Here is a 131,633-nt window from a genome sequence, read left to right as displayed (position 1 = left end):
TAACAACTCATCAGTGGTGGAAAAGCTGGAATCACCAAACGTTTGACACCTGTTGGCAGACTGAATGCCATGACTGATCAACTTACTCACCTTTTCCAAAAGTTCTCAGGCAAGATCAAAACTTTTATTGCTCCTCGGCCATGGAAAAGCAGAACTGTGACATCGAAAGGAACCAAAAAATCATCATCTTCACAGGCGATCAGTAAAATCAACGATGAGTTGAGTGACATCATGCATCCTCTTCTTGAAGATATTCCCAACTCTGAGGAGCTGCTAAAGGAAGTCTCTCGGGAAATTCAGAAGGCGGCAGATAAAACAGTTTGCAGTATCTGTGGAATAAGGTCGAGAAAATCATCTGCCTTTAAAACCATAAGAAAGAAAATGCAGTCAGTTTTGAGCAAATATTTCACCAAGGTTTGCCTAATGAGGACGCTGACCCACCTGAAGAAAAAACATTCACAGGAGACTACAGCTCTCAGCGATTCAGTAGAGTCGATACTAAATAGTCTCACATCTCAGTTTCTGGATAATAGGGACCAGAATATTGAAAGTGAGGAGTCCTTCCTCCTCATGTTCAAGGATTTGCACGACGATGATGTGTTGGTTTTCAGCCAAGAACTGAGCGATCTGATTTACCGCCACGTAGTACCACAACCTCTACCTCGCTCAATTTTAAGATCCTCAATTGAGCAGAGCTCGTTTGCATTTCCGTCACAAAGTAAATTCTATGCAGACGTATGGAGCAAAACATGGATCTTTATGGTCTTAATGAACTGGTTTCTGACGACCCAGATTAACTCACTCACTGACCGGTTGATGTTACCATTGATGGGCAAAAGTGCATCCAAAATGATTGCGTTTTCAAGACCAAGCACCACTGAGATTGAGGATGCACTCAGTGAACAAGATCCAGAGAAGAAGAAAAAATATGTAAAATTTCTTATTGAAAAGGTGGTTTTCACCGTATGCTCTGATGCAAACATGGTACCAGAGACAAGACATGAGATCATCAATAATCTGACTGAAACTGTGTGGAACAATGTCCAAGATGAGAAGTTTTACATCCGCAGGGACGTCTTCAAAAACTTAAAGAAGACAATTAGGAAGAGCTTATACCAGAACGTGGGCTCACCAGAATATGTTTTATTTTTAACCACGCATGAAGATCCAATCATTGTTGATCGAATCATGTTGGTCATCAACAAAAAACTGTTGAGGTCGCAGAAAGAAAAGAATGCATTTGGCAAGATCTTCTCATTTTTGGGCAGCACAATTGACAGGATCTTCAAAAGAAAGACCAATTAGATATTTGTTGCCCTAGACTACTGTTTCACCCTCAGCCTGGAGATATCTGATGGTTATCATCTTACATATCCACAACCTCAGAAAGAGACACTGTCTGACAGAAGCAGGATTTTGATCCCACAAACTTGAGACACTTGGCAATCCATCATCATCATCATCATCACCTTGTTTTAAATGTCCTTTCTCCATTTTACATTCTGTAAAGGAAACATATCACAGTCAAAAAGTATGACTTTTTTGGGGGGGAAATTAAAGAAAAAAATCAAATCTTTTGTAGTCTATTTTTACAGACTAAAAGTTACAGTTACTAATTCGATACTAATACTAAGTGATTTTCCAAATAAGTGTCGAATGGCCCAATGATCAATTTGCCATCTCTGAGGATGTCATGAATCCTCAGTTCAGCCAAAATGAACCAAAATCATGCAGACAACTACAGGTATATGGTAGGATTGTGTTAAATTCCACCCTTGTGTTTGGACATGTACACTAGCAACAAGAGGTAATCCAAAAAGGATCAACTGCAGGGGTCCTTGATGATTTTAAGACTTTAAACACCAAACTCTAGAACATTTAGAACATAAACTAAGCCGGTCCCCCCCACCCCCCTCAATGTCTGCCTGTTTCCCCGCCCACCAAGGTAATTGAGCGCCATGTTGTGCAACCCCTCCCATACCCACTGGCTGTGATCTGCTCCACCCCTCCCCCCCACACGCAGAATCGCGAGCAGAACCACCTGTTTTCAAACGCTGATTTGGACCACCTAACGCATTCCAATTCTAGTGAGGTAGGTCTCGTTAGAACCACAAGACTTTGAAATATAACTGTGTCAAGTTTCATAATTTTAGCTTACCCAGTCACGTAAAAACGACGAGTTAAACACAAAGCTTTCCCGTTTTTCCCCACTCTGTTGTGCATTGAGTTAAGAGGAGCTTTGAACATGTGTTGAGCTCCTTTTTACACAGTTTTTAACTTTGTTACCTTTGATCCTGATTATGGTACCTTTTACTTGCTTTGATCTGAACAGTGTAATATTTAGTGTTATGCCTAAATGCATATAAAACTGAAGAGACAAGGTTTAAGCTCATAGGTTATTGTTTAACAGTCCCGCAAGATTAGCTAAAGACAAGAACAATTATGTTGTCACTACAACAGACAAGTGACTTTGTTCTAAACATTGTTCACCCAATGATGCGGTCCTTCCTTGAAAAGACGACCGCAGAACAATGGAGATCATTCCTGTCAGGTTCAGCAGATGATGCCACTAAAGTTTTAGTTGCAGAGTTGATTTTGGAAATTATCGCGGCTCTTTCCAACTCTGTTGTGGCATCAATGAAATCGGGGAGACCAAAGACTGAGGAGCATCTTCTGTTTGAGCTGGAAGTCTCTCTTCCTCAAACATTTTCAGAAGCTTTGGGAATTCCTGATGAGGTGGACAACATCAGTTTAAAGTCCCTGACAGGTGTAATTCACGAGGAGGTCAAATACAACCTCATCAGTGGTGGAAAAGCTGGAATCACCAAACGTTTGACACCTGTTGGCAGACTGAATGCCATGACTGATCAACTTACTCACCTTTTCCAAAAGTTCTCAGGCAAGATCAAAACTTTTATTGCTCCTCGGCCATGGAAAAGCAGAACTGTGACATCGAAAGGAAGCAAAAAATCATCATCTTCACAGGCGATCAGTAAAATCAACGATGAGTTGAGTGACATCATGCATCCTCTTCTTGAAGATATTCCCAACTCTGAGGAGCTGCTAAAGGAAGTCTCTCGGGAAATTCAGAAGGCGGCAGATAAAACAGTTTGCAGTATCTGTGGAATAAGGTCGAGAAAATCATCTGCCTTTAAAACCATAAGAAAGAAAATGCAGTCAGTTTTGAGCAAATATTTCACCAAGGTTTGCCTAATGAGGACGCTGACCCACCTGAAGAAAAAACATTCACAGGAGACTACAGCTCTCAGCGATTCAGTAGAGTCGATACTAAATAGTCTCACATCTCAGTTTCTGGATAATAGGGACCAGAATATTGAAAGTGAGGAGTCCTTCCTCCTCATGTTCAAGGATTTGCACGACGATGATGTGTTGGTTTTCAGCCAAGAACTGAGCGATCTGATTTACCGCCACGTAGTACCACAACCTCTACCTCGCTCAATTTTAAGATCCTCAATTGAGCAGAGCTCGTTTGCATTTCCGTCACAAAGTAAATTCTATGCAGACGTATGGAGCAAAACATGGATCTTTATGGTCTTAATGAACTGGTTTCTGACGACCCAGATTAACTCACTCACTGACCGGTTGATGTTACCATTGATGGGCAAAAGTGCATCCAAAATGATTGCGTTTTCAAGACCAAGCACCACTGAGATTGAGGATGCACTCAGTGAACAAGATCCAGAGAAGAAGAAAAAATATGTAAAATTTCTTATTGAAAAGGTGGTTTTCACCGTATGCTCTGATGCAAACATGGTACCAGAGACAAGACATGAGATCATCAATAATCTGACTGAAACTGTGTGGAACAATGTCCAAGATGAGAAGTTTTACATCCGCAGGGACGTCTTCAAAAACTTAAAGAAGACAATTAGGAAGAGCTTATACCAGAACGTGGGCTCACCAGAATATGTTTTATTTTTAACCACGCATGAAGATCCAATCATTGTTGATCGAATCATGTTGGTCATCAACAAAAAACTGTTGAGGTCGCAGAAAGAAAAGAATGCATTTGGCAAGATCTTCTCATTTTTGGGCAGCACAATTGACAGGATCTTCAAAAGAAAGACCAATTAGATATTTGTTGCCCTAGACTACTGTTTCACCCTCAGCCTGGAGATATCTGATGGTTATCATCTTACATATCCACAACCTCAGAAAGAGACACTGTCTGACAGAAGCAGGATTTTGATCCCACAAACTTGAGACACTTGGCAATCCATCATCATCATCATCATCACCTTGTTTTAAATGTCCTTTCTCCATTTTACATTCTGTAAAGGAAACATATCACAGTCAAAAAGTATGACTTTTTTGGGGGGGAAATTAAAGAAAAAAATCAAATCTTTTGTAGTCTATTTTTACAGACTAAAAGTTACAGTTACTAATTCGATACTAATACTAAGTGATTTTCCAAATAAGTGTCGAATGGCCCAATGATCAATTTGCCATCTCTGAGGATGTCATGAATCCTCAGTTCAGCCAAAATGAACCAAAATCATGCAGACAACTACAGGTATATGGTAGGATTGTGTTAAATTCCACCCTTGTGTTTGGACATGTACACTAGCAACAAGAGGTAATCCAAAAAGGATCAACTGCAGGGGTCCTTGATGATTTTAAGACTTTAAACACCAAACTCTAGAACATTTAGAACATAAACTAAGCCGGTCCCCCCCACCCCCATCAATGTCTGCCTGTTGCCCCGCCCACCAAGGTAATTGAGCGCCATGTTGTGCAACCCCTCCCATACCCACTGGCTGTGATCTGCTCCACCCCTCCCCCCCACACGCAGAATCGCGAGCAGAACCACCTGTTTTCAAACGCTGATTTGGACCACCTAACGCATTCCAATTCTAGTGAGGTAGGTCTCGTTAGAACCACAAGACTTTGAAATATAACTGTGTCAAGTTTCATAATTTTAGCTTACCCAGTCACGTAAAAACGACGAGTTAAACACAAAGCTTTCCCGTTTTTCCCCACTCTGTTGTGCATTGAGTTAAGAGGAGCTTTGAACATGTGTTGAGCTCCTTTTTACACAGTTTTTAACTTTGTTACCTTTGATCCTGATTATGGTACCTTTTACTTGCTTTGATCTGAACAGTGTAATATTTAGTGTTATGCCTAAATGCATATAAAACTGAAGAGACAAGGTTTAAGCTCATAGGTTATTGTTTAACAGTCCCGCAAGATTAGCTAAAGACAAGAACAATTATGTTGTCACTACAACAGACAAGTGACTTTGTTCTAAACATTGTTCACCCAATGATGCGGTCCTTCCTTGAAAAGACGACCGCAGAACAATGGAGATCATTCCTGTCAGGTTCAGCAGATGATGCCACTAAAGTTTTAGTTGCAGAGTTGATTTTGGAAATTATCGCGGCTCTTTCCAACTCTGTTGTGGCATCAATGAAATCGGGGAGACCAAAGACTGAGGAGCATCTTCTGTTTGAGCTGGAAGTCTCTCTTCCTCAAACATTTTCAGAAGCTTTGGGAATTCCTGATGAGGTGGACAACATCAGTTTAAAGTCCCTGACAGGTGTAATTCACGAGGAGGTCAAATACAACCTCATCAGTGGTGGAAAAGCTGGAATCACCAAACGTTTGACACCTGTTGGCAGACTGAATGCCATGACTGATCAACTTACTCACCTTTTCCAAAAGTTCTCAGGCAAGATCAAAACTTTTATTGCTCCTCGGCCATGGAAAAGCAGAACTGTGACATCGAAAGGAACCAAAAAATCATCATCTTCACAGGCGATCAGTAAAATCAACGATGAGTTGAGTGACATCATGCATCCTCTTCTTGAAGATATTCCCAACTCTGAGGAGCTGCTAAAGGAAGTCTCTCGGGAAATTCAGAAGGCGGCAGATAAAACAGTTTGCAGTATCTGTGGAATAAGGTCGAGAAAATCATCTGCCTTTAAAACCATAAGAAAGAAAATGCAGTCAGTTTTGAGCAAATATTTCACCAAGGTTTGCCTAATGAGGACGCTGACCCACCTGAAGAAAAAACATTCACAGGAGACTACAGCTCTCAGCGATTCAGTAGAGTCGATACTAAATAGTCTCACATCTCAGTTTCTGGATAATAGGGACCAGAATATTGAAAGTGAGGAGTCCTTCCTCCTCATGTTCAAGGATTTGCACGACGATGATGTGTTGGTTTTCAGCCAAGAACTGAGCGATCTGATTTACCGCCACGTAGTACCACAACCTCTACCTCGCTCAATTTTAAGATCCTCAATTGAGCAGAGCTCGTTTGCATTTCCGTCACAAAGTAAATTCTATGCAGACGTATGGAGCAAAACATGGATCTTTATGGTCTTAATGAACTGGTTTCTGACGACCCAGATTAACTCACTCACTGACCGGTTGATGTTACCATTGATGGGCAAAAGTGCATCCAAAATGATTGCGTTTTCAAGACCAAGCACCACTGAGATTGAGGATGCACTCAGTGAACAAGATCCAGAGAAGAAGAAAAAATATGTAAAATTTCTTATTGAAAAGGTGGTTTTCACCGTATGCTCTGATGCAAACATGGTACCAGAGACAAGACATGAGATCATCAATAATCTGACTGAAACTGTGTGGAACAATGTCCAAGATGAGAAGTTTTACATCCGCAGGGACGTCTTCAAAAACTTAAAGAAGACAATTAGGAAGAGCTTATACCAGAACGTGGGCTCACCAGAATATGTTTTATTTTTAACCACGCATGAAGATCCAATCATTGTTGATCGAATCATGTTGGTCATCAACAAAAAACTGTTGAGGTCGCAGAAAGAAAAGAATGCATTTGGCAAGATCTTCTCATTTTTGGGCAGCACAATTGACAGGATCTTCAAAAGAAAGACCAATTAGATATTTGTTGCCCTAGACTACTGTTTCACCCTCAGCCTGGAGATATCTGATGGTTATCATCTTACATATCCACAACCTCAGAAAGAGACACTGTCTGACAGAAGCAGGATTTTGATCCCACAAACTTGAGACACTTGGCAATCCATCATCATCATCATCATCACCTTGTTTTAAATGTCCTTTCTCCATTTTACATTCTGTAAAGGAAACATATCACAGTCAAAAAGTATGACTTTTTTGGGGGGGAAATTAAAGAAAAAAATCAAATCTTTTGTAGTCTATTTTTACAGACTAAAAGTTACAGTTACTAATTCGATACTAATACTAAGTGATTTTCCAAATAAGTGTCGAATGGCCCAATGATCAATTTGCCATCTCTGAGGATGTCATGAATCCTCAGTTCAGCCAAAATGAACCAAAATCATGCAGACAACTACAGGTATATGGTAGGATTGTGTTAAATTCCACCCTTGTGTTTGGACATGTACACTAGCAACAAGAGGTAATCCAAAAAGGATCAACTGCAGGGGTCCTTGATGATTTTAAGACTTTAAACACCAAACTCTAGAACATTTAGAACATAAACTAAGCCGGTCCCCCCCACCCCCCTCAATGTCTGCCTGTTGCCCCGCCCACCCAGGGAATTGAGCGCCATGTTGTGCAACCCCTCCCATACCCCCTGGCCGTGATCTGCTCCACCCCTCCCCCCCACACGCAGAATCGCGAGCAGAACCACCTGTTTTCAAACGCTGATTTGGACCACCTAACGCATTCCAATTCTAGTGAGGTAGGTCTCGTTAGAACCACAAGACTTTGAAATATAACTGTGTCAAGTTTCATAATTTTAGCTTACCCAGTCACGTAAAAACGACGAGTTAAACACAAAGCTTTCCCGTTTTTCCCCACTCTGTTGTGCATTGAGTTAAGAGGAGCTTTGAACATGTGTTGAGCTCCTTTTTACACAGTTTTTAACTTTGTTACCTTTGATCCTGATTATGGTAGCTTTTATTTGCTTTGATCTGAACAGTGTAATATTTAGTGTTATGCTTAAATGCATATAAAACTGAAGAGACAAGGTTTAAGCTCATAGGTTATTGTTTAACAGTCCCGCAAGATTAGCTAAAGACAAGAACAATTATGTTGTCACTACAACAGACAAGTGACTTTGTTCTAAACATTGTTCACCCAATGATGCGGTCCTTCCTTGAAAAGACGACCGCAGAACAATGGAGATCATTCCTGTCAGGTTCAGCAGATGATGCCACTAAAGTTTTAGTTGCAGAGTTGATTTTGGAAATTATCGCGGCTCTTTCCAACTCTGTTGTGGCATCAATGAAATCGGGGAGACCAAAGACTGAGGAGCATCTTCTGTTTGAGCTGGAAGTCTCTCTTCCTCAAACATTTTCAGAAGCTTTGGGAATTCCTGATGAGGTGGACAACATCAGTTTAAAGTCCCTGACAGGTGTAATTCACGAGGAGGTCAAATACAACCTCATCAGTGGTGGAAAAGCTGGAATCACCAAACGTTTGACACCTGTTGGCAGACTGAATGCCATGACTGATCAACTTACTCACCTTTTCCAGAAGTTCTCAGGCAAGATCAAAACTTTTATTGCTCCTCGGCCATGGAAAAGCAGAACTGTGACATCGAAAGGAAGCAAAAAATCATCATCTTCACAGGCGATCAGTAAAATCAACGATGAGTTGAGTGACATCATGCATCCTCTTCTTGAAGATATTCCCAACTCTGAGGAGCTGCTAAAGGAAGTCTCTCGGGAAATTCAGAAGGCGGCAGATAAAACAGTTTGCAGTATCTGTGGAATAAGGTCGAGAAAATCATCTGCCTTTAAAACCATAAGAAAGAAAATGCAGTCAGTTTTGAGCAAATATTTCACCAAGGTTTGCCTAATGAGGACGCTGACCCACCTGAAGAAAAAACATTCACAGGAGACTACAGCTCTCAGCGATTCAGTAGAGTCGATACTAAATAGTCTCACATCTCAGTTTCTGGATAATAGGGACCAGAATATTGAAAGTGAGGAGTCCTTCCTCCTCATGTTCAAGGATTTGCACGACGATGATGTGTTGGTTTTCAGCCAAGAACTGAGCGATCTGATTTACCGCCACGTAGTACCACAACCTCTACCTCGCTCAATTTTAAGATCCTCAATTGAGCAGAGCTCGTTTGCATTTCCGTCACAAAGTAAATTCTATGCAGACGTATGGAGCAAAACATGGATCTTTATGGTCTTAATGAACTGGTTTCTGACGACCCAGATTAACTCACTCACTGACCGGTTGATGTTACCATTGATGGGCAAAAGTGCATCCAAAATGATTGCGTTTTCAAGACCAAGCACCACTGAGATTGAGGATGCACTCAGTGAACAAGATCCAGAGAAGAAGAAAAAATATGTAAAATTTCTTATTGAAAAGGTGGTTTTCACCGTATGCTCTGATGCAAACATGGTACCAGAGACAAGACATGAGATCATCAATAATCTGACTGAAACTGTGTGGAACAATGTCCAAGATGAGAAGTTTTACATCCGCAGGGACGTCTTCAAAAACTTAAAGAAGACAATTAGGAAGAGCTTATACCAGAACGTGGGCTCACCAGAATATGTTTTATTTTTAACCACGCATGAAGATCCAATCATTGTTGATCGAATCATGTTGGTCATCAACAAAAAACTGTTGAGGTCGCAGAAAGAAAAGAATGCATTTGGCAAGATCTTCTCATTTTTGGGCAGCACAATTGACAGGATCTTCAAAAGAAAGACCAATTAGATATTTGTTGCCCTAGACTACTGTTTCACCCTCAGCCTGGAGATATCTGATGGTTATCATCTTACATATCCACAACCTCAGAAAGAGACACTGTCTGACAGAAGCAGGATTTTGATCCCACAAACTTGAGACACTTGGCAATCCATCATCATCATCATCATCACCTTGTTTTAAATGTCCTTTCTCCATTTTACATTCTGTAAAGGAAACATATCACAGTCAAAAAGTATGACTTTTTTGGGGGGGAAATTAAAGAAAAAAATCAAATCTTTTGTAGTCTATTTTTACAGACTAAAAGTTACAGTTACTAATTCGATACTAATACTAAGTGATTTTCCAAATAAGTGTCGAATGGCCCAATGATCAATTTGCCATCTCTGAGGATGTCATGAATCCTCAGTTCAGCCAAAATGAACCAAAATCATGCAGACAACTACAGGTATATGGTAGGATTGTGTTAAATTCCACCCTTGTGTTTGGACATGTACACTAGCAACAAGAGGTAATCCAAAAAGGATCAACTGCAGGGGTCCTTGATGATTTTAAGACTTTAAACACCAAACTCTAGAACATTTAGAACATAAACTAAGCCGGTCCCCCCCACCCCCCTCAATGTCTGCCTGTTGCCCCGCCCACCAAGGTAATTGAGCGCCATGTTGTGCAACCCCTCCCATACCCACTGGCTGTGATCTGCTCCACCCCTCCCCCCCACACGCAGAATCGCGAGCAGAACCACCTGTTTTCAAACGCTGATTTGGACCACCTAACGCATTCCAATTCTAGTGAGGTAGGTCTCGTTAGAACCACAAGACTTTGAAATATAACTGTGTCAAGTTTCATAATTTTAGCTTACCCAGTCACGTAAAAACGACGAGTTAAACACAAAGCTTTCCCGTTTTTCCCCACTCTGTTGTGCATTGAGTTAAGAGGAGCTTTGAACATGTGTTGAGCTCCTTTTTACACAGTTTTTAACTTTGTTACCTTTGATCCTGATTATGGTAGCTTTTATTTGCTTTGATCTGAACAGTGTAATATTTAGTGTTATGCTTAAATGCATATAAAACTGAAGAGACAAGGTTTAAGCTCATAGGTTATTGTTTAACAGTCCCACAAGATTAGCTAAAGACAAGAACAATTATGTTGTCACTACAACAGACAAGTGACTTTGTTCTAAACATTGTTCACCCAATGATGCGGTCCTTCCTTGAAAAGACGACTGCAGAACAATGGAGATCATTCCTGTCAGGTTCAGCAGATGATGCCACTAAAGTTTTAGTCGCAGAGTTGATTTTGGAAATTATCGCGGCTCTTTCCAACTCTGTTGTGGCATCAATGAAATCGGGGAGACCAAAGACTGAGGAGCATCTTCTGTTTGAGCTGGAAGTCTCTCTTCCTCAAACATTTTCAGAAGCTTTGGGAATTCCTGATGAGGTGGACAACATCAGTTTAAAGTCCCTGACAGGTGTAATTCACGAGGAGGTCAAATACAACCTCATCAGTGGTGGAAAAGCTGGAATCACCAAACGTTTGACACCTGTTGGCAGACTGAATGCCATGACTGATCAACTTACTCACCTTTTCCAAAAGTTCTCAGGCAAGATCAAAACTTTTATTGCTCCTCGGCCATGGAAAAGCAGAACTGTGACATCGAAAGGAACCAAAAAATCATCATCTTCACAGGCGATCAGTAAAATCAACGATGAGTTGAGTGACATCATGCATCCTCTTCTTGAAGATATTCCCAGCTCCTGAGGAGCTGCTAAAGGAAGTCTCTCGGGAAATTCAGAAGGCGGCAGATAAAACAGTTTGCAGTATCTGTGGAATAAGGTCGAGAAAATCATCTGCCTTTAAAACCATAAGAAAGAAAATGCAAGTCAGTTTTGAGCAAATATTTCACCAAGGTTTGCCTAATGAGGACGCTGACCCACCTGAAGAAAAAACATTCACAGGAGACTACAGCTCTCAGCGATTCAGTAGAGTCGATACTAAATAGTCTCACATCTCAGTTTCTGGATAATAGGGACCAGAATATTGAAAGTGAGGAGTCCTTCCTCCTCATGTTCAAGGATTTGCACGAGGATGATGTGTTGGTTTTCAGCCAAGAACTGAGCGATCTGATTTACCGCCACGTAGTACCAGAACCTCTACCTCGCTCAATTTTAAGATCGTCATTTGAGCAGAGCTCGTTTGCATTTCCGTCACAAAGTAAATTCTATGCAGACGTATGGAGCAAAACATGGATCTTTATGGTCTTAATGAACTGGTTTCTGAAGACCCAGATTAACTCACTCACTGACCGGTTGACTGTTACCATTGATGGGCAAAAGTGCATCCAAAATGATTGCGTTTTCAAGACCAAGCACCACTGAGATTGAGGATGCACTCAGTGAACAAGATCCAGAGAAGAAGAAAAAATATGTAAAATTTCTGATTGAAAAGGTGGTTTTCACCGTATGCTCTGATGCAAACATGGTACCAGAGACAAGACATGAGATCATCAATAATCTGACTGAAACTGTGTGGAACAATGTCCAAGATGAGAAGTTTTACATCCGCAGGGACGTCTTCAAAAACTTAAAGAAGACAATTAGGAAGAGCTTATACCAGAACGTGGGCTCACCAGAATATGTTTTATTTTTAACCACGCATGAAGATCCAATCATTGTTGATCGAATCATGTTGGTCATCAACAAAAAACTGTTGAGGTCGCAGAAAGAAAAGAATGCATTTGGCAAGATCTTCTCATTTTTGGGCAGCACAATTGACAGGATCTTCAAAAGAAAGACCAATTAGATATTTGTTGCCCTAGACTACTGTTTCACCCTCAGCCTGGAGATATCTGATGGTTATCATCTTACATATCCACAACCTCAGAAAGAGACACTGTCTGACAGAAGCAGGATTTTGATCCCACAAACTTGAGACACTTGGCAATCCATCATCATCATCATCATCACCTTGTTTTAAATGTCCTTTCTCCATTTTACATTCTGTAAAGGAAACATATCACAGTCAAAAAGTATGACTTTTTTGGGGGGGAAATTAAAGAAAAAAATCAAATCTTTTGTAGTCTATTTTTACAGACTAAAAGTTACAGTTACTAATTCGATACTAATACTAAGTGATTTTCCAAATAAGTGTCGAATGGCCCAATGATCAATTTGCCATCTCTGAGGATGTCATGAATCCTCAGTTCAGCCAAAATGAACCAAAATCATGCAGACAACTACAGGTATATGGTAGGATTGTGTTAAATTCCACCCTTGTGTTTGGACATGTACACTAGCAACAAGAGGTAATCCAAAAAGGATCAACTGCAGGGGTCCTTGATGATTTTAAGACTTTAAACACCAAACTCTAGAACATTTAGAACATAAACTAAGCCGGTCCCCCCCACCCCCATCAATGTCTGCCTGTTGCCCCGCCCACCAAGGTAATTGAGCGCCATGTTGTGCAACCCCTCCCATACCCACTGGCTGTGATCTGCTCCACCCCTCCCCCCCACACGCAGAATCGCGAGCAGAACCACCTGTTTTCAAACGCTGATTTGGACCACCTAACGCAGTCCAATTCTAGTGAGGTAGGTCTCGTTAGAACCACAAGACTTTGAAATATAACTGTGTCAAGTTTCATAATTTTAGCTTACCCAGTCACGTAAAAACGACGAGTTAAACACAAAGCTTTCCCGTTTTCCCCACTCTGTTGTGCATTGAGTTAAGAGGAGCTTTGAACATGTGTTGAGCTCCTTTTTACACAGTTTTTAACTTTGTTACCTTTGATCCTGATTATGGTAGCTTTTATTTGCTTTGATCTGAACAGTGTAATATTTAGTGTTATGCTTAAATGCATATAAAACTGAAGAGACAAGGTTTAAGCTCATAGGTTATTGTTTAACAGTCCCACAAGATTAGCTAAAGACAAGAACAATTATGTTGTCACTACAACAGACAAGTGACTTTGTTCTAAACATTGTTCACCCAATGATGCGGTCCTTCCTTGAAAAGACGACTGCAGAACAATGGAGATCATTCCTGTCAGGTTCAGCAGATGATGCCACTAAAGTTTTAGTCGCAGAGTTGATTTTGGAAATTATCGCGGCTCTTTCCAACTCTGTTGTGGCATCAATGAAATCGGGGAGACCAAAGACTGAGGAGCATCTTCTGTTTGAGCTGGAAGTCTCTCTTCCTCAAACATTTTCAGAAGCTTTGGGAATTCCTGATGAGGTGGACAACATCAGTTTAAAGTCCCTGACAGGTGTAATTCACGAGGAGGTCAAATACAACCTCATCAGTGGTGGAAAAGCTGGAATCACCAAACGTTTGACACCTGTTGGCAGACTGAATGCCATGACTGATCAACTTACTCACCTTTTCCAAAAGTTCTCAGGCAAGATCAAAACTTTTATTGCTCCTCGGCCATGGAAAAGCAGAACTGTGACATCGAAAGGAACCAAAAAATCATCATCTTCACAGGCGATCAGTAAAATCAACGATGAGTTGAGTGACATCATGCATCCTCTTCTTGAAGATATTCCCAACTCCGAGGAGCTGCTAAAGGAAGTCTCTCGGGAAATTCAGAAGGCGGCAGATAAAACAGTTTGCAGTATCTGTGGAATAAGGTCGAGAAAATCATCTGCCTTTAAAACCATAAGAAAGAAAATGCAATCAGTTTTGAGCAAATATTTCGCCAAGGTTTGCCTAATGAGGACGCTGACCCACCTGAAGAAAAAACATTCACAGGAGACTACAGCTCTCAGCGATTCAGTAGAGTCGATACTAAATAGTCTCACATCTCAGTTTCTGGATAATAGGGACCAGAATATTGAAAGTGAGGAGTCCTTCCTCCTCATGTTCAAGGATTTGCACGAGGATGATGTGTTGGTTTTCAGCCAAGAACTGAGCGATCTGATTTACCGCCACGTAGTACCAGAACCTCTACCTCGCTCAATTTTAAGATCGTCATTTGAGCAGAGCTCATTTGCATTTCCGTCACAAAGTAAATTCTATGCAGACGTATGGAGCAAAACATGGATCTTTATGGTCTTAATGAACTGGTTTCTGACGACCCAGATTAACTCACTCACTGACCGGTTGACGTTACCATTGATGGGCAAAAGTGCATCCAAAATGATTGCGTTTTCAAGACCAAGCACCACTGAGATTGAGGATGCACTCAGTGAACAAGATCCAGAGAAGAAGAAAAAATATGTAAAATTTCTGATTGAAAAGGTGGTTTTCACCGTATGCTCTGATGCAAACATGGTACCAGAGACAAGACATGAGATCATCAATAATCTGACTGAAACTGTGTGGAACAATGTCCAAGATGAGAAGTTTTACATCCGCAGGGACGTCTTCAAAAACTTAAAGAAGACAATTAGGAAGAGCTTATACCAGAACGTGGGCTCACCAGAATATGTTTTATTTTTAACCACGCATGAAGATCCAATCATTGTTGATCGAATCATGTTGGTCATCAACAAAAAACTGTTGAGGTCGCAGAAAGAAAAGAATGCATTTGGCAAGATCTTCTCATTTTTGGGCAGCACAATTGACAGGATCTTCAAAAGAAAGACCAATTAGATATTTGTTGCCCCAGACTACTCTTTCACCCTCAGCCTGGAGATATCTGATGGTTATCATCTTACATATCCACAACCTCAGAAAGAGACACTGTCTGACAGAAGCAGGATTTTGATCCCACAAACTTGAGACACTTGGCAATCCATCATCATCATCATCACCTTGTTTTAAATGTCCTTTCTCCATTTTACATTCTGTAAAGGAAACATATCACAGTCAAAAAGTATGACTTTTTTGGGGGGGAAATTAAAGAAAAAAATCAAATCTTTTGTAGTCTATTTTTACAGACTAAAAGTTACAGTTACTAATTCGATACTAATACTAAGTGATTTTCCAAATAAGTGTCGAATGGCCCAATGATCAATTTGCCATCTCTGAGGATGTCATGAATCCTCAGTTCAGCCAAAATGAACCAAAATCATGCAGACAACTACAGGTATATGGTAGGATTGTGTTAAATTCCACCCTTGTGTTTGGACATGTACACTAGCAACAAGAGGTAATCCAAAAAGGATCAACTGCAGGGGTCCTTGATGATTTTAAGACTTTAAATACCAAACTCTAGAACATTTAGAACATAAACTTTAAAATTGTTGCTTAACACAATTATACTTAAGCTTTTAATACAGGTTTAGCCTAGACATCCTAGACCTACCTCGAGCACCTTTTTTTATTCAATACCAATTGTTTTAATCAGGTAGGCTTTGATCTTAATCATAGTGTCTTTTTTTAGCTTTGATCTGAACAGGATAAAACTGCCTTTTATGCTTAATACTTGCGTTATAATTAAATACTTGCTTTATAATTAAATACTTGCTTTGTAATTAAAGAGACAATATATGACCTAGCAAGGTTATTTGTTAACATTATTTTTTTTAAAACACAAGGTTAAGTGGTTATTAAATTAGAACAGAACAAATGTCGAGAATGTTGTCAGTACAGCAGCCAAGCAATTTTGTTTTCAACATTATTCACCCGCTCATTCAGTCTTTCCTTGAAAAGACGACCGCAGAACAATGGAAGTCATTCCTGCCTAGTTCACCAGATGATTCCACTAAAGTGTTAGTTGCAGAGTTGATTTTAGAAATTATTGCAGGTCTTTCAAATTTCTTTTTCATAGCAATGAAATCACCATCAACTAAGTCTGAGGAGCATCTTCTGTCAGAGCTGGAAGTCTCTCTTCCTCAAACATTTTCGGAAGCTTTGGGAATTCCCGACGAAGTGGACAATCTTACATTGAAGACGCTGACAAACATAATTCACGAGGAGGTCACATACAACCTTAGGAGTGGTGGAAAAGCTGGAATCACCAAACGTTTTACACCTGTTGCCAGAGTGAAGGCCATGACTGATCAACTTACTCACCTTTTCCACAAGTTCTCAGACAAGATCAAGATGTTTTTTGCTCCCCACCTATGTAAAAGTAAAGGACCTGCAAGTGCTCCCAAATATTTTGCATCTAAAGTGTCCATAACATCACCAACTTCAGAGGTGATCAAGCATGAAATCAACAATGAGTTGAGTGCCATCATCAATCCACTTCTTCTAGATATTCCCAACTCTGCGGAGCTGCAAGAGGAACTTTCTAGGGAAATTCAGGAGGTGGCAGATGAAGTAGTTTGCACCTTCTATGCGATGAGGTCGAAAAAATCCACTGCAGTTAAAGCTTTAAAAGATAGAATGAAATCATTTGTGACCAAATGTTTTGCCAAAGTTTGCCTAATGAGGATACTGTCGCACCTAAAGAAAAAATATTCACAGGACACTGTAGCTATCAGTGAGTCAGCGGAGGAAATCCTAATGGTTCTTACATCTCAGTTTGTGGATCATATAAAGGATACTGAACGTGAGGATTCCTTCCTTCTCATGTTCACAAATTTGCGCGCTGATAAGGTCTTGGATTTCAGCCAAGAACTGAACCATCTAATTTACCACCACGCATTACCAGAACCTCTACTTCGCTCAGGAGACTCATCTGAACAGTCACAAAGTAAAGTGCACGCAGACGTATGGAGCAAAACATGGATCTTTATGGTCTTAATGAACTGGTTTCTGACTACCCAGATGAACTCAATGACTGACTGGTTGACATTACCATTGATGGGCAAATCTCTATTCAGAAAGAATGAATACTCAAAAACAGGCATCAGTGCTCTTGACAAAGTGTTCCAAGAAGAACAGCGATCAAAGAAGAACAAAAAGTACGTAAAATTTGTTTTTGAAAAGGTAGTTTACACTGTATGCTCAGATGCAAACATGGTGCTGGAGACAAGAGATGAGATCATCACTAACCTGACCGAAACCATATGGAACAATGTTCAAGATGAGCAGTTTTACATCCACGCTGAAGTCTTCAAAAACATAGAGAAGAAAATTAGGAAGAGCTTGTATAAGAATATGAGCTCTCCAGAAAATGTTTTGTTTTTAATATCACATGAAGATCCAGACATTGTTGATCGAATCAAGTTGGTCATCGTCAAAAACCTGTTATGGCCACCAAAAGGTAAAAATACGCTTGGCATCTTTTCATCTTTCAGCAGCGCAATCAGCAAGATCTTCAAAAGAAAGGCCAATTAATTATTTGTTGCACTGGAGCACCGGCAAACCCTCAGCCTGGAGATATCTGTGTTGGTTCGCCTCTTACATGTCATCCACAACCTCAGAAAGACACCATCTGACAGAATCAGCATTTTAATCCATTAAACTATTTGCAACACTTGGCAATCAACACCACCAATCTTCACCTGGATTTTTTTTTTTTTTTTATTCTATGGTATTCAAATAAACCATTGTGTAAAGGAAATGGTTTTCACTGTTTTTTCTTCATGGGAATGTTTGAAACACACAAGTGCTATAATTGTAAATTTCCTCCTGAAAAGTCTCATGTTTGCCCTCAGAACTCTGAACTTTGAACCTCTGTGGGACAGGTTTTTTTCAACAGTGGGCTTCTTTTTTGATTGGCCGAGTGAGTTCCGAACAGAGGCAGAGGAGTTCAGGCTTCACTGATTAAAGTGAATGTAAAGCCTGATGATTGTTGCATTGCGTTGTTACCTAAAGACATGACAGTTTTCTCAATCACTTGAACTGTTGTAGAACTTTCAACATGTGAACTGTTTTCTATACAAATGCGCAGCATTTACGTGGCAGTCGAAACTCGTGATGTCGCCAAGGGCTCCTACCCCTCAGTAGGTAGGACCCCTCACTATTGAGAGAAGCTAAGTGAGAGGAACAGTTCCTGTAAAGTTCCAGCCCCCAGTATCAGGAACTCCTGCAGTGAAAATGCTCCTCGTGAGAACAAAAAAACCATTCACCATTGGTATTTTATTCACAAGGCCATTTGCATGGCAACTTCCTTGAAAAGACTGAATCACACAAAATATCATAAAATGCAGCCTCGACTGCTGACGGAAGGGACAAACTGTGGATAAATAGAACCTGGATGTCCACAAAGTAGCGCTGACACCTTGCATAGACACCAAGGAAGCATCCCGGTACAGGTGAGAGGGTCAAGAAGTTACCACCAAGATTAAACACTATTACCAGCTCTGCAGGTCTATCAGCAGCTCTCAAGTTCAAGAATCATGTGACATCTGAGGATCTTGGTTGGTCACAAGTCAGCAACTTTACAGAAGCTTTGGGCATCCCAGATAATGATGACGATGCAAAATCCAAGAGTATGACCAGTCAGAGACGGCTAAAGAGGCTCCAATTAACCCATACGTGACCCCACATTTCCAGATGTAATTCCACAGTTGAGATTAATAAAATGCACCAACTTCAGAGCAACTCCAATGAAAGCTGATGGAAGTCTGAAGCAGCAAAGATTTTATTCTTACTGAAGAAATTATGTGGAGCTTCAGACCACCTACAATCAGAAAAACTGACCTTTCTCTTGAAAAGCAACCAAACACTTGTGTGCAACATCTCTGAGATATAAAGGTCATCCACTGGAGAGGTTCCTTTACATTCACAACCTTATCGGCACCTTTCCTGACATTTCCTTGGCGTGATTATATTTGCAGTTTTGAAAGTCAAAGTCAATTTTTAAAGCCAAGAACACCAGAAAGGATCCTGAAGCCTCCAGCAGGGACGGACATTTCCCTTTGAATCCACAGATTTTTTTGCTAAACTCCATGAAGAATCGAGCTCCTCGTTCCCTGGTGAAGTCCAGTGAGGGAGAATCAGGTCAAAAGGAAGAGAAGATTTTCCCGCCATGGAGAAAGAAAATTCCACCTCTGGAGAAGGAACTTTTGAAGTGTGCTTTCAATAAGCGAGATGTGTATTTCATTCTTTCTGAGCTTTAACTGGATGATTTTTAACAGATGATTTTTAACAAATGCACTTTCGATATGGAATGTAATTTATACTATTGTACTCGGCATCTTATAAACAAGCACTTCAAACCATATAGTTGCCCTGACAAACCTGTGGACACACACACACACAGTACAGTTTAAAGTCTACGGATAGACTTCGGGATGGACGAGCACCTCTGGCAGGAATCGGTATCATGCCGATCTGGCCCTAATTGGCCTAAAGGTGTTCAAAGCCCGAATACTCAAAACGAAGTGAATGTGAGCCATGATTGTAGCATTTCTAGGTGCGTTTATAACTTTGCTAATGTCATATAGGAATGTTGCACATGCTCGCTTTAGCTAAATTTAGATTTGTGCACAAAACGTCTCTATTAATATGATCGTGTTTCCTTTTTTTAGAACTAAAGAACGTATCACAGAGTTCTGTTGTGTTCCACAGGAGCGTGAGGCCATTAACCCAGTTTGTAATACGATTATTAAACCACTAACGGCTCGGTTGCACTCTAATCCGTGCTGTAGTTTTGATGTTCTCAACAGACAGACACCAAAATAGTTGGAACACTCTGCTTCTACTGGCATCACTGTGAGGGGACATTAAATGCTGAGCAGCCGTGCACGAGACCAGGTTTGTGTTTGTTTCCTTTGAATTTGGTTGCTAAAGTACCCAGAGAGCGCCACCATCAGGTCCCCAGTGTTGGAGATTAATATGATAATGATATGGTAATTTTGTACTGATCATAATTTCTCTTCCGTTTGGAAGAATATTCAGTGCTTGGAACCCTCCGGGTGCCCTCCGAGGGTATCCTCATTCTATAACTGAAATATACATTTAGCATCAAGGAGAAACGTGTGCAGTCTTTCAAGAGGAAGCTGCAGCGTTGGTCCATCGTACTGGAGACCATTTTATGATTACTAACAGGAGCCATATTGCTGTCATTCTAACATTTGATTGTTTGGTTTCCTGGTGTTCTCCTGCTCCTGCTGACATAACATGACCATTCTGATGTGACCTGTTTTTCTTCTCTTTAGAACCAGCAGAGATTTTGCTGTGACCCACTTTCCTTGTGGTCAGAGAAGACTTCCGAGAACTGAAGAAAAGGAACCACTGTTTGGTTTTTTTAGTGATTGTAAGTGCTTTGAATTATTCTGATCTTTCTTTCAGCTGAGGACTGCCAAACGAGCAGGTGAGAGAGCTTTTAAACTTAGATTTTGTTGCGTCGTCAAAGTGTTTACAGCAATTTATCAGATCAAATTGATCGAGCGAGGTCAGAAATGTAGCAACGCAGATCATCAGCCGTCGAGGTCCGTGCAGCGAAATAAAAGTGCCTAACGTTGACTGAAGTTGCCCGAGAGTTTCTTGTATCTTTCGTCTCATTTATATTTGACCTCACAAGTGTGGATCCAGTTGCTGCCAGGATCAGCAGATGTCTCTAGATGACTTCAAATCTCATTGACTCTAAACTGTTCTCATCCTCTTCTGTTTATCTCAGTGCTTGATGTGTGTTTTCTACAGACTGTTTTGGCTTCAAGGAGCAGTTCTAGACACATTGTGCTACAGAAGCTACACAGTCAATGAGGATTAGCGTACTTTATGGGGAAAGTTCCCCCCCGGGATGCCATTACTTTAAACCCTCCTGCAATACATCAATTTCTAATTAACATTTGCATACTGGATGGTCGAGGGGTGCCTGAGAGGAGGGTGTGTGAGTGTGAGGGTGCATGTCTGTCTGTCTGCCTGTCTGTCTGTGTATGTGTGTGTAAGTGGTGTTGAGAACGCTCACACACATATATTAATGCTAATTAATTGAAATAAAATGTGCCTGGAGCTTAAGATGGGGCGGACCAACGGAATGCTTTCACACTCGGGGGTTGGGGGGGCTGTTGTCAGGAACAACCAGTGCATCTAAAACCATCATCACTCTGGAGACCTGAAGAGTGTGTGTGTGTGTGTTGTGTTTCTCTCAGTTCTTCGTTTCATCTAACAGCAGTTTTCAGAGTTGGGCTCGCTGCTGCCTCTTCAGGCAACGTGTGGTATTACAGAAACCTTTCCGTGCTACTTTCAGTGGCTCTAATCACAGCAGATCATGCTAATTCCTAACATATATACATGTATATTGCAGCTTCTGTTGCACCTAACTCGCAGCACAGTGACTCCGCGCCTCCGTCGACAGGTCATCATCATTTAGAAGATGCAGGAGCTGAGCGATTGTGCATCAATCCACACGTTTCCATTAAAATTCAATCAGCAGCTGATAAACAGACTCGGTCATAATCCCTCCCCCGAGTTTTAACAATAGAGAACCGGTGCGGGTGGGATCATTTAACCGATGTTATCTTCAAATAAACTGGGAGGATTTGATGTACAGCATCAGTAGATTAATGTTGGTGCACTCGTGTGTGTGTGTGTGTGTGTGCGTGTGTGAATCCTGCATCCTCCTCTAAGCAGACGAGTGTGGTGACTTTGCTGCGAGCTGAAACTCTGCTCAAACACACGTGCAGAATCTTTCTCGGCGGTGTTGTTGCCTCATCCGAGTACAAATTAGACTTTACAGCGATAAACTTCTACTTTGTATGCTGATGCTCTCGTGCCAGAAATCCATAAACAACGAGCTGAAGTGGAGGAAAACTCTGTTGATGGTTGGCAGCAGCCTGAGGGATGCTGGGAAAATTGGGGAGAAGGGCCTCAGTGCTGAAAACAGATGGAAGTGTTCACTATTTAGAGGCATATAAGGGGAATATTCCAGCACCTCTGAGGGTAATTAATTGGGTTTTATCAACCACAGAGGCTACCGGGGGGCAAAAACAAAGCCAACCTTTGCAGCAGCAGCAAACGTAGCAAACATAGCACGTTCAGGTTGGCCGTCACCTGGGAAAGGTGATGCCGAGATTTGCTCATTCCTGCGACTGTACGGAGGAGAGTCACCAACGGTCCGACCTCCGTCCCACCCATGACGGCGTTCCCCTGATTTTACCGCCTCCACATAACGAAGGTGATGCCGATTCGGCGATGGGTCCCACCTCCCTTTGTGGAGGCAGAGTTAAACGCTCCGTCATCCAGAGGTGCATCCAGTCGTCTTGGCTATCTCCAAGGAAACAAGTCCCTCTCGCAGTGGATTTTTTTCTGGAGACGTCTGTCATTAATCCTCGCTCCAGCCTCGTGTGATGAGGCTGCCGCACTCCTTTGAAAGTAATTAACTCGAATGATCGCTTTTGAACCTCGCTGCACCGAGTGCTCTGATCGAGAGAAATTACATCAGGCTATTGCCAGTATTTAATGGCCCCACGAGTGTCAATTAATGTGGAGGAGCCTTTCATCGTGATTTCTTTTCATGTCCAGTGGTGCGGGTTTTTATTAAAAAGCACTTATCCCAATACTGCGCTGTGAAATAGCTACGAAAACCAGCATGCTGTTATTAGCTTGAGGGTATTGGACCTTCATGCCTCTGTCTTCAGAGCCAACTGGTCTCGACCCCACCTCCTCCGGGCTAGCGTTTTCAAAAACAATGGCTCTATTCCATTAAGACCACTTAAGGTACTTTCTGTGATGGATGGAGGGGATTGTAGTTCTGCCCCTTCTTTACTCTCCTCACCCGTCAGTAGTTTTTGTAATTTAAAAGTGGCTCCTGTGGTTCAGTTTGGTCCCTTTAGAACTGTGTCAGCATTATTTTAGAGATGTCGCCCAGAGCAACCAGCCGTTTTAACCGGTTAAGGGAGAAAGTGTTGATTAGTGTCAGAACATGAACCTGATAGTTCAGGAGAGAAGGTTCACATAAACTTGGCGAACCCCTGAGCACATAGAGAAGGTGCTATAAATGCAGCACCGGCTCTTTTTATGGCTCCTTGCATAGTTGAAATATTTAGAACCATAAATCGATTTGCTTGAACACAAACAGTATCAGAGATTTCAACCACCTTCCAGTTTTTCGGGGGTGACAATTGTTTGGAGGATAATTGTTAAATATTCACCAAACCAGCCAAACGGAGTGTGTCAGGTCTGCAAATCTTACGTAATTGATGCATTGCTAACGATTTAGTGATTAATCGCCTGGCACTCGAATCACATTAACATGGTTAATCCCCCCCCCCCCCCCTTTTGGGGAGGGGGCTGGGATGAACAAGGACCTTGTGATGTTCTGTGACAAGTTCAAGGCCGACGAGCATCATTGGTCCTTCATTCGTTTAAAAAACATCTAATTAGAGAAGAAAAGCTCGGTGCTGCGTGTTAATTAGGTTTGTCCAGGCATGTGGAGATTAGCACGAGAGGGGGAGGGGTCAGCGAGCACACTGGCTCTCATTGGCTAAAGGCTTCCTGAGTCTAACGATTGAACAACGCCGGCGAAAGGCCGTTTGGGGTTTTTCTATAGGTGGTCAGGGTTGGTCCAGCCAAGGGTAGAAAAGCCGCTAACGCGATGCCCTGCTGGTTCTAATTACCTTCTCCTTTAAATGAGGGCCAGCAGCTTCCTCATCTACATGGACGCTACACAAAAGCAGAAATTAGCCGGGAGAAGTTCTGTGGTCGGGTCAGGAGAGCTGATGGATGAAATGTGCTGATACGAGCAGCAGCGGTGTATGATGCCATTATCCCCTCCTGTGTGTCTAGAAGACAGATGGTCCTGGGGGAACGCTGAAGCCACCCCCCCATCCACAGCGGGTATCTGTAGATCTGCAGCTAATATTAGCTACAGATGAGGACGCCTGCCGAGCGAGGACATTTGGCGTCAAACAGAGATATAGGGGAACCTTCAGCCCTCGCACGCTGTGTGTAACCTGGAGGAATGAGAGGAACGAGGCCTTCGTGCCGCCATGCTTCCACTTCCTGCCTTGAAAAATGTCTCTGCAGGACTGGACGGCTGGCGTCGCTCCGTCTAATTCCTCTTGCGTTTGCACTTTCCTGAGGTTTCTGAGGCGACCTCACCTGTGCACGTGGGTGGAGCTGTTAAGAGATCTGCCAGTCCCGATGAGGAAAATGACACGTCTCATTAGTCACATTCTGCTCGCGACTACAGATCAAAGGAGAATGTAGCTGCTTTGATCTGCACTTATGCCGAATTTTAAACCGGGAAAATGCGAGTTTGTTACATCTGCGACGCTGATATTGACATTCTGGGTTGTGAAATGATGGATAAATGGAGAAGCGTCCCTAAAAGCTGCTTTTCCTGACGACAGTGTTCATTTCGGTGCGTAAGAGATTTTGTTTTTGTGCGCTTCATTAGAATCTGTGTTTAAACACTGGTATTTCCTGACACTTCCATGTTGGAGGGTGTCTCCTGGATACTTGCCTCTGCATGCTCTTATTCATAATTTCAGCGGTATGAAAATTACACGTTCCTCCAGAACCTCCTCGAACTAAATGTGTTCTCAGCTGGATCAAACCGTTGGTGATCATAGACGTTGCAGATCTCAGCCTTTCTATCAGAGAAGTTCGGGGTCTTTTTGTTTCTTCCTGTGTTTCACATGTCTGATGTCAAGTGACGCTCTAATAATCACGTAGATGAAATGAATAGTTAAAATGCACAAAATGGCCGACATCCTCTGGAGTTAAATGACACCAATAACTTTGGTTTATACATAAACGCAAACACACGTGTGAAGAAAGAAGAAAAAACTGATAAAATGATAATTAAACTAAAAAATGATCATGAAACTACAGAACCGCAGCTCATCTCAAATTAGCCTAACAGCTCAGGTTTAACAGGAACCTGTAGAACTGGACTAAAGTGAAGTACTACACATTTAAAACGAACAAACATTGTTAATGATTTATGAATTCGACGGGTTAGAAGTAGATTCAGGCCTTCGGACCAGGACTTGACCAAGACCTGAGTCCACTTTTTGCACATTAGCATAATGATCCAGATACAACAGTTGGCCTGATTATTTCCCCACATAGATGCATGAGCACACGCGCACGCGCACACGTGCGCGCACACACCGGCTGCTCTCCGGCTGCTATCATCTGCTGGCGCGGACACACACCAGTCTGTGCCCTCTGGGGGGTTCTGGCAGGTTTCCTGGCAGCCCCTCAGCTCTCCACCAGACACACTGGGTTGTGTGTGTGAAGCCCCGCCTCCCCGTCACCTCGAGGACTTCTCTATCAAGTGTCTGTCGCTGCCCGCCCGTCCCTGCAGATGTCCAAGGCAGAAGCGGCGAGTGGCGTGGTGGGTGGGCGGGATTAGGCGCCGTGTAACAGGATTACAAGCGAAAATGCTGAGCTGTTGTTGGTGTGAAATCCACAGTTGTCCGCTCAGATTACCAGGAGGGATTAAAGGAGTCGCTCCCGTTCCCGAGTGTGGGAATCAGCAACATCTGAGTTGCGTTCTGAATGTTGTGATACGTTGTGGAAACTTGGCTCTTGTTGCCCGACTTTTCCACAAACTGTTGCTCAGCTGGGAAGAAAAGCAGCAACTTCCCCCCATTCGAACCAGTTCAAATGTGATCTCGCACCCTTACTGGAAATCTGATTGGTTACACCTGGGCCACGCCCACACGGGAAGGGCAGTGGGTGGAGTCAGTGTGGTGTGGGTGGGGCCATGATCGCTGCTCCTGTCTCCTTGTTTTTAAATGTTCTGGTTCTCTTTGAAGAGTCTTGGTAACGTTCCAAAATCTGCATCCTCTCATGGAACCTTGTTCAGAATCACACAGTCACCGTTCGTGTCTCCTCCCATTGTGCCTGGTTATCTCCGTAATCGAAAGCTTTTCTTTCCCAGACTGGCCATATTACATTTATAGTCCTCATAATTACATTTATAGTCCTCATAATTATCCTGACCCCACCCCCACCCTCAAGGGACATCGGTTAAATCTCAGAGGGGTTATCTTTAATTTTATCAAATGAGATTTTAATTCTGCCGGCTAATGAAAACCGGTGAAATCTTCATTTCGGTTTCAGTCGTAGATCATGATATCGCGGACACAAACACGTGTCCGACTCCATACGAGAGCGAGATTCCATCCGCCCCGCTTGCTAAGGCCGGCGTTTGGATCCGAAGCCTTTTGTTGAGAGGCGTGATGGACAGATCTTTGAGCTTCCAGGTCACGCGGCTGGCACTTGAACCAGGCCTCCGGCCTTTGAAGGGGTTGGGTTTTTTTCGCCGTGATCAACCACGGCTGTGATTTGTGCGTCGGTGCAGCAAAGTCACACTTTATTAATCCTGCGGGTTGATGCCGGGTTCCAGCCCTGACCGGGGCGAGTGGAATCAAACGCTGAATAGACTCCCCTCGCTCACGGAGGGTGGAAGTGAATTCTAATCCGCCTGCAGCGCCGCTCAGCTTACTAATAAACCCCTCGGAGTGCCGGCGATTACTCCAGCGGTAGACGAGGACCAGGTTCAGGGTCTGGAACCAGGCTGAGGTTGACCTTGAAGTCAGAGAGGCTCCGTGTGAGCTCAGCCAGAATAACAATTAAACTCTTTATAACCAGTTTCTCCTGACTGGAATCACTGATGGAATGTTAACACGCAGTTTAATTACTTTGGTTTTAGCTAACATGGAAAAAACCCGTTAACATTAGCATGCTAACATATTAATGTAGGTCTCTTGTAATTAGATGTACAAAGCAACTCTTTATTCTTTTACTCCTTGAACCCCTGTGACCTTGGTTTTTGTGATACGAATCCACCTCCGCATTGTTGTCTTGCAGGGAAAACCAGGAATTAGATGACACACTCGGATCTGCATTATAAGAGCGTCAACGTTCCTCAGGCAGAATTCCAGACTACATTTTCGTGGAGCAGCGTGTCGTTCAGACGTCGTTCGGATAAAACATTTCACCTCCCGCAAAGATAAGTGCAGAAAATTTCCCTCCTTCGCTTTTCCAGAGAAAAGCGACATCATTCGGAAGAGTGACGCGTCCATTAATGCCGTTATAACGGCGGGGATCCGGCTGCAAGTGTGTGTGTGTGTGTGTGTGTGTGTGTGTGTGTGTGTGTGTGTGTGTGTGTGAGGTGAGAGAGAGAGAGAGAGCAGACCACATTTGTGTGTTTTACTTTGACTCAAACGAGATGAACACGTGCGAATGTTTGCTGCTGCGGGTCTTTATGTTGTTATATTGGTGTCACAACACTTCACTGGGAAACACGTCTGAGCGGATTCCTGCATCCATCACTGTCACAAACGGACGCGTCTCTCCTCCGACAAACACCCTCGCGTCTGATAAGCAGCCGTCATTTACGGCTGATTCTGTTTTTAAAACAAACAAAAGTTGCTTTTTTTTCTCGGCTGCGACGCCAGATTTAGCTGCTGGAACAGCACAGGAGTCGCCAGCAGGGCGGCGAGATGGAGCTCCTGTCAGGCGCTGTAGCGCCCTTGAAACGCACGCGTCCTTGAAGCTACAGATAAAAAATGGAATTTGAGTTTGATGTTCCACCAGACGAGCGACTGAAGCGACGTTTACGCACATTAACGGGACTTTGGAACCCGTAACCTCGGGAGGAAACCAGCCTCTGCTGGATCCAGCCATCAACCGACGCGAACCCAGAGGATAGAGCTAATAAATTAGCGTAACGGCCTAATCGTGTTAACGATACACGCAGACATCTGGTAAACACTTCAGCTGGAACCGTGCAAGCGAACTCTGGCCAATTACGGGTTGACTGATGGGAAGGGGGGGGGGGGTAAAAATAACAATGGGTCTACAACAGTCGACACACACGTCTGTAAACCGTGTGTGTGTGTGTGGTGACGTGTTCGAGTCTCACCGCTTTTCATCCGTGTGTGACGAATGAAACCACGGAGCTCACCTGTTGACAGGCACGGCTGGAGATCCAGGAATGATATGTATCTGGGTTGCCGCGGCAACCGCCGCTCCCATCGAGGCCGGGGGTCGGATCCGCTTTTCCAGAGGAACAACGGGCGGCACGGCGGGAAGGTGACAGGGATTACAGCTCCAGCCAGCGGTAAATAACACCAGCGTGCCGCTCCCCTCGGCGCAGAAACACTTCTGAGCGGTTGCCGTGGCAACTAGGAGCAGCGAGAGGCCCCCATTTGGCGTTGGACTCCCTGAGACTTGTGCGCGCTCGTGTCGGGAGCCGGCGGAACTCCTCAGCTCATGTATGAAATATGAGGGTCGGAGGTCAGAGGCTGCAGCGGGATGGAAGGCTGGTTTTGGAAACCGTCGCCGTAGCTGGAAAACTGGAGCTGCGCTCCGAAATTCCCGTTTGTTCGGTGTCACGTTTGAGTTTACGAGATCTGAAGCCCAGAGACGCCGCTAGCCTCTGCTGCTTGGAGCAGCGCTAGCAAAGATTAACTGAAAAGACTCATTTGAGTCAATATGTCGCCGTGGAGACGGGAGCGTCCACCAGCGTTTCCTCTCGACACTCAATAATTAATTTACTTTACGAATAAACGAGCGGAGGAAGTAGCTCGGCGGTTGACCTTCTAAATGTTTTATTGTCAACACGGAACAGAGAAGAAAGCTTTATTTTCTGCCGTTTCCCGACGTTTCAATAAAAACAAGTGCTGATGACAGGCTGACAACAGACGCGGCGCCACATTAATAACGCCGCTCTCCTCCTTTTTCCCTCTCACTCGTTCTCGCAGCATCAATATCGTTGCGTCTCTCTCTGGGCGTCTTTCTCCGTCATGTGGAGCGACAATAAATCGATAGTGAATCATGGAGGAAGACATCTGTGGGAAAGTGAGGAAATATGAGACCTGGAGGTGAAAGAGGAGAGAAGGTGGTCTGCTGGAACATCCAATCATGTCTGGCCCGGCAGGAGTGTGTGTGTGTGTGTGTGTGTGTGTGTGTGTGTGTGTGTGTGTGCGTGCGTGTGTGTGTGTGTGTGTGATATTAAACCATAAACTGTCTAAATAAGAGATGAGATCACCGCTCTGAGCGTGCATGTGTATCAGTGTGAGGTCACGCTGTCAAACTCCAGGTTTCTATACATTTTTTTTGCCACGCTGTAAAAAAAAAGCTCATTTTTTTACAGTGTGGTAACAAACGATAGGACGCGTGCTGGTTTGTTGGTTGCTGAGCTGCGTTCTACCACTTTAACGTTAAATTTTCTATTTTAACGACGTTCTAATATTGTGCTGATGTTGTTTTGTACTCTGACAGTAGATTTGACCGAGATTAAAAGCTGGTTTACTTTTATTCTTTTAATCTGAGGCTGCCTAAAGCGTCATGAAAGAGAACGTTAAAGTGGGGATGAAAGGACGGACACGCTAACGTGAGCGTCCGACGTTTCGGGTCTCTGACGGTAAAAGGGGAGAGGTCCTCATTCATAATGCATCATGGCGGCGAGTGCGTATAAAACATTCCCAGACACCATCAAATCCCAGACTCTTAACTGTCTGGCATCGCCCCCCCCCCCCTCCCCCTCCCCCCCCCCCCCCCCCCCCACACACACACACACACACGTACGTATGCACACATACACATACACACACACACACACAAACTATACCAAAGTACTTGTGTTCAAATATTGATCCGGAGGCTCCGTCCAGCCACTCTATGAAATTCACTTACAGATGAACATCAAAGGAAAAAAGAAAGATCAAAACATCGTCACAAAGGAAAGTTGGTTTTGGAGAAACACACTGAACTCGGCGAGATCGCTGATGATTTTTCAGGCGTTTCCATAGCCTCCGTTTGCTTTGATGTTTGCTTTGATCTTTCACCTTGAAAAATTCAAATGTTATAAACCTGAAACGCTCTTTGAACGGTGGTTCTGTGACCGGTCAGAGTGTGAACGGATTCTGAAACGAGAGTTTGTTGACAATAAATAAGAGCGCAAATAAATCTGCATCCGCGCGAATATGAAGCCGACGATTTCAGACTCTGGTGATCAAAGTTTCATCAACTGCTGCGTCGCTCCTCTGATCTTTTCAAAAACCATCCTGCCACCAGTCTGGTCAGTGACCTTTGACCTAGACGTCAAAGGCTTTGTTCTAATATCGTTTTTTAGATTCTAGTTTGTCATATTTGCTAATAGGAAGTGCTAATAGCCGCTAACAGAATATGAGTTCCTTAAAGTCTTGAGTTACGACATATTTTGGGAATCTGCCAATCTTGTCTCAGTTTTTAGAGTATTTTAAGTTTTGTCCATGAACTTACTTATTTGTAAAGTAAAATATGGAGTTAATTCCTTAAAGAGCTTCTGTAGCCAGACGATCGTCCCACATGGGTCATGTGACTCCCATGAATCCACTTTACTGGTGCGAGTTGATCGGAATCATCTGAGTGTTAAAGAAACAGAACTATCCCTGATTCGTAGGTTTTCCTGCAGCGTTCCGAGGCTCCGTCCTCAAATCGGTTCCTTCATGGCCCAGTAAGCTTCCACTCAGCAGAGGCCTTCCCGGCTCGGGTCTCCGCTGCTCCGTGACACCGGAGCATCACGCAGGGAATGAAAATGAGGCGGTGGGGGGGGAATGAACTGATGCTGGTGTTTATAACTGTGGCATGTAAACGGGGCTGGTCATGTGACGCAGCGGAACGTTTGCTGAGGCTGATGGGACGGTTTTCCCGCTACATCACAGGATCCAGCGGCTACAGTTAGCGTGGATGTTAGCCTCCGTGGCTGCGTGGATGTTAGCCTCTGTGGCTGCGTGGATGTTAGCCTCCGTGGCTGCGTGGATGTCAGCCTCCGTGGCTGCGTGGATGTTAGCCTCTGTGGCTGCGTGGATGTTAGCCTCCGTGGCTGCGTGGATGTCAGCCTCCGTGGCTGCGTGGATGTTAGCCTCCGTGGCTGCGTGGATGTTAGCCTCCGTGGCTGCGTGGATGTTAGCCTCTGTGGCTGCGTGGATGTTAGCCTCCGTGGCTGCGTGGATGTTAGCCTCCGTGGCTGCGTGGATGTTAGCCTCCGTGGCTGCGTGGATGTTAGCCTCTGTGGCTGCGCATCGGTATCGTCCCCGTCTGCGCTTCTTTGTTCTCGGCTGTGAAGCTGCAGAGTTTCTACTTGCGAGCGGATTACGACCGATCTTTTATCTCTGTTTTGTGTCCTCGCTTTGATTAAGCGCGAGGAGACAAATGAGCGTTCGCTAATTTAGCCGGAATTTCTACATTTAGCTCTGATTTTTGCAAACATGCTTTTATTAGACCAAAGAAGTCCAGATTTTCTCTGTAACCGGACTGAAACATTTTAATTGTGACGCGTTCTCTGCTGAGTTATGCTAATGCTAACGTGACCTTTAATTTAGGGGTCAAGTGAATTTGAAAACTGCTCTGAACTCTGAAATTATCATCCAGTTATCGGAGCACCGACGTCAAAAATTCCAGGGATCAAAAATTCCAGAGCAGGAATAAAAACCTCGTGGGTCACCTGTGCGCGATGTTCCCGCTCACCTTTCCTGTAATGTCGGACATTAAAGCCGCGTAACTGTAACCTCTGTCTCGCTGCAGTAATTGGCCCCTCTAATAAAGCAGCAGCTGGCGGCGGCGGTTCGCTCTCGCTCTCTTATTACCTGCTCGGGTCCTCAGGTGAACCGAGACGACCTCCGCGACCGTTACCGCTACGCTGCAGATGTGGCGTCGGTCCGTGGGGCCTGTCGGAGCACGTTGGCGGGTTTGGTGAGAAGCCAGACAGACCAAAGCTGATCAGATCAAAGCAAAAACCACATCATCAGGTCAAAGAGAAAATCGAAATCATGGTGCAGATCAAGGAATCAACGCCAGATAGAGATCAAAGCAGAAACGTCTGGATTTCAGCCCAAAATGGCTCCTTTGCTTTGTAATTAACTGATAACCAAACGAGTTTTTTCATCTGGATCCTGTTGTCATTTTGTGACTTTTCCGACGTGTTGGGATCTTTTGTGTTGGCTGCCTGTTAGCAACGACGCTCCCCAGATTATTTCCCAGATCCAGATTTCTTTGAACTAATAGACACCTGTGATGCTTTTGATCCCTTAAACGAACACAAAAGGAGTTAAACGTGTTTAATTGCAGTTCAGCCGTTAATTCGCTGCTGGTTCCGACATGAACCTGACGAGAGAAACGACGGAACATCAAATCTTTCCACATAATTCAGTAAAGGCTGAAATGAAGAGAAACACTTTTTCAGGCAGGATTCTGTTTGAGCGATTAACACACACACACACACACACACACACGCACACACACACACACACACACACACACTCGTGACGATGGCTCAGACTCTCCAACTGGGTCAATAGAGGGAATAAAGGAGGAATTCCAAACATCTGTTTGTAAAAATGATGTGGATCCCTGAGAACTTTTTCCTTCTTTGGAAACTATTTCAGGATTCGAACCTTTAAACACGTAAAAGTCAGAGTGACGAATGTTTTCCGGTTCATCTGGGTTCACCTGTGGAATTCCATCTACAGGTGAAAAACACGCGTCACAAACTTCTGCAACAAAAAGAGCTTTTCCTGGAAGCCTTCGTCCATCCGATCCGATCTATCCTGACTCCTCGTATTTGCTGTTCTTGGATGGAAACCCGGGCTGAAATCCTCCTGACAGGCAGGAAAGGTCCGACTCTCCGCTGCTGGGCCGGATCCATCGGCGTTTAATGTCACGGCTGTTTGGATTCTCAGAAAATCCTCCAAACATCCCGGATTTGTTCTGCGGCGGGAGGCTGACGTTCCAAAGACGGCGAGAAGGGTCGACGCCAGCGGCGGGAGCGGATGTACAACAAGGACTCAGCTGGAGGAGCGGCAGAGGGAGTCGGCCATGTTGGCGTCTGGAATCTGCTCGCCAAACTTCCGGAACGCCGCCGCGCTTTATCTTCCGATTCAGGCGCCGATTGTTTACGTCCGGCCACAGGCGCTCGCCACGTGACCCCCGTGTCGCCGTGTACCCACTGGTTGACAGGAGACTCGTCCCTTCCCGGCGTTGCTACGGCGTTCCGCTTCAGGTTGTCTCCATGGTGACAACGGTGATTATCCGAGTCCTCAAACGCTGCGGTTTTCGGGCCGCCTCGTCGCTTTCACTGCTCGTTCCAGGGCCTCATCATGAGCTCCTCTGGGAGCTGTAACTGTACGTGCGCACGTGTGTGTGTGCGTGTGTGTGTGTGTGTGGGGGGGGGGGGGGGGGGTGAAGAAATGAGCAGCTTGGTCCGAGTCCCAGAGTGGGAACCAGAGACGAGCCTGGAACAATTCCAGGCAGTGTGATCTTATCCAGGAGGGTCGCGACCCCGTGTTGTGCTCTAATACATTTTCACCAGCTTTGTCGGCTCTTGGCCGTGTTTCTGTGCACGTTTCTGTGCACGTTCTGTGCACGTTCCTGTGCTTGTTTGTTTTTTCATGTGTTCACGGATCGATGTCTTTGGACGGGACCCGACGAAGCCGAAACGTTCGTTCGTTATATCGTCGTTACACACGCGCGCGACCTCTCGCGTGACGCGTTCACGCGCCCACACGCGTGTTCTTAACATGTTCGTCCACACCTGCGTGTGACGGATGCGCGAGTAAGAAAGCGGCTCGTGCAACTCGACGCGCGCACAATGAACGTGGGCACACGTTAGCTAGCGCTAACGGCGCCGCGCTGCTGCAGCTGTTGCCACGTGCGTCACAATCTGGCGGCTCTAATAACTTTGCGGCGTGATTAATCGTGCGCCGCCCACGCCGAGACGCAGCAGTAATTGATTGATGGTCGCTCCGGCTGCTTTATTGGCGTGATATAAAGAACGCATTTTCACGCGCGTTGATGATAAAACGCACGTAAAGAAGCTTTTGTGCGTTCACGGCGGCTGCCTCCCCGCATGACAACTGATGAGCCTGTCACCTGTAATTACAGAGCTATGAATGTGTAATTACACGAATCCCACCCGTCTTCGTCCGTCGGCGGCCGCTGCGTTAGCGCCGCTGCGTTAGCGCCGCTGCGTTAGCGCCGCTGCTTCTCCTCCGACTTCACCTCATGTCTGAAGGTTTCAAATCCAAGATGGCCGCCGTCTGCGCGGCTGCTTGCCTCGGCTGTTTGTGAGTCACCTGTTGACATGTTGCCGTGTTAGCTGGCAGCGCTAACACCTTTCCGGGAATGCTGACGATGCTTTATTAGGTTTACGTTACGAATCCCAACTGGAATAACGTTCCAGTGCTCCTTGATTAGCTCCTGATGCTACATGAACGGGCAGAATTCCCGTTAAACCAGTTTAACTTTTATTTTAACTTTTAGCTGCTGCAGCTTTAAAGCCCCCACAACTGTCTCACTGCATCACCCTCGCCTCAATGCAAACACGCTCCACATAATTAATGATCGAAAACTAGCATTAGTGTGATTTATTACACTGTTATTGGCCTTTTATTAAATCCTGATTAATGACTGTGAATACTTGGAGGCACTTAGCATAAAAATGGAATAATAGCAAGTTGTGGAATATTCGCACACCAGCCATCAGACTTCAGGAGCATTTCTCTGCCATGGCCGCATATTTGAAAGGGATTTTCCTCATTTTCCTAATTTTCCTTCTACATAACTGGAGAACCAGAGTAGCTTTGATAATAAATAACCCGTTTTCTCATAAAATCCTTCGTCCTCTTTAATCTGATTCACAAAGTTACTGGAATTATCCCGCGTCAGCTCGAGTTCTGAACTGCTCCACTCAGCATTCACACCCATAAATCGGAACAAACGTCTCCGTTCGCGATCACTTCGCTCATTTCTGGACCAAAAGTGGCGTCACGTGACCGCGGCGGCGCGGGTCAGTGGAACAAACTCGGATGTTGATCATTAAGAAGAAGAAGCGAACACCTTTTTCTGGGTTCCTTCTTTAACAAAGATCAGATGTGAGCTCCCGCCGCCGCTCACACGCCCGCTCCTGCGTGCGCGGCGCTGTTGCTCACATGCGCCAGGAGCGCACAGAGGGCGCACCGGTGTCAGTTTGCTCCAGCTCCTCGTAGCGGTCGGTCGCTGCTGGTTGCGCGCACAAGCGTCTGGGGAGTGTCTGAATTTGGGGAGTGGAAATTCCGCTGCTGCCTTCGCGGCTCGCTTCGCGTTTTTTACTGACATTTTCCGCCGTGAAGCACCGACAGCCAGTCGGCCAGACGCAGCGGGCGCGGACGGAACTGGAGCTTGGAGATCCGGGGAGCTGCGCGCCGCTGCCTCGCTCTCGTTTCTCTCTTCTTTTGACATTTTCTGCTGGAAGTATCTGTCCTCCGCTCCGAGAGGGAGGCCAGGGCGCACGGCTGACGCTCTCGGAGAGCCGGATCCTTTTTTCTTTTTCTCACTCTTCTTCTTTTTTTCCCCCACGTTTGGATTATTTTTCCCTGCCGGGGAGGTTCTAACTTGTTCCGTTCCAGCCGCGGAGGTCCGTGCCGACGCTCGGAGGATGCCGGGGACCCCACAGCAGCCAGATCTTCTCTTCTGAGCCCATTTTGGTCCGTTTTTCCCCGTTTTGGACGTAACCGCCTCCCCGGACCTTCATCCCCGTACTGCGTGTGTGCTGTCCGTCACACAATGCGTGCGTTGTTCGGGCTGAGGATGCGTGCTGGGTCGCTATTGTTCCTCTTCAGCCAGGTCATCGCGGTTGCCTCTCTGCCACAGACCGGTAGGTGTTGATCGGTTGTCTTCATCGTCTTCAGCGCGGATTCGGGCTCATTTGTTGCGTCTCACCTGTGCGCGCACACCTGTTCGCTGCTCAAATCAGCCGAAACAGCAAAGATTCGAGCCGCGACTGTTTCCGCTGTTGATATTTGCTGGTTTTGGAGTAAACATGACACGTTAGTTCGGCATTATTTGTGAAATAATAAAATCAGCTCGGAGGAAGAGCAGCAGACTAGAAGCGCGCACACGTTAGTTTCCGACCTGTAAAATACCGTCATCGCGCACATTCTCCACCTTTGCGTGTTTGATTGGATGTGGATTTATGGCTGGCGCAGAGATGTGACACATTTTTGCTGCTGCTTTATTGATCCGCAGCTTTGAGCGGTCTCTGAACGCTGCTCAGGCGCCCTCAAAAGTCCGTTTCTGTCCCCCGACTGAGCAACTTTCTGCCTTTTGTTGCGGCAGGTAAATGCGGGGGGGAAATTGAGCTCGGCACCGCGGACTACCTGACCTCGCCGGGCTACCCGGGCGCCTACCCGCCCTCTCAGCAGTGCGTGTGGGTGATAACGGCCCCGGAGTCCGGCCAGAAGATCTTGATCAACTTCAACCCGCATTTTGATCTGGAGGACAGAGACTGCAAGTAAGATCTCTCTCTCTCTCTCTCTCTCTCTCTCTCTCTCTCTCTCTCTCTCTCTCTCTCTCTCTCTCTCTCTCTCTCTCTCTCTCTCTCTCTCTCTCTCTCTCTCTCTCTCTCCCTCCCCCCTCCCGGTATCCTGCCTGGATACAGGGTGAAATTGTGCCACCTGTCGGTCAGTGACTTGTGCGCACTGTTGCGCAGCTGGAGGCAGGAGACCCAGGATGGGGTTGACAGATTAGAGGAACGGAAGTTTGACGGGTCCGTCTGTCCTTCGGTGCCGCAGGTTTTCATACTTGTAGCTCAGTTTCACGGCAGGAGACTAAAACTGTGCTTGTTCTTTATTATTTGTGGGTCAAATTGATGCAGACCTGATTTCTGCAGACAGAAAGAGCCTCTTTGTTGCTGTGAACTTGCTGTCTGTGTTTCTGGGTCCAGAATCTTGGGGGTGAAGAATGTAGACCAAGTGATTCATTATTCTTTTAGTCTACACATCTATGTGTGTGTGTGTGTCTCAATATATGTATATACATAGATACAAACATGCATCACAAATCTTCATCATTAAACCTGTAACTGACGCCCCCCTTCACACACACACACACACAGAGCCTGTTTGACCCTGACACACACTCCTGATTGTGCACATCCACACAACAGCCCTTGTGTTGCTCTCCTCCATAAATAAGCCAGTTTTTATGTCAGTTCTCCTTTTTTTTTTTTTTTAAAGCTCCATAAACGCCTCCTGCGTAAATCACTGCGCTCTTCTCCAGATGGGACGGTCCAACTCTCCTGGATCACGTTTCACCATCTGGGGACTAATAAACGGCTGGCGTTGTGCAGGGCGGGGAGGCGTTAGTCAGGGAGGGGGTCGCCATCTTGTGCGATGACCCCAAAGCTGCGCGAGACCACGACACTGCCGTAAAAGTACTTAATGAAGCCCCGGACGGCCGAGGGCGGCGTTATCATCACGTTCTGTAGCTTCCTGGCTGAATGTGGCGGCTATCGTGCAAACGACGGCGCTTTTATGCAGGTTCGAAGGGTGAAAACTGTTAAAGTGATCTTTTTTTTCCGCCGGGGGAGCCGACAGGCGTCGTCCGCCGAGCATCAGACTCAACATGGTCAAAGGTTCCAGCAGGTCTGAGGTTCAGGGCTGCACGATTTGCGCACACACACATTTTTGAGCGCCCACAGTGCAAACACACACCTCCAGACCGCCACACGGCCGCCCTGCAGCCACCCGGAGACCTGAGCTGACTGGTTTTGGAGGAGGCGTTGGTTTTCGCTACATGGCTTCGCTTATTTGTTGTGCGAGTTTATGTTGGACGCCGGCGGGGAGCAGCTCAGCGCTCCGCGTTGGCAGGAGCGCCTGTTGTTTTTGGGAACAAGTCAAATGTTTGAAATATGCCCGTTGAGCCGGGCTGAACCGTTGGCGAGGCCGTGGTCTCACTTTAAAAAATTCCCGGGATCGTGTTTAAGTGTTTGATTCCAGAGTCGGATGTCAGCGTCTGCTGGAAAACACGGGGTCATGGTGAGGGAGCGGGATCTGAGCCGACCGGCACCAAATTCAAAAGGATCTTTGGACCAGGACAGTGAAACAGCTCCTCAGTACACGATCTGGCAAAGACCCAGTCAGAACCCTGGTAGTCAGTCGAAGAGTCACGGAAAAAGCGACTCGATGTTTCTTCTTCGTGCTTCACGAGTTCAATTTGAGTCTAAATTTCTGCGTAAAAACACCAGATTTGCTGTGAAATGGGGTCGTCGCCATCGGCCCGTTCCCAGTCTGTCACTGGGAGAGAATGGAATGAGAAGACAAATGTTCTCCGCTGGTCTGATTCATGAAGACGGAACTGAAACCATGACTCAGCATCAGAAGGTCGGATCGCTGATGCAGAGCTTGAAGAGGAACGCGAACGTGATTCATCGGCGCTTCTCAACCTTTTTACTCACTGGTGGCAACAAGAACCAGTAACACTTCTGTTCAGACCTGTGAAGATCCTCGTAGCCAATCTGGAGGGGCACCAGGACGGGTCTGATCCGTGTCCGGAATAGTGTGACCGATACGGCGAATCCCCGCAGAGTGCAGGGAAACGGAGCAGAGGCAAGAACACGCGTTGGCGGTGGGGATAATTTGGGACGTCGTTTTCGGAGTTGGCTGAACTGTTTCCTCCTACATGAAGCTCTGCTGGCACAGCTCACACACACGACGCTCAGAGACAGGAAGGCTAACGCTGCCCGTTACCGTAGTTTCTGCTGGGCAGGAGGCACAAACTGGGATAGAACTTATTTTCATACTGAGCGTACTGAAACAAGGAGAAACGGAGGGAGGGAGGGAGGGAGGGAGGGAGGGAGGGAGGGAGGGAGGGAGGAATGATGGATGGATGATGGATGGATGGTGGATGGATGGATGGTGGATGGATGGATGGATGGTGGATGATGATGGATGGTGGATGATGGATGGATGGATGGATGGATGGATGGATGGATAGATGGATGGATGGTGGATGATGATGGATGGTGGATGATGGAGGGATGATGGATGGATGAATGGATGATGGATGGATGAATGGATGATGGATAGATGATGGAGGGATGATGGATGGTGGATGGATGGATGGATGGATGGATGGATGGATGGAGGGATGATGGATGATGGATGGATGGTGGATGGATGGATGGTGGATGGATGGATGGAGGGATGATGGATGGATGGTGGATGGATGGAGGGATGATGGATGATGGATGGAGGGAGGGATGGATGGGGGAGGGATGGATGGTGGATGGATGGTGGATGGATGGATGGATGGTGGATGGATGGATGGTGGATGATGGATGGATGGTGGATGATGGATGATGGATGGATGGATGGTGGATGGATGGATGGATGGATGGATGGATGGTGGATGGATGGAGGGATGATGGATGGATGGTGGATGGATGGAGGGATGATGGATGATGGATGGAGGGAGGGATGGATGGGGGAGGGATGGATGTGGATGGATGGTGGATGGATGGATGGATGGTGGATGGATGATGGATGGATGGATGGTGGATGGATGGATGGATGGATGGATGGATGGTGGATGGAGGGGGGAGGGATGGATGGATGGATGATGGATGATGGATGGATGGTGGATGGATGGATGGATGGTGGATGATGATGGATGGTGGATGATGGATGATGGATGGATGGGTGGATGGATGGATGGATGGATGGATGGATGGATGGAGGGAGGGAGGGAGGGAGGGGGGAGGGATGGATGGATGGATGATGATGGATGGATGGATGGATGGATGGATGGATGGATGGATGGATGGATGGATGGATGATGGAGAGATGATGGAGGGATGATGGAGGATCACAACTCTTCTTCAGCTGTAAAGCAGAACCTCGTCTGTTTCGTTCCCGTCTGTGACGCAGCACAGACCTGGGCCACCACACTCACCATGTCCTCAGCTGTCGTCACGGCAACGGCATTGTGTTCAGCCTTCAGTCTGACTTTGCTCTTTTAAAACCACCGCCCCCCCCAAATCCAGATGTTTCCGTTTTCCAGCCCTGCAGCAGCCAATCACAACAGTCGTCATAAAACCCGGCTGGTCTGTCGGCCGATGGTTTTCCAGGGTTTCCAGGATTCGCCGTTTTTTTCATGTTTCGCTGTGTCATTTGTTTATTGGTGCCTGGATCTCGTCGCTCCCACAACATTTAAGCATTTAGTTGTTTTTGTTGTCGCTCAATGTTGCCGCATTAGAGCAAAAACCCCCTTTTTCTCCCCACAGACAGGAAACGCCAAAGCCGACACGCTGTGTAGCGTTCCCAGACCGCCAGACTGACTATTCCGTGTTTGTTCTTCCCGATTTGTCCGCTTATGGCAACAACAGTGCTGAGCAAGAGTGTAGGGAATTCTGTCTGAGTAGTTGGCACCGGGACATTTGGATCCTCGGCTGAGGAAGAAACCTGGACGCAGTTGTTCCGTTTCCATGTTCGCCAGGAGAACGACGCGGCGGCGGCGGGAGCCGCTAGCTCACCGGTTTCAGGTTGTGATCTCAGCTTTGATCACAAATTAAATTAAATTAATAAACGAGTGCCTTTTTCCCTGGCTGTCAAAAACAAACGTTAGCTACCGCGTCAGCAGCGTTAGCCGCAGCGTTAGCCGCGGAGGCAGCATTAGCCGCAGCGTTAGCCGCAGCGTTAGCCGCGGAGGCAGCATTAGCCGCAGCGTTAGCCGCAGCGTTAGCCGCAGCGTTAGCCGCGGAGGCAGCTGTGCCCCTCTGATAGTTGCTCTGATTAGAGTGGTACTTGCTGAGCACCTTTGATGTTCCGGGCCTGCAGGTCGGGCCGCCGATCACCCGATTACGTGCTTGACTTCCTGAACCGCGGCCGCTCCGCCGGCTGCCTCTCGTCTGGCCGCAGCAAATATTTGTCTAAGGGGGGAAAAGGGCCAAACTTTGAATCCCGCCATTGTTTCTCTTGTGCAACTTGGGATCGTTTGGATTCGCTTCTTCTAAACAGTCGAACAAAAGCTGCGAGCGTTGCAAGAATCAGCTGCTGTCCCGGACAGGACAGAACAATCGGACCCGCCGACCCGGCCCAGCTGAATGGGACTCATCGCCGTTACGTAAACACAGGCGCCCAAATGGAAACACATGTCAGATTAAACCCTTAACGAGCAGATTAACGAGGAATCCCAGTTTTTACGCGACGCTCCAGATGCTGCAGAGGCAGAAAACACGTGACGACGAAGCTTTTCTGTTTGGACCCGCAGCCGGCGTGGGGGCAGCCCAGAAGCCCCGGAGGGCATTTAGTCACCTGCGGGGTTATTTTACCAAATCTGAGCCTCTGGAAACATTTTAGCTCGTTTTGTTTGTGGAAAACGAGCCCTGGTGGACATTTTATAGACCTTTGTTTGGCTGTAAACGTATCCTGGTGGGCACTTTATGGCACTTTATAAACTAAAAGGGCACTTTTTTAACTGTTGCCCTTCCAGCCCCACCAATGTTGCGTTTCTCTACTTTTTGTGCACGTTAGAGCTCAAATATCACACAGGCCCCCGTCGTTACTTGTGAATCAGCTCGTTTTTACGTGGTTTCGGGACTCGGAGGGTTGAGCCACAGCAGCTTTCACACCTCGGCTCTCGCAGAGTCCCGAGTTAGAAATGTGGCCCCGAATGTTACCGAGAATAGAAGCTTCGGCTGTTTTTGTCCTACAAACAACATTCACGGAGTCACGGGACGCCGAGTTGGCCCTTTTTATGGGGTTCGTTTGCTCCGCAGCTCGGCCTTTTCGTGGAAACACCAGCGAAGCCTCGATGTCACGCTGGGGGCCGGTTAGCGCTGGTGCACGGGGTCAGAGGTCAGCTGGTCTGGTCCAACAGTGTTTTGACCTTCCCAGAGGAAGACGAGCACCAAGGGAGGCTTTGTCATTTTAAATATGCACAACAGGAAACCCCCCCCCACCAACACACACACACACAGACACACACACACATCACACGACCACCACTAATGTGAGCCTAAACGACCAGCACAGACAGTTCAGTCCTTTTTTCTCTCTTAACATTTAGTGGCTGTGTCGTATCTGTCTGTGTGGAAATGCCCCAGGACAACCTCCCACTGAGACACACACACACACACACACACACACACAGGCGTCGACACAACATGAGCGACGGGTCAACCAAAGCTCGGCGCTTCCATCATGTGGCGCGCTGGTTTCTGAGGCCGTGCGTGTTTTTGTGTTTGGGTTTTCTGAAGAACACACTGATGGCTGCAGTGGCTCGGTGTTCACATCGGTGTTCACATCAGCCACCCACTCTCTGTTCTTTCATCACACTGCTGACTGAAGCAGGAAGTCCGACGGAAGCGGGTGTGGTGGCGAAATGTTGAGTAAAATCCAGACCAGAACACGCCACAGTTTTTGAGTAAATAATTTTTATATATATTAACACTCATTTATGCTCTAGACAGGCAGATACTGAACGGCCCCATTGTTGACTCCTGCTACCTAGTGTTGCAGTTCCATCAGCCATCTCAGGGGGCAGTGTTGAGACCACCATAGGAGTGCGGCAAGAGAGAACATTTTGGAGGGAACGTAATGGAATTTGTCCAAAAAAAAACTATAAACAACATCTAGGATGTTAACTTTGTCCAGAGGAAGTTGGGCGGAGCTCAGACAGGAAGTGAACTTTAGCTGTTGGGGCCACAGGAGACCTTTTGATTTCTGTCACATTCGTTATGTCAGGACGGGTTAGCGGGTATGTTTTTAGTTTCGTGTGTTTGAATGGTTAATTAATGTCACATGTTGTGTGAAACAGGAGAAACACGCGTGTATTGGTGAACCTGTCAAGGCTAACGCATGTCAGAGCGCAGTGGAAGTGACGCGGCGTTTATTGCTTCACCCCCGCTGGTGTCAGAGAGGTGCAGAGTGAGCGATGGGTGGCAAAAGGCCGTTTTCATCTCAAATCTCTCAAGTACAGGCGGGGAAACGTCCCTCCGTGTTTGTTTAAGGCTTAAGTTTCCCAGACGGATGGCGGTTGTTGCTCCTAGCATGTAGCATTTCCTTTAAAAACCCAAAGCTGCGTCACTCTGACCTTAATAAAAAAACGACTGCTCCCCCAAACATCAGCTTTAAACTCTCAAACTTTCAACTTTTTCACTTTAAACCCTACAGAGTTTGCTCCAAATCTCATTTCATCCTTCAGGGTCCCTAAACCCTCCAGGCGGTGGCGGGAAAACGGCGTTCCTTCCCCTCGTCTGTCAGATTAAGGCCTCCTAAATGAGAACGAATCCCACCTCCTCCTCATCTCCCTTTTAATTTCCCAGCAGGATTGTGGTGCCCCGGCCGAGGTGAAGGATGAGCAGATCCCACCCTGAACTCCTCGACCCACTTTATTTGGGTTTTTTTTGTTTGTGCGGCCTCTTGTGCGTTTTACCAGGAGTTTTCCTGTTTTTCGGGAGACTTTTAAATTCGGCATGAGCTCGGTGAATTATTAACTTGCTTTGAAATGATGGTTTCTTGATTTGAGTCGTGAGCTTAAATTCGGTGTGTGGATGGACGGTGATCTGGGTGTGTACAAGAAGAAAAAAGGTAATTAGTCGCTTTAATTAAAGCTTTCATTCCTAAAGAATACCGTTACTGCCATCTTGAGAGCTCAAGAGCTGAGAGTTGAAACAAGACGCTCGCCTACAGTGGCTAGTGAATAAGCCCCTCCCCTCTCTGCCTGTCTACAGTGGCTAGTGAATAAGCCCCTCCCCTCTCTGCCTGTCTGCCTACAGTGGCTAGTGAATAAACCCCTCCCCTCTCTGCCTGTCTGCCTACAGTGGCTAGTGAATAAGCCCCTCCCCTCTCTGCCTGTCTGCTTACAGTGGTGAGTGAATAAGCCCCTCCCCTCTCTGCCTGTCTGCCTACAGTGGCTAGTGAATAAACCCCTCCCCTCTCTGCCTGTCTGCCTACAGTGGCTAGTGAATAAGCCCCTCCCCTCTCTGCCTGTCTGTCTACAGTGGCTAGTGAATAAACCCCTCCCCTCTCTGCCTGTCTGCCTACAGTGGCTAGTGAATAAGCCCCTCCCCTCTCTGCCTGTCTGTCTACAGTGGCTAGTGAATAAACCCCTCCCCTCTCTGCCTGTCTGCCTACAGTGGCTAGTGAATAAGCCCCTCCCCTCTCTGCCTGTCTGCCTACAGTGGCTAGTGAATAAGCCCCTCCCCTCTCTGCCTGTCTGCTTACAGTGGTGAGTGAATAAGCCCCTCCCCTCTCTGCCTCATTAAACTCATCAGATTGTGCAGACCCGATTGGACAGGTGTCATGTTGCCACGGTGACCGGTGCTACAAAGCCGAGGAAAAGCTGTGACAGTACGAATCAATAAGCTGGCCGTAGCTTCAGTTCCCGCTTCCCGGTTTGGGCCTCCAGAAAGTGACCTCGGAGGAAATGGAGGAGATTGAATGCGAAAACCCGATGTTGCCCTCAGCGTCACCATGGCAACAGATGCAGGGTAGTCATAATGTAATTGGGAAAATGAACTGTGATTAAATATGTGTAATATTTGGAGAGCGGGAGCTGCCTAAGCCTAATCGCCCGTTGGCAGCCGTTGGGTCAATAATCAACCAGCCATCTCAAATTTGCACGACTTGGTGCCAAACGCGGTTTCACGTCTCACTGTTTTGTCTCAAATTGTGGATTCGGCGACGGGACGGGAGGATGCCAGAAAAATTTCAAAGGTGTGGGGTTATCCTTCCACCTGCCTTCCCATAATGCTTTGCAGTTCTCCCTCACAGAACCACAAACTTTACAACATGAAAGTGTGTGAACTGGCTGCTTTTACTATATTTGTGCAACAGTTTCGCTGAGGACATGATAAAATATGAACTCTGGTGTGTGTTCGACATGTGTGTTCGTTTACACACACACACACACACACACACACACACACACACACACACACACACACACAGATTGTGGAGGCCTTTGGTGAAGCATAACTGTGAGTTTAGGTCCCAGAGGAGCAAATGAAAAGCAGCCTCTCCCCAGATGTGGAGATCTTCTCTGATCCTCACACCTCACACACACGTCTGAGCTGCTCTTGATGTGGTTGAAGTGCGAGTGAGGATCAGAAAACGTTCTGCGTCTTTGCTCGTTTCTGTTGGAACAGGACAGACGATCCGTCAGTGGTTCCATCCAGCTCCGATTAGAACCCAACGTGGGAGGTTTGGAATGTTTTATTAAGCAGAAGAAGTCTTGATTAATGGGGAATGATGTTAGCAGATGTCGCTGGAAGTGCGACCGCGGCGGTTTGGAATGTGGCGCACAGCTAAGAGTGCACGACCCCTTTAACAGTTCACGACAACGGCGCTAACCTTTTCCTTTAATGATGATGACAGTTTGCTTTGGTGGGTTCATCTTCGGGGATGACGTAGAAGAACAACAGCAAAGAAGAAGCTGAAACTGCTGCTGGTTTTGTTTCCTGTATTTTTCTAACCTTTGCATAAAAACTGCACAGTTGCTTAAAACGAAATTGAGTTTGTGTCTATTTAAAGGCGTGATTGTTAAACTTTTTTGACTCCTCATTGCGCAGCAGCTCTGAGGTTAGCATAACAGCGCTTAGCTGATTTCTTGTGCCCTCCGTCTGCAGCGGGGAGTCTTTCCGAGGGCAAAAATCACCAGATATCTGCAGAAAATGGTGCGAAACAGAGGAAAAACAGGTGGAACTGTGCAAGAATTCAGCTTGGCGGGAGGCGACCGTAACAACAGATCAGACCCCGACCCCTAAACGCTCCCGTCACACCTTCCAGATGTGGGCTCAGATGGTAGCCGCGGGAGCTAGCGCGGTACAAGACGCCACAACACCACAAACATGTTAATGAGCCGTACGGTGTGAGAGTCTGCAGGACTCCAGTAGCTTGGGAAGGAGGAACGAAGGAATGTGGGGCTGTGTGAATGTTTCCCTCCTCCATCTGGAGCTTATTTAATAAATGAATAAAAGCGCTGGTGTGTGTGAAATCTGGCGGCGGCGCACCGGTGGCCACTCACTCCCTCATCCCTGTGTGCTAACGGGACATGTTTGTGATCACTGATTTACTGGGATTTCTTTGGTTTTGGTGGCTTTTTCTGTCTTCTGGGGCTGTTTTTTAGTAGCATTAAAGAGGATATAGCTGAGGACCATCTTAAATACTGGGAGACTTCATCTGTGGGCGTAACAAATTCTAAATATCGTCAAGATTCTGGTTAGAATCTGACTAAGGGGCTAATGGAGCCGCTGGAATTATCCCCTTAAAACGCAAGTCAGAGGTGATGCACGCTTGTGTGGGGTCATTTTCCACAAACAAAAGTATCCTCCAAAGGTTCTGGGTTAGATGGAACCATCATCAGCTGATGACGGACGGTTGTGTTAAAGCAACATTTGAAGGTCAAACGGCTCCCGAACCCGACAGAGATAACAGATCTAGCGGCGCCGAGTCAAAGACAGGAAGGTGTTTTGGGTGGAGGTCGGGAGCCTTTCCGAGGTCTGAGGGATGGATATTCCTGTCTCCATGGTAATGTGTGAAAAATCGTATTTTTGTTTTCCGTTACAACCACAGCCGAACTGGTAAATTTAGCAGAGCTGTTTACGGCCAGGGAGCCTTTTTTTTCGGGTTGTTTCTCGAACCTTCTGACCGTTTCCTCTCACGCTTCATCATAATCCGTCCTTTCATCACGAACTCGCCGTCCGCCGCTGTGTTCCTGGTGAAGGATGACTTCTCTGAGTGGTCCCAGCAGGACACCGGGCCCCTCCCAGTGCCTCGCGCCGCCATGTTGTTCTGATTCTGTCTGACTGTGGGTCTGATCTGGCACCCACCGCGGGGGGCCTCCGCCCTCCTCGCAGCCTCGCCGAACACTTTCACGCCTCGCTTCTATAAATACGATCGACTTCTGCACATGTGTGAGTGGAAAAACACACACTTGTGAAGACACACTGATGTCCTTTTTCCTGCTTTGACCTGTAAAAGACAGGAAGTAGTGGAAAAAAACAACAGGAAGTGGTAAAATTGGCATCCTGCGTCTTTAAATTCCAGCGACGCCGATCAGAGAACAGCTAATTAGCTTGTTGATAGCCTGGATGACTTTCTCGACGGATAAATTAAACCCACACGAAGCGATTACTCGTGCGTGTGCTCGTCATCTGTGCGGATTCCAGCAAACAGAAGAAACGCCGTGTTTAATAATCCGCCGGGAAATGTTAATGTGGGAGTCGATCATGGGCTCACGCGGAGGATCGGCCCATCTGGATTCAACACCTGTGGGGCTGCTTCTGATCTTCTCCTGGTTTCTCCTGCAGGTACGACTACGTGGAGGTGTACAACGGCGGGGACGAGAGCTCGCCCATGTTGGGGAAGTTCTGCGGGAAGATCGCGCCGTCCCCCATCATCTCCAGCGACAGGCAGCTCCTCATCAAGTTCGTGTCCGACTACGAGACCCACGGGGCGGGGTTCTCCGTGCGATACGAGGTCTTCAAAACAGGTGGGTCTTGGTTTGAGAGACGACGCCAGTCTCAAGGACAGGCTGGCGTCCTGAGGTGAGGTCTCAGTGGTCATTTTTGTGGTCATTTTCGGATCAACGGACGTTTTCAAGGGCAGAGTTCAGAGATTTTCCAGGCTCTTGTTCAAGGTTGTCCAAACAGCCCGAGCTGGACCTCTGGTACGATGACCCGAGTCAAACAAACCCAGAAGTCCCTGCAGCCCAAGACAAACACGAGTGGCTGGAGGAAGGAACCTCGCTCCCCTGTCCTACATTTGTCTTCCTGCCCCTCTGGAGTCCACTTGAGAAGCTGCCAAACACCAAACAGCACGTCTCCCGCCGCCACTTCGCTTCCCACCAACGGGGGCTGGAGATAAATCAGATAAAACGGGAAACGTCAACCTTCTCTTATTTTGTTCACTCTCTGGAGAACAATAACCGTTTACACACAATCACAACATCCAGGCCGGACCGTCCCAGGTGACGGGGTCCGTTCAGGCTGGAGCTCCTCCACCAGGAGCAGCCCTGGTTCTGATCCAGCGCCCGGACCTGCTGTTGCTGTGGTGATGGATGAGTGACGGGACGTTATTACAAGGCCTCGCTGATAAATCTTCAGAAGTGGGTCAGCGGAGAATCGGCTGACGAGAGAAGACGCCGCTCCTCGCCGTTCCCTCTGGGATGTTATAAAGATGGAGTTTCCACACGGACGTGCGATTATTGAAGTTCGAATCCGTAATCCCACCAGCAAACTGGGATTTAAAACTTATTCTGAGAAATGTAAATCCTCTTATGTTCCTTTCTTTCCATGGAATAAATGTTAATGTTGCTGTTGGACTACTGTGTGTGTGTGTGTGTGTGTGCGTGTGTGTGTGTGTGTATGTGTGCGCGTGGGGCAGTAAATAAGAGCCTGCTCATTTGGTTAATGGATTATTTGTCCTTGGAGGTAACCGTGGTGACCTGCAGTTGAGATGGACTCTGTGGCGTAACTGTGTGTGTGTGTGTGTGTGTGTGTGTGTGTGTGTGTGTGTGTGTGTGTGTGTGCGTGTGCGTGTGCGTGTGTGTGTGTGTGTGTTGTTCAGACTTTTACGCGTTGTCCTTTTTTGATGCCGATATGTGAACCTCTTAAAACCTCCCCAACACTCAGATGGATCCAGGATTTTTCCGGACGATCTTTGGAAAACCGACGACATTCCGCAGATTGGATCAGTTGAGCCGGGAGACATCCGGCTTTGTTGTGGGCTCAATCTGCTTTGCTTATAAGTTTAACTCTTTGATTGTTGTTTCCGTGAGGAAAGTCCTGGATCAAAGACCCCAACGCCTCTTGTTTTTCTCTTGTCGACGCGGCAGTTCGGAGGAAGTTGCATCGTTGATGTTTTCCTTTCTGGCGTTCGGATGAAACGCCGCTTTGATCTCGTCAGCAAAGCTTCCACCAACCAGACGGCACCAGCGAACGGTTCTTAACGGAGTTATTAATGTTCTAACACCCAAGCGGATGAGTTCACGATAAAAAGATCAAAGCAGGACGGCTCATCTCGGCACTGTCGCCCTCTGAGTGACACCGTGTGTGTGTGTGTGTGTGTGTGTGTGTGTGTGTGTGTGTGTGTGTGTGTAGCCTCTGGGGGACTCTTGACCCGGGTCCAGGCTCTGTCTGACACCAGAGCTGTGATCATCTGGCTGATGTGAGCTGACAGTTTGGGTTTATTTAGAAACTCTGATTATGATGAAATGGTGTGATGAGACGGCGGCCAATCACGCGACAGCTGGCGAGCGCGGTTACCAGGAGACGCTGACGTGGACGTGCGAAACGTGGTGTTTTATTAGCCCGAAATCTGAGAGGATCTTCTGTGGCAGTTTGAAGGTTATGGTGAAGATAATCCTTTATTGCCGTCACAGTGAGACTTTTGGTCATGTGATCGGTGTGAACATGGACGCGTCTCTGTGCAGGCTGGAATGTTCCAGAGATTCTTACTGAAGGTTTGAATCTGACCCGGGGTCAGTTGGGAAGGGATGTAAATATTATCGAACCTTCATCATGAGTGCAGATGAGGAGCTGAAGACTTCACAGCTGCTGGTTTCATCCCAACGTGTCGCATGAAGTGAACGAACGTGTGAATTCGGTTCAAACGAAGGTGTGAACAAGCAGGAAAGATGTTTTTTATCGCGTCCTTGTGGCTCCAATGACCTGATTGTTTGCGTCACATGATGATTCTGTTACAGTCGATTCACTTAATGACAAATGTTCTCCCTGAATTCCTTCGTTGTTGGTGGAAAATCGAATTTTGGCAGAAAAAAAATCGAGTTTGGGCAGACAAAAAAAGCACCCAAAGGGGTCAAAAACTGCAGCTGTATTCTTTTCATCCCAATGGCCAATGGAACATGTGACCTCATATGACCTCTGACCCCTGAGTTCACCCTTCTGGGTCAGAAAGGCGCGTCTCACCGGTGTCCTCTCTCCCCACAGGTCCAGAATGTTCCACCAACTTCACGGCTCCCCGGGGCGTCGTAAAGACGCCGGGCTTCCCCGAGAAGTACCCCAACAACCTGGAGTGCACCTTCATGATCTTCGCCCCCAAGATGTCCGAGATCGTGGTGGAGTTCGACAGCTTCGACATGGAGCCCGACACCACGCCGCCGCCGGGGGCCATCTGCCGATACGACTGGTTGGAGATCTGGGACGGCTTCCCTGCAGGTGAGGGGCGACGGCAGGTGTGAGCACCTGGTAGCAAACGCTCAGAAGCTTCTCTGGATCTTCAGAGAAGGAATATCGGCCACAAATGTCGCCGAGATTGTTTGTTTTGGTGGGATTTTTTTAAAAAAAAGCAGGTTTGAGACGTTTCGCTACCGGGTTTCTGAAGGATTGAAAGAATTCGGCACCGCTGTAAACATGTGAAAAAGGCTGCAGAGCAAAGATGAAGCTGAGATGAAGGAAGCCTGCGAGGCGCCAAAAAAACCGCCGCTGAAGGACGCGAAGGTGGAGGAAGGGCGGCAGATGAATTTGGATAAACATGCAGCGGAGACGGATGAGACGTGCGCTGGGGGAAATCTTCCCCCGCAGATGTTGACAGAAAACAGAGTTCCAGACGGAGACGTGTGGAGGTGAACGGCAGGATGGATGCTTCCCCGCAGGTGGGACCCGCCACGGCTGAGTGATGGCGGCGATGGAGCAGGCGGAGGCAAGAATAGATTGATAAAGACGTGAACATCAGGAGGACGTGGGAGAGGACGGGCGGAGAAGAGGTCGGAGAGAGTAAAAAAAAAAAAAGGAAAAACTTGAGGAAATGGAAGGACAACGTGACTCTGAGGAAGGTTAAAGGTCACAGGTAGCAATCATTGACACACCTGTGGAGCAACGTTGTGGCGAAACCATAAATGTGGAGCGACGGGTCATAAACGGGCGGAAAATCTCCGACGCAGGAAGTAAACATGAAACCTGCGACCCGCCTTTGTTTCCAGGACGTCACATGATCACAGAGGCGTGTGTTTAGCGCTAGAAGCTCCGCCCACTGTGACATCACGGGGAGCTGCTGCGAGGAGCTGAAGTGTTCTTCTTCATTTTTTAGCCGCTGGTCACGTTTGAGACGATAATTCAACCTTTTAACTTGATAATTCAAGGAAAGTGTAACGGACGTCCTGATGCGCCTCTGCTGCCCCCCCCCCCCCCCCCGTCCTGCCGCTCATTGTTATCTAATTAGCCGGGCGGCGTGCAGATCATACTCGAGTGAGACGTAGCTGGGATGGGCCCGAATTAGCTGCCAGGACGTCCACAATACTCGGTGCCGGGCCCGGACCGGCCTGGGAAGGCCAGGGAACACAAAGACTGGCACAGGTATACAGACGGGACACACACTTTAAAGCCCTGCCAGCATATATAACATGCCAGGCCTTCCCCTGTCAGAACGGCTGTGTGTGTGTGAGTGTGTGTGTGTGTGTGTGTGTGTGTGTGTGTGTGATGCTCCCTATCGTGTTTGCTTGGGGAACATGTGTGTCAGTGCAGATAACAAAGCGCCTCTGCTGCAGGGCAACGACCACTATGTAGCTTTTCATCCCATTAAAGCCATTCGCAGTGTTTTCCCATCATGCACTGCTGCAGCCCATCAAAGGGGGAATATACGAAGGCTAAACATGCTGATTTAGATGTCACGTGACACGGGTGCAGCCTCGAGGCTGAAGCAGTCGGTCAACGGGCTGTTTTTGCTTTAAGTCTGAGCTCCTTTGGCTCCGCCCATCTCACCTTTGTCAAGGTGACACGTCGCTCATCTGAGGGCAGAGAGACGGAATCTGACAGCTGGTTTCCCGATAGAAGGCAGAAGAGTCGCTAAATGTGATTTACTGAGGAGGAACCGGCTCGGCCCGGCGCCGCGCCGCCGGAGACGACGCCAATAAACAATAATTTCTCATCAATTTGACGACATCTGCAGTGTGAATACAAAACCACAGGGCAGGAAATGAGCTCAGAGGTGCAGCGATGCTACAGCGTGAGCCAGCTGTTAGCATCATCTCGACTAAACGAGCCCTTTAAAAGGATTCGTTTCATCAGTTTTACCTGTTGTGATGCTAAAGAACTCAGGCCACGCCCACATGGTTGACCCGGTCGTGTTACTGCTGTGCTAATCTGACACTGGGCGCCGTTCTTTGATTTTGACTTTGATGTAAACGTGTACTTTCACTATAAAGGTGTCTGTGATGTTTGAAGTTTGGGCTAAATTATTCTGGTATATGAAGGTCAACGCGCTCCTTCCCACTACTACCGTGCTGGAGAGGAGCTAACCATGCTAACGTCATCAAAGACCAGGTCAGCTTTTCTTTGATGTTCACCACCAGAATGAATTCCTTGTTGTTTTCTCCCCCCTCAGTGGGCCCCCACATCGGTCGGTACTGCGGCCAGACGTCTCCGGGCCGTGTGACCTCCTACACCGGGATCCTGTCCATGACCATCACCACTGACAGCGCCATCGCCAAGGAGGGGTTCTCCGCCAGCTACACCATCCGAGAGAGGAGCCTCCCCCACGAAGACGAGGGTGAGGGGTCGGGGGGGCCGGGGGGGTCCAGGGTGTCGCGTAGCGCTAGAAGGAAGACTCACACGGGGGTTTTTCAGCTTCCTCTCATTTATCCTGAAAAATACGCATAAAAACTGCCCCACGAGCGATTTTATCTGTCCGTTAGCAAAACGGTGAAACAGCATCAGCTCAAACGACCTTTGACCCCTGAGCCGCTCGTTGGCAAAACAGCGAGAATTCTGCTGCAGGGACGGACAGCAGGCGGAGTGATTCACCAATCGGCCCAGATTGGTGCTTCAAAGCGAACCCAAAGGTTCTCGGCGTTCTCAGACCTCCTCTCTGCCGCCGTCACCGCGCGAACACACAACTTTAGAATGGGAACTTGTCCAATTTTAGGTTGTTTTAAAGTCGCCACGGCCGCGTCAGGATGTCTGTGGAGGTTTACGGTACGTCGGCCCCTGTGGTTCTTGGCCCCGGCTGGCGTTGAGGAATGTGGGGGCAGGTACAGCATTTGAGTTAGCATGTTTGGCTCTGCTCCTCCTGGGACAGAATTCCTTAAAAGTGCTGTAATTTCCACATTTATCTCAGTTTTTTTGTGTGAATGTCGGTGATCGGGGGGTCGGATCATCTTCACGGCTTCCTTGTTTGTTGTTGCTGAGGGCCGAACACGTTGGCGTAGCAGATCTGCGTGGGGGGCGGCGCTGGGGGGGGGGGGGGTTCCCGACGTTCTACCTTAACTCAGCGGGTCACAGAGGGACAATGATGCTACGCTACAGCCTTCTGGCTAATGTTCATGTCATCTGTGTGTGAGCGTGAACGATGCTTTTGTGTCCGGCTGGAATTCCCACCGTCTCCAGACCCCCCCCCTCCCCCGCTGTTAGAGCGTTTTCACGAGGACTGTAAAGTTTCAATTACGAGGTGATGTTGTAGCATCAGTGACTCGACACCACGAGCAACACGGACCGGAAGTTCTTTATTTTCCAGTTTGTTTGGGGGGGTCAAGGTTGGCTTTGCTGCTCAAGGATGATATTAGAATCATGCAAACATGCCGCTGAGCAGGTTTTTCACTTTATGACTGACTTTACCAGCCGCGGGGGCGCCGAGCGGCGCTTTTACGGCGCCTGGGTGACACGCGGGTGTTGACCCAGCGACCCGCGACCGCTGCTGCCACACGCTCGGAACTCAGACTTGGGTCGTGTTTTGGGTGGAGTCGTCAGCTGATCTGATTAAAATAATCCACATTTTATCATGTTTGAACACATTTTGCCCCCGTGTGAGCAGAGGGCTGAGGGGGGGGGGGGCAAAAGAGGCTCCAGAGAGCAATAACGGGTCCGTGACGCTGACCTCAGAACCTCAGACACGTTAGAACCGTCAGCATGAATCAGCTTCATTCATTCATTCACGTGTGAGTCTCCAGTTGATCTGATTAAAATAATCTCATTTTTACAGCTTCATCGTCTAAAATCAAAGGGCTGTTGGGTCTTTAGCTCGTTAGCTGTTAGCACGTTAGCTGTTAGCGTCTGCTGCCCGACTCCGTAACGCGTTTTTCTCTCCCGGCCAGTGTTCACCTGCATGGAGCCGCTGGGCATGGAGTCAGGGGAGATCACCGCGGAGCAGATCATCGCCTCCTCCCAGTACAACTCCAACTGGTCCCCCGAGCGGTCGCGTCTCAACTACCACGAGAACGGCTGGACGCCGTCGGACGACACCATCAGGGAGTGGATACAGGTGAGCAGGGAGTGGATACAGGTGAGCAGGGAGTGGATACAGGTGAGCAGCGGCCTCCTCGAATTGAATCGGAAGTTTGGATCTGGCGGCTCATTTCCCAGTCTGATCTCAAGCTCGCACCGCCGGGATGTCGCTCGCATCTGGTCGGAACATCGTTCGCTCATTTGACCGCGTTCGCCGCACGTTACTGGGACACGAGGAAACGGGTCGACATCCATTATGAATCAACATCTGTCTCATTGTGGAGTCTGACCTCGCGCTCCAACCCAGAAATAGCCTTTTTAAACAGGTTGGAGGTGAGGTTCTCTCCCAGAGAGCCCGTGTGGTTCCACGGGGGACCAAAACGGCCCCATTGTCCAACACAGGAACTCATAGAGGAAGACCCACAATGCCTCAGCATAGCGAGATTCTCTTCCTGTGGGACTAGAACAGGAAGTAGACAGGAAGTTGGCTCTGGTGCCAGATTAGTAGCAGCACTCTATTGTCTGTCTGGGGACTTGTTTTAGCTACCGGACCTCCGCTGGAACCGTGTCGGGGGTGTCTTTGGGACTAAACTGTGGTATCTTTTAGAAGCCGTTGCTGAATGACGGAGTTTGGCGTCGTTTAGGTCACATGACTGTTAATTCTCGCCCGGCTGCCTCCGTCGCCGTAAAAACACCCTCATTATTCATTTAAGGACGTTTATATTTTATGTGTTCCTATTTTCGGGCTAACGTTAGGGAACGATTACGCCGCTTTAGGGCAGATGAAAACCAACGAGCTTCGGTCGGGTTGCGTCGCCCCGTCTCGTGCAACTGTTGCGCCTGTTAGCGGCGGACGACGCCGGCGTGGAAACAGAAATGGTTAGCAAGCGCGGTGGTCCAGACAACCGTGAAGCGAAATGCTAACAGAACATCGCTGTTGATTTGTTGTTGCTCGGCGCTGTGATGTCAGAGCAGGAAAGACTTCCTTCCCGCCCCTCAGGTATTTATAGGCGCCGTTTGTCTCCAGGCGCTCTGTGACGCCACCAGGAAGAGCGCCGCCACCTCCATCTGGAGAACACATTTTGCCCCCGTGTGAGCAGAGGGCTGAGGAAGGGGGGGGCAAAAGATGCTCCAGAGAGCAATAACGGGTCCGTCGGCGCTGACCTCAGAACCTCAGACGCGTTAGAACCGTCAGCATGAATCAGCTTCATTCATTCACGTGTCTCCGGTCTCCACCTGCATCAGCGGCTGTTTCAGTTTAGTCTCGATGGAAACGTGAGATTTTCCTGATTTACACAGTTTCACGTGTTTGTTTGCCGACCCCCCCCCCCCCTACACACACACACACACACACACACACACACACACACACAGAACACTTTCTTCAGCAAACACTGAAACTTTGGAGCAGAACTGAATAATGGAGCCTTTCTCTCACTATCGCCTCTGAAACAGGATCCAGTCTTGGCAGGAAGTGGCGGTGGGGGTGGCGGGGGGGGCTTTGTAGCTCATTTAGACACACTTAATGGAATTATGTCCTTTCCCGGATTTTGTTTATTAAAATTCTCAGAGTCTCGCAATATCCTAAGGCATAAATTAGACGCTGAAGCCGGTGAGGATGAGGAGGACGAGGCCTTCGTGGTTTGGAGAAGGCGGCTTCAGACAGTCCCGAACTTTTTTATTCAAAGGTTCAACTTTTCAAAGCATAAAAAAAAATCCCAAAATTAGCCCAAAGTGATTGTAAATGCAGCTTATGTGTATGTAAGAGATTACAAATATGAATCATTCAAAACCACCACAATCCGGACCTTGAATGCCTCACGGGGCTGCGTTTGCTAGCCAGTATATTCCGACCGATGGTGTAACTGGTTTGTCTGGTTTCAGCACGACCGCCACCACACAGACGTCCTTTGTTACCCGGATGCACCTCAGGGGGCAGCAGTCCACAACACAACCCCCCCCCCCGGGGGCTTTGCTGCGAGGGGGCTGTTTTCAGGCCACCCAAGTTAAATCTGGTCGTTCAGTTTTCCCTATTTTTGCTTAAAGTGGGAAAAACGTGGACACGACGTGTTTTTGTTCGACCACATGAGCAGAATTTTTCAGATGATCGTTTTTGTTGTCACGTCACATTTTCTCCTCTCTTTTACCCCCCCCCCCCCCCCCCGAGGGGCAATAGCTTCATCCCATATGTTCGGGATAGGACAGAAGTGTCCAAGTGGTTTAATCCAATCCCAAACCCACATAAACGTGAGGACGTCTCCAGGCGGTTGTCTCGTTTTAGCAGGAAAACCAGAATCTGCAGAAGTGCAAATGATCGATGTGTCGTGTAACCGAGTAAACGGCAGGTGGAGGTCGTCCTCCACGCTCTCCTATTGATTTCCTGCTCGCTCCTGAGTTAATGTACTCACATTCTGTCTGTTTCAGGGTGTTAACGGATTTCCAGGTGTGTGTGTGTGTCTGTGTGTGTGTGTGTGTGTGTGTGTGTGTGTGTGTGTGTGTTGGTTTAAATTTCTTTGCTACCCCAGATTTCTGCTGCAGAATTGATGTTTTTAATAAACACCAGCCTGATCTTGTGTTTATTCAGCCTCGGGCTGAACTAACAGTTTGTCAGCACAGGAAGCGTTAGCCTAGCAACAGGCAAGCATTTACAACCTGGAAAACCAGCCCGTGCAGTCCTTAAACTAAGCTAACCTCCTCCAGCGTTTCTAGCTCAGACCCATAAAGGCTGAGCTGTGTTTGAGGTGCAGCTCTTATATATGTTTAAAATATATTTATTCCAGATTCTGTTTAACATCAACACGGTGTCTCCCAGGGTTACACACACACACGCACACACACACACACACACACACACGGGCAGGTCACAGCATCATTGGTGATGCAGGTGGACAAGCGTTAAATCGATCCCGCTGTGGTTCCCACGATAAACGAGGTCGATGTCACAAATAGTTGTGAGAAAACAGAGCGTCCCTGCGCGTCGGAGCCGGAGAAAACGCCCAAATGTCACGTTCGCGTCCCGTCTGCGGCTAATCTGGATGCACAGTAAAGACCTGAACCTGGTCGCTGGTTCTGCTTCCAGGTGGACCTGGGCTTCCTCCGCTTCGTCACGGCCATCGGGACGCAGGGCGCCATCTCCAAGGAAACCAAGAAACCTTATTTTGTCCGCTCATACAAGGTGGACGTGAGCTCCACGGGAGAGGACTGGGTGACGGTGAAGGACAACTCCAGACCCAAGGTAACCTTTGCTCCCTAGGAAAGTGGTAAAAAGCTGATTGTAGCATCGACGGCATTATTCCCGAAGCTTTCTGGCCAAAGATCAAAACAGCTTGAGCTGTTCCCTCAATGTTCCCAGTGAGACGTTAACCTTCTCTGGCTGAGCTGCTTGCCTGTGATCCTCACCGCCTCCGTCTCTTCATCTCGTCTCCTCCTCAGATCTTCTCAGGGAACCACAACCCAACCGAGGAGGCGATCGCCCGGTTCCCTAAACAGACTCTGGCCCGCTACATCCGCATCCGCCCCCTCTCCTGGGAGCAAGGCATCTGCATGCGCTTCGAGATCTACGGCTGCAGGACATCAGGTAGCGTGGGCTCGGCGTGTAGCATCGCTAGCGTCTTCCATTCATGCCGCTACACTTTTCCTGAGTTGACGCCTGCGTTGCTGCGGGGCTCATTAAAGTTTAACGTTAGCTAAATGCTATCTTGTGCCGACAACGGTCCCCTCCTCCACGCACTCGCGTGTTTGCTCACAGTCGAATGAAACTCAAACCGACTCAAAGATGCAACTTTTCCCATTTTTTGGCACCAACAGCAGCAACTTTCCCCATTTTTGGCAGCCGCGGATCAAACGAGCGCCTTCTTGGCCGCCGAGCGCGAATCTCCCGCTACTCGATGTTCATTTGGGAAAAAAAGCCTCCACTTCCAGACTCCAGCTGAACGCCGCCGTTAATCAGGACGGAGCGGCAGCACCGAGCCGCCGCGCCTCATTACTCATCCGCTAACGTTCCATAAACCGCGGTCCTTGATGTTCCACACGTGGCGCTCCGACGGCGGATTTCAGGGCGTAGAGGCTGTAAATCAGCTGTAGGTGAGCTAATCTGAAGCAGAACAGCTCAAACTCAGATATCATCCCAGCATTCATTCGGGAGCAGAGCTTCCTCCCTGCCCTCATCACCCTCTTCTTGGAATTCGGTCCTCCGGGATGGAGATTGTTCCTGAGGGGATATTGGTAATGGCATTACGGAGGAATCCTCATATTCAGAAATCTCACAATGGCGCCGCTGTGTGAGTCCGAGTCTCTCTCACGGCCAACGTCCGCTGCTAATTCTGTCCTGGTTTATAACGTCTCGGTGTTCACAGCACGGACAAAAATCCCAGTTTGTGTTTGGCTTGTCTGGTCGGAGGCGGCAGAGCGGTCCGGGTGTTCAGCAGATTGTCGGGTGGCCCCGGGGCCACGCGTAGCCTCTCTCGGTGTCTCGTAGACTTTGAAGCTCCGGCGTTTGCCAGAGTCTCTACCAGCAGCTGCCTCCGGACTTCCCAGCGAGCGCTCCCACTCCAAACTCAGACGGACATCACGTGTAGCGGGGGTGCAGGGAGCACTTTGGTGGTCTCCTGTGGTCAAAATGAACCGTTTCCTCTCCCCCCGCCCAGACTACCCCTGCTCAGGGATGCTGGGGATGGTGTCCGGGCAGATCTCCGACGCTCAGATCAGCGTCTCGTCCAATGCCGACCGGGGGTGGGTGGCTGAAAACGCCCGCTTACTGACGGGAAGGACGGGCTGGACCGGCCAGCAGGTGAAGCAGCCCTTCAGGAACGAGTGGATCCAGGTGGGTTCCTGGTGGGAGGGGTTGACGCCTGGAGGTCAGTAAAGGAAGGTGAAGCTTAAATGAAGCGCTCTGGTCCTGCCGGCAGGTGGATCTGGGCCTGGAGAAGATGCTGAGCGGTGTGCTGGTTCAGGGAGGGAAGCACCGTGACAAAAACGTCTTCATGAAGAAGTTCCGGGTGGGTCACAGCCTGAACGGGGACGAGTGGGCCATCGTCAAGGAGGACAACAGCACCAAGCCCAAGGTTGGTCCACGTTCAGTTAAAACCAGTCTCTTCATTTTGTTTGTCCCTCACGTCCCCATAACAGCGTCACCAGGCAAACGCGGAGTCAGAGCTAATAAAAGGCTGTTGACATGAAATAATGCGACGGGTGTTTTCCTGGAGGCCGTCAGACAGATGCTCCTCAAACCACAGCGCCGCTCCTGGAAGGAAGTTCACGCCCAAATTACAGAGTTCTGCTGTGGAATGTGTTCACGCAGCCTGGAGGGTTGTTTATAGGTGGCAAATGTAGGAAAAAGAAGCTTGAAGGAGGGAAAGATAAAGCAGACGGGTCTGTTTTTATCAGAAGTCCCATATGGTCTCGTTAACGGAGAGGTGTGGGTGTGCTAAGATCAGGCCAGAGAGTGGAAATGTGAAAAATCACAAGTCTTTAATGAGCTGAATGTTCTGGAATTAGCTGATAAACATCCAGAGGAAAACAAAGCAGGTACCGGGACCCGGGTGCAGTGAGGACTCTAATGCCCCGCAGCAGCAAATCCACCACTTCAACCAGCTCCAACCCCGAGAGCGTGACCGGCCTGATGCCGTGCACTAAAAACCAGTGTGACAGAAACCAGACTGTTCCCAGAGCCGGGTCAAATATAGTCAGAGAGGAATATCCGGTGAGGGATCCGTGAGACCCAGCCGGTGTGTGTGGAGGACTGTCCTCAAAACTGTGGGCTTGGCTGAGGGAGCGTCGACAGAATGTTCCAGACAACAGACGGGAGCTCAAACACAGGGTCGCTTCCCAGATGGGAATGCCAGGAAGAGCTCCAGAATGAGGAGCCCTGGACCGGACCTGTCCAGAGTTCTCAGCTGTTCTCCAAAGCTGTCAGTGATCCTCCTGAGGATGCAGACGTCTTTGAATGACCTGAGAAAGGTCACGGCCGATGGCGGGAACCAAGGTTTAATCGTTGAGGAGCTAAAAGACGGAGGCTAACGCTGCAATTAGCTTGGTTGCTCAGATGATTGATACGATTGAGGCAAAAGATATTTAAAGGCGAGAACGTCTGCTCTTCAGTTGGGCAGCGTTGATGAGGATCCTGAGAGGAAGCAGCTTTAAAGGCCACGGCTCCACCGCTCTCACCTTGCTGATTCAGTGCTGATGGAGATCTGAACATTCTGTCCATTCATGCTGCTCCACTGCTCCTAGGTTCTATGAACTCGCAATAATTGTCACATTAGCTGGCTGGAAATGTCTGTTAGCATTGCTAATGAAGCTAATGAAGATTTTTAGATTTGTCTGTGAGAGGAGGCGTCTGTACTTCGGCTCAGGTTCCCCGGATCTCTTACGTGTTTGTCTTTAGATATTCACGGGGAACCAGAACCACGACACGCCGGAGCTCAGGTCAGTGGCTCCCATTCGGACCCGCTATGTCAGGATCTACCCTGAGAGAGCGACCACCGAGGGCCTGGGCCTCCGACTGGAGCTGACGGGCTGCGACCTGGACGGTGAGTTCCTGACCGGTTACTGCGTTTCTTTTTCTTTTTTTTTTAAATGACTTAAAGTTGTCGTCAGTCGTCATCAGAGAACGTTCAGAAATTATCCGTGCAGCAGCGACTTGTTTGTTGTTTACGAGCCTGGAGCAGCACGCAAGCCAAAAAACACATAAACAGCACTTTGTCTTCTTCTGTGGTGTCGAAGCGTTTACTCTGCAGGCCGTGTTAATTAGAGAGTGAGGGAATTACCGCTGCAGTGGTCAGAGTGTGTGTGGGTGTGCGTGTGTGCGTGTGTGTGTGTGTGTGTGTGTGTGTGTGTGTCAGGGAACCTGTTTTCCTTCAGCATCAGATAGAATTAAGACTCCAGATTACTCTCTTCCTACCGTAGCCTGCAGAGGACAAACATGTTTTTATTACCTGTCAGATAATCCCTAAATACGTCGACAACAATTAAAACCAGCACTTTTGGATTCAGTCCAGAAAAACTCCACAGCCGACATACTTTCCCATGACACACACACACACACACACACACTCACACACACACACACACTATTCCCACGCATCCTCTCGCAGTAATCATCTGACCTAAATCGTAGCTTTGAAGCCTTTATGTCATCTATTCCTTATTTATGTGCACAACGATAAATCTGTGATCTCAAGAACTCTCCAAAGCAAAACAAGCTGTTTCCGTCCACGTTCAGGCGCACGAGCCCTAACATGTTCCCACCAAAACAGCTAAGCTAAAGAGCATGGAACACATGGAAAAATAAGATTGATTTATTCATTCATGTTTGGGATTTTTCCGCCAGGAAAAGCTGGCAGACCCATTTCATCACAAAGTTTAATTACACAAACACCATCTGTGGCTTTTACATAATCTGCATATGCTATTTTTTAAAGTTGTTGGTGCCGTTTGCACACAAAAATAATTTATTTGTTACTGTTGTTAGTTAGAAACAGAAGTCTTTTGTTTATTGTCACTGATCGTAAAGAAAAAACCCCGAAGAACATAAAAATCAGGAGTCAGGCTAAATCTTAGCCTAAATGTTGCTAATTCAAGAGCACATTTCTTTACTTTTTGATTCAGACCTGATAACGACGGCCCCGCCCACCACGCCAGTTGCCTCCACGCTGCCTGCGACCACCTTAAGGGTGACCATGGCGACGCCAACCACCGTCTCTCCGATGCCCCCCATCACAGACTGCGAGGACGGCCAGCAGGAGTGCGGTGGAGAGACCGAAGCCCCCTACGACTACGGCACAACGATCGGTAATACTTTAATGATGAAATTTTAGGTGATGTTTAGTCTCAGATGAAGCTAACTCATTAACCTACAGCTTAGTTAGCTGACCGTTAACTAGCCGCCATTAGCTGATGACTAAATTGATCTTTGTTACAAGTTACCTGACCCTTGACCCTTGACTTTCCCACCTGTCTGTGACAGGAGGCGCCGCCGTCACCGAGCCCAACATGGACTTCATACCAGGTGAGGTCGCCCGCCACAATCTGCCCCCATATTTCTTCTTTTTGTTTGTTTTTTTTCATCATTTTTCACAGATTTTCTTCTAAAAACAGCAACGCTAATGTCACGTTGAACTGTTTCACTGTAAAACATACAGTCTCTGTCACCGTCAGTGGCTTTTCTGTGAGCTCAGCTCATAAACAGGACGAGAGGACGGTTCCGCTCGGTTCACTGCAGAGTTACACTGAGCGATCTGCTGAGGGATCTGGTTAGATCTCTTTGCTAACAAAGCTTTGGGCTAAATCGATGCTACAGAAGCCCCAAAAAAGCTGCAAAAGGAAGTTTCCTTTCTTCAAATGTCCCTGAACTCGAGACCCGTTGGGGCTCCAGCTCTGAGGCAGGGTCACCGCTGCCTCCGCTACACACCTGGAGCCAGATTCTGACGCTGTCCCAGCAGCGACGGTCGGGAAAAGGCGCAGATCCGTCGCACTTTGGGGACCAAAAGGAGGAATGGATGAGCAGGAATGTGTGAAAAGCAATGACAAAAAGACCATGAAGGATGAGCAGAGAGAGAGGTGGAATGAATAGAGCCTGTGTGGGGTGAAGATGATGATGATGATGATGATGATGATGATGATGATGATGATGATGATGATGATGAAGGTGGCGAGTGAGAATAAGGGTAAAACAGGATGGAGTGAGCGTAGAGGTGAAGGTGCAGCGACGGAGGGAAGGAAAGCCTCTCGGGTCTCAATTAGCGGAGTCGGAGCTTTGCGCTAAGACAGCCTGGGGGGAGCATCTCCGGTCATCTCTGCATCCGATTATCCGAGCAGGAATCAGGCGAATCTCTGCTGCTTCCGCTCCTCCTGTCCTCACCCCGAACACAGCGTTAGCGCTCTTGTCCGTCCTGGACTGGCGTCTTGGAGAGATTCGCCCTGCGGCGCTTGGCACAATGGCGCCCTGTCTCTCTCTCCGAGTCCCATCTGCTCAAACCTTTTGTCTGGTCCGGAACGTCTCCCACAAGCGCAACAGTTTCCTGGTGTAGACCGGGGGGGGGGGCTCTCCTCTCTACTGGAACCAGTTTGATTTAATCAAACGGTCCGAAAGTGTCCGATCTGCACATTCTGAAATCAAAACATGAAAAAAATAAACAGTTTGTAGCAGATGCAGGAAGTGCTGGGAGAAACCGTGTGGGGGGGGCTTTAGGATGATTGCAGCCACCAAACTCACCACACTGACCCTGACCTCCTGCCCTCCCCCTCATCTTTAGCGTACATCTGGTTCGCCTGCAACTTTGACTTTTCCTCCTACTGCGGCTGGACGGCAGAGACCGGGATGGGGGCCACGTGGCTCATCCACCCAGGAGGTGGTTCCGCTGGACACAGGGGGCCCACGTTCAACCGCACAGGTAAGAAAGGCTGATTCACAGTTTATTCCCAACAGTACCTGGATAAGTCCGCTCATTATGGCGAGACGACGCCCTTGTTTACCTGAATACTCTGGTTTGTGACATTAGCGAGCTAGCTGAGGAGGATGCTAACAACCACGTTTAAAAGAGTGAAGTGGCCACTTTGATAAGAGAGGAACGGCCTTGAGAGACTTGACTTTTTAAAAGAACCCGCTCAGATTGATCAGCGTTGGCCTGCGGCCTTGTTCTCCGCTGTGATGGATGCGTCGGCGACGGCGGCAGCAGCTTGGAGACAGATGACTTCACCTTGCTTTCCTGACAAAAACGGATCATGAGTGAAAAATGAGCCCGGTGAAGTTGCGTCAGATATTGTGGTGTTTGATTCTTTGGTTTACACCTCAAATCCCGTCAAGTCCTTGAAACGCAGACAAGCAAAACACCAGAACCCCCCCCAAATAAATACATTAAAACTTTATATCATAGAGTAGTCTTTAGGTTGTGGTTATGTTGGACAAAAACGTGAAATAGAGATCAAACATTCATCTAACACTTCGTGTCCTGTCCTGTGCTGCCCCCTGCAGGCGGGAGGGGGAACTTCGTCTACATGCAAATAAGTGAGAGCAACCTGCCCAGCAAGACGGGTGAGGACGACGACAGGGAGAAGATAGCAAGACTGGCAAGTGTTCCGATCCCGGCGCCCGACAGCGACCTGTGCATGTCCTTCTGGTACCACATGTTCGGCGAGCACGCTGGGACACTGTACGTGAAACTGAGGACAGAGGGCGAGGAGGACCAGGTCCACTGGTTGGCCAGAGGTCACCAAGGCAGCCAGTGGAAGGAGGGACGAGTGTTGCTGCCACACGCCAGCTTTTCATATCAGGTCAGAAAGAGCGCCGTGCGGCCATGATGTCACCGAACGGCTTCACACTTCCCAAAAGATTCTGTGAATCTGCCTCTGATCCAGTTGTGTTGTCATCACAGGTGATTTTGGAGGGCGTCGCAGACAAACGCAGCACTGGTCACATCGCTATGGACAACATCCAGATCATAGATGGACTGGCCGCTGATGAGTGCATGGGTGCGTACTGGCATCGCCAGCTAATTTTACCACAGCTGTCCTCTAATAAAATCTTGCGTTTCTCCTCCAGATGAAAAGGCTCCGACACCTCCGCCCACCGAGAGCTTCATCCTTCGTAAGTGTGACAGGAAATGTGCAGCTGATATTTAATCTGAGGGACCTTCGGGTTGATAGGACCCCGTGTCGTGCAGGGTAGTGGGTTATTTTAATGGTGAAGCATGGCGTAGGAGGTAAAGCTCCAGCTGCAACGAGCGGCAGCGCAATGCTGAAGGTGGGAGATCAAAGCTCATCTGGATGTCTGCAGGATCTGACTGATTCTGTTTCTCCCTTTCCACAGCGATGGACTCCCTCTCACCAGACAACAGTGAGCTCAGCGGCCCCGGCAACATGCTGAAGACCCTGGACCCCATCCTCATCACCATCATCGCCATGTCGGCCCTGGGCGTCTTCCTCGGAGCGATCTGTGGCGTGGTGCTGTACTGCGCCTGCTCCCAGAGCAGCATGTCGGACAGGAACTTATCGGCCCTGGAGAACTATAATTTTGAGCTGGTGGATGGAGTGAAGCTAAAGAAAGATAAGATGAATGGACAGACTAACTATTCAGAGGCGTGAGGGGTGGGAAGGGGCGGAGCTACACTTGCTCCGCACAGGACACGTGACGCAGCCAATCAGGCGGGAGGAAAGCGTGGCTGAAGCCGCCGATGGGACAGCAGGGTGGGCTGACAGTGAGCCAATGTCATTTATTTTCTCAGGAGCGGCAGTGGAAGGGACTGGCCTGCAGGGGGCGCTGTGTAAAAATAACCTGTACAGCAGAAAAGAAGAAGAAATCTGAGGATTCTATTTGTTTATTTGCCGTGCTTTGATCATGTAATCACACGCTGGTGATGAGACCAACTTCATGGAAAGAGTTAATGTTTTTTCTCTCATTTTTTCAGACTTCATGATTTCATACTGAAAGAATACATCTATTCTGTGTGTGTGTGGGTGTGTGTGTGTGTGTGTGTGTGCCATTGTGACCTGTGTCCAGTTCCAACAGTGCCTTTTTATTTTTATTTTTCCTGCAGTTTTTTTCTGTTGCCTTGTTTTCTGCTGACGTTCCCTCCAGGGTTCCTACCTGCACCCAAACATACAAGAGACCATTTTAAAAAATAATTTTTCAGATTACGCCGCCGCAGTTTTCAGCACTGCAGCGCATCGCTCGATAGCACACGTGTTGGTGGAGATCCGAACTTTTTTTGCCTTTGATTCAGACGCTGTGTAGGAAACATTTAGGGTTTGCAAAGTTTTGGGAAAGATTTTCAGAATGACACGTATGTGTAGGAGCCCCGAATGCCTCATTTTTCACGGCACATGACACATCCAACATCTTGTATATAGTTTTAATATATTTGAGCGCCTTTCCTACAGGAAGACACCAGTGCCGCAGTATCCTTTCTACGTGTGAAGTGAAGAAACAGTCTGATCTGAAGGGAAGTGATGTTTTTGTACAGGGTAAAACAGACGACCTCAAGACTGAAACGTGTTCTCACCACTGGCTGAAACTGTCTCTTCAAATCCATAATTTCTTCCTTTTGGATTTGAAACAAGCCGGTTTTGTGGGTACCAAACCTCAGCGGGAGCCTATGGCCTCACATGACCTCATGTTTTCTTCGAGTGAAGGAGGCCTGGAAGTATGTCAACAAACACAACAAATGTGAAAGAATTTTAATTATGTTTTTGGGGGAGCTATATGGTGTCCCTGAGTGGACAAAATCCAATTCCCGTTTGTCAGTTTGTTCAGAAATTAACACAAATGGAGACATGGCGGTTGTGGTCATGTGCTTGCTGAGCATTTGAATCCGACGTTCGCGTCCGCCATTTTCATACAATTTAAGCACAAAACAACTGTTTCCCTCGTCAGTTTCCCAGGAAATTATAACACTCGGAAATATTTTTCAGTCAAATGTCATTTTAAAACAGGAAATGATCATAACTGTTGTGCTGATATCGCTGCTTTGCTGTGTTTTAGCATTTGTAGCTAAATGTGTCGTGAACTGGTCACGTGTCTGTGGCGCTGGCGGGGCGGAAGAGTCCAAACTGGGCGAATCTGAACGATTGAACAACATTAAAGCAACGTTCGATCATTTGTGGATATGAAAGCAGCCCGTTTATGTAGCAGTATGTGTCACAATACTATGTGGCGAATACTACGCAGATTTTTAACGAAAGAAATCCAGTCTGGTTTGGTTAAAACCGCTCAAGCTCCGCCCCCTTTAAACGCGAAAGGATGCTGCAGCACAGGACGTGAAAACAAATGTTGCACTGATATATTTAAAGAAAAATATGTGTTTATGATGTTGATTTACAAGGAGAGGGAGCAGGAAGAGGCGGACTTGTTGTCGTTGCTTCTTTTTTTTATCAGATTCTGTGAACTTTCAGAAGTTTAAAATCATTTTTAAAAAAGCGTCTCTTTGGAAAGTAACAATTAATTTACGTGGTATGGTATCACCATGTGTTTTTGTCACTGATGTCCATGTCTCTTTCTTATTTTAAAAAAAAAGTTGGGTTTTGAGAAAAGTTTATTTTCAGATCAGCTTTGTGATATTTGCTGTCTGGGAAAAGGTCGTTAAAAACAAAGACGCAGAAGCAGCGACGCCTTAAAAAGTGACTAAAGTTTAGTTTGTACTTTCTAGTCGCCACCCAGACCCCTCCGTGTCCGTTGTCTCCGACTCTCATCACTGATTATTACATTCCAAAGAACTGGATCAAATAAATGTTTGAAGAAAAAGCTTTTGGCTGGTTCTTTGTCACCTCGGTTCTGCAGCCTCCACAGAAACCGCTTTATCATCATGTTTCTGGCCTTGTTTTGGTTAAACACTGAATTATTTAAAGCTGATTATTGTATTTAGCAAGAATGAAGCAAGTCTCCAATCTCTTACTCTAAAAATGAAACAGCAAGACGACAGAGGGTCTAATGGGATCAATTGGATTTTACAAGACTTACACAAGTACAAATGTTAAAAATAAATGAACTAACCGATAGAATTAATTACTCATGAAATTAGATTCTACCATTTTATAATTAAGCTTAGATCAGCATTTTTGTTGCTGTTGTGCCATTTAATATATGATCTTTTTGACCTTTTTTTTTTTTTTGGAAACTTTTTTTTCACTAATTCTAACACGAGTTAAGAGTGCTCGTCACTGCCTATCTCCACTACCTAACTGACCACAGCGTGGCAGCACCGGCTCTTTTACCAGTGCAGCTCTATTGATCGGTTGGTTTTAACTGCTCAGTCAGGATTAAAATCGAATTCACCTTCCCACTGCAACGACACCAGTCTCGATATTTGAGAGAACATCTGAGAGGACAGAATCTATGGAGTAAAAAGAATGTTTCCGCTTAACTGTAGCTCAAGCAGGAGTCCTACAGGTTATGGATTGCCTGTTGGGCCCCTGTGGGGTCTGTACCCAAGTATTGCAGAGGTGAGTCTGACTGCTTCTTAAACCTCAGATTCAGGATGTAGTTCTTATCCTGCTCATGGATCTGTGGACCAGCTCTTTACTAAGGCGCTAGAAGCAGTTGTCCCAACTAGTCTGCATATTTTTTGTGGATCTGGAAAAGCATGATGACCGTTACCCTTACTCTGTGGAGGACACTCTGGGAATATGGGCTGGGTGGACCCTTACTTACTATGAGTGTAATCTCGGTTCCCTTCGCTCACAGAACTGGTTCCCAGTGAGTGTTGGACCCCACAGGGGCTACCCAGTTTTCATGGATAAATCGCTTTTGTGCACAGTCAGACGCCCCAAATTGACTGAGAGGGATTGAACACTCTGACTAAACAAAGTGTTGGCAAGGAAAGAACAGTACAAACACACACACACACACACACACACACATATGCAAGATTAAAAAACTCCCCCCATGAAGATGAACAATGAACTTTGGAACTGGAACCAGTACTAAAAGGCAACTGCTCTGCGCTGAAATTGCAAAGCTGAGCTCTTTTGATCAATTCTCCAAGGCTGCTGAAGTTTGTGTCCAACTGATTGCTTTAATTCTCCACAGCACATTTAGTGACCCTGACGTGATTCCATTAGGACCTGCTGTGAGACGAACACTGAACCCTGGCATCATGATTGGCTGTGCAGTAACACCACGGGTAGGAAATTTATCCTATTAACACGATGGAGCTCCCACCCAGAGCAAATTGTCCTTTCAAATTAAGAGCACAGATTTGAGGAGACCTGCCATACCTCCGGGATCCTGGAGGTTCTTTACTGGACCAGCAATAGTGTCTTAAAATATGTTTCTATAGTACAGGAAGTAATTAACTAAATCTGGGCCAAAGTTCCTGTCAAGGGGTTACTGGAAATGCCAGGAAAAAGTGTCAACAACTGCAGCTCGTTGTGGTCAGTAATCGGGCCTGCTGTAATGTATATCTGTCAGTTATAATCATACCTCATTAGGACATCCCAGCGTGTACCTAAGACATTAAACTTCAGTCAATATTTAAATATTTGAAGATGATATAGAGGTCGATCACACAGGACCAGAAAAATGGGACACAGGAACCAGGATTCTATGGGAGCCTCAAAGGCTGATGTGAAATCTGTGTGACGAGCATTACAGAATCAGCTAAAAGCTGATTTTATGTGTCAGTCCGTCCGTCCGCCCGTCCGTCTGTCTGTGTGTGTCAGTAAATATGGTTTGAACTATCGTTCAAGGCAGTGTATTTTGCCCTTTGCTTTACCTCTCAGTTCAAATTTGTTACACACTGTGTCGTGTAACCGTTATTTAAACTGAAATTTGATTCTGAAGCTGCAGCGTAGTTTGAAATTGCAAGGAGCAATAGAGAGGACAAACTTGGGTCAAGAGATAAGCCAATTGATAATAAAGGATCTAAGGGGTTTGGGAAGGTAAAAACCACAAAGATACAGTTCAAGATAGAACCCAAAACAGTCTGGAGGATGACCTCAGGTACAACACCAGACAGGTATCATCCAGCCCAATATCCCATTCCAATAAAGGGGATCCTGGAGTATTGTGAACCATGGCAGACACTTGACCTTCTAGGGATGGTTGCTGGGCTGCCTCATTTATGAAGAGACTGTGGGCCTGATGGAGACGACTGGGGGATCAGAGATCTGATGGCTGGCGTTGGTCAGGCTCGATACCAAGATATTTTGCTGACAGATGACCTCAGGTTCCTAAGGTTGGCACTGTGGCCGGCCCTCACAATGTGGGGCTAGAGGCCCATCGAGCCCCTGGGCAGGGCCAATAATGGACAATGGGGTGCCCAAAGATTCCTACAGGAGACCTGGACATGGACGTCCTACAGCGTTTCTGGCTTAACTCTGAGCTTCGTTCCATTGTTCTTGTTGCAGATGGATCTGCGTTTACTTTTAATCGCAGCTTTATCGGCGGTCTTCAGCATCAGCTGGGCACAACAAGGTAAGAACAAGGCCTGTGTGGTTGGAATAATAAAGTCTGGTCTAAAAGGAACTTTTGCTTGTTCCAGAAGGAAGCATTTGCATCAAGGCCAACGCACGGTCGTGTGGGGAATGTATCCAGGTCTCGGAATCGTGTGGATGGTGCACAGATGTAGTAAGTTCAGTTGCTGAAACTTTAGATATTTATCTTCTGAATAAAGCAAAGTTTTTACTCAGGCTGGGTATCGGCAAGAATCTCACAATATTGCAATACTTTTGTCACGATATGATATTTTCATTATTCATAGTTGACTGAAAAATTACAAATGCTGAGTCATGCAGTGTGTACATCAGATGGTTGGGATAAGTGGAATTGCACAAGGTTTCTACTTCTCTGTTCCACTGGCTGAGAACACGAACAAAAATGTGGACTGTTAGCTTTAGAAGATCATTTCCACTCAAATCTGACAAATGAATCCTGATGTGGGAAGTTTTTCCTTTTCAGTCGTTCCTCAGTGACGGTGAGTCAATTTCCTCTCGCTGTGATGATCTGGAGTCCCTGAAGAAGAGGAAGTGCCCCATAGAAAGTATCGAGAACCCACGAGGACAAGTCAGGATCGACAAGAACGAGCCGGTTACCAACCGAAACAACGGGCGTGAAAAATGTCTTGAGCAGATCATCCAGATCCAGCCCCAGAGACTCACCCTCACTCTCAGATCTGGTGAATAATCTCGAGTTCCTGCCTTTGAGGGGGGACAAATGGGAGGTTTTTTTGAACCAGCAGCTTTTTAGTCATTTGATTTGAAGACAGGACCATTTCAGCACAATCAACCATTATTTAATGACACTAAATATCCATCTGTCTTCTCCGTAAAGGGGAACCTCAGGCTTTCCAGCTGAACTTCACTCGTGCTGAGGAGTACTCTCAGTCCAAACTGAATAGTGATGTGAGTCAAACTGCACCCTGTTCACCCGGCATCTGTCTGTCCATCACACTTAAGCTTACAGGTCATATTTGGACCTGATTTATCTGACAACACACGTGTTCAGACACCTGTGTGATCCCGTTTCATCCGTCCTCTTTATTTTGGGACAGTCTCTGTCGTCTGAGGTGATTCTGGAAAACGGCAAACTGCCAGAGGGAGTTTCCATCAACTACAAATCCATCTGCAAGAATGGTGTGGAAGGAACAGGAGAGAACGGCAGGAAGTGCTCCAACATCTCCATTGGAGACGAGGTGCTCTTTGGTTTTGGGTTTTGGGCTCTTTTCTGAATGGTTTTGGTAGATTCTCACTAATGAGAAACAGCTTGTGAGCTAATGATCAACAGGAAACTTTGGGGCCTTTTCCTTAACGGTTTCAATGATTTAATAAACCTTTTGCTGGTTTCCAGGTGTTTTTCCAGATTTCTGTTCAGGCTGACAAATGTCCAGCTGACGGCAGGAGTGAAACCATTAGGATCAAACCGCTGGGTTTCACCGAGGAGGTGGAGATCGTCGTGAACTTCATCTGCGACTGTGAGTGTGCTGCAAAAGGAGAGCCGCAAAGTCCCAAGTGTGGCAATGGAAATGGGACCTTTCAGTGTGGAACCTGCAAGTACGAACTCATGCCAAAGATGGCGCTGCTGCTCCTGTGGCGCATGATGGTTTTTAAAGGGCCGACCTTGTTTTTGCCGTGTCAGGTGTAACGAAGGACGTATCGGGCGTGTGTGCGAGTGCAGCATGGATTACATCGACGCAGAGGACCTGGACGCCAACTGCAGAACAAACAGCGGTACCGACATCTGCAGCAACAACGGCGACTGTGTCTGCGGCACCTGCGAGTGCAAAAAACGGCAGAATCCCGCAGAAATCTACAGTGGCAAGTACTGCGAGTGTGACAACTTCAACTGCGACCGCTCCAACAACATGCTGTGTGGAGGTGAGCCGAGGGAACAGGAGAACGTCGACCACCAGTGTGGGCTGAGAAAACTCGTTAACATTGTAACTTCCTGCCAGGACACGGACGCTGTGACTGCAGAAGGTGCATCTGTGACCCCAACTACACCGGCAGTGCCTGCGATTGCTCCATGGATAAGTCCACGTGCATGGCCAAGAACGGGCAGCTCTGCAACGGCCGAGGTTTATGTGAATGTGGCATCTGCAAATGCACCGACGTTAAATTCCAGGGTCCAACCTGTGAGATCTGTCCCACCTGTCCCGGAGTCTGTCAGGAACACAAGTGAGTCCAGCAGATGAAGCCTGTGGACAGTTCTGTCTGTTTTCATGGGTAGGACGCTCCCTGAACCCCCGTCCTGTGTGGTTTTTTTAGAGATTGTGTGCTGTGTCGAGCGTTCCCCAGTGAGAAACCCTGCGTGCACTGCAGCTACTTTGATCTGGTCCAGGTGACAGATCGCGATAAACTGCCCCAACCTACAGACCAGAGTTTCCCCCTGACCCACTGCAAAGTTCGAGATGAGAACGACTGCTGGGTCTACTACACCTTCGCCATCCAGAACCAGACCAAGCTGGTCCATGTGGTGGAGAAACCAGGTATGAGAGAGGCTTCATCGTCAAGAGTCGATTAACTAGACTAACGAAATTGCCTGCAACTATTTTAAACTAAATGATTCTCTGTTTATTTTGTCAACACTAAACTTGAGCAGAATCTTTCCAAGTTTTGTCAAGTCAAACCAACTGAGGTGTGTGCGTCTCTCTCTCTCTTTAGATTGTCCTTATATGTGAGATAGGTTGCCGGATTCCTAACTCCTCACAAGATTGGTCGTCCGCCTTGTTTCCCCGTTCTAAAGAAGGGAGGGAGGAAGCCAACAGGATGTATATTAGAGCCTCATTTCAGAACACTTAGGTCATGTTATCCATCCTTTTCTCCTCTTTATGTTTTGGCGGGGAGCTTCAACTCTGTTTTTCCCATCTTTGATGTCTGCTAGGACCTTTTAACTGCAGAGAATAGGTTATTAGCTATTGTGGCCTTGGCAGACGCTGAAGATCTTTCATTACCACTGATTTGCTGTGCCACCTTATTGCCCCCTCCACTGTCAATAAATCACTTGTTGAACATGAGGTTGAGTGACTTTGTGCCCAGAGTCAGTCTGTGGAGCCCTGAAGGCCTCCTGCCGGCTGGGTGAGGGGGAAGAGAAGGGTAGACAGGGGGAAGGACAGAAAGAGGACAGGACCCTTTCTCAGCACATGAAGGTTACAGTTGCTATAAGAAACATAACAGAGATTGACCTGTAGGGGGCACCATGTATACACAAACTGTCCAGTCAAGAAAAAGTCGAAATCTGAGGAGTATTTGTTTATTTGCTCGGGTTTGATCATTACTGGTGATGGGACTGACTTTCCGGAAAGATTTAAAGCTTAAAAGTTGTTAAATGTGCCTCCCTTCACCTACTACGTTAAGCCACGGGGTGGCAGCACCCGCTCTTTTGACAGTATTGTGCAGCTCTCTAGTTATTTGGTTTTAAACCATTAAGTCAGCATTAAAGTGCTATATTCAGCTTATTGTTTGTTCTCATTCAGCTCGTGCTAATATAACACTGTCGCTTTGGTCAGAATTAATTCAAAACCATTGCAATGCAAAGATTTTGAGTTACAGTCTGGCAGGAGCAACGGCCATGGCACCAGCAGCACCAATTCAAGTGAACTAACATGGTGATTCCTCAGGGCTGAATGATCGGACCACGGATAACTGCCACACCAGCATAATAATGCTTGTCAAAAATGAGGCTCAATAGAGCAGTTTCTGTCAGAAATAAGGCTGAAACCCTGGAGGTCTGCACCAGTGAAGGTCTCTGTTGGACTCTCAACACCACACCTGCTCCAGAACACCCAGCAGGGCCAAAGTCCCACCCCCTCACCAGCTCTGCACTCATAAGACGGTCCTCATAAATAGGAGCACATGTTAATATTTGATGGCAAATATCGATTTTGATGCTGTTTATACAATTGCTGTATTGCTATTATTGTCCAACTGAGCACCTGGAACAACATGATGGCAAACTTTCCTCCACTGTTGCCATATAAATACATATGTACAATCTTGCATATTTTACTTTATTGTCGCATTTAGAGCTCTTTATTCGTGTTTGGGGGTTTGCAGCCACCACAAAGAAGGTGCAGACGAGTTCAGGGTTTTCCTGTGCGTTGGGTCATTTGTCCTCTACATGCCGAACGACTTCCTGTGTGGGCGGTGTCTAAATATAAAAAGGAGGTTTGTTGGTGAAACTGGGTTAAAAAAAAAAACGTCCCAGCGGCAGCAGAGTCAGGGTAGCGGCTGAATGATCGCGGAGTTTTAGGGGCCCCCGTCTGTTCAAGAATGTTATAGATTTTTGATAAATGTCGGTGTTTGCGCGGTGATTGTTGCCGTGTCGGGGCTGCTAAAGTGAACGCGGCGGTGCGGTTACTAACTAAAACAAAGCGGACCCTCGTATCAGTTTTAGCTAGTTCTCGACTTCGCCCCCGTCCAAGAAAACCGTTTCAAGGAAGCTAATGTCGCTCTAAACCACCGCAGACGACGTTTTATTGCCTTCACACGGTAAGTGCTGTTGTTTTAACCCACCTTTGTGGCCTTTTTCAAGCAGGCAGCCGCGCTTGGGGCCATTGGGAAGACGGAGGTGAAGAATGTGTGTCTTCGGGCTAACTTTGGGTTTGCTCAGCACCAGTGGTATAAACGCAGTTAAAGCTTCACGTTCATGTTTAGTGGTGATCGGGGCGATGGGTGGTCGTGTTTGAGCCCACTTCCCCCCCTCCAGCCCCACTCTTTAATAAAGGCTAGTTTGGTCTTTGTACTGAAAGTAGGCCACCGAGCCGCCCTGTGGGGCTGGAGGGCCACCAGGATGGCCAGAAACAGAACCAGTCCCGGAACACTCCTGTCATTTGTGACCCATCTGTATTGGGTTTTGTGTCAATGTCTTGGGTTCTCTCTCATGGTGGTGATGGTGTGAGATTGATGCACGTTTTCAGCCAGTTTTCCTGTTTTTCCGTGTTCCTGGTCTTCCCAGAACATGTGTGTTTCCAATGCTTCCAAACCCATCAAGCGTATTCCCTCTTTTTCCATTACATCACCAGATTTTCTCCAGGAATGCTGGGAAAATGCCCATCTGCAAGTGCTGTTGGGCATTTATACGTAATCGCAGAGGGACAGAACAACCTGGTCCAGGATCTGGTCAGACCACGATGTCTTGAAGGCAGCCGGGCTGGTCGAGCAGAACCCGAGAGGTTCCTGTTGAGTCAGGCCCGCGTCTCCGCAGCCTTCAGACCCGACAGGATCAGTCTTGTCTGCTTCATTCTTGTCCTCTAAAGGAATCGCTGCCTGCGGGGGTGTTTTTGCTTGGTCTTTTCGTTCCTTCCTTGTTCATCTCAGATCTTGATTTGATGAACTAGAAATCAGGTGACACAAACCTCCCGCTACAAGGCATAATTAAGGTGGGGCAGAATTCCCCGGGTAAATGGCCTTCTTTAGCCTCACGGGGAGTCTTTTAATGACATGGCAACAGCGCCGTCTCCAGTGTGGAAGGCATTCTCCTCTGGTCCCGGTCGGATCACATGGATAATGTCCACCGGGTCGGGTAATTGCAGACATGAGGCAGGATGCGTCTGTCAACTTCTGCCGAATGCCTGACTCACTTCCCTTAGTTACGTTGCTGTTGTGCCCTTTAAACTGGGAGTGCCCCAGAGCTGGGAGTGCCTGGGGGCAGCTGGACTGGGCCGCCCCCCGTCCCCTACCCCCGACTTGAGTCACACATGTCCGGATCTCCAACGATGGTTGCGTGTGGAGTTTACGCTCCGTCACGTATGTCCCGACCCGTGTCGTCAAACTCTTGTATTTGTCCACTTGGCTGGGTGATTCTACTGCAGTTCTGAAGGTTTGTTTTTGGTGTCGGGGGTCCTTTTGGGTATTAAATATGCTTTTTTTATTTTCTATGACCTGACCAAGTGAACTCACGGCGGAATGAAGATTAAAACGATCCATATGGGGGTTACGTAGCCGCTCCGTGGCGCGTTCAGAGCTAACTCGGCTGGAATGCGTTATCTCATCTCTCCGAGGAGGCTTGAATGATGAGGATCTGCACCGTATGACGGACACAAACCCAAACGGGTCATCGCGTTCACTCTTTCAGTCCTCTTCGGTCTCTCGGGTTCCCACATGGATTTAGACTTCAGTAGGATTCAATCCATGTTGGGTTGATCCAGTTTGGATCTATACGGTTTGGCCACAGTTATGTGAACACTTCAGATTTGGGATCTCGGCTTGTTTACTGAGTGGATCTTTATTGGCGTCACAAATCTCCCTGTTGGCGTTAGAACGCCAGCTTAGCTTTTAGCTGTGCCTCATAGGCATGCAAACGTGCTCGGGCGTGTCGGGACAATGTGACCGGTAGCCACGGCAACTTGCTCTGGGCCCGTTGGAGGAGACTGTATCTCAACACCGACACTTCTCTCCAACCTGAGGCGGAGTTAGCCGTTAGCTCGGAGGCTTCCATTAGTGGCAGATGCGGGACGGATTAACGGATATATCAGCATGTCTGTCGGGCCCTTTTGTGTCATTTTGGTCAAACCTGGCGGTCGACGTTTAGAGGCGCCGATGTTCCCACAAAGGCTTTGAAATCTGCGTTCTGAAGACCATCTGATAATGAGGAGCTTAAAGAACGTGGTTATTCTCTCACTATTCTGCCATCTCCATGACAACCTGACGTTATCCTGGGAGCATTTCGGATGGAGCATTTTAACTTAGCAAAGGTTTGTCATCGTGATGGATGCGTTAGAAGCTAGCTGAGGGGCAGGCCCTTGGGGGTCGTCGTCCAGGAGAACGGCGTTGGTGTCCCAGTGTGTTTAACGGGTTTGGAGCCATGCTGAGGTGTGTGTGTGTGTGTGTGTTGGGGGCAGACCTGGGTGGGTGGGGTGTGGGACTGTAAATCATTTGGTGCACGGCTGGATGACCCACCCGACTCTGTGTCGCAACACCAGTTTTCAAGGTCATAAATTCACCACGACGACGGCAGCGTGAAAGATCCGGGACACAAAAGTCACGTCCATAAACGTTAGTCACCGTTGTTTCATGCGTTAGGCTGGGAATGCAGCGTTTAAACGGTAAAATGATGACATGTTTGACACGTATGAGTCTCGTCCAACACTCGTCTCCTGTTCTGAGGGTGACTAAAGCTGACCCGGATCTGGGAATTCCACCAGGAGCGAGTCACTGAATCTGTAGCCTCCGTCTTTGTGATCCATTCGTCCTCTGAGACGTTCTGGAGCAGCTATGTCCACGGTGGTGAGCAGAACAGGTGGTCATGCAGCTCCAGAGATGGACATGTGCTCATAATGAGGCCGACTGTCAAATTAAATGTAGGGTAACCTGCGTTTAGCGAGGTTGCATCAGAAAGTGCATGGTTCTGGTCCCTGAGGTGGACTTCTGGACTTGCCCCAGCTCTGACGAATCCTGAGGAACGGTGGGGATCATCTCCCACCAGGGAACCATGTGACTGGGCCGACGTTCAGTGCTCTCCAGTCTGACCATACAAAGTCAGGATTCCACACGCTCTCCCCCCACTGTAAATATTAACCTCATCGTCATGACATCACACTGTCAAGACGCCGCATTGGCCGCAGTTTCTGCCGGATGATGAATAACGAGCGAAGAAAGGAAGCAGAACGTTGTCAGCGGCTCAGTTTTTCCTACGGGTGGGATGAGATGCAGATGGTAAATGGGACATTTTACAGCTCTAACAGCAGATCTGCCTCGGTTGACGCCACCGTCCACAACGTAAATAAGGAGCCTGTCCACAGTCGTGCATTTAAAAGGTCTCGGTGGTCCGTCCGTCTCTCTCTCTCTCTCTCTCGGCCGAGGTCTCTTCGCCCATCAGCTGCTGACTCCCACCAATTTGCGTCCGACATTTTTCAGAAATTCGCGGTCACACTAAGTGTGACCACACGGCAGCTAGTTCCTCTGTAGCACCTTTATGCAACACCCGGAGCACCTCTGGGTCTGTCAGCTGGCCGCGATGTGCCGCCGTGCGTCCGAAGACGTAAACGGCCACGACTCTTCAACACAGCCTGTTGACAGACGTTCCACTCTGCATTGGGATTAAACACCCGACCTAAACATGCAAATGGGCTCGTCGAGCGACCGGTGTGTGCAGGTTTCAGCCAGCTGTGGGTTTGCTGGCTGCTTTCAAACACAGGGAACGTTTGTCTGACAATTAAAGTTGGTCAGTTTGAGGTGTGGTGAGGCTTCAAGAGAATACAGCCTGATCAAACAGCAGTCTCACACTCACACACACACACACACACACACACACACACACTCTGTGTAGGTGTGATGTTTCACACATGTTGCCGACCCCCAGATGCAGTGTTTCCTCTCAATGACCAAGTGTTCCTCCCATTTTACTGTCTCTTATCGGACTTCTGCCTCTTCTTGCTTGTTGGGATTAATGTTTTACTTTTATCTGGACCGAGCTTGAGTCTCCCGTCTGCTGTGATGGACAAATGAGGAAGAGCTGTAGCTGTAGCTGTTTGTGTCGTGCTGGGCCCAGTATTATAACTCAGATACAACAGTTTATTTAAGCAGCGAGTGTCTGCAGCCTCCCATACAGATGAGCCCACATCTGTATCCCATTGCAGATGTTGACCTCCTTTCTTCTCTGCCTGCAGACGTGTGTCAGACCTGCACGTGGACGTCCTGCCGCGTTTCTGGCTTAGATCTGACCTTCGTTCCATTGTTCTTGTTGCAGATGGATCTGCGTTTACTTTTAATCGCAGCTTTATCGGCGGTCCTCAGCATCAGCTGGGCACAACAAGGTAAGAACAAGGCCCGTGTGGTACCTCCTCTGAGAGTTCTCCTGGTTCTAGCTGTGGCTCATCCAGTCTGAACTTGTATTGGTGTTGTCCTGAGCCCGTCCGTGGTCTTTTTAACAAGCTAAAATCCTGACTCACAGCAGCTTCTCAGCGTGATTCAAATCCTGGAGGTTTTCTGTTGTGACTCGCAGACATGAACTGTAGCTGATGTTGAACTCTCTGGAATAATAAAGTCTGGTCTAAGAGGAACTTTTCTTTGTTCCAGAGGGAAGCGTTTGCATCAAGGCCAACGCACAGTCGTGTGGGGAATGCATCCAGGTCTCGGAATCATGTGGATGGTGCACAGATGTAGTAAGTTCAAATGTCCTTAATCATTTCTGTTCTTTATTTGAAGCCTCAGAACGACACATTTGACTTAATGGACAAACCAAATGTCACCTGGAGGGTCAATGAAAGCGCTCCGCAGCGTTTCTGATGGAGACAGATCTGCCGTCCTGTCGGTCTGGTCTCTGCAGAAATGCATCCACTCCCCAAGCTCATGAAACCACAGCGTGGTTGACTGCAGAGCCTGGTGGCTAAATTTGTCTCAGTCGCAGCTTTTATCACACAGAATTCAGCTTGTACCAACACATAAAAATCACTTAAGAACTGACAGATGGAATAAAGGATCTGTTTTTGTCAATGAATGATGTCGGCTCTGGTTTGTTCCGGACGTTTGCTGTCCTACATTCTGTCTCGTGACTTATCTTGTGCATCCCCTCTGCAGCTATTCTTATCAAAGGCGTCCACTTCTCTGTTCCTGACTGAGATCACTCACGAACATGCAGACAGTTAACTGAACTAGAAGATTGTTTTCACTCCCTGTGGGGTCACACTCAAAACTGGATCTGGAAAACGAATCCTGACACCTGATATTTTTCCGTTTCAGTCATTCCTCAGTGAGGGAGAGTCCAAGTCTGCTCGCTGTGATGATCTGGAGTCCCTGAAGAAGAGAAAGTGCACCGCAGAAAGTATCGAGAACCCGCGAGGAAGCGTCGTTGTCGACAAGGACAAGCCGGTTACGAACCGCAGGAACGAACCTGGAAAACTGAAGCCTGAGCAGATCACCCAGATCCAGCCCCAGAAACTCACCCTCACACTCAGATCTGGTGAGTAATCTCACGTTCTGTCTCCGGGGGGGTATTATATTGTTACAGCAGATGTTGAGTCAGGATCTTTGAGGAGTTACTGACACTAAATATCCACTTTTCTTCTCCGTGAAGGTGAACCTCAGACTTTCAAGCTGAAATTCAAACGTGCTGAGGATTACCCCATTGACCTGTACTATCTTATGGACCTGTCCTTCTCCATGAAGGATGATCTGGAAAATGTAAAGAACCTCGGCACCGACCTCATGAAAGAAATGCAGAAGATCACCTCGGATTTCAGGATCGGTAGGTAGAACCGATCCCACCCCCGGAAGCCCTGTGATGTTAGACGTCCACATTAAATCTTAATCTTAAACCGGATGCGCTCTTTCAGGTTTTGGCTCGTTCGTAGAGAAGACGGTCATGCCGTACATCAGCACCACCCCCGCCAGGCTCGCCAACCCCTGCACGGGGAACCAGAACTGCACCAGTCCCTTCAGCTATAAGAACGTGCTGAAGCTCACAAACAAGGGAGATGAGTTCAATCGACTGGTCAGCCAGCAGCAGATCTCAGGAAACCTGGATTCTCCGGAGGGAGGTTTTGATGCCATCATGCAGGTGGCCGTCTGCCAGGTAAGAAGAGCGTCCAGGACTCTTCCTCTCTGCCTCTGACTGTGCTTATCTTTATGAAAACGTCTTCTTCTGTTCAGAATGAAATCGGTTGGAGGAATGTGACTCGGCTGCTCGTGTTTTCCACCGATGCCGGTTTCCACTTTGCCGGTGATGGAAAACTAGGCGGCATCGTTCTGCCCAACGACGGGAAGTGTCATCTGGAAAAGGACATGTACACCATGAGCCACTACTACGTACGTCCTCAGGACTGTCCTTTTTTCTGCCGTCAAATATGTGCGTTTTACACCATTTAAAATAAAGTGTTTGTTTTTATAGGACTACCCCTCCATCGCACATTTGGTTCAGAAACTGAGTGACCACAACATCCAGACCATCTTTGCTGTCACTGAGGAGTTCCAGCCTGTTTACAAGGTGAATCTGAGTCCCGAAGCACGTCTGTCAGTTAGCCGGCCTTTTCTTACCGTCTCACTTGGTGTCTCTTTCAGGAGCTGAAAAATCTAATTCCTAAATCGGCTGTTGGCACGCTGTCGTCCAACTCCAGCAACGTGATCAAACTGATTATTGATGCCTACAACGTGAGTCAAACTGCACCCTGTTCACCCGGCATCTGTCTGTCCATCACACTTAAGCTTACAGGTCATGTTTGGACCTGATTTATCTGACAACACACGTGTTCAGACACCTGTGTGGTCCCATTTCATCCGTCCTCTTTATTTTGGGACAGTCTCTGTCGTCTGAGGTGATTCTGGAAAACGGCAAACTGCCAGAGGGAGTTTCCATCAACTACAAATCCATCTGCAAGAACGGTGTGGAGGGAACAGGAGAGAACGGCAGGAAGTGCTCCAACATCTCCATTGGAGACGAGGTGCTCTTTGGTTTTGGGTTTTGGGCTCTTTTCTGAATGGTTTTGGTAGATTCTCACTAATGAGAAACAGCTTGTGAGCTAATGATCAACAGGAAACTTTGGGGCCTTTTCCTTAACGGTTTCAATGATTTAATAAACCTTTTGCTGGTTTCCAGGTGTTTTTCCAGATTTCTGTTCAGGCTGACAAATGTCCAGCTGACAGCAGGAGTGAAACCATTAGGATCAAACCGCTGGGTTTCACCGAGGAGGTGGAGATCGTCGTGAACTTCATCTGCGACTGTGAGTGTGCTGCAAAAGGAGAGCCGCAAAGTTCCAAGTGTGACAATGGAAATGGGATCTTTCAGTGTGGAGCCTGCAAGTACGAACTCATGCCAAAGATGGCGCTGCTGCTCCTGTGGCGCATGATGGTTTTTAAAGGGCCGACCTTGTTTTTGCCGTGTCAGGTGTAACGAAGGACGTATCGGGCGTGTGTGCGAGTGCAGCAAGGATGACGTCCACACAGAGGACCTGGACGCCAACTGCAGAAAAGACAACGGTACCGACATCTGCAGCAACAACGGCGACTGTGTCTGCGGCACCTGCGAGTGCAAAAAACGGCAGAATCCCGCAGAAATCTACAGTGGCAAGTACTGCGAGTGTGACAACTTCAACTGCGACCGCTCCAATAACATGCTGTGTGGAGGTGAGCCGAGGGAACAGGAGAACATCGACCACCAGTGTGGGCTGAGAAAACTCGTTAACATTGTAACTTCCTGCCAGGACACGGACGCTGTGAATGCAGGAAGTGCATCTGTGACGCCAACTACACCGGCAGTGCCTGCGATTGCTCCATGGATAAGTCCACGTGCATGGCCAAGAACGGGCAGCTCTGCAACGGCCGAGGTTTATGTGAATGTGGCATCTGCAAATGCACCGACGTTAAATTCCAGGGTCCAACCTGTGAGATCTGTCCCACCTGTCCCGGAGTCTGTCAGGAACACAAGTGAGTCCAGCAGATGAAGCCTGTGGACAGTTCTGTCTGTTTTCATGGGTAAGAAGCTCCCTGAACCCCCGTCCTGTGTGGTTTTTTTAGAGATTGTGTGCTGTGTCGAGCGTTCCCCAGTGAGAAACCCTGCGTGAACTGCAGCTACTTTGATCTGGTCAAGGTGGCAGATCGCGATAAACTGCCCCAACCTACAGACCAGAGTTTCCCCCTGACCCACTGCAAAGTTCGAGATGAGAACGACTGCTGGGTCTACTACACCTTCGCCATCCAGAACCAGACCAGGCTGGTCCATGTGGTGGAGAAACCAGGTATGAGAGAGGCTTCATCGTCAAGAGTCGATTAACTAGACTAACGAATCTGCCTGCAACTATGCTTTCTCATCTGGTTCAGGCTGCACTGAAGGGCCCGACATCGTCCCCATCGTAGCAGGCGTGGTCGCTGGTATTGTTCTGATCGGCCTCGCCTTACTGCTCATCTGGAAGCTTCTCATGATTATCCACGACCGCCGAGAGTTCGCCAAGTTTGAGAAGGAGAAGATGAACGCCAAGTGGGACACGGTGAGTGAGACGCATCCGGCAAATCAAGGAACGCTACCTGGGAGAAGGGGTTGCAGTCAGTACCTGCTCAGATCAAGATGCCTGGGATCTGTTGTCATTTTAGATTTTAAAAATTCATCCAGTTGGTTTTTAAAGAACAAAGTCAGTGTCATGTTGCAGGTTCGAGTTTCAGGTTTCAGCAAGAAAATACTTGAAGGAAATGGGGGGGGGCAAATTTCTTTGGTCCTGATTTGGTGAGGGAGCGTCCTTCCTTCGCTGTCAGTGCTGCCTCTCACTGTCTGCACAGCACAACTGCATCTCCATAAAAGGTAATAGAGAGAGAAGGCTGGAATGCTGGGTAACTGCTGACAGACAGGCCTGCAGCAGCACGAAGGGAGGAACTCCAAAAATACCCCTGAGCACTGCTTTCTCCCCACAAGTGCTATGAGTACTCTTTTTAGATGTACTTGGAAGTATTTTAGAAGTATCTGGGTCATTTCTGCTTTTCCAGTGTGCCAACAGTAGTTTTACAGTGCTCTAAAAAAAATCAGCATTTTCCGACAGGTTGTGACGCTCCCTTTTGGCACAGGTTTCTGTCTGTGTGGTTTTTACCAGCTCACCTTCATGTTGTTGACTAATAATACCAGCACTGCGTTGAAGTAATGACCATTTCTGACACCCATCGGTCCTGTTGTTGGCTCTCTGCTGCCCCCTTTTTTTGGGGGGGGGGGGTGGGGGGGTGGGGTTAGAGGACATCATTCTTTAAATTCAAGGTCTAAAACACTTATAATACTATACCATATAAAACTATTAAACATCCGATTACAAAGATTTACCTGATGTTCAGCTCTGGAAGAGCTTATGTGTCTACCGACTGTACTGGTTTTACTAGCTGATCATTAAAATGAGATATGGCGGCACTTCAGCGCTTATCTGCTGTATGTGACAGCAGTAGACGTGCCAAACTGCAGAAAAACCATGGCAACGGTGACAAACCTCTGTTCATGCCATGTTTGACCAATACCAGTGGTGACGCAACAAATGTCAACACGCACCGGATTCTGTCATTTTTGTTTTGAGAGAACAGCTGCTGTATTTACACTTTTTGCTCTTCTTCTGCTCCCCAGGGTGAGAATCCCATCTACAAAAGTGCCGTCACGACCGTGGTCAATCCAAAGTACGAGGGCAAATGATGGAGCTTCACTCTGACAACACTGTATGGAACCGTATGCGGGATAAACGGGGCGGGTTTTTTAATGCTCTCACTGTTTGTTGTAGCCACAAAACTTTAGCATTTTGCCACTATTTCCGTTTTACTAACTGTTTTTATTTGCTATGCATCTTCTGAAAGTGTACAGTCTGTATAGATGTGGGAGGTTTGTTTTATTTCTTCCATGTGGAACTTGAACGAATGACGGCAAAAAAAAAAAGCTTTTTTGTGCCCTTTAATAGAACCATCATGCCATTTCTGTTGCGTTAATGATGGTGGGAAGCAATACAGAGTTAGCGGTACACGATAAAGTGATGGCTTTTGCTCTCCAGGTACATCGACATGTGGTCACGATAAAATGTGTAAGGCGTGTTTTCAAGCCATAAAATGTTTTTACAGAAGATGTTTCTGTGCTCGTCCTGAGATGGAACAATCAATTACAACATCGATCTTTGCTCTAGAAGAGATGTTTCTCTGGCTGTGTTTCTAGAACACCGGGGTACGGTAGCGCTACTGTTTGGCTCCAGGCTTTTTAACTTCTTAATTTAAAGCCAACTCAGGTCCATGGTTCTTTCACAGTGATGCCAAATACTCACATTCCTGCCTTACTTACTATCAAAGTGTTCTTTAACAAAATGTTTTGTATGTGTTAAAATGAGGGGGAATCCCTTTTGTGACAATTTCATCTTTAGTGGTGCCCCAATCAAACATAAAAAAAAAAAAATTAAGATAAAATGAGTTTGGTTTAAGATCAATGCCCAGGGAGCGCTCTCTGATTTTTGGGGTTTGCAAAAGAAAAGAAAGTCACTCCTATCAATGTGGTTTTTAAGTGCCTTTTTAATTTCCACACATTCACATTTGCAATTCTGTATTTTGAAATTATTTATTGAATAAACATTGGCAACTGTCCACCACTAAATTGTTCATGTACTGTTGTGTGTTTACTTGTTTCTACTTTAACTTTTTATATTCAACGAATATTTTGGATGTTCTACAAACGACCAAATGTTTTTAATGTTTTATCTTGGGAGATTAAAACACTATTTTCTTAAAAGAAGGCAGAATTATGTTACACTATTTCTCTTAATGTCTAATATTCATTACTTATCGCCATCACAGAATAAAGATTATATATATTGTTTGTATATTATGTTAAAATCGAAAAGCGTCATTTTACGAATTAATCTAAAAATTAGCCAAGGCTAACAACCGCCAGACTCCCTCGTGACATTTCCAGCCAATCACGTCGCGACTCGTGCCGAGTGGCACGTGTCGTCACGAGCCCGGGTCCCTCGACCGGTGATTGGTGGCCTCGGCTGACCAATCAGAGGCCGCGGTTTACAGCAAAGTTGTTAACCCCCAACAGTAGCACTTTGGTTGCCACCTCTAGTTTCTGCCTGCTTTACATCGACAGGAAAACATGGAGTTTTTCATCGACTGATAAACACAATCCGGAGCGGTGGAAATAAAGCGGACGGCGGCCTTTTCTGCCGGGAGATCGGCTCCTCCTTGTGGATATATTTTTAAATTCCCGAAACCCACTAGGAGAACTAGCTGCGGCTAACATTAATATCGCTTGTCTCTAGCTAGCTGCGTCGTTCTTTCTTTTTTTCTCTAAACTTCTGACGTGCAGAAATGTTCCCGAATCGATCATTCGGAACCCGCCCGGGACTCGCAGGCAAACGGGTGAGTAATATTTTGTGGCAATGTTGTTAAGTTGGACCGACGGTGGCCAAAAAGGCCCATCGTGAGCAGTCGTTTCTGGCATCAGATGATTTCATACACGCAATCAAATTCCTGGCTGGTCAGCTGGACGCAATTCAGCACTAAAACCACAAGTTCCCCGTCAGTTCCCCGGCTCCTTTAGCCAGGGGGACTTTGCCATCGATGGAGGGCCGAATGGTGTATTTCTAGAGGATGTTTTTATTTTTTATTTTTTTTAAAATAGTTTTCTGTTTGGGGAACCTTGAAGCAGGAACCATAATATCGATTGTGCACATCAGGTGGAAGAAAGGAGCGGATCAGGGAAACGATGGCGTCACAAATCAGCTTTTAGCTCCTATCATGTGAGGGTTTTTTTTTTTTTCCCCATCGTCTTGGCTGAAAACGTAACATTGTTGAATCACTGGCTCCGGGTGTGTGGCTGAACAGTGCCAGGCTGTTCCTGTGGTGTGTCGGGGAACTGCTCGGCCCTCGACCCCTCACACCCACCCGATGGGGGGGGGGGGGGGGGTAAATCGTTATATCCACTCATCCAGGGAAGCTGTGTGTCGGTAAAGCAGAGAAAATGTGCACTTTCGCTGAGTGCGTGAACTGGTGCGTGTTGGGGCACCAACCCCACCCAGATGGGAATGACACGATTCCGAAGGTTGGTGGCATCTGAGTGGAATTCTGTCCATTTAATGATGGGAACTATCACAAAGTTGTGCCCTTTTTATGCATTAGCCTGATCCAAAACATGAGGAATGTTGCAATATTAATGAAAAGTCCTAATTCTCCTGAAGGGAAGGAAAACTGCAGCATAATATCAGAAAAGGGCTCTAATTAAAGTCCTGGATTTGTTAAGAGCTCTTGATCAGTGATTAAAATATGAAAACATCAGTACCTTTTTATTTTAGGCTGGAGGAACTGAAGCGCCAGCAGATCAAAACTGAAATGACCACCTCCAGTTCTCAGTTTCCCTCAGCCCTCCTGATCACTGTCCTGATTTGCATGGAGGATCTAACATGCACACTAACGTGCACGTGCAGCAGAGGGACCAACACAAAGTCATCAAATGGCCCTCAACCTGACTGCTTATTGACTTAAACACTCTTAAAATGTCTTTCTGTCAGCAAGAATTAGGCTTTTTAATGATTCATGTGCACGTAGACAGTTCTGGAGGAGACTGCATAATTCTGTTCAGGTAGTGGACATGTTCTGTCTTACCGGATGGACCCGGAATGATTCCTTTTCTGGAGCCTCTTTTATGACCCATTCTCGTTCATCCTCAGGTTCCGCTGATGCTCTCAGTGGATTTATCAATGGAACGACGAGCTGGACCCCTCTGGGACGACCCTGGATGAGCCCCCCATCACCAGGTAAGACTAAAAGATTTGATGTTTTCTGCACTTTTGCGGTGCAATTTCAGAGCTGGAAGGTTGAGTCCAGTTCAGGGTTCCTGTCAGGTCGATGTTTGGGTCCCCAGCCGATAGATGGCGCTGCTGCTCTAGTGATGAACGTGTTGTTGCGTCTGCGCGAATCCATCTGGAATAAACGACTAATTTGTTTTAATGAGCTCTTATTTTCAGCATCTATGGTTCCGTGAATGTGTCATTCACCAGTTGGATTTTAACGTTTGTTTCTCTGGTGTTTGAGTTCAGATTTACTAAAAAAAATAAAAACAACCCGTAAACATTAACTGTAACTGTAGTTATTTTTTATTTAAAGGGAGCTAAATGTTGCAATTACTGGTTATTGTGTCTTAAATTGTATGTTAAAATTTATACGAACAAAAAAGGGAAATTAAGTAGCTTTGATTTTTATATAAAACATTTTTTTAAAATGAATAACATTGCTATATGTTTCGAAATCAGATGCACTTTTGGTTCTGCATTGACACGCGCATTTTGAAGTAACGTTATTAAAGAAAAATCGTAAATTGTCATAGTCATTTTCTTTCGCAGAAATGCGCAATTTTTAACTTGTCTTAAAAATGTAATTGCAGTTCAATCAAAGTGAACCGCCTTTCTAATTACAATGCTTTTGCACGAGTTTGTTTTTATTTTCATTCACTTTGAGTAATTTTATATTCCGGCCATGTTAAGTGTCTATTTTAATAATTCATGTGTTTGCGTGGAGAAGGAGTTAGTTTGTAAGAAAATGCCCCCTTCCCCCCACCCCGCAACGCGCAAGCGCTTGGGATCGTGTGGGAATGGTCGGTCCGGGAACTGGGGGTTGGACCGCTCCGAGCGAAACCGAGCAAAAGAGTTTTAAATGTCCGCCATGTTGTCCATGGCGCACTAACCCAACGCTAGGGAGCGGAGCGTCAGAAAAAAACAGTCCGAGAGAGAGCGACCAAGATCCGGGCCTTCCCCCGGCTCCGTCGGCGACGCCCTAAATTCAAGCTACAACAATTCGACCGTTAGGATAGGGAATAACCGCACAGAATCATCCATGAAAGCGCTACTCGGAACCGTTGTGAATATTAGGAGATCCGATAGGTTTATATTGCATCTCGAATTGTGAAAAATGAGTAAATTGTCGTTTCGGGCGCGGGCGCTGGACGCTTCCAAGCCACTACCCGTCTTCCGTTGTGAGGATTTACCCGACCTACACGAATATGCATCTATTAACCGGGCTGTGCCGCAGATGCCGACTGGGATGGAGAAAGAGGAGGAATCGGTATGTTTTAATGGTCTGATTTTGCGAAAATACGCGGCCTGGCTTTATTTTATTATTTTCAAACGGTCGGAGGCGTCCCTCTTTTTTTTCCTGCGCAGGCTTTCACAAAATGGCCGCCAATTTTCTCAGTAGAAACACGACGAATTCGGCCCGTCGCTGGTGTACACGCGGACCGGTGTGCATGTTTGGGCAAAAGCGGGACGCGGTGCATCGGCGTGGGGTAAATCGGGTCGTTTTTACCGGCATATTTGTGCATGCGGCGGGTTTGTGAGTACAAAGGAGTCATGTGACTTCGGCGAGGCCGCCATTTTGTGTCGCTTGTCAGGCTGGGGCCTTGTGTTGGCGTAGTGGCGGACGACTGGCGCCAGGGGGCGCTGGCGGACCAACGTTCTGTTAGCCTCGGTGCTAGCTCCATCCAGAAATGTCAACACGGCTGCCGCGCACCGAGGGGAGACACGCTTCCCTCCATTGCACACGCCTTTATTTATTATTGGTGTTTCTTTTAGACACATTCCCGTCGGTAGGTAGACGCGCCGCCTGTCTGGATTCGGATTTTGTAGTAAAGGCGTCCAATAAACAAGCGATATTAGCTCGCAGCCTCCCGTGATTCTGTGTCGTCGTGCTCGGTCATTATGCCGCTTTCAGGCCGTTTGAACAGCAACATTAGTCGGTGCGTGATTGTCTGCGTTCAAATTACGCAACCGCTGTTTCAGCTGGAAGCTCTCGAAGTTCCAGTTGTTGACATTTCATTTCCACCGATGTTGAAACACTATTAAACTGTGAAACGAGTGTTTTTTTAACACCCCCCCCGGCAGTTTCACTGAAGGTGCATGTCAGGGCAGTGCGTGTGGAATGTTTGCATTTGGGGTTAATATCAGGTCATCTCCATTTCTGCAGAGTTCACTCAACACAAGACTTCATGTTGTTTGAGTTTAAAGCGTCACCGTCCCAGCCTATGTGTACACTTTAGAAAACAATGAAATTTGCACCATGCACCCGTGTTTTAATGCTAAATTGTGTCTGGAGAGGTCCGTTCCTGCTCTTGCAGGAGTTTGGTGTCAAGGGTTCAGTGTGTCAGGCGCCCCGCGGGCTGGCAGACCGGCAGCACGTGGTGCAGCGGGAAGAGCCGAGGGTAGGGGTGGGAGGAAGAGGATGCAGGGGGGTTGCTGACACTTCAAAGTGTGCTCCGCTCAGCTGGAGAGCCTGGTTATGTAACGGTTATTATCATGAGAGGCAGGCCAGGGCTCGCGGCGTGCCAGCCGCTCGCCATCCAGAGCTGTCTGTCATCCGTTTCTACGGGAGTCGCTAGGCGATGGAGTCGGTCGGTGATGCTCTGCAGGCCTCGGTTAACGCTTGATGGCATCTCCTGTAGTGTTGCCTGGTGTAGGAGGAGTTGGGATGCTTCAGAAATGGGGCAGTGCTGCAGTAAATGTAATATTATTGGGAATCTGAGTGTTTAAAATCAGTCTTAAACACTTCAGCATTGTTTGTATGTCAGTCTGTTGATCTTCATGATCCCATCTTTTTAAAACGATGCGATCGAGGCCCATCAGAAGCGTCACAAACAAGTTCAGATCCAGACTGGGGACAGAACCGGATGAGTTGTCTGTGTCTAGTGTGTGTGGAAATGGAAATTAAAGTCTAAAGAGCAGGTGGGTATGATTGACTGCAAAGGTCCTCCTTGGCTGTAGTGTTCCTCCACGTGCACAGCAGACTGACACGTACATCCATTCCCATTCAGGTTCAGATGTTCTGTAGGAAGCATGTTGATGCCCGGCTGGCTTCACGTGTGAGGAAGAGCCTCTGCTAAATGTGCTCTCCGAACCGTGAACACAAGGCTGCTGTATTACACAACAGTGGCCTCTCGCGTGAGAAATGGAATTCCATCCAGTCAGGAATGGTTATTTTCCCAGTCGGGCCCAGGAATGGGGCACCTTTAAGGCCCGTGCAGGGGTGGATGCTCCTCTTGTTTCCCACTCATGAGGCGGCTCCGTGCTGCAGCAGCGTGTCCTCGTACTGCCCCAGGCTGTCCGTCATCTTAAAGGGCATTTACAGTGACTGGGACAGTAGCTGTCAGACACCAGACTGGAGCCTCTGCAGACTGGGGGGGGGGGTGATCGATGTCTTTAAGTGGGCTATTTCTGGATACGTGTGAGGGATGAGAAAGGGAATCTGAGGGCAGGTGCGTGAAGACCCTGTTGCTCTCTTCAAGCCTGTTTGTTCTCAGACAACATCTGTGAGGGTAAATAAAGTTGATCAGGTTTTCCCTCTGAGTGCAGGAGCTCTTCAGCCCAGTGGGGGGGTGTTTAGTGTGTAGACGTGTAATCTGTAGGGGGGCTGGCGTTCATCAGAGGACGGCTCCAGGAGAGCCCGTTAGGACCGGAAGGTTCTGAGTGATTCCGAGTTCCCTCCCAAGCTTTTGGGAAGCGCTGAGAATAAAGGAGCATTGGCTTAATGGAGGAGTGAACGTGCACGTCTGTTTCCAGTCTACTCTGGTGATGTGGTGCTCAGTATCTGGGTACCTGGACTCTTTCCATTCCACCAGACCTGTTCCCAGTCATGGGGACTGGTCTTCACTCCGTCTGCACCTTCTCCCAGTTCACGGTGCATCGTTCCTGGGAGCTGAGGTGGGTCAGTACCCTGGGTCTGCATGAGCAGATGTTTGTGTGGTGCAGTTGCCACAGTGGTGAAGACTTCTGCATGTTGTCAGCGTTTAATAATTGTGTGACGCTTCTGGAGGATGTTTGAGTTGAAGCACAAAGGAAAACAGTCTTCCCAGGTCTGTCGTTGCCTTTGACCTGGCTGTGGGGCAGCCGGCAGCCATTATTAATGCCATGCTCAAGGGCTGTCCAGCTCGGACGTGTGTGTTGCACAGATATGCAGGTTGTCATGGGTGAGGAGCAGTTGGAAACCTTTGTTTTTGCTCGTTGGCTGTTACTAACGTGGTAATTCTAGAGTCTTCTGCTGTTGGGTGCCAGGGGCGACCATCCCCGTCCGTCTGTCCTCGGCTGCTTCCCTGATGTACCAGACCTTTCACCATAGCTCCCACATTAGCATCGTTAGCATCCTTCTGTCATGTATCACAGCTCTACTTTATGCATGTGCAGGCTCCTGTGGTTATCCCTAAATCTCTGTCGTCCCTCTTTAGACACGTTTTTCTCCATCGTTTGGCACATGCTAGCTGTAGCGTTCTCATATTGATCCCCATCTCTTTGCTAACTCTGACGGTTCCCCCCACTATTGTAGCTGGTTGTCAGTCAGCCTCTTGGATATCTCGCAGGCTAAATATTTATTTGGGTCGCGGTGCCGTGAAGATCTGCAGCCATTGAGAGCAGAGAGGTTGCCCTGACACCCCAACAGTCCCTCCATAGTAACACAGACGACCTGGAGGCCTCCTTTCTGTTCCGCTAGTGTGAACACTCCCACGGCCGACCAGTCGTGTGGTGTCGCCCACCCCAAAGGGAACAGGGCGTTAATCTGCCAGTGCCTGACCCTCCTGCAGGCTCCTTCCACTCCTCCTGACTAGCGTAGGAGGCTACATTTACTGTCATGTAAAGAGAATCAGGGAATCGACCGTGCACGTTGCCTGCAGCGCTGCCTCCAGAAAGGCTGGTGTCCCAGTGACCCGCTCTTTTACAGCCCAGTCCGGTAGCCACGGATGCACATTTGCCCCATTCTCTATCCTGGCGGGCTCCTCAGAGCGGTGGTCAGGTGGAGTTGTGATTGTTCTGTGTTGATAACGGGTGAAACACGGCTATTAGAACAAGTTCTTACTTGTTAGAACTCGCTTTACTGTTTTGATTTGCTGATATTCTGCAGCACCGCCGATACCGTACATGGAAAAACCCGATTAAACGGCATTACGGACGCTGCACTGGAGAATGTTGCAACATTTACCTGCTGTTGGGACTGAAAGTTGCGTTATTGCATCCTCGTTAGTGGTCGCCGTGTCGTCCTGTAACGGGACAGACTGGAAACATTTGGGGTTTGTACCAGGACTCGGTGCTTTTCACAGCTTCTGTCAACACGTGGAAGCAGCTAACGATTGTTTTCCAGCCTCGGCTCAGGTTGCAGCTGTGCGACGTGTTTTACAGAGGCGGCGTGTTGGTTCCTACGCAGCTTTACAAGCTTTACCGACCTCTTTAATTCATTCCAATTTCTGCTGACCTCAGCAGTACAACAGTTGTAGCCTGTCATTGTGCGGCGTTGTATTCAGCCCCTCCATCTGTGTGCAGGAACACCATCTCCAGAGGGCCATCTCAGCACACCAGGTCTATGGTGAGAAGCGGGAGAACATGGTCATCCCAGTCCCCGAGGCAGAGAGCAACATCCCCTACTATGATTCCCTCTACCCCGGGGAGTTCAAGATGCCAAAGCAGCTAATTCACATACAGCGTAAGTCAGCGTGGGAATGAAGGCACACAAAGCCTAAACTACACAGAAGTTATCTATATTTGAATTGTTATAAAGACATAACAAACTCTAGCCTTAAAATTTTAAATCAGTTTCTGTAAATGGAAACGTCTTGGATTGATAATTATCTGCTCTTATTTTGAAAAGTGTGAAATATTCTGTTTACCCTGTATTACCATGACAGAGATGGCGTCAGGTTGGGGCGAATCCGTTGGTTCTTTGCAAATCCACAATTTCAGTAACTGTTTATTGGCCTCTTGGCTGTTGGGTTCACTTCATTATGTGCAGAATATTGGTCAGCAAGCTTATAAATGGGTGTGTGTGGAGACAGTTGTTGAGGGGAAACTGTGCCTCACATTTAAAACTACAGATTCCTAAATAAATACAGGATGACTATGAGTCTTTGGTCCCCAGATTTGGAAATAACCCGATGAAATTGATTTCTGAATTGGTCAGATTTCTTCTTGTTTGTGGTTAAACTCTAGATGTGGTTGGGGACTGAGTGCTGCGCCACCCTCCTGCTGGCTGTTGCATGTCTGCTTTTGTTATTGAGCGCAATGATAAATGACCCCGGTGGAAATGACGTGTTAAACTACAACGAATGTGGAAACGTGGATTTATTGAGCCAGTAGTGGTGTACACCGGGTCATCGCTGCAGCTCAGAGTGTTCAGAGAATAACAAATACACTGATGTGCAGCTTTAAAACTGAAGGTTTTGGGTTTCTGAGCAGAGCTCAGGTTCAGTTCTTTTTCAACCTCCTCATCGGATGAGTACAAAGGACTTAACTGTGACCGGTTTCTAAAGTCTGTTTTTGTTGTTGTTGTTTTTTTAAATCCTGTAGCTTTCAGCTTGGACACGGAGCAGCCCGACTACGACCTGGACTCAGACGACGACATGTTTGTGAATAAGCTGAAAAAGAAAATGGAGCTCAGCCAACTGCAGTTTGAGGAGATGATCGACCGGCTGGAGAAAGGCAGTGGGCAGCAGGTCGGTGCTCTTTGGCTCTTTATTAGTGAAATCAGCCCAAATGCATCCATACAGGGATCATCACTGATACGTTAAAGGACAAACCTGCTGTATCTCCAAGGCATCGTCCTCAGCACAGATCATCGTATCACATACGTGCACCCTGTGTTTCAGCTGGTGAGCCTTCCGGAGGCCAAACTGCTGCTAAAGGAGGACGATGAGCTCATTAAGGAGGTGTTTGACTACTGGAGCCGCAAGAGGAAAAACAGCAAGGCCAACTCGCTCATCCCCACCGTCAAGCAGGAGAAACGGGACGGCTCCAGCACCAACGACCCCTACGTGGCCTTCCGACGTCGCACTGAGAAAATGCAAACCAGAAAGGTGTGTGGCTGTCAGTGGTTTGATATAATGATCCTCACACAACAGTTCTGGGGGTGACTCTTTTGAAGGTAAAGGAGCTAACAGTCGTTAATGTGAATGAAATGGTTTAACTCAGCCCAGATCATTCATGTGTAAAGTCTGTTATATTTCTTTGATAAAAGCTTGGCTCCGTGTGGCCCTTGTGCCCCCCCAGAGAGCAGCAGGGATCAAGCATGTCATTGATAAAATTGTCTGGCCGACCAAAACCTTTATCATTTGTTCTTTTTTGCAAAATGCTCCTAGCAGCCTACAATTAAGCCATTTTCCATGTTTTTGCTTGAACAAACTTTATTTTGCCTAGTAGACGTAACAAGTGAGTGTGTTGGTACACTTGTGTAGAGGTCGCCACCAAGTGGCTGTTTGGAGAATTGAGTCTGAAAGGTACAAATGTGGTTTGTCGTGTCTGTCGTTGACGCTCAGAATCGTAAGAACGACGAGGCTTCGTATGAAAAGATGCTGAAGCTGCGCCGGGATCTGAGCCGAGCTGTCACCATCCTGGAAATGGTCAAGAGGAGGGAGAAGAGTAAGAGAGAGCTGCTGCATCTCACTCTGGAAGTCTTTGAGAAGAGGTCAGTGCATCTGCAGCTTCAGTCCGAACAAGTCATAAAGCTTTTTAGTCAACCTGGCACCACAGAGTAGAATTGGTTCAAAGCTTTGTTGCCCCTTTCATCAGAAACTTCATGTCAGACTTTGGTGGAGAGGTGATGGCAGAAGTGTTGGCTGAGCAAGCGCTGGTCAGGCCCCAGATCATCCCTCTGGTCCCACTCACCAATCAGTACAGACACCAGGACCACGTTGACCACAAGGACTACAAGTCAAAGGTGAGACATCGGCTTTATTCGGTCTGATCTGTGTAACTCAAAGTGAGCTTGAAAGCTGATTTTTGGCTTTCTTCAGCCTGACAAGATGGAGGTTCCCAGGCAGAAGAGGAAATATGAGAAGAAGCAGAAGGTATTGCCTCTCTCATCAGGTGCCTCCCACCATCAAGGGCCCGCCGTCTTCAATGCCAAGGACCTTAACCAGTACGACTTCCCCAGCTCAGACGACGAGCCCTTTTCCCAGGTGCCTGCACCTCACACAGTCCCAACATCTCCACCTTCATGGAGCATCCTGGCTTTCAGAGGTGCAGATCCTGGTCTTGCTGTAACCTGGAACCTCTGTTCACAGCTGCATTCAGGCTCTTCAGAAGCAGAAGAGGAGAACGACCCAGATGGGGCCTACGCCTTTCGCAGGAAGTCGGGCTGCCAGTACTACGCTGTAAGTGATGCTGTGACTGGAGCAGTGTTACCGTTATCACCATCAGTCATGTGACACATCGGCCAGACCTGCTGTTGCTGTGGGTAACGCCCTCTCTCTGCCTCCAGCCTCGTCAGGATTGTGTTGGAGGCTGGCCGTGGTGCGGTCCCGGGGAGGACGGCCTCGCTGAAGCTCGTTTCCGTTATAGTCTCACCACGCTCACTGTGCCGCGGCGCTGCCTGGGTATGGCTCGGCGGCGCGTAGGACGAGGTGGCAGGTGGGTCGAATGCTGCTTTCCAGTCCTCCACATTCTTCAGATTTTACCTCCCCGTCACTCACGTCCAGAGTTTACTACTCCTTTAATATTTTATTGTAATTAGTATCCAGTCAGAGATAATTTGGATGATTTATGATGTTTTTCTTCTCGTCAGGGTGTTGCTGGACAGGGCGCACACGGACTACGATAACATCTTCCACGGACTGGATCCAGAAGTGCTCCACCCAACCCATCCTCCCTCTCCACGACCGCTCACTCCTCCTCCAACAACTACTTCGCGTTCGCCGGCCACCGACAAGTTTGCCAGTACCTCAGAAACGAATACCTCAGACAGGATTTCCTCCTCCTTCGACCCCTCTCTGTCCTCCCCATCTTCCACGGACCTCAGTCAGATACTGTTGAGTATAAAAGCGTGCCGATGGCGGCACTTTAGACCACGGACACTACCACTACACGAGTTAGACAACGCCCACCCTATATTCAGGAAGTTGAGTCGAGGCCTAAAGAGGCGAGTGTCGGCCTCCATCGCGGGGGGACAACCATATCAAAGGCCAGCACGAGCTGCTCCAGCACCTGCACCCATCGCTGGTACGTTGATCCGCATGTTTTTATTAGCACGCCGCTAACGTCCCTCTGACGGTGCGAGATGACGGAGACGCGAGGTCGGTGACCCGAGGAGCACGTGAAGCTGTCCGAGGGATTCCAAGCTGGACCGAAGTGTCCCAGACAGCAGCAGATCATCAGTGTCTGGTTTGGTGTGTGTTTAACTGTGTTGTTTGTGTGTAGCTTACACGTATGAACAGTACCAGCAGCATCAGGAGCAGCTGAGCCTGATGCACAAACAGCAGCTGGAGCAGGTTCAGTTGCAGCAAGTCGGCAGCTCCACGACCACAAACGCTTCACACGTGAGTCTCGGCCGTAGAAACGCAGCCGTTGTCTCGTCCCATCACTGACGGGACGTTGTTGTCGTCCCCCAGCAGAGCCTGGCACACACACTGGACCAGGCCAAAGCTCAGTTCGCCGCCTCGGCCCTCATCACCGTCGACCAACTGCTCGCTCTGAAAACAAAGGAGGAGTTTGGCCCAGGAGGTGGAGTGAACGGTGTCCTCTCCCCCTCAGGTACCGTGGCTGTCCTCTCGTCCCTCTTTCTGTCCATTGTGGCTTTAAACTCGTTTGTTGTGGACATTTAATCATGTTTAAAATAGTGTAACCGACCAATTCAAAGATGTGAGTTAAGAGTTGACGCAGGTAATCTAACCGAGAACACCTGGTAATTACAGTCTTCCCTCCATAATGGGGTGCACTGGATGGGGCAGATAAGACTGCAGAGTGAACAGAACCTGCTGCGCCGGAATCCCTCGGAAGTGTTCAGGCAGGAGGATTTAGATAACGGAGGAAAAGTGAGGACCCGGAATTTCCATGAGATGATTCCGCGGATGGGGAATAGTGTGAAGCATCTGTCAATCCCAGATAAGACTGGGATAATAATTGTGGATTTATTCTAATACTCCATGTCATGAGTAAATCCAGCTGTGGGAGGACCTGCCAGGGGGTCAAAGGTCAAAGTCCTCAGCTTGTGTAACATCTACTTCAGGAAATACACTGGAATGTTTGAAGTCTCCATTTTGTTTTATTTAAGCTGCACTGGGGTTATTATGGTTTGACATAATGGGATTACACTTCCTGCCTTACTCACCCCCCCCCCCCCCCCGGCCTCTTTTTACCCCCTTTCAGGTGTCTACAAGGGCTTGCACCTGGCGAGTACAGCGTCCCCCTCCCCTGCTGCCGCGGCTCCTCCCATCACCACGCCGACGCCCATGACTCTCCACCCCTGCACCACCACAAGCTCCGCCTCCTCCACCAGTAACAACGGCACTGCCCACCCCACCAACACCACTATCACCACCGCCACCACCACTCAGGTCCTGCTGGGAAACAACAGCCTCCGTCTGGGCGTTCCCACCGGCAAACGCGTCCACGCACCCCGGACGCTAAGCAGCTCCGTGTCGACATCCGCCTTAAAGCTCGCCCACGCCGCCACCGCCAACTGTCAGAAACCCAAGGTCGCCAACGCCACGCCGCTGGACATCGTTCCCAGGTGAGAAGGGCGGCGAAGTGGCGTTGAGCTGTTGTGGCCATGACATCACGCCGCTGCGCTCCAGCCTTCCCTCCCTCACTCTTTCGTTCTCTTCTCAGGGAGAATCACGAGCAAGACAAGCCAGCACTGAACAGTCTATCAGAGAACACAATGGCCATGGAGGTCACGTAGCCTCCGCACACAACGCAACAGTTTTCCTTCTTTTCCTTTTTTTTATCATTTTTATTTTTAGGTGCTATGCATCATTGTGACATCAAGTGGTGGAAGAATGAGCGAAGCAAGGCCGGGTTTCCATGGTAACTGTTTGGGACTTAATTGCAATGCTCATCATACAATCCCCCCCCACCCTAGAATTCCCCTATTGGTTACTGTTGATAAGAGATCGTCTGTAAATTCTTAATATGGCAATTATATGTACAGTACTGCATATTTGTATTACTCCCCCACCCCCATCCTGTTCTTGTATATAACATTACTTGAATACAGAATTGTTCAATTGTGATGTTTTGCACTCAAGATATTAAAAAAAAAAAGTCCAAATTAAAAAAGGAGAAAAAAAAAGAGAAAATGACAAACTGCAACTGGTGCGAGTGAGGTGTGAACGTTGTACCACAGGAAAAAAAGTGTCATCACATGCATGGTGCAGAACCTGCTGTTTGATCTATTTATTGTGCCGTGTTTACAAAAGGTTTTCTCCAGTAAGTTTTTTATTTTTATACACTGTACCACCCCCCCCCCCCCCCCCACCCTCGCTGTAGTCAGTGTTTAGCTAGTTTTTCCCCCCCCCCGATGTGATGTTGTGAACGTGTCTGGGGGCTCGCCCATAATTTTGATTTTTATTCTGGGCGTTCTTCCACGATCTCGCCTCTCGGTAGACTCCATGGAGACGTGCGTTGCTCGGATTCAGGCGTCGACCGGTCGGTGGGATTAGCGTTTCCACAAAGCTCTTCCATACGTATTCTGATAATGAGACCAGTAACAAAACAGCCGGGACGAGACTTTCCCACAAGACATTGCTGCTTCCAAGCACTATCATGGTTTATTTTTATTAAAATTAATGCTGCTTTTGTATGATTTTGGTCTCTGGTTTGGATCAGATGACCTTTTTTGTCCTCCCCACCCCCCCAAAACTCGTATGTTTGAGCTCTTTTTGTATCCTTATTTTCCCTCTCAGATTTCATTACTTAAAAAAAAAAAACTAAATGAGTTTAGAAAATCGCAGTAACTTGTAACTGACATCTTATCATTCCAGCTTCTACATAAGTTTAAAAAAAAAAAAAAAAAAGCTAATTGAAATAAACAACAAAAAAAAGACGGTTTACTTTTAAGAACTCTCTAGAAGGCTGCGATGCCATGAACCACAAGTTTTCGGGTGCCTTCATTTGGGGAAAAAATGTCAAAAAAAAGGAAGTCTCTTCTGTGAAGAGTTTGGTACTGAACAAGGCTACTTGTAGTTTTTCTTTGTCTGTACCACAGTCCCACTGCCCATTCCACTGGCCCAGCTGACTCATGACTTTGTTTTTGTAGACCCTTCTTACACACACACACACACACACAGACATGGGATCGAATAAGAACACCTCTTGAATTGTCACAAAATGAAATAAAATTCCAGGGCATTATGTTTTGAGCAGCGTGTCTTGTTTTTAATCGACTGAACGGCGGCTGATGTTTCCAGCTGTTTCGCTCTCTGGCTGTACAGCTGTGACCCTGTTTTTGGTGGTTCTGGTTCCAGGTGAAGGTGTGCCGAGCTTGTGTTGGGATATTTAGGAGCAGCGGGTGCCCGGCGTGGTCAGCTGAAACACCAAAGGTATTTATAGTTGGTGGCGTTGCCTCCATCAGGGCGCTTCGGCCGCCGTTTGTCAGGAAATTCAGCAAATGTTGATTCTTGGCCAAGTTTTGACTTATGGTGTTTTATGAACATTTCCAGCGCTTCCTGTCGTTCTAATACAAGTGGGAATGGGGGCGGGGCCTATCCCCTGGACACGTCAATCAAAAGTTCACGTTCCAGTTGGATTTGGTCTTCAACTGTTGGAGACACAAGCAGAAGATCCAAGATATAATCCCTTAAAGTTAGCGGCACGGCAGGCTGTGTCGACTGACTGGCCCTTTCAGGGACATTTAAAACAACTGAAATCACATTTTAATCCCAGATTTGAGCGGGAAATCAGCAGCCATCGAAAATAAACAGTTGTCTGGCGCCACCTTCTGGTCACGAGCCTTTTACTCTCAAATTGGGAAACGGCAACATTATCGTTACAATATGGACCTCGTGCATTTCATTATAATAAGTTTAAACATTATGAGCCTCCCACATTTGACATCGTCAGATACAAACCTCAGTACAGGTTTCTTAAACGTCCCCTTTTCCTCCCAAGTAACCTCGGACAGGCCCAAAGATCATTTTTAAGGCTTTATTCATTGAAGGCAGAAACTCAAGCGCTCCTCTCTCAGTAACAGTGCGGGCGGTCTCAGCGCCGCCGTCGTGGTTTGTTCCACGTCGTGCAAACGCGCCCAAATATGTGGAGGTGAAGTGTTGTGTCCAAACAGAGAAGACCCGACCTTTGCTTCAAAGAGGATCCCAAGGCTGCTAAACTACTTGCTTGAATGTATTGTACTTTCTTCTGTCCCAGACATCCCACGGAACCCAACAACCTGAGCAATTTGATATAAATCTGAACTGTCGGATACTTTATGAAGTTCACAGTCGTAATTCCACACGGTCTATAAATTCAGAGTCAAAATATGGACATTCAAACACGTCAATACGTGATAATACACAAGAATCAGTACATAAAAAAGATGTAGTCTAAAAATCACAGTAACGTTGTCTTAATTTGAGCCAGTTGTTGGCGCGATACTGAGCAAATCAAAGAGCCTGTGAGGCTGTGCTGGTCTGGCCGTTGCTGTGGCCCCCTCCTCCACAGGCAGCGGCCCCCTCCTCCACAGGCAGCGGCCCCGTCTCCAGAACACAGCGTGTAACAGCCCAGTAGCAAGTTCTGCTTTGATGGTGCAAGTTCTGCTTTGATTCTGCAGTCACAATGTTGCTAGATGTGGGCACCTGAACAAAAAAATCAAACTATAAAATGTTGCCTCAGAATGTAAGGGGGCGGGGCTTACTCGCCCACCTCAGGTAACCCCTGCTGGGTGATGTTTTTGCTCTATTTCTTCTTTTCACCAATCAGTGATTCCGAATCAGGCGATTTTTGTGGTGATTCACCTTCATATAAAGTGTTTCACCAATTTGTTTCATTATTGTAGATCTTTCTGACTCCAGCTGTAGCGGAGGTGCCCACTCCGTACTTCAGATCCGATTGGACATCATTCCGGTGTTGAGTTTCAGGAAAAACGACTGCAGCTTGCACAATGGACATCTCTGCTTCTTTTCCTTCTTGGTGCGCCTTCCTTTCTTGTACACACCTTCGTATTTCCCTTCCTCTTGCTCCTCTTCCTCATTCACCCAGGGCACCCAAGCTCCCTCGTGCTGGCTTGGGTCTGCCCGGGGGTCGTCTGGAGGGAAATACACAGGCACAGCCGTCTGGTTGTAGTAGGCGAGTCGGGCGAGCAGCTGCAGGACAACGTCTGGTCTCTGGTCCGCCAGGTCGTGGCGCTCACATGGGTCCGCCGTGATATTGAACAACCAGATGTTTTTGTAGGTGGAGTTTTTGTAGGGTGACAAAATGTTGCGTTCTAGGTCCCACCAGCGGCCGGGGAGGGTGGGGAGCACCTGTGGATGAGACGTTTTCAGTCACGTTGGCTCAAACGAACATACGGCTTTGGCTGTTTCGGGCTGTACCTGTGGGGGGACCCAGTCTCCATGGCCTGGATATCCTGTTAGCAGCTTCCAGTCTCCGACTCTGATGGCGGCCTGGATGGACGTGTCCCATAAGGACTCCGAGGTCTGGTGTTTCAGCAGGGGTCCTGGATGAGATTTGGGAAATGGTGTTTCTGAGTGGGAGATGTTCTGGTTTTCCAATAATGTCCGTTTGGAATTCGGAGGGAATCGGATCTCCTTCCCTGGTCCTGGGGGAACTGGTTTTGACTGGACCAGGTTATGGTTATGTGACGTGGACCGTCTGGATTTTGATTTCAACTGTTTAGCTGGAGATATTGGAGACAATGACGGGGAACCACTGGGCAGGGACATCAGAAGTGGTTTATAACGTGATGCTCTCGGGTTAAGCGAGTAGAACGTGGTCTTGTGTTGAGGCTTCGCCTTTGATTTGGGGGGTGGCGCGAGCTTTGATCTAGGAACGGTATTAGCTTGAGCTTTGAGTTTAGATTTCTTTCTGGTCTTCAACTTGAACACTGATTTCTGCTTCAACTGTTGCCGAACAACCTTCTTCTTTGGCTTCTTCTTTCCTTTCAGTTTGGTTCCTAACATCAGAGGAAACATGAGAATAAAGAATGTTAAACAGAAGGTTCTAAAACTCCGCCCACAATTAGTTATAAACTGATATGAACCTGTGACAAAGGAATGCATTGTTGCCTAGGCTTTTCTTTGATGTCTTTAGTTTGGTAGCTACCTCCGGCTCCCGGCTTGATAGCGTCCCAGGTCGTGGGCTGAACTACATGTTTGTGCAGAGGGTCAATGTTGTGAAGGATCTCCTGGCGAGGCGAGTCCCTCCCTTCACTGATGGTCGGCCAGACGTCGAATCCATCCAGGCCCCGACTCTGAGGGAAGGTTCATAAACGGTAATGAAGAGCCACTATGAGGGATTCAATTTCATTATGTTCCCTGAAGTCAAATTCCGTGAGGTCCGTGGATTAGCCAAAATGACTTTTACTGGCTTTGGCAATGGAAACGCGCTTCTACGCAAGCCCAAGATGGAACTTTGGAAGCTGCCTCGACTGGCCAATAAAGTTTCTCTTTCTGAACGATCACATGAACAGATTTATCTTAATCAGTAAAAAGCTTGTTTATTGTAGCGATCAGGATGGTTTTACGGTGTTGACATTGGATGGTCGATAATCTCGTAGAACCGTTCATTCGGTATCACGTAAACTTTCAGGCTGCAGCTACAGTTCTGTCAGGACCAACATTCCACTGACCTGGCTGATGTTGCCCCCAGCCAGACCCACCAGTGTGGGGAACCAGTCCGTGATGTGCAGCAGAGCTTTGGACACCCGGCGGCGGCGTTTCAGCAGTGGGCTGTGGACGAAGGCCACTCCACGGATCCCGCCCTCCCAGTACGTACCCTAGAAACAGACTCAGAGTTGGGATGGATCCCTCTCGCTCTGATCCAGGCTGCTATCGTCTGTCCGCAGGAGAACGTCTACCTTGCGTCCTCGCAGCGGCCAGTTGCTGCCTCCAGTGAACGGCTGGGCACCGTTATCTGTGGAGTAGATGATGACGCTGTTTCTGTAGAATCCGTACTTTCTCAGCGCGTAGGTGACGTTCCGGACCGCCTCGTCCACCGTGGACACCATGGCGGCCAACTTTCTTCTGGCTATGTTCGCCATGTCGCGGTAGGGGTAGATGTAGGACTTGGGGGTCTGTAGGGGAGTGTGTACCGCCTGCAGAGGAACACGGAGGTGGATCAATCGATTTATTTTGCTTTTGGTAAATTCTTCTTCACGTTTTGACTCAATACCTGCAGGGACAGAAGCAGAAATAGAGGTTTTTCCGTGGGGTTGTGGCTCTCCAGAATCTTCCGAGCCCTCTGTGTGAAGAGCGTGGTCGAGTATTTTCCTTCCTGGCCCCACGCCACGCCCTCGCCATCATGGAGATCGTAGCCACAAACCCCTGGGCCATCGCAGGACAGGTAACTGCAGGTGAGAGAAAAGCAAGCTCCAGAACCAGACTGTAGCTTCAATGTTGCCAGGAACTTACACTTACTTGTAGTGATCCACACTTCCTGTCAAAGAGCCAAAGAACGTGTCGAAACCTTTTCTGGTGGGCAGACACGCCTTCCTGCAGGGAAACAGGAAGTCAGCCGACACCTCGCTGCATGTCTGGGGATTTCGCCAGCAGGGTTCGGACCCCAAGATCAGACCCCAGAAAATGGCCCCGCGCCTGTGGCTGCTTGTATTTTGTCAACATTGGTAAAACACTGAGTCCGGTAAAGCTTAAGTAGCTAGCCTAGCATAGAAAAAGACAGTGGGGGGAGTCGGGCTGGTTATTTACTGCAGTCAGCCACCAGGGGGTACTTTTGGGTATTTTGGTCACCCTTCCAACCGCAAACCCACTTCTTGTTAGGCTTTCATGTTTTGGGGCGTAGTAACTTTAAAGGGTCCACAGGAAGTCTGGTCACACTCAAGTGTGAAGCGAGCAGAGCCGATCCCAGATTGGAATGATTATGACATTCCCCTTGTCTCCACGACAGCAGGCTGCGAATTCTTTGCCGCAGAAGAGGAGAAATCCCGATTACGCAACAAAGACTGGCTTGTAATCGTACTCGGCCTCGTTCCTCACCTGTAGAAGCCGAGGTGCCATTTGCCGACTAAGTGGGTGGAGTATCCGGCCTGGCGGAGCCGCTCGGGCAGAGTGTCCATGTGTGAAGGCAGGCAGCTCGGCTGGCTGGGCCTGATGATGGAGTGCTGGAGACCCGTGTGGATCTGATACCTGCGAGGAAGAAAAAACCTTCGTCGGGCTTTGAGCAGATTAAATGATCTCACAGAAGAACAGCAGCAGAATGTTTAATGACCAATCAGATTATTCAGAGCAGCGGCCTCGTTTGCAGCTTGAATCTTCCTGACAGTCGAGAAAAAGGAGGGTTTTTTTTCATGAAATACACACGAAGGTGCAATCAGGAAGCAGACACTGTTGTTGATGAGGTGAGTCGGATTTTACAGAAACGGGGCCCGAACCTTCCGGTCATGAGCTGGCTGCGGGACGGCGTGCAGATGGGCTGAACGTAGTAGTTCTCCAGCCTCACGCCCTCCGCCGCCAGTTTGTCCAGAGTGGGGGTCTTGATGGTTGGGTTGTGGTAGCCGATGTCATTGAAACCCTTGGGAACAAAGACGGAATCTTTAGCCACGCCCCTTTATTTGCTCGTTAACTTTATGTGGTAACTAACTGAATAAGCAACGAAGCAACACAGTGCCCCCTGCTGGTTATAGCAGGAGCACAGGCGGCTCTCTAGTATGTATGTGGACGACTGAAGAGTGTTTGCAGACCTGGTCATCGATGAGGATAAAGACGATGTGTGGCTGCTTCTTCTTCGCTCCGGGCTCATCGTTGGGAACATCTCTCTGGTTGGGTTGGGGCTGCGCAGCAGGCAGCAAGTCCAGGCTGAGGAGAAGGCTCCACAGCAGCGCGGCGGAGGCAGCAGGAGGAGGCTGCATGTTGGACCCAGGAACCCTGCAGAGAACAACAGCCAGAGGCAACAATGCAGAGGAGTTGGACACCAGAGGAGCGCAGGGAAAAATGTCCCGAGTCAGCACAAATTCCCGCAGGCGTACCATCAGCAGGGAACAACTATAGATCATAAAACCACATTGGAGATGGCCTCGCCAGCTTGGCTGCATGTGCGTGCTGAAGCACGTCCATCTGGAGGAGAGACGCTCAAAGTGCTTTTGTTTTTTAACCTTTTACAGCCTCCCAGCGGCGAAAGCCCGATCAGCTCGGCGTGGACGGACGTTTGCAGAACATCCCAGAATACGCAGCTGTCGGAGCCGCTTCTTGATTTTCTTGCAAAACTCTCTGGAAACCAGCTCATGAATTATTCATGTCTGCTGTTGTGAAAACTAGAGTTCGGTTACGCAACTGGTGTTTTTAGGCTAATTAACGTGGTTTTAATCCAACCTGCAGAAACTTCAGCTCAATATTGTTTCTCTTTACGATATTTTTTATTCATCTTTTCCACTTTTCTTAGTTTTTCCACTTTTCTTAGTTTTTCCACTCCAATTTGATTTTACTGATTTTCTCAGACAAGGTTTTTTTTTTAAGAAAATGAATGACTAATTAAAATATTCGTTTTATACAGTAAAAACAGACCAAATGATGTAATTTAAGAACTTTCAAACCCCTGCTTTTACTGGGCTTTTACAACCTTTCTTTGCTGTGGGGGTGTTGACAGAGGGGGTGTTGAGTTGATCTGAGAGGTGTGATAAAAAGCAGCTGTCTGGGCATGAATGTCACCAACATCTGCAGCTCATGGCAGCACTCGGCCCGTGACATGAACTTTCCCTGAGACCATTATTCCCTCTGCAAACACACCCGGCATCAGTTTTCACCGCGTTTACAGTCTGGCTCCGTCTCCGCTTAAAAGAGGAAAAGGTCTTTAATTTCCCACAGATCGAGTGCTCTCAACAGCTGTGCGTTAGTACTACGGCCCCGGGCCCGGGTCAATACCTGGATCGGTGATCGATATCAGTGATCGGCTCCTCTTCGCTCGGCTGATTCCAGTAAGATTCGCAGGAGACGCCGCATGTCCGTCAAGTTTCCACAAAAGTTCCTTCCAGACTGAGTCCACACTTCAAATGAAAGTCTACTAAAGGCAAGTTAAAGATGCCTGAGCGAAACATCCGGTCTGACCTGTCAAAATAAAAGGCGCCACTCAAGTGACGCCGATAAGCGGCTCTTTTTGTTCGGAATTAGTGTCACGTTTTAATATAGCGTGATGATAAAAAATATAAATGTGTTTTTAAAAAATAAAACTCTCGAATCTGATCGATTAGCCGTTTTAATACCACCGAGGCTAGCGTGTTTAGATAGCATTGCTAGCATGGAACGGTTTACTGTGTTTATATTTTAATTGTCTGGGGAAAGAATTACGATCATAAATATATATTTTACTTATTGGTTGGTTGATTCACTCACGAAACTTGTAGTTTATTTGATTTAAGCGAGCCATTAAATTATTTTGTCCCCGCTGGGAATTATGGAGCCCGATGTTACTTAATTTAATGTTTTGCTAATTATTTGCGCTAAATATGCTTAGTTTAGTTGCGTTGTTTAATTATCTATCATACTTACACGGAATGTATTCCCCATTGAATATTTACGTGCCGTCCAACATGCGCTCGTAGGCTGGCTTTTATTTTGAAAGCTCCACTTCCGGTGTTCATTGTTACTTGACGGTCTGAAAACCGTAAAACCTCCCAGTGCTTCCATTAACCGTTCACCGTCGGCTCTCACGGCCCCTCTCCCACAGACGGACAAAGACCGCCCGGCCGAGCCGAGTGGCTGCAGCCTGGACCCGGATCCAGGCCTTGGAGCCAGCTGGCAGCGCGCACCAAACCAGGAATTTCTCCCTTTACGCAACATTACTGTACTGATGCTGAGCTCCGTCTGTCATCCAGACAAACAGGCCTGGAAGTGGGTCAGATGGTCCCGGCCGTTAAAAGTTTCAATCATCCATCATCCAGGGCGGAATTAATTCATAAAAACAGTCTGGCCCAGTAGAACCAGCGAGCTTAACCCGTCTGACCGTGTGCACACATTTATTGTATCCAGTCTTTGCCGGTATAACCAGCTTGTGTTTCCGGTCTAACCAGTGCGCCCTGTCCCAGTAGAACCAGTCCAGTTTTGCTCTCTGTCCCAGCAGAACCAGAAACGTCCCATCTGGACCAGGGAGCGGATCCCTGGCGGAGGTGCTGTGATTGATCCCAGTCTGATTCCTGGCAGTGAGCAGGAGGACCAGGAATGTTGCCAGATGCTCTTCTGTAAACCCAAACATTTGCTCATCGTCTGGGAAAACGCACCGTCTCGGCCCACAAGCGTCATCACGGTGTGGAATGAGATCACACGGAACCACAAACGGATGCATGTATTGGCTCTTTCGCAGTTTGTTTTGTCTTTTTGTCTCAATACAAAAAAATTCACGTCATTTCACAAAAAACTCCGCCCGAACGCGAAAACACCCCCTCAATGTTTGATTTCGGGGCGTGTTGCTGGCTGATGGTAATATTTCAGAACAAGACTCAGTCTCCCATGATGCCGTTCGAGGGGGGCGTCGTCGCTCGCGCTGGGTCTGGCGCGTGAGCCGAGGTGTTAATAACAATATTCCAGCGGTGATCCGGATTCTGCCCCGACAGCCGCTCCAGTCGGACGAGATGAGCCCGGACGAGGACGCGCTTCTGCTGCTGCTGATCTACGAGCACCTGAAGCTTCACGGACACGCGAAGGCAGCCGAGGTGCTGGAAGATCACGTTAAACAGGTGAGAACTTTTGTTCCAAAATGTTCATTTAACGCTTTAATCGGCGCGCGTGACGCTGATTTCTTGTTGGCTTCGATCAAATCAAAGCTGATTTTAAAACACCGCGTTTGCCTTTTGTTATATAAGAAAGTCAATTAATTATAAATGTGTTTTTTGCTCGGATGTTGCTGCAGCCACCGTGCGTGCGTGCGTGCGTGCTTGTGTTACAGCACATGGCAGCAAGTTCGGGCCTCTTGCAGCAAAAGAACATTGTGTTTCAGGAGCTGCAGGCTCGTAAAAAGAGCCTCAACCCCGCGGAGGTGAAACTATTTCACCACTAAATGGTCAGTTGGTGAGTTGGTGAGCAGAAAATAAATAATTAAAATACTTTAAATTAAAATACTTGATTCTGACGTTTACAAATTAGTTTCTCACACGATCGTCTTATAGAAATCTTTCGTGGTGTCTTAGACTTTAATCTTTTTCACCACCGCACATTTGCATCCTGACTGAAGCTTAATTAATTAATATTTCGGGTTTCTTTGACGAAATGGTCCATTTTAAAGCGGTTTTGAAATTTACATTGGAGCAAAGGAAGTCAGTTCTGGAGTCAGTTCTCCTGCGGAATGGATTCATTTCCGGGAACATGTGGCATCAGGAATTCTGAAACCTCCGGAAATTAAATTTTCCCTTTTTTCCAGCAACACATGTTGCTGTTGTTGAGCGTTAACGTGTTTGCTGGTGTGTTTGTGTGTCGGTGCAGGTGGAGGCGCCACACCTGAGGCTCAACCTACAGGACATCTACACGGCCTGGGCCAAGTACGTCACAGATGCCAAACAGTCGCCAAACTGGAATAAAGCGCCTCACAGGATTTCCTCTGTGAAAGATTCAGCCATCACAAACGGCCTGTTTGAACAGGACGTCGCTAACGGGCTTTGTGTTTGTGCGTCTGTGTGTGAACGGCCGGCTGGACTCCTGCCCAGCGAGTCCCGGGCCTGGAACCAGAGGCAGAACAGAAGAGACGCGATGGAAGCCATGACTCCATCCGAGGAACAGATAGACGAGCGTCGGGACTTTAATGGCAACGATGTTCTGGAGATTAAAATAATAAATCGGACCATTGGGGGAAAATCTGCAGCATGAAAAACATCAGAGCGAAGTTAAATTCGTGTCTTTTAAAGTCAAATCAACTTTTTTTAAATTTTGTAATTAAGGTTTTTAATGAGATGTTAAATTTTACCTTTCGTTGAAGTCATCATTTGTGACATTTTGGTTTTTCTGGCTGAGCAAATTTGTCTTTCTGCTCATCAGTCACACACACACACACATTCCCCTGTCAGTGTGATTTTCTCGCTTGTTTTCACACCTCCAGATTCAAATCTGGTCTCACGCGTAGATTTTAAATAAATTCTGTTTCCGGTTACGCGTAAATCAGAAAAAAGTGAAGTATTTTAAATAATTGACTCGATTTGACGCCTGAGTTTCAGCTCAGGTGTATTTTATTGTGAAGGATGGTCTCCTGTGATTGGCTGCTGCGGTGTCAGTGGGCGTGGCCTGTGTCAACTCTCGATACCGATGTTTTGTGTCGCAGGTTGTGCGCTTTGGCCCAAACCACCAAGCAGGAGATGGAGGACGGCGCCTCCCCGAGGAAGAGCGAGGAAGCCGAAGCCGCCAGCAGCGAAGACGACAGCGGGCTGGACGTGAAGGCGTCCAACACCACCGAAGAAGAAAACGACAAAACGCCTGGTCCGTTTTAGTTCAGATGATCAGAGATTAGAAAACTGCCCCGTTTTGATGTGTTTCATTGAGGATTGAAGGAACAAAATCTTCATTTTCAGACCCTGAAACACAGCAGCTGAAGCCTCCTGATGGTCCGAACGCCAGCGAAGACGGTTCTGGCTCTGAGCACCTGGACGGACAGGTGAGGAGGAAGCAGAGAAACCAGAGAACGGCGGATATGGCGCCCCCTGGTGGACCCTGTGGCCACGAAGTTTTATCAGTAATCTTTAACGTGAACATTTGTTAAAGGCAGCTACGAAAACATCGGCTCATGTTTGAAATCTGTGCTCATAGAAAGAAAAGGAGCTGATCTGAACAGACTCACACACACACACACATAGCTGTTGTCCAGCCACTGTAATAATGAGCTGATGGATGAACAGTAGCTCCAGTGTGATTGGATGAGTTTTCATGTCTCTGTCTGCCCTGAGAGTGTCTGCGTGTGTGTGTGTCTGTACATTGTGTGTGTGTCTCTGTGTGTGTATTGTGTGTGTGTGTACTGTGTGTGTGTATTGTGTGCTGTGTGTGTGTATTCTGTGTGTGTGTCTCTGTGTGTATTGTGTTGTGCTCCAGTTCTGGCCGATGGTTTTGTGTCGCTCCTGACCTGAATGATCCAGCTGGCCAGTGAATCCAGACCAGAACTGTCTGCAAACATGTTTTTATTGATCCAGTTTTGATCAGTTCAGACTCCATCGATCGTCCATCGTTGTGTTTATGCGATGGGAGAATATTGCACAGGAAGTGTGTGTTGCCCTGTCAGCTCTGACACGTTCCTTTGGACCTTTTCTCAGTCGGCTGCCACCGGGACGTCCAGAGAGGCACCAGACGGGCCGGAGGGTTCCGGCTCTGAGGAGGATCTTCCTGATGCAGGAACTTCCAGCCAGGTGGACCCCGGAGCAGCTGACGGGCTCTCGGCGCCGGATCTGACAGGTTCAGTCGGCGTGGAGCGCAGCGCTGACGCCGATGAGCCGCAGCAGGTTTGTGACCCGAGGCTGAACCTCAAGTATGTGCTGGTTCTGCTCCAGCTTCACCTGTGGGAGGAATTTCACCTTTGTTGAGATTGTCCTGGTTTGGAAGCAGCGCGTTCCTCAGAGCTGCTGCTTTCTTTTCCTTCTGCTCATCTGAAACTGATTAGCAGCTAATTCTGGCGCCGCGGCGCTCAGCTAGCTTCCAGGAGCTGAGTCACAATTCTGAAAGTTTTGCTCAACTTGTTTGTCTGGAACAAACAAGAAAAAAAATCAGCTTTTTCTGTCTGAATCTGTTGAGGTAAGACTCTTCCTCTCCCCTCTTCTTCATCACCAGGAGACGGACGCAGCTGCAGAGGTCAGAGGTGAAACTGCTGCACTGGAGCAGACCGATGTCAGTCAAAGCAAGGCCACGCCCACCTGCGCGGAGGAGGAGGAGTCTCCTGCAGAGGTCAGAGGTGAAACTGCTGCACTGGAGCAGACCGCTGTCAGTCAAAGCAAGGCCACGCCCACCTGCGCAGAGGAGGAGGAGTCTCCTGCAGAGGTCAGAGGTGAAACTGCTGCACTGGAGCAGACCGCTGTCAGTCAAAGCAAGGCCACGCCCACCTGCGTGGAGGAGGAGGAGTCTCCTGCAGAGGTCAGAGGTGAAACTGCTGCACTGGAGCAGACTGCTGTCAGTCAAAGCAAGGCCACGCCCACCTGCGTGGAGGAGGAGGAGTCTCCTGCAGAGGTGGCGTAATGAGACAACCTTCAATCAGAGTTTGAGTCCTCCACGTTCACCAGTTGATGTTTTTGGTTGCAGGATCTCGGCCAGATCCCGTTGACCACCCCAGAACCAGTTCCTCAGGAGACTCCGCCCCCCACAGGTAGGGAAGACCAGACACGAGTTGAGGTTCCATGACCTTATGACCCCAGAACTCTGGAATCGTTCCAGAGCAGGATATTAGCGTTGGATCAGAGCGTTACCATGGTTACCATTGTTACCATTGCTCCACATACCAAGTCTGAGCCTTTTTAATAGTTTTCAAACATGAAACGTGTTTAAGGTTAAAGACATTTTCTTTGATGTCAGTTGATCTGAAGTTTCCTACTTTTCTAATCTGAAGATCCAGAGAAAGACGAGAAGATGGAAGAGCCACAAACTGAGGTGTGTGTGTGTGTGTGTGTGTGTGTGTGTGTGTGTGTGTGTGTGTGTGTGTTGGTTTTATAGTGTACATGTCTTTGTGGGTAATTTAACATTTTCTTAATCTTGATTGAGGTGACTCAGTTTGTGTTGGTCTTCTCTCCAGAGGTCAGAGGTCGCTGACCTCACAGTCCAGCCCGACTCTGAAGGGGAAACAAAGACGTCGCCAAAATCAGACGACCTCTCGCTCACCGACCTGGGTAACAACCATCACCGTGGTCGCGAGGTTGATGTTTGTTTTCTGAAGGACGACCCCGTTCGTGTGGAAGGTCGAATGTCTGGAGCATCGTTGACCTTCAGTTAGTCAGCTGAAGGTCAAGACTTACTCCTGCTTGTGTTTTCTGTGGTCAGTTTCAGAGGAACCGCCGACAGCGGGGGCTGAAGAACGAGTGCATCCGGGGGTCAGCATTGTCCTCAACATTGAAAAAGACGAAATGGATGAGCAGGAAGTGACAGAAGCACTTCCTGCCGAGGCCGCCGAGTCCTGCGGAGATGTGGAAACTCCCAGGAGGAAGAAGAAGAAGAAGAACAAAAAAGATTCAGATCCTTCAAGCACAAACGTCTTCATCTTAGAAGCGTCGAGAGATTCTTCCATCTCCAGTAAGAAAAAGAAGGACAAAGAGAGAGTGGGAGAGGTGGAGGAGCAGCAGGAGGAGGTGGAGGAGCAGCAGGAGGAGGTGGAGGAGCAGCAGGAGGAGGTGGTGGTAGAAAAGAAGAGGAAAAAGTCCAAGAAAAGGAAAATAGAGCAAGATGAAGTACAAGAGAACCTGGCAGAGACTCCCGTCACTTCTCTGGACATGAGAAGTAAAAAGAAGAAGACGGAGGTGAGCGAGGAGCAGCCTGAGGAGGCAGAGATGTCTGGGAGCCCAGCAGAGGCACCACAGAAGAAGAGGAGGAGGAATCGGAAGAGGAAGAAGAAGCAGGGAGGGTTGGAGGTGGTGCAGTCCGAGGAGCCGCCAGCAGAGGGAGACATAGACCCAGAAAAGGAGCTGACAGGTAGAAAACTCAACTTTAATCCGAATTATCGAGGAGCTACAGATGCTTTTCTTTTTCTTCCAGATGGAGACGCTCCTCAGCTGTCCTCCATCCCAAAGAAGAGACGCTTCACGAAGAGGCTGAACAGCATGAAGCAACAAAGGCTCCTTTATCAACAGAAGAGCAGCAAGACATCAGGACACAAGAAGAAGTCAGTGTTTGATGCAGATAAGGAAAATATGTCGGTGTACTAAAGCTGATTTATCCTTATAGACAAAAACTGATCCAAGAGGACACGCCTCGACCTGATGCTGCTCAGGACCAGGAAAAAACATCAAAGAAGAAGAAGAAACCCAGCAAACAGCAGGAAGAGAACTCTTCAAAGGAGAACCTGCCACCAAAGAAGAAGAAGAAGAAATTGTTGCCAAGTGAAGATGACAGCGGTGTGATGAGCGAACAGACATGCGAGATACTTCCAGAGAAGAAGAGGAAGAAGAAGAAGATCAAAGCAAAGGAAGATGAAATAAAACCGAGCTCGGACGTACCTGCGGAGAAGAAGAGTGAGAAGCATCATCAGTAACCTGAGATTTCAGTCAAGCTAAAGGTCGAAATTAACACGTTATGTTTTAATTGCAGAGAAGAACAGATCAAAGGAGGCTGAAGAGGCTGCAGAAGAACTGGCTCCTCCCACTTCTACAGTAAAAATCCTAAAGAGATTCAAATAGACATGAATGTTCTGATGACGGATCTGACCAGATGTTTCCTGTGTTCCAGAAAAAGAAATCCAGGAAGAAAATCACCTCTCATTAACTCTGGTACGTGTGTGTGGGGGGGGGTGTGTGTGTGTGGGGGGTGTGTGTGTGTGTGTGTTCAGTTATAACAACTAATGGTGTTATTTTCTGCTTTCAGTTCAACAACAGAATCCTGATGTTTGAGCCCCTGAACCTTGTTTTTTGTTTCTTTTTACACTTCGATCAGTGTTGAACTACGTTGTTACAGCGCCTCTAGTGGACAAACTGATGAATTATATCAGAATCTCTGGGAAATGTTCTCTCCAGGACAGTGGGACAGTTATCAGTACTTGACATTTTGTTCTGTGCTCAAATATCACTATCGCTTTAAATCTAATTGTATATTGGTATCATCAAAGGGAACCGATGCTATTGGACACCACTTTAGGGTGCCACCTATAGGTCACCTTGGATATTCTGTTTACTTTACAGCTCGAATCATTGAAGCTGTTTTCACTGTTGTTCCTTTTTTTCATTTGTTTCTAATTTTCTTCCAGATCTGTGAAATTGTGTTTATGCTGATTTTCTGTGTAACCAGAGAAAACTGATCACACCTGTTTCCTGTTGCTGCAACAAATGTGAGAATAAAAGGTTCACTTTGTTACTTTCTGTCCACTTAAGTCATTTTGTTCATTTTTTATTGTTTACATCTTCTAGTTAAGGCGATAATCTGTAAACATGACAAATTATTAATCCGACTGTAACTGGACAACTGAAGTGCATGTGAAAGTCATCATCATCACATATATATTTAAATGTATTCATATCACCTCCCACCATCGTCATCATCATAAAAGATGTCGTCATCCTCATGACCATCATGTTCATCATCCATACATCACATCTACATTTCTCTTGTATCTATATCTGTAAGTATGTGTGTGTATATCTGTGTGTATGTGTATATTTGTATCTATGTATGTCTTAAGTATGTGTGTGGTTGAACATCTGTCTTTGTGTGGTTCAGTGTATCTATGTTTGCATGTATGTATGTGTGTATGTATAAATGCATGTGTGCAAGTACATATGTATGTGTGTGTATATATTTCTGTGTATATGTATGTGTGTGTGCGTGGATATACTTAGTATTTATATGTATGTCTATATGGATATATGCAAGTATGTATGCATATACTGTATATGTGTGTGTATTTATATATACATATATGAATCTATCTAGTATGCATATGTATCATTGTGTGTGTGTGTGTATATGTCTGTTCATGTATTTTTGTGTTTGAATGTATCTACATATCTATATTTGTATGTATGTCTGTGTGTAAGTATGTGTATGTATCTGTGTGTGCATGAATAAATGAATGTGTGTGTATGTGGAAAAACTTTTTGTATGTATGTGTGCATGTGTCTTTGAATGAATGAATTAATGTATGTACGTATGTGTATGTATTTGTATGAATGTATCTATGTCCATAGGTATGTTTGTAAGTACGTACGTGTGTTTTTATCTATTGCCATGTACGTACATGTGTGTGTGGGTGTGTGCGTGCGTGTACGTGTGTTTGCAGGTACCTTCGTCATCTGAGCGAAGATTGCAATGCGTACATGTTGCAGCTCGTCCAGCAGGGGGCGATATTGCCACGGTGTAGATGAGGCACCTGCTGAGCTTTAGTGTTTCTGGTCGTTGTTGGAAAGTTCGGAGGGAGGAACCAGCTGGTCAGTCAGTCACCATTGACATTGGATTAAAACATCCTGAATACCACAGACATCAAGAGTAACATTTCAGGTTAACCATGCTACTACGTCTGACATTCCTGGAGACCCGTCCAGATCTGCTTCCCCTGGCTCACCTGTGTGCAGGTAATGGCGTCAGTGCCAGACTCTCCTGGGCCATTTTTTTTTTAGCATCATTACTTGAAGTTGCATTTTAAATTGCTTTACATCGAACAACTTGTAAACTGGCAACATACCGACATCCTTGATTAAGAGAAGTCTGTGGAGAAGTCTCATCTCCGGCAGGTCACATGATCAGGTCACATGATCAGGGTGGGCAGGAATGGATTCATCTATGAGTCCATCTGTGTAAATACAGTGAGGGATACTCAGCACATCGTTACTCAAATGGTGAAACAGTCGAGCATCCGCCACGCGGCATTCCCAGGAGCCTGATATTCCCACACTGGTTCATGTAATCAGTTTAATGTATATATCTGGATGTGGGAGGATGTTATTAGCCTTCCTCGGAGCCTCTCGGACTCACAGACGTTTCATGTGCGTATGGATCGTTGTCTATACTGCACCGGGTCATCACTGTGTCACCTCTCCCACACATTTTCAGGGAACTTTATTTTATGGACAGGTTGGGATGAGACGGAGTAGCTAGTCAGCGCCGGTGTTCTCCAGGAACAATGAGGAGAGACGAAACGGTCCTGCAGTCTACCCAGCATGCACTGCTGCTGCCCAGCCTCTCCAAGGACACCCTAGGGGTGCTTTTACATCACGAACATATGCAAAGGATTGTTCAAATAACCTTGAACATCAACGCAGAACATCAAAGACCGAGGAAGGTTCCAGGTTTTAAGACGATTTAAGAAGATTTGGAGAATCAAAATGTGAATCCCATCAAAACTATGAAAAAGTTATCAAAGGATGAAAGAGAAGCGAGGACGTGCTCAGGGATGAAAGGAGGAGCAGCTATCAACGCTAAACACTCGCAGAGAATCAGACCAAAGATCAGCTCCAGCTGCTCCAGCGTCTGATGATTCTGAGCATGTTTCCATAGCAACGGCGATGAGTAGACACCTGAAAAATGGGAATCTGCCGCAGCTACCTGACCGGGCAGGTAAACATTCAGACTCACATGCTGTGTTTCAATAATATCACAAACTACTTGACAATTACCACAAAGTACTGCAGCAGTACTACAAACTACTACTTTAATGCTCCACACGACTGCCACAGCAGCAGCATTTACTAACTACTGCAGGAACACCACAAACTACTGCAATAAAACTACAAACTGCGCAGTGACTGGACAGAATTCCAGAAAGAAAAGGCATCAGCTGCATTTTGGATTTGGTTAATTTCCTGTCTTGCTGCCGTGGCAACAGAACATGAGAAAGAAACCTGAGGGATCAGAGTGTTACTGAAACAGTCGGTGAAAACTGTTGCATTTCGGGAGTTGAGCTGAGACTGAAGCAAAGAGACAGTTTCAGACTACTTATTACATTAAAAATTCCTATTTTTCCAAAAGCCTCACCTGTAAGGAGTGGAGGTGGGCTCCTACCACCTCAAGCCAGCAGGGAGCGCCCTGGGGCGTAGCATGAAAGAGACCTTGAAGATTCAGTTGCTTGTGAGGGCCAATAAGGGTGAAAGCTCAGGAGGTTGAGGTTAAAAGCATCAATCGACAGAAGAAACCGAGGAAGCTGTGGAACAACACGAGTGAAGCTGACCTCAGCCCAGCTACGCAACCACCACAGCAGGAAAAAACTTCTTAAATCCTTCTGACAAATGGACAATTGAGAGAGAAATGTGTTAAAGATAGTTTAAAAGCTCCATGTTGGCGCCGAGCTGCCCACAGGAGTTGCTTGGACCCGCATTCTGTAGTGTTTTTGGATCAAAGTCTCCAAAACACAAAGAAAAAAGAGGTCACGTCTCAGAGGAACCCTTGCAGAAGTTTGCCCAGGACTATGCTTTAAGTCCTCATAATCTGTTTATAACCGAGTTTGCAGACACTGGGAGTAGCTCCCGCCCTCAAACTAATCAGTGACCTTTGACCCAAGACACCTGTCCTCACTCTTGACAGGACAGGACAGGACAGGACAGGACAAGGCAGGACAAGCAATCTCACAGCCTGGATACTGCTGGGAGACTCATGAGCCGGTATACCTCAATGTTTTTGTGTGTCAGTGTAGTAGAGAGCTTTTCTGGGAAGGATTTATTTTTTATTTTAGTTGTCTCTTTATACATTCTAGGAAAGTAAACGTCAGGACTGCGGTGCTATGGCACAATGGATCTCAATCTGAATGGTTCTGGCCAAGGTGTCAGAATGACACAGCAACAGCATCTTCAAAACCTTTAAAGAAAAAAAGTCTTTCTGGGGGGGAAATTTGTTTAAAGTGGAAACTTTTCAACTTCAAAAGAATCAGAGAGTCCAATAAATGTATTGTTTTAATTTATTTTCAAAAGTCCATCATACATGGGTTGACAAGATGTATAACAACACACAATGATATCCAGTATGCAATTTACATATTCACAATTCACACAAAGCCTCTGGCAGCTTATCCAGGTAACTGTAAATTTTCAGGTGAGCTTATACCCCGGTATTCATGGTACTCGCTAGTGTACATTTGGACACATCTGTCGCATCCTCAGAAAGACCAGAAGTTTCCTGCTCGCTCTTGCAGCCCATGAAATTGTCTACCCCTCAGTGTGACACACCCTACCATCACCAGATTTACCATCCATATAATCATCACAGTGGTGCTGGCAAGTTCCTCACAAGAAGCGCGTAATCCAAAGATTCTAAATACATATGTCCTGGTGTTCAGGCTGAGTTTTAGTTGGTCCTCGTGCACTCAGTAGTTAGTGCATTTGAAAACCTTGGAAAGGGATTTGCCCAGGAAGGAGAAGAACCTGGTGATCACACTTTTCTTTTTTCTTGGCATTAACAACTGTTTGTTAATGATCAACATGATTTGATCAACAACTACTGGCTCTTCACACATGATTGAAAACATAACATTGTCTGGAGAGCCCAACACTTTGTAGAGCAGCTTCTTAATGTTCTTCTCCAGGTTCTCAAAGACTTCAGAGTCTGTGTAAAACTGCTCTTCTTTGACTCTTTCCCACACTATTTCTACCAGGTTGTTGATTAGATCATAGGCTGTCATTGGCAGCACCTGTGCATCCGAGCACACCGTGAAAACTACCTTTTTGATGACAAACTTCAAATACGATTTGTTTGTAGCTCGCTGTGCCTCTTGGCGAGCTATGTTTTCATCACTTCTGACTGGTGCTGGCAACTTGTTAATCCCAGAGCGGTCCACATAAGGCACCGTCACCCTGTCAATGACCCACTTTACCTGAGTCTTCAGGTACCAGTTCATTAAACCCATAAAGACCCATGCTTTGCTCCTAATATCTGCATGGACTTCACTCGGATCTTCCCTCTCAACTGTGGGAGAAGTATCTTCTGGTACTGAGTGATGGTAAATTTCATTACTCAGTTCTTGGTTGAAATCCAAGACTTTGTTCCCACACAAGTCTGTGAACACCTGGACTAAGGCATCCTCACATTCAGTATTGTGATCTTCCTGATCCAGAAACTGGGATGAAAGTTTCTCCAGGATCGTCTTTACTGAGTCACTCTTGGCTTTAGCCTGTTTGGGATGTTTTTTCTTCAGTTTAGCAAATATGCGCATTAGGCAAACTTTGGCAAAACACTTAGCAAAAAACGATTTGATTTTTTTCACAGCAGGTTTGACAGCTATTGTTTCTGATCTTGTCTCAGAGAAGGTGCTTATTTCTTCAGCTATTATTTTAATTTCCTCTGATATTTCATTGTGCAAGTCCTTACATTCATCTTCTGGAAGATCTACCATCAGAGGACTGAAGATATCCCTAAACTCATAATTGATTTCCTTCCTGATCCCCTCTGCGATGGGTGATTTTATGTCCTCGTCCAGTAAAAGATCTCTTGAACTTAGTGTGCATTCACTAATTTTATGTGGACGAGGGCCAATAAAAGTCTTGATCTCATCTGAAAACTTTTTGAAAATCTCCACAAACTGGACAATCATGGCATTGATTCTGGAGATCGGGGTGATTCGCTGGCTGGTTACTTTTTCACTGCTGGAATGTGAATGGTTCAGGTTAGCTTTCACCTCCTTTTGAATTGTGTCCGTCAAGGTCCGAATTCCATCAGTGTCGACTTCATCTTGAATTCCCAAAGCTTCTAGTATTGTCTGAGAAAGATTTTCTTCCAGCTTGGTCAGGACACTCTCCTCAGATGTGGGTGTGTGAGACATCAAAGTTGATACAACGGAGTTGGATAGAGCTGCAATGATTTCTAGAATCAACTCTGCCACTAAAATTGTTGTAGCATCGTCAGGACGACCATGAATAAAGGACTCCCACTGTTCTACGGTTGTTCTTTCCAGGAAGGAGCGAATAAGTGGATGAACATTGTCCATGGCAAATTCATTTGCATGTAGTGTGTAGCTCATATTTGTTGGACTGCTTGTGAATCTATTAAATATTCAGTTGTTTATTTTAGCCAACATACATTTAAAATGTACGATTGTATTGTTGTATCAAAGCACCAAATGTTTAGTACTTCAAAGCCAATTCACCATAGCATACATTAAAGCCTCTTTAAACATATCAGTTAATATATTAAAGTTAATTTCCCCCATGAAAGGCACTTTCCTCCTTTCATTCCTCTAGAGTTACAGTCTGCTCCAAGCTAATCAGAACACTCTTGCATACCTGTGTCTTCCCTTTGCTTGTCAGCCCAATCTAGCACACCTGTTCAGATCTCAATTATCTAAACCCCCTCCCTATTCACTACTCGCCACATGGGGGACTTGGATTGAGTGAACTACGTAGCGCACTGAATTTAAAATGATCTTTCGGACACTATGGCACACGTAAAATAACGTCATGGTGTCGCATAATAATTATGACCCCGGTCGAAGGTAAAAATGGCCAAGTCCATTTAATTATTTTTAACACACCCCAATACATTCAGTGGCCGTATTTTAGAAATGCAATATTTTACGCTAAAATTAACTTTAGATAGTAAAATAAAATATCAATGTTCATAATGATAAAATAACAATTACTTAATACCTAAAATAATTAGTGTCCCTTGACATTTTCAAGCCAAGACGTGATGGCACATTCTCAAGTTATATTCCGCTGTTGTAAAAACATTTAATAAAGCAATTTTTCATCAAGAAATGGATCCAGAGCTACTTTTCATCTTTGTAAATATTCTTTTACTGAGATCCTGTCGCCTGGTGAGGAACAGACAATTTTGAAGAACAATTTAAAGTGAGGGAGGGGGGGGAAACAGTGTAGGTTGATTTTTTATTTTTTTTTACACATTTATGTTGTAATATTTTAAGATGATAATATTGGACCCCGACTGAAAACAATTGTAAACTACACATTGAGTTCTTATTTCCCAAAAATTTCATATATCAAACTGCACAGTGGAAATTACCTTTAAAAAAAAAAAAGGTCATGTGATACCGTCAAGGCAGATGGGATACATTTCTGAGTTAGGGTACATCGGTTGTACACTACTTTTTCCAGTGCATTGTGGGATACATTGAGTGCACTGCATAGGGTCGAGCAAATGCTCACAAAGAATTCGGACATAATTTCAAAATGGCGTACACACTCTTGAGTGCACTATGAGGGTATAGGGGGTGGTTTCAGACACAGCGCTTGTAGATTGTTTGCGATCCCGTGCCCGATTCTCTAGCGTTATTTTTCGGGACGATTTCTTGGTTTTGACCCTGCCTGTCCTGGTAAACTACTCATTCTTCCATTTGACCAAGACTGTGCCTGCTCTCTGCCCGTTTCCATTTGCCTTAAGGAGGTGGGAAGTGGGGGGAGGAGAGGATAGGCCGGTATACCTCCATGTTTTTGTATGTCGGTGTAGTAGAGAGCTTTTCTGGGAAGGATTTATTTTTTATTTTAGTTTTTTTTAATATATTGTAGGAAAGTAAATGTCAGGACTGCGGTGCTAAGGCACAATGGATCTCAATCTGAATGGTTCTGGCCAAGGTGTCAGAATGACACAGCAACAGCATCTTCAAAACCTTTCAAGAAAAAAAGCCTTTTTGGGGGGGAAATTTGTTTAAAGTGGAAACTTTTCATCTTCAAAAGAATCAGGGAGTCCAATAAATGTATTGTTTTAATTTATCTTCAAAAGTTCATCATACATGGGTTGACAAGATGTATAACGACACACAATGATATCCAGTATGCAATTTACATATTCACAATTCACACAAAGCCTCTGGCAGCTTATCCAGGTAACTGTAATTTTTTCAGGTGAGCTTATACCCCGGTATTCATGGTACTCGCTAGTGTACATTTGGACACATCTGTCGCATCCTCAGAAAGACCAGAAGTTTCCTGCTCGCTCTTGCAGCCCATGAAATTGTCTACCCCTCAGTGTGACACACCCTACCATCACCAGATTTACCATCCATATAATCATCACGGTGGTGCTGGCAAGTTCCTCACAAGAAGCGCGTAATCCAAAGATTCTAAATACATATGTCCTGGTGTTCAGGCTGAGTTTTAGTTGGTCCTCGTGCACTCAGTAGTTAGTGCATTTGAAAACCTTGGAAAGGGATTTGCCCAGTGAGGAGAAGAACCTGGTGATCACACTTTTCTTTTTTCTTGGCATTAACAACTGTTTGTTAATGATCAACATGATTTGATCAACAACTACTGGCTCTTCACAGATGATTGAAAACATAACATTGTCTGGAGAGCCCAACACTTTGTAGAGCAGCTTCTTAATGTTCTTCTCCAGATTCTCAAAGACTTCAGAGTCTGTGTAAAACTGCTCTTCTTTGACTCTTTCCCACACTATTTCTACCAGGTTGTTGATTAGATCATAGGCTGTCATTGGCAGCATCTTTGCATCCGAGCACACCGTGAAAACTACCTTCTCGATGACAAACTTCACATACAATCTGTTTTTAGCTCGCAGTGCCTCTTGGCGAGCTATGTTTTCATCACTTCTGACTGGTGCTGGCAACTTGTTCATCCCAGAGCGGTTCACATAAGGCACCGTCACCCTGTCAATGACCCAGTTTACCTGAGTCTTCAGGTACCACTTCATTAAACCGATAAAGACCCATGCTTTGCTCCTAATGTCTGCATGGACTTCACTCTGATCTTCCCTCTCAACTGTGGGAGAAGGACCTTCTGGTACTGAGTGATGGTAAATTTCATTACTCAGTTCTTGGTTGAAATCCAAGACTTTGTTCCCACACAAGTCTGTGAACACCTGGACTAAGGCATCCTCACATTCAGTATTGTGATCTTCCTGATCCAGAAACTGGGATGAAAGTTTCTCCAGTATTGTCTCTACTGAGTCACTCTTGGCTTCGGCCTGCTTGGAATGTTTCTTCTTCAGCTTAGCAAATATGCGCATTAGGCAAACTTTGGCAAAACTCTTTGCGAAAACGACTTGATTTTTTTCACAACAGGTTTGACAGCTAATGTTTCTGATCTTGTCTCAGAGAAGGTGCTTATTTCTTCAGCTACTATTTTAATTTCCTCCGATATTTCACGATGCAAGTCCTTACATTCATCTTCTGGAAGATCTACCATCAGAGGACTGAAGATATCCCTAAACTCATAATTGATTTCCTTCCTGATCCCCTCTGCGATGGGTGATTTTATGTCCTCGTCCAGTAAAAGATCTCTTGAACTTAGTGTGCATTCACTAATTTTATGTGGACGAGGGCCAATAGAAGTCTTGATCTCAGCTGAAAACTTTTTGAAAATCTCCACAAACTGGACAATCATGGCATTGATTCTGGAGATCGGGGTGATTCGCTGGCTGGTTACTTTTTCACTGCTGGAATGTGAATGGTTCAGGTTAGCTTTCACCTCCTTTTGAATGATGTCCGTCAAGGTCTTAATTTCATCAGTGTCGACTTCATCTTGAATTCCCAAAGCTCCTGTTATTGTCTGAGAAAGATTTTCTTCCAGCTTGGTCAGGACACTCTCCTCAGATGTGGGTGTGTGAGACGCCAAAGTTGATACAACGGAGTTGTACAGAGCTGCAATGATTTCTAGAATCAACTCTGCCACTAAAATTGTTGTAGCATCGTCAGGACGACCCTGAATAAAGGACTCCCACTGTTCTACGGTTGTTCTTTCCAGGAAGGAGCGAATCAGTGGATGAACATTGTCCATGGCAAATTCATTTGCATGTGGTGTGTAGCTCATATTTGTTGGACTGCTTGTGAATCTATTAAATATTCAGTTGTTTATTTTAGCCAACATACATTTAAAATGTACGATTGTATTGTTGTATCAAAGCACCAAATGTTTAGTACTTCAAAGCCAATTCACCATAGCATACATTAAAGCCTCTTTAAACATGTCAGTTAATATATTAACGATAATTTCCCCCATGAAAGGCACTTTCCTCCTTTCATTCTCTGTCATTCCTCTAGAGTTACAGTCTGCTCCAAGCTAATCAGAACACTCTTGCATACCTGTGTCTTCCCTTTGCTCGTCAGCCCAATCTAGCACACCTGTTCAGATCTCAATTATCTAAACCCCCTCCCTATTCACTACTCGCCACATGGGGGACTTGGATTGAGTGAACTACGTAGCGCACTGAATTTAAAATGATCTTTCGGACACTATGGCACACGTAAAATAACGTCATGGTGTCGCATAATAATTATGATCCCGGTCGAAGGTAAAAATGGCCAAGTCCATTTAATTATTTTTAACACACCCCAATACATTCAGCGGCCGTTTTTTAGAAATGCAATATTTTACGCTAAAATTAACTTTAGATAGTAAAATAAAATATCAATGTCCATAATGATAAAATAACAATTACTTAATACGTGAAATAATTAGTGTCCCTTGACATTTTCAAGCCAAGACGTGATGGCACATTCTCAAGTTATATTCCGCTGTTGTAAAAACATTTAATAAAGCAATTTTTCATCAAGAAATGGATCCAGAGCTACTTTTCATCTTTGTAAATATTCTTTTACTGAGATCCTGTCGCCTGGTGAGGAACAGACAATTTTGAAGAACAATTTAAAGTGAGGGAGGGGGGGGGGAAACAGTGTAGGTTGATTTTTTTTTTTTTTTCACATTTATGTTGTAATATTTTAAGATGATAATATTGGACCCCTACTGAAAGAAAACAATTGTAAACTACACATTGAGTTCTTATTTCCCAAAAATTTCATATATCAAACTGCACAGTGGAAATTACCTTTAAAAAAAAAAAAGGTCATGTGATACCGTCAAGGCTGATGGGATACATTTCTGAGTTAGGGTACATCGGTTGTACACTACTTTTTCCAGTGCATTGTGGGATACATTGAGTGCACTGCATCGGGTCGAGCAAATGTTCACGAATAATTCGGACATAATTTCAAAATGGCGTACACACTCTTGAGTGCACTATGAGGGTATAGGGGGTGGTTTCAGACACAGCGCTTGTAGATTGTTTGCGATCCCGTGCCCGATTCTCTAGCGTTATTTTTCGGGCCAATTTCTTGGTTTTGACCCTGCCTGTCCTGGTAAACTACTCATTCTTCCATTTGACCAAGACTGTGCCTGCTCTCTGCCCGTTTCCATTTGCCTTAAGGAGGTGGGAAGTGGGGGGAGGAGAGGATAGGCCGGTATACCTCCATGTTTTTGTATGTCGGTGTAGTAGAGAGCTTTTCTGGGAAGGATTTATTTTTTATTTTAGTTTTTTTTAATATATTGTAGGAAAGTAAATGTCAGGACTGCGGTGCTAAGGCACAATGGATCTCAATCTGAATGGTTCTGGCCAAGGTGTCAGAATGACACAGCAACAGCATCTTCAAAACCTTTCAAGAAAAAAAGCCTTTTTGGGGGGGAAATTTGTTTAAAGTGGAAACTTTTCATCTTCAAAAGAATCAGGGAGTCCAATAAATGTATTGTTTTAATTTATCTTCAAAAGTTCATCATACATGGGTTGACAAGATGTATAACGACACACAATGATATCCAGTATGCAATTTACATATTCACAATTCACACAAAGCCTCTGGCAGCTTATCCAGGTAACTGTAATTTTTTCAGGTGAGCTTATACCCCGGTATTCATGGTACTCGCTAGTGTACATTTGGACACATCTGTCGCATCCTCAGAAAGACCAGAAGTTTCCTGCTCGCTCTTGCAGCCCATGAAATTGTCTACCCCTCAGTGTGACACACCCTACCATCACCAGATTTACCATCCATATAATCATCACGGTGGTGCTGGCAAGTTCCTCACAAGAAGCGCGTAATCCAAAGATTCTAAATACATATGTCCTGGTGTTCAGGCTGAGTTTTAGTTGGTCCTCGTGCACTCAGTAGTTAGTGCATTTGAAAACCTTGGAAAGGGATTTGCCCAGTGAGGAGAAGAACCTGGTGATCACACTTTTCTTTTTTCTTGGCATTAACAACTGTTTGTTAATGATCAACATGATTTGATCAACAACTACTGGCTCTTCACAGATGATTGAAAACATAACATTGTCTGGAGAGCCCAACACTTTGTAGAGCAGCTTCTTAATGTTCTTCTCCAGATTCTCAAAGACTTCAGAGTCTGTGTAAAACTGCTCTTCTTTGACTCTTTCCCACACTATTTCTACCAGGTTGTTGATTAGATCATAGGCTGTCATTGGCAGCATCTTTGCATCCGAGCACACCGTGAAAACTACCTTCTCGATGACAAACTTCACATACAATCTGTTTTTAGCTCGCAGTGCCTCTTGGCGAGCTATGTTTTCATCACTTCTGACTGGTGCTGGCAACTTGTTCATCCCAGAGCGGTTCACATAAGGCACCGTCACCCTGTCAATGACCCAGTTTACCTGAGTCTTCAGGTACCACTTCATTAAACCGATAAAGACCCATGCTTTGCTCCTAATGTCTGCATGGACTTCACTCTGATCTTCCCTCTCAACTGTGGGAGAAGGACCTTCTGGTACTGAGTGATGGTAAATTTCATTACTCAGTTCTTGGTTGAAATCCAAGACTTTGTTCCCACACAAGTCTGTGAACACCTGGACTAAGGCATCCTCACATTCAGTATTGTGATCTTCCTGATCCAGAAACTGGGATGAAAGTTTCTCCAGTATTGTCTCTACTGAGTCACTCTTGGCTTCGGCCTGCTTGGAATGTTTCTTCTTCAGCTTAGCAAATATGCGCATTAGGCAAACTTTGGCAAAACTCTTTGCGAAAAACGACTTGATTTTTTTCACAACAGGTTTGACAGCTAATGTTTCTGATCTTGTCTCAGAGAAGGTGCTTATTTCTTCAGCTACTATTTTAATTTCCTCCGATATTTCACGATGCAAGTCCTTACATTCATCTTCTGGAAGATCTACCATCAGAGGACTGAAGATATCCCTAAACTCATAATTGATTTCCTTCCTGATCCCCTCTGCGATGGGTGATTTTATGTCCTCGTCCAGTAAAAGATCTCTTGAACTTAGTGTGCATTCACTAATTTTATGTGGACGAGGGCCAATAGAAGTCTTGATCTCAGCTGAAAACTTTTTGAAAATCTCCACAAACTGGACAATCATGGCATTGATTCTGGAGATCGGGGTGATTCGCTGGCTGGTTACTTTTTCACTGCTGGAATGTGAATGGTTCAGGTTAGCTTTCACCTCCTTTTGAATGATGTCCGTCAAGGTCTTAATTTCATCAGTGTCGACTTCATCTTGAATTCCCAAAGCTCCTGTTATTGTCTGAGAAAGATTTTCTTCCAGCTTGGTCAGGACACTCTCCTCAGATGTGGGTGTGTGAGACGCCAAAGTTGATACAACGGAGTTGTACAGAGCTGCAATGATTTCTAGAATCAACTCTGCCACTAAAATTGTTGTAGCATCGTCAGGACGACCCTGAATAAAGGACTCCCACTGTTCTACGGTTGTTCTTTCCAGGAAGGAGCGAATCAGTGGATGAACATTGTCCATGGCAAATTCATTTGCATGTGGTGTGTAGCTCATATTTGTTGGACTGCTTGTGAATCTATTAAATATTCAGTTGTTTATTTTAGCCAACATACATTTAAAATGTACGATTGTATTGTTGTATCAAAGCACCAAATGTTTAGTACTTCAAAGCCAATTCACCATAGCATACATTAAAGCCTCTTTAAACATGTCAGTTAATATATTAACGATAATTTCCCCCATGAAAGGCACTTTCCTCCTTTCATTCTCTGTCATTCCTCTAGAGTTACAGTCTGCTCCAAGCTAATCAGAACACTCTTGCATACCTGTGTCTTCCCTTTGCTCGTCAGCCCAATCTAGCACACCTGTTCAGATCTCAATTATCTAAACCCCCTCCCTATTCACTACTCGCCACATGGGGGACTTGGATTGAGTGAACTACGTAGCGCACTGAATTTAAAATGATCTTTCGGACACTATGGCACACGTAAAATAACGTCATGGTGTCGCATAATAATTATGATCCCGGTCGAAGGTAAAAATGGCCAAGTCCATTTAATTATTTTTAACACACCCCAATACATTCAGCGGCCGTTTTTTAGAAATGCAATATTTTACGCTAAAATTAACTTTAGATAGTAAAATAAAATATCAATGTCCATAATGATAAAATAACAATTACTTAATACGTGAAATAATTAGTGTCCCTTGACATTTTCAAGCCAAGACGTGATGGCACATTCTCAAGTTATATTCCGCTGTTGTAAAAACATTTAATAAAGCAATTTTTCATCAAGAAATGGATCCAGAGCTACTTTTCATCTTTGTAAATATTCTTTTACTGAGATCCTGTCGCCTGGTGAGGAACAGACAATTTTGAAGAACAATTTAAAGTGAGGGAGGGGGGGGGGAAACAGTGTAGGTTGATTTTTTTTTTTTTTTCACATTTATGTTGTAATATTTTAAGATGATAATATTGGACCCCTACTGAAAGAAAACAATTGTAAACTACACATTGAGTTCTTATTTCCCAAAAATTTCATATATCAAACTGCACAGTGGAAATTACCTTTAAAAAAAAAAAAGGTCATGTGATACCGTCAAGGCTGATGGGATACATTTCTGAGTTAGGGTACATCGGTTGTACACTACTTTTTCCAGTGCATTGTGGGATACATTGAGTGCACTGCATCGGGTCGAGCAAATGTTCACGAATAATTCGGACATAATTTCAAAATGGCGTACACACTCTTGAGTGCACTATGAGGGTATAGGGGGTGGTTTCAGACACAGCGCTTGTAGATTGTTTGCGATCCCGTGCCCGATTCTCTAGCGTTATTTTTCGGGCCAATTTCTTGGTTTTGACCCTGCCTGTCCTGGTAAACTACTCATTCTTCCATTTGACCAAGACTGTGCCTGCTCTCTGCCCGTTTCCATTTGCCTTAAGGAGGTGGGAAGTGGGGGGAGGAGAGGATAGGCCGGTATACCTCCATGTTTTTGTATGTCGGTGTAGTAGAGAGCTTTTCTGGGAAGGATTTATTTTTATTTTAGTTTTTTTTAATATATTGTAGGAAAGTAAATGTCAGGACTGCGGTGCTAAGGCACAATGGATCTCAATCTGAATGGTTCTGGCCAAGGTGTCAGAATGACACAGCAACAGCATCTTCAAAACCTTTCAAGAAAAAAAGCCTTTTTGGGGGGGAAATTTGTTTAAAGTGGAAACTTTTCATCTTCAAAAGAATCAGGGAGTCCAATAAATGTATTGTTTTAATTTATCTTCAAAAGTTCATCATACATGGGTTGACAAGATGTATAACGACACACAATGATATCCAGTATGCAATTTACATATTCACAATTCACACAAAGCCTCTGGCAGCTTATCCAGGTAACTGTAATTTTTTCAGGTGAGCTTATACCCCGGTATTCATGGTACTCGCTAGTGTACATTTGGACACATCTGTCGCATCCTCAGAAAGACCAGAAGTTTCCTGCTCGCTCTTGCAGCCCATGAAATTGTCTACCCCTCAGTGTGACACACCCTACCATCACCAGATTTACCATCCATATAATCATCACGGTGGTGCTGGCAAGTTCCTCACAAGAAGCGCGTAATCCAAAGATTCTAAATACATATGTCCTGGTGTTCAGGCTGAGTTTTAGTTGGTCCTCGTGCACTCAGTAGTTAGTGCATTTGAAAACCTTGGAAAGGGATTTGCCCAGTGAGGAGAAGAACCTGGTGATCACACTTTTCTTTTTTCTTGGCATTAACAACTGTTTGTTAATGATCAACATGATTTGATCAACAACTACTGGCTCTTCACAGATGATTGAAAACATAACATTGTCTGGAGAGCCCAACACTTTGTAGAGCAGCTTCTTAATGTTCTTCTCCAGATTCTCAAAGACTTCAGAGTCTGTGTAAAACTGCTCTTCTTTGACTCTTTCCCACACTATTTCTACCAGGTTGTTGATTAGATCATAGGCTGTCATTGGCAGCATCTTTGCATCCGAGCACACCGTGAAAACTACCTTCTCGATGACAAACTTCACATACAATCTGTTTTTAGCTCGCAGTGCCTCTTGGCGAGCTATGTTTTCATCACTTCTGACTGGTGCTGGCAACTTGTTCATCCCAGAGCGGTTCACATAAGGCACCGTCACCCTGTCAATGACCCAGTTTACCTGAGTCTTCAGGTACCACTTCATTAAACCGATAAAGACCCATGCTTTGCTCCTAATGTCTGCATGGACTTCACTCTGATCTTCCCTCTCAACTGTGGGAGAAGGACCTTCTGGTACTGAGTGATGGTAAATTTCATTACTCAGTTCTTGGTTGAAATCCAAGACTTTGTTCCCACACAAGTCTGTGAACACCTGGACTAAGGCATCCTCACATTCAGTATTGTGATCTTCCTGATCCAGAAATTGGGATGAAAGTTTCTCCAGGATCGTCTCTACTGAGTCACTCTTGGCTTCGGCCTGCTTGGAATGTTTCTTCTTCAGCTTAGCAAATATGCGCATTAGGCAAACTTTGGCAAAACTCTTTGCGAAAAACGACTTGATTTTTTTCACAACAGGTTTGACAGCTAATGTTTCTGATCTTGTCTCAGAGAAGGTGCGTATTTCTTCAGCTACTATTTTAATTTCCTCCGATATTTCACGATGCAAGTCCTTACATTCATCTTCTGGAAGATCTACCATCAGAGGACTGAAGATATCCCTAAACTCATAATTGATTTCCTTCCTGATCCCCTCTGCGATGGGTGATTTTATGTCCTCGTCCAGTAAAAGATCTCTTGAACTTAGTGTGCATTCACTAATTTTATGTGGACGAGGGCCAATAGAAGTCTTGATCTCAGCTGAAAACTTTTTGAAAATCTCCACAAACTCTACAATCATGGCATTGATTTTGGAGGTCGGGGTGATTCGCTGGCTGGTTACTTTTTCACTGCTGGAATGTGAATGGTTCAGGTTAGCTTTCACCTCCTTTTGAATGATGTCCGTCAAGGTCTTAATTCCATCAGTGTCTACTTCATCTTGAATTCCCAAAGCTCCTGTTATTGTCTGAGAAAGATTTTCTTCCAGCTTGGTCAGGACACTCTCCTCAGATGTGGGTGTGTGAGACGCCAAAGTTGATACAACGGAGTTGTACAGAGCTGCAATGATTTCTAGAATCAACTCTGCCACTAAAATTGTTGTAGCATCGTCAGGACGACCCTGAATAAAGGACTCCCACTGTTCTACGGTTGTTCTTTCCAGGAAGGAGCGAATCAGTGGATGAACATTGTCCATGGCAAATTCATTTGCATGTGGTGTGTAGCTCATATTTGTTGGACTGCTTGTGAATCTATTAAATATTCAGTTGTTTATTTTAGCCAACATACATTTAAAATGTACGATTGTATTGTTGTATCAAAGCACCAAATGTTTAGTACTTCAAAGCCAATTCACCATAGCATACATTAAAGCCTCTTTAAACATGTCAGTTAATATATTAACGATAATTTCCCCCATGAAAGGCACTTTCCTC

The 131,633-nt window shown here is 46.7% G+C and overlaps 6 protein-coding genes and 2 long non-coding RNA genes across 17 annotated transcripts; 5 read left to right on the top strand and 3 right to left on the bottom strand.

Moving 5' to 3' along the window:
* Positions 1-35,225: 35,225 nt before the first annotated feature.
* LOC101064057 (neuropilin-1a-like) lies at positions 35,226-67,561 on the top strand. Its single transcript, XM_011616747.2, has 18 exons — positions 35,226-36,021; positions 36,483-36,657; positions 47,458-47,639; positions 50,098-50,325; positions 52,490-52,654; positions 54,195-54,361; positions 57,404-57,559; positions 57,757-57,901; positions 58,971-59,146; positions 59,232-59,387; positions 60,710-60,854; positions 61,933-62,115; positions 62,291-62,332; positions 63,579-63,716; positions 64,298-64,596; positions 64,698-64,794; positions 64,865-64,909; positions 65,132-67,561. Exons 1-18 carry the CDS (start codon positions 35,931-35,933, stop codon positions 65,404-65,406), a joined length of 2,865 nt encoding a protein of 954 aa, XP_011615049.1. The 5' UTR covers positions 35,226-35,930; the 3' UTR covers positions 65,407-67,561.
* A 1,197-nt stretch (positions 67,562-68,758) lies between these two features.
* On the top strand, positions 68,759-73,268 carry LOC101063832 (integrin beta-1-like). Its single transcript, XM_029830640.1, has 11 exons — positions 68,759-68,939; positions 70,165-70,231; positions 70,299-70,384; positions 70,715-70,931; positions 71,087-71,157; positions 71,307-71,447; positions 71,603-71,805; positions 71,891-72,129; positions 72,207-72,429; positions 72,520-72,740; positions 72,916-73,268. Exons 1-11 carry the CDS (start codon positions 68,913-68,915, stop codon positions 72,930-72,932), a joined length of 1,512 nt encoding a protein of 503 aa, XP_029686500.1. The 5' UTR covers positions 68,759-68,912; the 3' UTR covers positions 72,933-73,268.
* Positions 72,977-74,944, bottom strand: LOC115247875 (uncharacterized). The gene is made up of 2 exons (XR_003886937.1): positions 74,767-74,944; positions 72,977-74,401 (listed from the first exon to the last, which is right to left on the bottom strand). It is a non-coding gene; the product is annotated as an uncharacterized lncRNA (long non-coding RNA).
* Positions 74,431-85,279, top strand: LOC101061453 (integrin beta-1-like). 3 transcript variants are annotated; one of them, XM_003975894.3, is made up of 16 exons: positions 74,431-74,742; positions 78,941-79,007; positions 79,270-79,355; positions 79,933-80,152; positions 80,267-80,437; positions 80,526-80,764; positions 80,842-80,997; positions 81,080-81,175; positions 81,250-81,339; positions 81,489-81,629; positions 81,785-81,987; positions 82,073-82,311; positions 82,389-82,611; positions 82,702-82,922; positions 83,005-83,171; positions 84,278-85,279. In XM_003975894.3, exons 2-16 carry the CDS (start codon positions 78,941-78,943, stop codon positions 84,341-84,343), a joined length of 2,385 nt encoding a protein of 794 aa, XP_003975943.1. In that variant the 5' UTR covers positions 74,431-74,742; the 3' UTR covers positions 84,344-85,279. The 3 variants fall into 3 exon arrangements, with proteins under 3 accessions (XP_003975943.1, XP_029686498.1, XP_011615045.1); XM_029830638.1 differs by having other exon boundaries at positions 78,861-79,007; XM_011616743.2 differs by lacking the exon at positions 74,431-74,742 and adding an exon at positions 75,954-76,072.
* Positions 85,280-85,727: 448 nt separating this feature from the next.
* On the top strand, positions 85,728-99,784 carry epc1b (enhancer of polycomb homolog 1 (Drosophila) b). 3 transcript variants are annotated; one of them, XM_029830631.1, is made up of 15 exons: positions 85,728-86,046; positions 87,354-87,440; positions 92,979-93,138; positions 93,999-94,144; positions 94,298-94,504; positions 94,964-95,112; positions 95,217-95,364; positions 95,441-95,605; positions 95,711-95,800; positions 95,908-96,056; positions 96,211-96,644; positions 96,843-96,961; positions 97,034-97,175; positions 97,791-98,154; positions 98,253-99,784. In XM_029830631.1, the coding sequence occupies exons 3-15, from the start codon at positions 93,039-93,041 to the stop codon at positions 98,323-98,325; spliced, it is 2,286 nt and encodes a 761-aa protein (XP_029686491.1). In that variant the 5' UTR covers positions 85,728-86,046; positions 87,354-87,440; positions 92,979-93,038; the 3' UTR covers positions 98,326-99,784. The 3 variants fall into 3 exon arrangements, with proteins under 3 accessions (XP_029686491.1, XP_011615044.1, XP_003975952.1); XM_011616742.2 differs by lacking the exons at positions 85,728-86,046; positions 87,354-87,440 and adding an exon at positions 88,266-88,743 and having other exon boundaries at positions 97,037-97,175; XM_003975903.3 differs by lacking the exons at positions 85,728-86,046; positions 87,354-87,440 and adding an exon at positions 88,266-88,743.
* A 770-nt stretch (positions 99,785-100,554) lies between these two features.
* On the bottom strand, positions 100,555-106,584 carry LOC101063388 (arylsulfatase I-like). Its single transcript, XM_011616741.2, has 11 exons — positions 106,451-106,584; positions 105,274-105,457; positions 104,965-105,104; positions 104,570-104,719; positions 103,994-104,068; positions 103,749-103,923; positions 103,435-103,671; positions 103,207-103,353; positions 102,681-102,828; positions 101,951-102,531; positions 100,555-101,881 (listed from the first exon to the last, which is right to left on the bottom strand). The coding sequence occupies exons 2-11, from the start codon at positions 105,439-105,441 to the stop codon at positions 101,459-101,461; spliced, it is 2,244 nt and encodes a 747-aa protein (XP_011615043.1). The 5' UTR covers positions 105,442-105,457; positions 106,451-106,584; the 3' UTR covers positions 100,555-101,458.
* Positions 106,585-107,721: 1,137 nt separating this feature from the next.
* Positions 107,722-114,551, top strand: LOC105418169 (trichohyalin-like). 6 transcript variants are annotated; one of them, XM_029830633.1, is made up of 16 exons: positions 107,722-107,867; positions 108,014-108,258; positions 109,001-109,056; positions 109,830-109,984; positions 110,077-110,159; positions 110,809-110,994; positions 111,320-111,712; positions 111,785-111,848; positions 112,089-112,129; positions 112,272-112,434; positions 112,517-113,161; positions 113,225-113,351; positions 113,414-113,700; positions 113,777-113,838; positions 113,915-113,955; positions 114,050-114,551. In XM_029830633.1, exons 2-15 carry the CDS (start codon positions 108,154-108,156, stop codon positions 113,948-113,950), a joined length of 2,403 nt encoding a protein of 800 aa, XP_029686493.1. In that variant the 5' UTR covers positions 107,722-107,867; positions 108,014-108,153; the 3' UTR covers positions 113,951-113,955; positions 114,050-114,551. The 6 variants fall into 6 exon arrangements, with proteins under 6 accessions (XP_029686493.1, XP_029686496.1, XP_029686495.1 ...); XM_029830636.1 differs by having other exon boundaries at positions 107,727-108,258; positions 111,320-111,340; positions 111,434-111,712; XM_029830635.1 differs by having other exon boundaries at positions 107,727-108,258; positions 111,320-111,619.
* Positions 114,552-115,466: 915 nt separating this feature from the next.
* On the bottom strand, positions 115,467-117,320 carry LOC115247874 (uncharacterized). Its single transcript, XR_003886936.1, has 3 exons — positions 117,149-117,320; positions 115,860-115,967; positions 115,467-115,641 (listed from the first exon to the last, which is right to left on the bottom strand). It is a non-coding gene; the product is annotated as an uncharacterized lncRNA (long non-coding RNA).
* Between the last annotated feature and the right edge of the window lie 14,313 nt (positions 117,321-131,633).

The sequence above is a fragment of the Takifugu rubripes genome, chromosome 22 (genome assembly GCF_901000725.2).
Source record: "Takifugu rubripes chromosome 22, fTakRub1.2, whole genome shotgun sequence".
In the NCBI taxonomy this organism is placed as follows: Eukaryota; Metazoa; Chordata; class Actinopteri; order Tetraodontiformes; family Tetraodontidae; genus Takifugu; species Takifugu rubripes.
This window is presented reverse-complemented; position numbering and strand designations above follow the sequence as displayed.

What these genes read in the sequence shown, in the direction of transcription:
- LOC101063832 (XM_029830640.1), top strand. Translation starts at nt 68,913, where the DNA reads ATGATTGGCTGTGCAGTAACACCACGG. An exon ending in CATCAGCTGGGCACAACAAG is followed by an intron (nt 70,232 to 70,298) that starts GTAAGAACAAGG and finishes TGCTTGTTCCAG; the next exon opens with AAGGAAGCATTTGCATCAAG. An exon ending in CACCCTCACTCTCAGATCTG is followed by an intron (nt 70,932 to 71,086) that starts GTGAATAATCTC and finishes TTCTCCGTAAAG; the next exon opens with GGGAACCTCAGGCTTTCCAG.
- LOC101064057 (XM_011616747.2), top strand. Translation starts at nt 35,931, where the DNA reads ATGCGTGCGTTGTTCGGGCTGAGGATGCGTGCTGGGTCGCTATTGTTC. An exon ending in CAACATGGACTTCATACCAG is followed by an intron (nt 62,333 to 63,578) that starts GTGAGGTCGCCC and finishes CCTCATCTTTAG; the next exon opens with CGTACATCTGGTTCGCCTGC. An exon ending in GCCCACGTTCAACCGCACAG is followed by an intron (nt 63,717 to 64,297) that starts GTAAGAAAGGCT and finishes TGCCCCCTGCAG; the next exon opens with GCGGGAGGGGGAACTTCGTC.
- LOC101061453 (XM_003975894.3), top strand. Translation starts at nt 78,941, where the DNA reads ATGGATCTGCGTTTACTTTTAATCGCAGCTTTATCGGCGGTCCTCAGC. An exon ending in ACATCTCCATTGGAGACGAG is followed by an intron (nt 81,630 to 81,784) that starts GTGCTCTTTGGT and finishes GCTGGTTTCCAG; the next exon opens with GTGTTTTTCCAGATTTCTGT. An exon ending in TTTCAGTGTGGAGCCTGCAA is followed by an intron (nt 81,988 to 82,072) that starts GTACGAACTCAT and finishes TTGCCGTGTCAG; the next exon opens with GTGTAACGAAGGACGTATCG.
- LOC105418169 (XM_029830633.1), top strand. Translation starts at nt 108,154, where the DNA reads ATGAGCCCGGACGAGGACGCGCTTCTGCTGCTGCTGATCTACGAGCAC. An exon ending in TGGAAGAGCCACAAACTGAG is followed by an intron (nt 112,130 to 112,271) that starts GTGTGTGTGTGT and finishes TCTTCTCTCCAG; the next exon opens with AGGTCAGAGGTCGCTGACCT. An exon ending in CGTACCTGCGGAGAAGAAGA is followed by an intron (nt 113,701 to 113,776) that starts GTGAGAAGCATC and finishes TTTTAATTGCAG; the next exon opens with AGAAGAACAGATCAAAGGAG.
- epc1b (XM_003975903.3), top strand. Translation starts at nt 88,591, where the DNA reads ATGAGTAAATTGTCGTTTCGGGCGCGGGCGCTGGACGCTTCCAAGCCA. An exon ending in GCAGCTAATTCACATACAGC is followed by an intron (nt 93,139 to 93,998) that starts GTAAGTCAGCGT and finishes TAAATCCTGTAG; the next exon opens with CTTTCAGCTTGGACACGGAG. An exon ending in CGGGCTGCCAGTACTACGCT is followed by an intron (nt 95,801 to 95,907) that starts GTAAGTGATGCT and finishes CTCTGCCTCCAG; the next exon opens with CCTCGTCAGGATTGTGTTGG.
- LOC101063388 (XM_011616741.2), bottom strand. Translation starts at nt 105,441, where the DNA reads ATGCAGCCTCCTCCTGCTGCCTCCGCCGCGCTGCTGTGGAGCCTTCTC. An exon ending in AGCCAGCTCATGACCGGAAG is followed by an intron (nt 104,720 to 104,964) that starts GTTCGGGCCCCG and finishes TCTTCCTCGCAG; the next exon opens with GTATCAGATCCACACGGGTC. An exon ending in TTCTGCTTCTGTCCCTGCAG is followed by an intron (nt 103,672 to 103,748) that starts GTATTGAGTCAA and finishes GTTCCTCTGCAG; the next exon opens with GCGGTACACACTCCCCTACA.